Source organism: Meles meles, chromosome 4, assembly GCF_922984935.1.
Source record: "Meles meles chromosome 4, mMelMel3.1 paternal haplotype, whole genome shotgun sequence".
Classification (NCBI taxonomy): domain Eukaryota; kingdom Metazoa; phylum Chordata; class Mammalia; order Carnivora; family Mustelidae; genus Meles; species Meles meles.
Genome location: NC_060069.1, coordinates 123,742,816 through 123,886,994, shown reverse-complemented (window position 1 = coordinate 123,886,994; position 144,179 = coordinate 123,742,816).

Here is a 144,179-nt window from a genome sequence, read left to right as displayed (position 1 = left end):
TTATGGACCCAACATGGGAGTATCCAAATACATAAAACAGCTAGTAACAAATATAAAAACCAATATTAATACAATAACAGGGAACTTTAAACCTACTTACCTCAACAGACAGATCATCAAAACAGAAAATCAACAAGGAAACAATGACTTTGAATGATACACTGAACCCGATGGCTCAACAGACATATTCAGAATATTTCATCCTAAAACAGCACAATACACATTCAAGTGCACATGGAACATTCTCTAGAAGAGATCACATACTAGGCCATCAAAAAGGCCTCAACAAATTCAAAAAGATCAAGTCATACTATGCATCTTTTCTGACCACAACACTATGAAACCAGAAATCAACTACAACAAAAAATATAGAAAGACCACAAGTATATAGAGGTTAGATAACATGCTACTAAACAATGAATGAACTGACTAAGAAATCAAAGAAAAAATAAAAATTACATGAAGAGAAATGAAAATGAAAATACAACAGTTCAAAACCTTTGGGATGCAGCAAAAGTTGTTCTAAGAGAGAAGTTTATAGCAATACAGATCTACCTCGAGAAGAAAAATCACAAGTAAAAAACCTAATCTTATACCTAACAGAACTAGACAAAAACAAAACCAAAAAAAAAAAAAAAAAAAAAAAACAAAAAACAAAAAGGAAAAGCCAGAACCAGCAGAAAGAAATAATAAATTAGAGCAGAAATAAATGATACAGAAACAGATAAGCAAAAAGAACAGATCAATGAAATCAGGAACTGGTTTTTTGAAAATATCAACAAAACCGATAAAACTTTAGCCAGATTCATAAAAAGAGAGACATACAGAGAGAACTCAAATAACGTAATCAGAAATTAAAAGAAAAAATAACAACTAAAAACACAGAAATACAAAGGATTATAAAAGAATATTATGAAAAATTATATGCCAACAAATCAGACAACCTAGAAGAAAAAGACAAATTCCTAGAAACACATAACTACCAAAACCGAAGCAGGAAGAAATAGAAAATTGAACAAACTACCATCAATAGAATTGAATTAGTAATCAAAAAACTTCCAACAAACAAAAGCTTAGGACCAAATGGCTTCAGAGCTGAATTCTACCAAATAATTAAAGAGTTAATACCTATTCTCTTCACTTTTTCAAAAAGTAGAAAAGAAAGGAAGACTTCCAAATTCATTCTATGAGGCCAGTCTTACCCTGAAACCAAAACCCTATAAAGACACTACCAAAAAAAAAGAGAACTATAAGCCAAAGTATCTGGTGAACATAGATGCAAAAATCCTCGACAAAATATTAGCAAACCAAATCCAACAATACATTTTTAAAAAATCACTCACTACAGTCAAGTGAGATTTATTCCTGGGATGCAAAGGTGATTCAATATTTGCAAATCAATCAACAGGATATCACATCAATTAAAAAAAAATAATAAACACCATATGATCATTACAATAGGTGCAGAAAAAGGATTTGGCAAAGTACACATCCATTCATGTTAAAAACCCTTAGCCAAGCAGGGTTAGACGGAACATACCTCAACATATTAAAGGTCTTATATGAAAAACCCACAGCCAATGTCATACTCAATGGGGAAAAAATGAGAGCTTTTCCCCCAAGGTCAGGAAGAAGACAAGAATATCTTCTCTCACTGGAGCACCTGTGTGGTTCAGTTGGTTAAGTGACTGCTTTCAGCTTAGGTCATGATCCCAGAGTCTGAGGACCAAGTCCCTACTCAGCGGGGAGTCTGCTTCTACCTCTGACCCTCTTCCCTATCACGCTTGCTCTCTCTTTCTCTCAAATAAATAAAATCTTTTTTAAAAGTTAAAAAAAAAAGAGTTATCTGTTCTTACCAATTTTATTAAACATAGAATTAGAAATCCTAGCCACAGGACAAAAGAAATAAAAGGCACCCAAACCAGTAAGGAAGAAGTAAAACTTACATATTTCCAGATGACATGGTACCATATATAGAAAACCGTAAGGACTCTAACAAAATACTACTAGAATTGATAAATGAATTCAATAATATCATAGGATACAAAATTAATGTACAAATCCATTGCATTTCTATACACCAATAATGAAGCAGCAGAAAGAGAAATCAAGAAAACAATCCCACTTAAATTGCACAAAATAATAAAATACCTAGGTATAAACGTAACTAAAAAGGTGAAAGATCTGTATTCTAAAAACCATAAAACCCTGATGAAAAAATTGAAGAGGACACAAACAAATGAAAAGACATTCCATGCTCAAGAATTGGAAGAATATTGCTAAAATGTCTATACTACCCCAAGCTATCTACACATTTAATGCAATCCCTATCAAAATGCTGACAGCATTTTTCAAAGAACTAGAATAAGCTATCCTAAAATTTGTATGGTACCACAAAAGACCCCAAATAGCCAGAGCAATCTTGAAAAAGAAAAACAAAACAGAGGAATTGCAATTCCAGACTGAGACTATGGACTCTGAAAAACAACCTGAGGGTTTTGAAGGGTCAGGGGTGGGAGTTTGGGGGAACAGGTGGTGGGTAATAGGGAGGGCACGTTTTGCATGGAGCACTGGGTGTTGTGCAAAAACAATGAATACTGTTACGCTGAAAAAATAAATAAAATGGGGGGAAAATAATAAATAAATAAATTAAAAATAAAAAAACAAATGATAGGATTTTTTAAAAATAAAATTGGAATCATGCTCCACAAAAAAAAAAAAAAAAAAAAAAAACATTATGATATTGGCACAAAAATAGACATACAGGTTAATGGAATAGATTAGAAAGTTCAAAAATAAACCCACAATTATATGGTTGATTAATCTTTGACAAAACATGAAAGAATATGCAATGGGAAAAAAGATAGCCTTTTCAACAAATGGTGTTGGGAAAACTGGACGGCAAGTAAAAGAATGAAACTAAACCACTTTCTTTTCATCATATAAAAAAATAAACCAAAAACGGGTTAAAGACCTAAAAGTGAGACCTGAAACCATAAAAATCCTAGAACAAAGGCAGTGATTTCTTTGATATTGGCTATAGCTACTTCATTCTACAAATGTTGAGGCAAGGGAAACAAAAGCAAAACTAAACTATTGGGACTTCATCAAAATGAAAAGCTCTGTACAGCAAAGGAAATAATCAACAAGACAAAAAGGCAACCTATGGAATGGAACAAGATATTTGCAAATGACCTATCTGATCAAGGGTTAGGTTCCAAAATATATAAAGGACTTCTACAACTCAACACCAAACCCACAAATAATCCAATAAGAAAACAGGCAGAAGACATGAACAGACATTTCTCCAGAGAAGACATCCAGATGGCCAACAGACACACGAAAACATGCTCAACATCACTTGTCATCAAATAAATGCAAATCAAAACCATCATGCGTATCACCTCATGCCTGTCAGAATGACTAAAATCAAAAACACAAGAAAGTGTTGGCAAGAATGTGGAAAAAGGAACCCTCTGGCACTGTTGGCGAGAATACAAACTGGCGCAGCCCTATGGAAAACAGTATTGGAAGTTCCTCAACAGTTAAAAACAGAGCTACCCTATAATCTAGAATCATACTACTGGGTATTTACCCAAAGAATATGAAAACATTAATTCAAAGGAATAAATGCAACCCTATGTTTATTACACATTTACAATAGCCAAACTATGGAAGAAGCCCAAGTGTCCATCAATAGATAAATGTATAAAGAGGCAGTATATATGTGTGTGTATATGTGCATATACATACACCGTATGAAGGAATATTATTCAGTCATAAAAAAGGATAAAATCTAGCCATTTGCACAGATAGAGCTAGAGAGAATAATGCTAAGTAAAATAAACTAGTCAGAGAAAGACAAATACCGTATGATTTCACTCATAATGTGGAATTTAAGAAACAAATGAACAAAGGAAAAGAGAAAGAGAAAAAACAAAAAATAGACTCTTAACTTTAGAGAACAAACTGATGGTTACCAGAGTGGAATTGGGTGGGGGTTATGTGAAATAGGTGAAGGGGATAAAGAGTATACTATCTTGATGAGCACTAAATAATATATGCAACTACTGAAATACTATATTGTACACCTGGGTCTAATATAAGACTGTATGTTAACTACACTGGAATTAAAATTTAAAAATTAATTTGTTAATTTAAAGTAAATTAATTTAATTAAATCTAAAATAAAACAAAAATAATATTGTATGAATTTCATAAGCATGTAAACATAGAAATATAAACCTTAAGTTAATTACTACATTTTTTCCACTTTGTGGAAATACAGTACAATAAACACATTCACTGAAATCTTGCCATGTTCAGGAATTCATATATACAAAATTATTGGTAACTATTACCAAGGGAACAGTATAGCATTTAAAGCATTATATGTACTATATATAAAAACACATATATCAGTATTTTTTTTTTTTTAGAGAGAGAGAACTAGCATGGGAGAGAAGCAGAAGGAGTGGGAGAGACAGAATCTTAAACGTGCTTCTCACACATTACGGAGCCCAATGCAGAGCTCGATCTCACAAACCTGAGATCACCACCTGAGCCAAAATCAAGAGTCAGACACTTAAATGACTCAGCTACACAGGACTGCTGTCAATATCTTTATAAAAAGTAAAAATGAGGGCGCCTGCATGGCTCAGTTGGTTGAGCGACTGCCTTCCGCTCAGGTCATGATCCCGGACTTCCAAGATTGAGTCCCGCATCGGGCTCCCAGCTCCTTGGGGAGTCTGCTTCTCCCTCTGACCTTCTCCTCTCTCACGCTCTCTCTCACTCATTCTCTCTCAAATAAATAAATAAAATCTTTTTTAAAAAAGTAAAAATGAATATTTCCCTTAAAAATATTGAAAGGACTTGCTTTCAATATTGCTTTTAATTGGATTGCTAAATAAATGTATGATATATCATCAATAAATGTGTGCTTTCATTTCAATACAGTATTTTTTGCCGTAAGATAAAGCCAATTCATGATTTTGTAGATGCATTCACAAAATCCTTAATGAAGTGTTCAAAAGTTAAATATAAAATAAAATGATAAAAATAAGAGTTAAAACCATAAATCTGCTTTATTACTACAGAAATGGCCACAAGTAACAATTGAAACTATAAAGTACTTTAATAATAGAAGTTTCCTACTGTCTCATGAGTAACATTCTAAAATAAGCATTTTAGGGTTAAGTCAGCTCTACTCCCTCAGCCTCCTTCCAGTTCAAGTTTCCTCACACCTAAGGTGTGGCCCTGGTTTCTGTGACCCAAGATGGTAGTTTCTGAATTCCTCAAAGCAAGATAGAACAAGGGAAAAAAAACTAATAACAGAAATGTTATCGTAAACTGGGTGTCCATGAGCTCAGATGTAAGTTAGTGCTTCTACTATGAGGGAAATAAAAGGATACTGGACATAACTTTTAAATTCATAGTAATAGATTTTACCGTCAGACAATATTTAATATTTCATGTTTCAGAACCTATTAAACGAACAAAATTTTTTCAAAATAAAAATTAAACAATTTTTTCACTATGAATTTTTTGAAGTACACAATTTTATCCTATGGGGCAAATAATGTGTTGTTCATTATTTGGTAAATTTATTGCCGTATATATATATTAAGAAACTAATAAATAATCAAACTAAATGTTAATTAATGTTGCTGTCATTATTATAACATCTTGGGAGAGATGCCTTTAGGGAAACATGAGAATTATATCAGGTTGTGCCCTACTTTTATGAAGTTAAATAAAAGTGTTGCAGGAGAATAAATTCTTTATGTTCCACAGGGCTTTGTGCAGTGGGATCAGCAAGAGACTGCCTCATAATCATTGGGGGAATATCTCAGCTTTATTTACTGTGAGTTCTGTGCAATGTGAGTTTCACTGTTCATTTTTACGTTTTTGGCGACAGTTATGGTTAAAAGAAAAATGAGGATTTTCATCAATTTCACAATAATAGTATCTCTCATTTTTCATGATTAAATTTGTTGTACATTTACAGCCACTGTTCAGGAACTATTTATATTCATTTTACAGAGAGGAACCAGAGGCTCAGATCTGTTAAATCATCTATGTAATAAATCGTGAAACCTAATTTGATATCATGAACTGATGGGCTCCAGTGAGAATTTTGCCAGGTTGCTGCTTCCAGAAGACATTAGGTTCTTTCACACTTTCGGTAGATCTCATCCACACTAGAGCCGGTGTAAATTTTAACTCCAAGGAATATTTTAACAACCTGTCTTATCTAACTCAGTGCTTGCATAATAAGGATTTTGAAATATATTAATGTATTTTCCCATTCACATTTTTAACAGTTTTACTGAGATATAATTGATAGGCAAAGAACTATATTACTTAATGTGTACAATTTGATGAGTTTGGATATATGCAAACACCTGTGATACATCACCATAATTAAGATAATAGATGTATCCAAAACCTCCCAAAGTTTCCTTGTGCACCTCTGAATTTTGTTTTGGTTTTTTGTGGCAAAGACATTTAACCTAAGACCTATTCTCTTAAATTGTGAAGTGCATGATACATATTGTTAACTGTAGACACTACATTGTATAGTAGATCTCTAGAACTTAACTCACCTAGCATAACTGAAACTTTACATTCACTTAACAATAAATCTCCATTCTTATTGCCACAACTGGTCCCTGGCAACCACTACTGAATTCTCCGGTTCTATAAGTTTGACTATTTTAGATATCTCATATAAATTGATCATGCAGTGTTTGTTCTTCTGTGACTGGCTTATTCCACTTAGCATAATGTCCTCCAGGTTCATCCATATTTTCACATATGGCAGGATTTCCCTCTTTTTAAAAGCTGAGTAATATTCCATCATTCATATATGCCACATTTTCTTTATTCATCTATCAATGGACACTTGGTTTGTTTCTATATCTTTATGTGCCAACAAACTGAATAAACTGCAAGAAATGGATAAATTCCTAGATAAATACAGCCTACTAAGACTAAGTCATGAAGAAATAGAAAATCTGAATAGACCATACATTACTAGTAAGGAGATTGCATCAGTAATCAAAAAACGTCCCCCCAAAATAAAAGTCCAGGACCAGATTACTTCACTATAGAATTCTACCAAACCTTTAAACAATTAATGTCAATCTTTCTCAAATTATTCCAAAAAATTGAAGAGGATGGAACATTTCCAACTCATTTCATGAGACCAGCATTACATTGAAATCGAAGCCAGACAAAGAAAAGAGAATCATAGACCAATATTCTTACTAAGCATAGATATAAAAATCCACCCCCCCCCCGAATACTAGCAAACTAAATTCAACAGCACATTTAAATATTATACACCATGACCAAGTGAGACTTATCCCTGGATGCAAGGATGGTTCAACATATACAAATCAATAAATGTGATGCATCACATTAATAAGGATAAACATTACATGATCATCTCAACACATGCAAGAAAAACATTTAACAAAACTCAAAACCCTTTTATGATAAAAACACTCAACAAACTAGGTATAGAAGTTATGTACCCCAACATAATATAAGTCACATACAAGTCCACAGCTAGCATCAAAAATTGAAAGCTTTTCTCCTAAGATCAAAAATAAGAAAAGATACCCATTCTCACCACTTCTATTCAGCATAGTACATGCACACTGAAAACTACAAGACACTGATGAAAGAAATTAAAGCAGATGCAAATAAATGGAAAGACATCCTATGTTCATGGATTAGATATTATATTGTTAAAATGTCCGTACTACCCAAAGTGACCTAAAGACTCATGCTATCCTCATCAAAATTCCAATACGGCTTTTTTTTTAACAGAATTATTAAATTATTAAAAACAATTCTAAAATTCATATGGAATAACCAAAAAAAAAAACCCCACAGAATATCCAAATTAATACTGACAAAGAAGAACAAAGCTGGAAGAGTCAGACTTTCTAATTCCAAAGTTTGGTACTGGCATAAAAAAAACCAAAGGAACAAAACAAAAAGTCCAGAAATAAACCCATGCATATATGGTCATATTTGATCTTTGATAGCAGTGCCAAGAATACACAATAGAGAAAAAAAAAAACTCAAAATGTGGTTGAAAAATAAGACCTGAAACTGTAAAACTCCTAGAAGAAAATAGAATAAAAGATCCTTGACATTGGTCTTGGCAACAATTTCTTGGATATTCCACCAAAAGCACAGGCATTAAAATGAAGATAGATAAGTGAGAGGATCTCAGAGCAAAAATCTCCTGTATAGAAAACAATCAACAGAGTGAAATTGCAACCTACAGAATGGGGGGGAAATATTTGCAAGCCATATATCTGATAACAGGTTAATCTCCAAAATATGTAAGAAACTCCTTACAGCTCAATAAAAAAAAAACAAACTGATTTTTAAAATGGTCAAAGGACTTGAACAGACATTTCTTCAAAGAAGATATACAAATGGCCAATAGTTACATAAAAAGGTGTTCTATGTCATTACTTAACAGGGAAGTGCAAATCAAAGATATAATCAGATATCACTTCCCACCATTAGGATAGCTTACTATCAAAAAAAAAAAAAACAAAAGATAACAAGTATTGGTCAGGATGGGGAGAAACTGGAACTCTTATACACTGTTAATGGGACTGTAAAATGTGGAAGCCTTATGGAATATACTATGGAGCATCCTGAAATTAAAAATAGACCTGCCATATGACCCAGCAATTTCACTTCTGGGTATATATTCAGAATAATTGGAGTCAGGATTTCTAAGAGATATTTGCACTCCCATGCTCATTGCAGCATTGACATTTCTTTATACATCATTTCCCTCTAGTAATTCAGCAATAGTACTATATTGAATCTGACTTCTACAGGCTTATAGGAGATGATTAAATTTTCAGGAATCTTGCAAACTGTTGGTTGTTAAGTTAAATTCCATAAATTTACATCTAAATAAATAATAACAGATTTAATAAATACTCAAACTAATTCCTCTTATTTTAAATTTTATTAATATCTATGTTTTTAAGGTTACTACTACTACTGATCTGGCAAAAATAGTGTATGATGGTGTACCATTTCTCACTTTTTTCCATCTCTAGGTTTAATCTGATGTCAGCCCAGTGAGGGAGAATGGTTTTTACACATCAGGAATAGACAATCACTACAAATCAACACACTCCCCCACTAAAGAGAGAGAGAGATAGAGAGAAAGAAGGCTGTTAACTAGTAGTATACCCCTCCAATATGCTGATAACTATGAGCTTACCACACAGAAGATTAAGATTGTTAAAACCAGGAATGCAAGAGAAAAGAGGATTATCATAATAGGTCTCCCTCCTTAGAGAGACCATAGTCTTATTACCAGATATTGAGAGAGAAATGTATTTTCTAAATTCCTTACAGTCATATTAACATGTAAAAATCCAAGATTTGTGATTTTGGAGGTCCACCAGAAATCTGTGGCAGAGAGAACTCAAATTTCTGTATATAACAACCTCCACGCAGGTAGGGAGGAAGTAAGGAGGTTTCTGTGCTGGTGGAAAGATACTCGGGTAAAGGAAGAGATAATGTGAGAAAGTCGGGTCCAGTCTCCTTGTTTCCTAACTCTACATGTCAGGGTTAGATCCCAAATATGTTAATGGGGGACATAGGTGGTACCTCCTATCAAAGCATTAAATCAGTATGAAGGAATTTAAAGACGCTGGTGACAGTAGCTCATTGTCCCAGTGAACAAGGCACCATTTGTCCCATCAATCCATAATAATGCAAGCTGTCTAATGGGAGAAGTGTCTAAATCTGCACTATCCAATAAAATAGTCACTAACCACATTAGATATTGGGCACTTAAACTGAGGTAGATTAATCTGAGCTTTTAATCTGAGCTATAATTATAAAATACACACTGTGCTTTAAATAGTAAGAAAAGATAAGGTAAATCTCATTGTTCATCTTTTCTATTAATTAATGTTGGCATGATCATTCTTTGGACATAATGAAAAAATATATTATTTAAATTAACTTTACTCATTTTAGTTCTTAACGTGGCTACTAGAAAATTTAAAATAGCACATGTAGCTCATATTCGTGGCTTTTGATGATGAGTAGTCATCTAGAAAGATGACCCTGACTGACTCTCCCTCCCACATGAGCTTCTTTAGGCGTCCAGAAATTCCTTATTGTCCTTTGTACATTAATTTCTTTTAGATCACCTGATAAAGTGATTTGGGGCAATTAACAGGCATTACTTAAGATAAAATATAGATACAAAGAAATATATAAATATATGTATACATATATAAAATATAGATAAAAAGATTTAAATTTTTTAAAGAAGAGTGTAATCTCTAAGAGTTATTTCTGAATAATGATGCCATTGTTTTACAAATACATTGAGAAAGTATAAAAAATGAAAGTGAAATATATTTTAATTACTACCAATTGTGCCATTATGTAAATTTTAAATGAAACTAAGATATAAACTAAAATAATTCAGAAAGCTCTGGGTAAATGTTCATACAATTGATAAAGAAAACAAGTGCTAATGATATGACAATAATTCAGGAGATGGGGATTTTTTTTTTTCATATTGAAGTTTCAGGGGAAAAAATGAGAATACGAGTGCAAATCAAACTCATTTCCTGGTAGAGTATTTTGACATTTATTCATGCATTGTTTTATTTTATTTATTCATGCATTGTTTTATTCTGCATTGTTTTGGCATGGAATAAAATATTTTAATGCCCTAGGCAAGGGACTACATTACTTGTTATTCCCTATATCTCTTCCACTGAACACCTAGTAGAACATTTAAAATTAATTTTGGATGAGCATGGGAGTAGCACTTGTTTAAACCTTGAAAACTGCATAAAGACTCTGAAATTAATAATTAAGCTTCACAGAACTGTAGTTCTATAAAAATAAAAATTTTATGATGGCAAAAATACTTCTCTTATAGTAGATTAAAATATTGTTTTTAATTGGAATTGTGAAAAAGTAGGATTGTCAAAGTACTGTCACAGGAATCAGTTCTCAATGCTAACAGTGAGAGTTGTCATATATTTTCACAGTTCTTGAATCCTAAATTTTGGGAGCAAAAGCAAGGATTTACTTTTCAGCTTTAGAAGCTATGAATATATGAATACCATTTAAATTAATTTTAAGGTACTCTATTCTCTCTATCCACCAACAAAGGAACATTTGAAATAGTTCCAGCAATGTCTTCTATCCCAGCATATGTTGGTAGAAAGTACATATACTTAAACTTTGGGAAAACTTAAATTATTCCAAACTGCAAAAAATGTATCAATGATTACATAGATACTGTTCACTAGTGTCCAGCATATGGCTTCAGAAAACAAAGTTTTGAATTTTTTAAATAGAGAGATATTTGAAAGAAAACACTGCATAAGTATAGGGTATGCAATATTATGATTTGGTACCTTTATATATTGTAATATAATTTTCACTGTAGCTTAATTATTGTGTCACATAATTATTACCTCTTTTTTGTGGTATAGACAATTAAGATCTAGCCTTTTGCAGTTTATAATACAATATTGTTGTCTATAATCACTATCCTGTGCATTAGATCTCAGAACTTACTTACCTACCTGCTGCAAGTTTGTACCTTGAGATTTTTTTGCATGTGGTATGATCTTGAAAAATTCCCTGAACTTCTCTGAAACTAGTTTCTTTGTAGGTGAAGTGCAAGCAACAATTCCTCCCAACCTACTTCAATTTGTTTGTGAAATACAAACAAGGAAATATGTGAACAATATTGTAAATTACATATTGAAACAATATTTGGCGACTGTTGAATCATGAATTTACACTGCTCTTACAAGTTGTAACTATTACTGGGATTTTCAAAGAATCTTCGAAGGACTGAAAACAGACCTTGCATTGGCCTAGATTGTGGAATTTATAAGAATGTTTTTCCTTCTTCTCATTCCTTTACTCTTATCTCTCTTTTTAGAAAGGAAGCAGAAGATTATAAGCAAAATCAACAGCAGAAGGGGTTTTCCTACATTAAAGCCACAACCTGAATAAATAAAAGTTATAAAAGAAATTAAAGGAAAGGTTGAGTATTATAGAAAAAGGACTGATATTCTAGAAAAGGCTAAATAAGTGTGCTTATACCTATCAGATTCCATAGAATGGCTCTGTTTTAACAGGAAAACGAGGATATTTCTTGTATAACAGGTCAATAAGTAAAATTAGCTACAAATATGAGACCACTTCAACTTCTAGTTTTATGTGCCTCTCCTAATTCCCCACAAATATATCCTGAAGACCATATATGTGCATGCATCTCTCACAAATTTAAATTTTAAAAGTTAATTCTTAGTTTCATACACTTCTCAGTTCACTGGCTTATAATTATCTTGCATTGCTAGAACTACAAAGGAAATCATTGTACCTATGAAGAAAGAAAACTGAAAGAGTTGCATTACTTCTTCCAAAGTGGATTTAACTGACAGACTGGACCACACATTTGTCTCCACCTGTTCTCACTGGTGCTCCTATATTCATTCTGTTGTCCTGGCCATTCCACAGCCTCTTGCCCTTGGACATTTCTACAGTGTGATCTGGTATCAATCTGCAAATATCCCACTTTCAGGGCAGATGCCAACTATCTAAATGATTCCTGAAGCCCCTTCTTCTGACTAACTTTGAGGAGGCACTACTCCTATAGCACAAAAATCTCTAAGATATTTCCCTATCAATCATTTTCTCATTAACCTCCTAAAAGTGGGTGATGACTTGCAGATGACAAAAATCTTTGTCACAGTACCATAGAATCTCCCACATCCAAGTCTGACATCTGTTCTCTCTGCCCTTGAACTCCTCTGACACAACAGAAAAAATCTAAAAAGTCACATTTAGCAATCTGCTCTGCTAGTTTTCTCCATTGTTTAGACTTACCCTGTGGAATCTAAAGCTACATAGTCTGTAACTCTCAACAAAAATGAGTTCTTGGTTAAATGGTAACTTCTACCTTTAAAAGTTTTCAGAAGTTTATTGTGTTGTCAATATTTCTATTTACTTTATATTTGATTTTGGATAGTCTTCCATTTTCTCAAGATTAGTGTTTCTAAGATAAACTAATCCTCTCTGCATTCACTCTTCCCACCCCCGAAAAAACCTTAAATTCCCTTTCCTGATTTCATGTTGTTTTTTTTTTTTTAAACATACTTTGGTTCCTCCAGGAATTTGTGAATTTAAACTCAGTAGCAGTGCTCACAGTCTGCTCCATTCTTCCTTAACACACCCATCACAATACCATGATTTGATTTCTCTTATCATATTTTAATAGAGCTTTTACTGCCTTATGCTTGGATTACACTGTATCCTATGCTAACTACACTACACATCTCCATTTTTTTGTTTCTCCAACTTCCTGACCACCATTACCAAATTATCATTCACAAACCAATTTTTTTTAACCTCACTCTCTCACTTGAGGAATCTCATATTCTTATTTCCCATAAGATAAAACTCCAGCTCCACAACCCAATCCTTTACAATTTTGATAATGATAGAACTTTCTCCTTTCCACCAAGATTCCAGTACACATCTTCCCACTTTAGTCCTTGTTTTCCTTTACATAAGTACTACAAATTCATTTGGCACTTTTCTATTTCTACCTTTTTCATTTTGCCAAGTCCTCTGACTTTTTTTCCTTATCCTCTTCCTTTTCTTCATCTATTTAAACAATACCTGTTAGCCAATGTGTATAATCAAGAGCACTGACCTCAGAGTCAGTGCTTTTCATTTAATACTGGCATTGAAGTGTTTTAAGAGGCATCCACAGACTAGGTAAAGCAAGGGATATGGCCTCAAAGACAAACTCAAAGACCTCATCTGTGTGATCTTAACAAATTACCTCACTTATCTGGTCCTGTTAGACTCATCTTTAAAATGAGGAAGCGAGAGGAGACTGTATCTGTCTTTGGTCCTACTCTTAATATTTATCAACAAGTTAGATTTCACAAGTTAATTGTGTTGGATGACTTGCTCAGTTTACCAGAGTTCATTTTCTAGAAAATAAAGTATTAGAGAGGATGTAAGACAAATATGAGAAACAATTCTTAACATTAATAAATGCTGATATGGTTTCATTTTTACAAGCCTCTGGTGTCTACAGAGAGTTAATAACAACAGCTACTCTGCAGGGTAACTAGATGGCTCATTTGGCTGTGTCCAACTTTTGATCTCAGCTCAGGCCTTGATCTCAGGGTTGTGAGTTCAAGAGCCCCACAGTATGCTCCTTGCTGGCTGGGTATGGAGCTTAAGTAATGGGAAAAAAAAAAAAAAAAGGAACAGCCACTCTGCATCATATGTTTTTCATTTTAGGAATATCCCTACCTATTTAGGTCAATTTCAAACTATGGCAAAAGAAAATCCAAGTGCATGATTGCTAGATGGAATTTACTTCAATGATTACATTTTGTAAACTGGTTTCAGTTCTTTAAAACAAATGTTCAGTTTAGTATTTCAGTGATTCTCTTCCTTTTGTGATTTGAATAAAGATCATATGATTCATAAACAAAAGTGAATTAATAATATTTTCATTTTTCTTTTCAGTACTGTAAGCACAAAATGCAAAGTATATATTGTATTTTTATAAGGAACTTTTATAGTTATGAAACTCTATCCAAATATCTAACCTATCAAAAGTGATAGGATAATAGGATTTTTTCAATATATTTTTGAAATAACATATTTCTTCTCTTTCCAGCCTAGCCTGGTTTTAAAAGTAAAATATCCATTGAACAAAGTAGGAGAAACAAGCAAAAGATAAGTACACGAGATCATCAGGGCCTGCACATCAAAGAATGGCTATAGAATATGAAGCCAATACTAGTGGTTCCAGTAATGACTGTCAAATTGGAGTCTGAGGGGAAGATTGAGTCTTTTAATGAGATAGTTCAAAGTAAAAAAGAGAGTGGTTCAAAACTATCTACCTCAAGTTCAAGACTTAGTGTGGAAATGGCAAGGATATAAAGGAGTGATTGTTCCCTGTTACTATAGCCTTATTTCATACAATATTTTCCCCTTACAACACCCAATACAGTACTAAAGATAAAGCATATTCTCAACCAATACTTACTGAATTGGATTTAACAAAAATCAAGCATCAAAAAATGTCAGTAGGAACGAAATCCTCAAGGGAACAAATAAGTTGGTAGCTTTCAAAAGATGTAAAATTATGGGTCATTATTGCTTAGTTTTCTCTCAACACAAACCCCACTTCTGTTGCCCTGAAAGGGTCTGAGACTGAAGGAACACTCAACAATGGAACTTGGATAAGATGACTGTTCAAATACCTAGAAATGCTCTATGAACATATCTGAGAAAAATCATTGATTTAGCTAAGTTTTTGCATTTTAGTAGAGCTAGTAACATCAACTACTGCAGATCAATATTATTCACCTTAAAATTTAAATCAAGTCACTGTTACCTATTACTCAAAATGGAAGTTGATGATCACTTATTAATGTTTATATAGCCTATGTCCCTAATATCCTTTCCAAAACACTATCTTTAAGACCATTCAGTCTGAAGACAGGTTCTTCTTTCCTCTTTATGTAATATTCAAAGCTCTATAAACAGCAGTGTCTTGAATGCTTTCTTTAAGCAGCTACTGCTTATAAGAAGCAGTGTGTGATGATTTCAAGGGGTGTCATATACTTCTTTTTATACTAGTAGAATGGATAATAGAGCTTTGTGATATGGATTCAATTTTTGCTTATAGACATGTTAAAGATTATTTTAATACTAATCTTAAAATAGTAGGTCTTAAGGTTTATAATTTTATTGTGAGACATTCTGTCTAGGCTGCTATATAATTTTATGATTGTACTTATTTCAAATGATGTTTGGTAAAGTAGCCCAGAAATATGCCCCCTAAACATGTTAAAGACTTAAATAGCTTTCTTCAGTTTTAGATTTACCTTGTAAAATTAAAAAAAAAACAAAACCACACACCTATTTTGTAGATTAGCAAAATGTATGTTGTAGGAGTTAACCAACGGGTCCGTATAACAAAGCATAACATCCTAGACTTGTCTTTAATAGCAGATTCATATGGCATTAGGAATTCTAAATATTTAGTTTGTGATTCAGTTTAAAGGAGACTGATAGAAGGTATGGAGTCCTAACTAAATTTTAGTGATAATTTTGTATCTTTAAATGATCACGCTTTCTCATGAAGAAAATACCAATTAGTCAGTGTATTACTAAAAATTTAAAATATTCATACCCCTAGCTTATTTAAATACACATTAAACCAAGTTTAAATTGTTTTAAGACATGAATTCTATTTTATTAAAATATATAAGTTATACAAAAACACTTAGTGTTAAGACTAAAACCCCATTCCATAGACTTAAAATGATAAGGGCTCATAGAAAATAAATTCAGATAATTCAGCATAAATTATTAACCCATTTTTAAATTAAAATTAACCACCACAATCAAGATATTTGACATTCTTACTCTACGCTTACTTTGCCTCACATTGGCAGAGTATTATGAATTTCAGGCTGCTTTCATATCTGTTGCTCATTTGAGGACAAGTACTGAATCCAGTTCTTGTTATTCCCATCATCCAGCCCACAATCTGGCACATTATATTCGTTTGGAAAATGTTTACTGAATTCCCATAAAATAATAAATGGGAAAACGGATTTTCTGGCCCAATATCCTGCAAAAAGGCAACTATTTTTAATTCCCATTTTACATAAAGGAAATGGAGGCACTGAGAAGCTGACTAACCTAACAGGTGCTTCAGTTTGAGGAAGTAAGTTCATTTCATACCAAAGTTCAGTTATCTAGTGGGTGGAATATCCAGTCAACTATTTGCATAAAAAAAAAATCAGTGAAGATTCTGGGAAGGAAGCTATCCTAGGGAAATGGAGAATATAGTTCCACAACTTGTATACAAGAAAAACCACCAATCACCACATAATAGTTAATAAACATTATTATATAACAGGCATAAGATTAATAAGTTTTTTTAAAATTTTGTTTGTCAGAGAGACACAGAGAGAGAGAGAGAGAGTGCGCAAGAGAGCACAAGCAGGGGGAGCAGGAGGCAGAGGGAGAAACAGGCTCCCCGCTGAGCAAGGAGCTGCATGCAATACTCAATCCCAGGACCCTGGGATCATGACCTGAGCAGAAGGCAGACGCTTAACCAACTGAGCCACTCAGGCATCCCAAGACTAATAAGGTTTTGTCTTCAGTTACTAGCTGCTTAGCACTAAATGATTTCTAAAGTATATCTCCACATAATCTTCATTTCAATTCTGTCAAGCAGATGACAAGAGGAGCACCAATTTTATGAATAGTAGGTCCGTAGTTAAGATGGTTACTGTGAGTTTTCGTAGAAGACTTGCCAGTATCTGTTTGCTGTCATTTGTGTGCAGGGCATCCATACTGACAGTGTTCCTGCTAGATGGAGGAGACCTGCTGTGGTCCCTAGAAGCAGATTCTAATAGTGTCTGTGCTGGAAATATCCACCATAACTCTGCTCAGAGCTATGGGGCCCCTGTTGGATGGAAGTATGATGCTCTACCAAAATTCCAAAAGAAAACAGGTAAGTCCCAGTTTGAGTGATACCAGGTTATGTCCTATGGCACCTCAGAGGTTTTTCGCAAGCCATTCCAAAACCACTCAGATGTTAAATATGGACTCTGACCTCTTATTTATGGCTAAGACACTAAGTTCAAGGGAGCATAAGCTCCTCTACCCCAGCTCATGTTTGCTGAGGCTGAGGTTTCAACCCTTTCCACTAAGGCAAGAAGTTCCAATTTTGGCCTTAAGAGTTCTGAAAAAAGGAATACCACTCAGCCTTCTTTAAAAAGAAAAAATGGATTTAATGAGATTAGACATAAGGTCTCAATGATATCAAAGTGAGTTACCCATGGTTAATTCTAGCGATTTTTTAGTCAGGAATGTTGCTTTGTCTACCTGCTATGCCTTTACAGAAAGTTAGGCCTCTGTCTTTCCATTCAGTCTCCTGAGGCTTTGTCTATTTACGATGGTATGGTACAACCTGAATGACATCAGATTGAGTTAACCAAACTTGCCCCGGGGAAGTGGTTTGTTCAGAGTTACTGGTATGTAGTGCCTATAGCAAGGGATTTAGGGAGCCCATACTCATACTTACATGAACTGTACTGGGATAGAAGTATTTCTTGACATTGGAAAACTATTTCAAAGAGAATCTGTTCTTATTACTCTAAAGACTGATTTACAACATCTGTATTCAGCTGAATGAAGGGATCATACACACATCAAATTCTGTTTTTGTTGTTTCTTTTGTTTTTTGGAACCCTGGGAGTAAACATCCCTTGGAATCAATTCAGAGAAATGTGCACCCCTGCAAAAGACCCTCCTTTTCCAGGAAGGAATCCTTTGTATGTTAGAGACTTTCACTGATTTTACTAAGGGGAAGTAGCAGCAGAAATGAAATTGAGAGTCCACATCTTATAAAAATGACGATTTTAATATGTTGGGAAAACTTAATGAGACTCACAAGATGTTATTTGCAGGAGGACAGGAAGGAATGTATTAGAAATTTAGAAACTAGTCTCTGGGGGTGTGGTTGACTATACAGAAAGCAGGAGAGAGCAGGGTAGGAAGAAAGGATTTCCCAGGTTTCTCGACTGGTAGTGGTACTCAAACAAACAGAAGGATTAAAGATTGTATAAAGGATGAGAAAATGTAAGGGTGATAGAAATGATCGTTTTGATCTTGAGTATGTTAAACTGATGTTCCTTTGGAATCTTCTTATAAGCCAAAAAAAAAAAAAAAAAAGAAAAGAAAAAGGTATGTTTTTAATGAAGTATCAAGAAATGATCTCATTTTTACTTAAAACAAGAATTTATAAATTCTTACTTTATTATAATACTCTATTTTATGGCAAGAACTGAAGCTTAAAACGATACATAACTTTAAAAAATATTATTATAGGAGTTGTAATACTATAATATTTAGGGGGAAAAAGTATTATAGCTGTAACTTTTTGATATTAGTCACCTCTGAAGTGACTGCAAAAATGAAAAGCATTATTAAAGAAAGCTTTGGGTGGAAATCTCCAGAACCAATAGTATCTTTGGGGGAGAAGGGGAGACACTTGTTAGATCTCCACAGGGCAAGAGTTTGTCACAGTTATCTGGCATTCTTTTCCCTTAAAATGGTAAAAGGCAACATCTCTCAGCTGGATTTCAGTGACCTTTTATCTTCTCCAACATAAAAGCTATGGTACAGCCAAATGACAATGATGTTTTCTTCATATTTCAATCCCAGAAGAATGGTATTTACAAATTAAGTAAATCAGCTAATTTAATCACACAAAGAAATTTTGTAATTTCAGAAAAAACAAGATATAATAGGCAATGCAATACTGTAAAGCGATGGTCACAACAATTAAATCAACTGGTGCGGTTTTCACCTTAAATCAAAGAATGCATAATCCTCTGTCCCACTCATATAACATGGCACGGAACACTTAAGCCTGCTACAGATTGGTGGGAACACTGATCCCTTGTGAGGAATAATTAAACTTTAGTAAATCACTCTAAAAGCTTATAAAAGCAAACACCAGAAGCTTACAAAGGATTGTGAAGAAGAAAAAAAAAGGCACTTGGTGGAGTTAATTTAAAAGCTGTTGTAGCTAAATTAGAAGACTTAAAATGGAAATTTTAGCTACTTTGCTATTCTGTATTTTCATCATATAATTCCTTTAATCACTTTCAATTAATGTGAGTATGTGGTGTCCCTCGAAGCATATTTACTCACAAAGGGTATGTCTTATTTAATGTACACTGAAGACCTAAAAGCCTGCCTGAGATATATCCTACAACACCCTAAAAGGATATTAGTGGCAGTCTCAGACTTTCTCAAAATATTCATGCTTACTGAAATACCTCCTGGGACATGTGTCTTTCTACCTAAAATTCTAAATGAATTCTGGGAAAAGAATTGAGTGGGGGTTGTGTGGGGTATTGTGCTCAACAGGATCTGACAAATAATTTGGGAACTGTTTGCTTGTTTCTAGCTTTGTAAGAATCACTTGGTAAGTGAATTGATAAGATTTTAAAATATTGTAGTTTTATAATAATCACTACTAAATAAACTGATGCTAAAGACTGATATATGCTTAGAAGAATTTCATCAAGCAAAGTAGAGATGGAGGCTTGGAAAGTAAATAGTGAGATCAAACAAAAGTATACAGACATATGTACCTCCAATCCAAATTCATACCTGTACATGGGAATGACTCTAGTCATATTCACAATCTAGCAATTCTCTAATTCCCAGCCTCATACCAAGGCTCTGTACTTTAATTCAAATTTCATACTTTTAGAGAAAATCTTACTAACACAATAGAAGATTTAAAATTTGTGCCTGAAACAATAAAGAGCAAATATGTTAGAAGAAAATGACATTAGTGTTGTGGAGGAATAATTTAGAGAATTCTTCCGCATCTAAAACAAAGAGAATATATGGTATTACAAATGCAAATGATAAGAATACCATAAATGTTCCTGAGGAAAAAACCAGAATAAACAGAAGTATATTCAAAGATAGAAAAAAACACATTGAAGGTAGAATGATATCTGAGACAAAAAGACTCAGGGAGATCATATGATAGTTTTCTTTCTCCGATTGACTTATTTCACTAAGCATGATACGCTCTAGTTCCATCCACGTCGTCGCAAATGGCAAGATTTCATTTCTTTTGATGGCTGCATAGTATTCCATTGTGTATATATACCACATCTTCTTTATCCATTCATCTGTTGATGGACATCTAGGTTCTTTCCATAGTCTGGCTATTGTAGACATTGCTGCTATAAACATTCGGGTACACGTGCCCCTTCGGATCACTATGTTTGTATCTTTAGGGTAAATACCCAGTAGTGCAATTGCGGGGTCATAGGGTAGTTCTATTTTCAACATTTTGAGGAACCTCCATGCTGTTTTCCAGAGTGGTTGGACCAGCTTGCATTCCCACCAACAGTGGAGGAGGGTTCCCCTTTCTCCACATCCTCTCCAGCATCTGTCATTTCCTGACTTGTTAATTTTAGCCATTCTGACTGGTGTGAGGTGATATCTCATTGTGGTTTTGATTTGTATTTCCCTGATGCCGAGTGACGTGGAGCACTTTTTCATGTGTCTGTTGGCCATCTGGATGTCTTCTTTGCAGAAATGTCTGTTCATGTCCTCTGCCCATTTCTTGATTGGATTGTTTGTTCTTTAGGTGTTGAGTTTGCTAAGTTCCTTATAGATTTTGGATACTAGCCCTTTATCTGATATGTCGTTTGCAAATATCTTCTCCCATTCTGTCAGCTGTCTTTTGATTTTGTTAACTGTTTCCTTTGCTGTGCAAAAGCTTTTGATCTTGATGAAATCCCAATAGTTCATTTTTGCCCTTGCTTCCCTTGCCTTTGCCGTTGTTCCTAGGAAGATGTTGCTGCGGCTGAGGTCGAAGAGGTTGCTGCCTGCATTCTCCTCAAGGATTTTGATGGATTCCTTTCTCACATTGAGGTCCTTCATCCATTTGGAGTCTATTTTCGTGTGTGGTGTAAGGAAGTGGTCCAATTTCATTTTTCTGCATGTGGCTGTCCAATTTTCCCAGCACCATTTATTGAAGAGGCTGTCTTTTTGATCTCCCTGATATGAGGACATGGAGAAGCAACATGGGGGGGTAGGGGGATAGGAGAAGAATAAATGAAACAAGATGGGATTGGGAGGGAGACAAACCATAAATGACTCTTAAGCTCACAAAACAAACTGGGGGTTGCTGGGGGGAGGTGGGATTGGGAGAGGGGGAGTGGGCTATGGACATTGGGGAGGGGAGGCGAACCATAAGAGACTATGGACTCTGAAAAACAACCTGAGGGTTTTGAAGGGTCAGGGGTGGGAGGTTGGGGGAACAGGTGGTGGGTAATGGGGAGGGCACGTTTTGCATGGAGCACTGGGTGTTGTGCAAAAAGAATGAATACTGTTACGCTGAAAAAATAAATAAAATGGAAAAAAAAAAAAAAAAAAAAGACTCAGGAAGGAACATCTGCCTCCAGATGGTAAATGGAGTAGCCATTGCCACAGACACCAGTTCAGGTGGAAACAACTATTGCTATGCATTACAAAATGAAGAAACCACAAAGAAAAAAAAATAAGTTAATTCCACAAAGATTAAAATGTTTTACATAAACATTCCACAATTTTTTTAAAAGACAATTGGAGAAGCATTACCAATATATGTAATAATATGATAAACAAGAGGAGCTCACAAGAAAAACTACAGTTTAGTGACCAATACATATTTTCAAATAAGCTTAACCTCAAATTTTAAAATGCCAAGTTCAAGAATTCAAGTAAAAGATAATTTATCACTCTCAAGTTGGCAAAGATTAACAAAAATAATTGACAAAATTCATTGTGCTAAGGATATGGAATACTTGACAGACCTGTGCATTATTCTGGAATTTTAGTGCCACATTTTTGGAGGGAAATAGCAACCAAATTATTTCCTTTATTGCTCAAACCCATTGGACCCCAAATTTTCCTTTTTAAAAAGTGTGTGTATGTATATAAATTTTTAAAACTTACATATATATTTCTTCTACTGAATAATTGTGTTAAGATATAGAATATACAAGGGATACAGTGTTTGAAGCAACATTACTTGGAAACTATATCAACACTAGAACTACTATAAAGGGGGAATTTTCTTTGTAGTACAGTTCATCCAAAGATTATCATAGGCACAGAAGAACGAAGTAGAGCTGTAATGAAGTGAAACAAAAAGCAAAGCACAGAACAATACACCCAATATAAATTGCAGATTTTTTGTCCGATTTCTGGAAAGATCTACAGGAAGCTGCTGAGGGTATGTACCTGTGGCTGTCAAACTTGGCTGGGGGAACTGGAATGTTAATCTTTTTTCTTCATGTTAAATGCTTTTGTGTCATTTAAAATACATAACTCGGGCTCTCTGCTCCGCAGGGAGCCTGCTTCCTCCTCTCTCTCTGCCTACCTCTCTGCCTACTTGTGATCTCTCTCTCTGTCAAAAAAAAAAAAAAAAAAAAAAAAAAAAAAAAAAAAAAAACTTTAAAATACATATTACTTCAACAGTACCAGCTTCAACAAAAAGAGAAATGAAGGTAAGATGGTAAAGGACAGATTAAATTTTGTGTAACACTGGCGTTATTAACTGAACCATGCGATGAACAAATGTTGAAGGAGCTCCTTAGTGATGGTGTGGCTGCTGCTGGCCTGCTACTTCACCCGGGAGTGTGGCTTTCAGGTTAGTGTCAGAGTTTCACTGTGAAGTGGCACATGGAGTTGTAGCCCTCACGGATATGCACTACTTGTTTTATGGAAGTTAAAACATTAACTCAGAAGAGCAAGTGATCAATGGTAAATGTTTTGTGTAGGCAAATATAGCCTTGGCTGGGGGGGTCTTGTCCTTGTATCTTCTTGTGTTATAATGCCTAATAACCTTATATAACATTAAAACCTCTCAGAGAAACAGACCGTTTTATAACACTGAGAAACTTAGTAGACCATGAAATTTTGCCATTACCTTAAAGGCAGAACTTGTTGTGGTCAATTAGGTGTTAAATAGTGTTTTCTTTCATTTGATTATTGGTTTAAGCATATACAAGAAAGAAGGACTTTGGGTAAAAATCTATGATACATCTATTAAAATGTGTCCCCACTCTCACATTCCAAAGACTCTAAGGAGGGGGGAGAATTCTGAATTCTTTTGGACTTTTACTTATACTTATACTTTTACTTATACTTAAGCATCACATTTTTTTTTTACGTGACTGAAAATGAAAACAAAACCAAAATCTCAGTGCATTCTAGGTCATGAAGAAAACTACTACCATCACCATCACAACAAACTGTGATACCACTAAAACTCGAAGTGTTGTGGTTTTTGACCACTTTTAGCCTTGTCCTTTTCTCACTCAACCCAACCTCTACCAGTACTCCATATAAGAAGCCATCTCTATAAAACAAATTTTGATAAGCAACATAGACTAGGATATCAGAGACCCAAAAGACACTCTTAAGTGATAGTTGATGCTCCTTAGCTAAGTGATAACTAATGACTGATTCTTGAGTGAGGCAAGGATACTAATGGCCTATCACTTGCTGAATGAATAGTATAAGGTGAGAACAGAGCAGAAGGTCTCAGGTCCAAGGAAATTATTTTTAGACTCTACGTGAAGAAAGGAGATAGGATGTGGCCAGTGAACTTAGGACAAAGACCCATGATCCTGAGGGAGCATATTAAGTTTTGCTCTTGGATATATAGTAAAATCTCACTATTCTTTCTCTGTGTGAAATCTCATTAAAATATCACCACTTGCAGCAGAGTAGCGCAGCGGAAGCGTGCTGGGCCCATAAAATATCACCACTTGCTAATGCATCGTGGTATCGCGTCTATTAGTAGGGTGTTGATTAGAGTATTCAGGTGGTTTGGAGTGAAGTAGAGACTATCAATGAGAGTGCTGCCACATTGTACACAGGGACAGAAGTTCTTTTAAGCAAAACACTTGCGTGATTCTTCCCTGCTCTTCCTGTTACTGGACACAAAGCAGTCTTTCTCTCTCCCATCTCTTTCTGTCAAAGTTGTTCTAAAGAATGGATCTATTGGTCAACTACAACATATTAAACAGTGTGCTCTCTTTGACATAGTGTCACTTAAAATGTTACTTAAATCATGATATAAAAGGTATTCCTACCTAGTTGACATGATTCCAAGTATAAGTGATAGGGAACTCTTGCCAACAGAATCACCTAATTTGGATCAGAGATCAATAAACCTTATCAGTTTTATTAAAAAATTATTACTGACAGCTTACTATCAAGCTGATACTGGATCAACATATTCTATCAGTATTTTGAATGATAAGAAGATAAACAGTTGATACTGTTTGGGAAAGGGGGTTTAGACCTGCAATGCATTCCTGGAACTGAGAACCCCTCTCGAAATTTACCAGAATCCATTACCATGAGGCCATCCCCACTGACTGAGGGTAGATTTTCAGCCTGGACACCGGCCTTCCTGCAAGCTCTACTATCCTTCATACTGTGACCTTCCCAGCAAGGCTAGTTATGTTAGAATTTTGGAATTCAAGCCCCCATTTCACTTTCACCTTCATTTCTCAATGTCTGAGGTTGTGTGATCCTGACCGTTTTGAAAAGGAAGGTTAGCTTCTTGTCTTTTCACCCCTTGGGAAATTCTTTCCTTCCAGAAGAGAAAAATATAAATTAACAATTCTCTTAGACACAGAGGACTATTTCATAAATGAATCACCTAGAAGTTCATGGTAAAAGACTAAGGTTGCAATGATTTTCTGACTTTGAAATAGAAAAAGAAAATTATATATTATTTAATTTTTATAATCCAAATGCTCATGCTGCCAATGTGCTCAAGAAAATGGATAGTTAGCCATTAGGTCACCATAAAAAATGCTTCCATTTTCTATCTGTAGATTAAGACCAAAAGGAACTTTGGATCCATATTTTGGTAAGTAAAATCCTATTACTAAAATTGCATTATCCTCAAGGTGAAACACAGCAAAAATGAAATTAAGAACAGGAAGACTTAGTTAAACAGATGGTGAAAGTATTTACAAACACTACATAAATTTCTTATTTATTCTCTAAATGTTAAGAAAATCATTTAGGTAATCCATCTTCTGTTCCTACAAACCTTATTAATCTTGGTTTTCAGAAGATTTTTAATCATCTCTATCATAAGAACTCCTAGGCACTCTTTTATATGTAGTTCTGTAGTGCAGTAATTGATATTAAATTTTTGCTAAAGATCGGACATCAGAAACAGTCAACTAAATTAAGTGGAAAATCACTAAATTTCTAGGACTCCGGGAAACTTCTTTAGAGAAAGTGCCAAAGTGGAACTGGGTAGAAGATTAATGAACAAAATGAAAGCTACTGTTGGAGTTTAGAGATGACTGGGAACTAGAGATAAATATGTTTGAACTGTGAACTTGCAATAATCTACCATAAGTATTATAAATTACAATGAGCTTCCATAAATAATTTTCAAGGAGTTTGGCTACAGAATAATAATGTATGGTGAAATGTTAAAATATTACTAATTATATTGATAATATATTATAAATGTTCTAATATTTTAGACTAGTAATTTTAACAGAAATTATTCTTTATGTTTAAGAAAGTACCTATTAGTCAATAGAAATTACATATGGTGTCATATCTTTAAAATGCCCTTGACAAAACAATGTGTGCTATTATCTCACCAACTTCTTTAGTTAATTTCTGTTGAGACACTTGAAATATTCTTTTTTTCTTAAGATTTTATTTATTTATTTGACAGACAGAGATCACAAGTAGGCAGAGAGGCAGGCAGAGAGGGAGAGAGGAGGAAGCAGGCTCCCTGCAGAGCAGGGAGCCTGATGTGGGGCTTGATCCCAGGACCCTGAGATCATGACCTGAGCCGAAGGCAGAGGCTTTGAAGGCAGAGGCTTTAACCCACTGAGCCACCCAGGCGTCCCTGAAAATTCTTTATGTATGTTTGTGATTATTGAATACATAAACACATGTAATCACTCATTTTAATATTATCTGGGATTTCTTTTATTTCTAAGACATATCTAAAATTTAGATTATAGCTTATTGCATTAAAGCATCCTGTGATTCAGTTTTATTAAGTATGGTGATGCCTTCAGTTGACACTGTCTTGAATATGTCTTATAATTCCTATTTTAAACATTTACCTGAAGTTTTCTGATAAATGAAGAATTGAAGATAATTCAAGGCAATTCTAGTAAGGATGAGTTTATCTCTTACCTCATAGTACTTGATACCCTTGGACTTGTTTTTTTTTTTTTTAGAGTTTGTAGGGTTACCTTTTCTACGTGGGAAAAAATATAATCTTCATATGAAGCACTATTTTAAAATTGCACTCAACTTATTTTGGCTTTTTTATTTAGAGAGATACTCTGTAGTATACATTTGAACTAGAAAATAGCCCTCATTCAATCAACTGGCAGTCAAATTTGAAAAATCATATAAGTAGATGATCTGAGTTTGAATTTTCTCTTAATGGCTTAAGTATTTGTAGTGAAATGAACTAATACATAATATATGTAATATATATTTTATATATATTGAATTTATTTCTCATAGACTTTTTAAATTATGTCCAAGATATTTCCATTGCAGAAAATGTTGACACTTATATACAAAATTAACCTCTGATTTCATATTATTTCAAAAGCTTAAGATATCACACATTTAATTTCATGGTTCTTTTTTTAAAAATGCTTATGTTAAAACATGACAGTTTCCATTTCATTAGAAACTTTCACTATTTCCTAGGACAGAATATTTAAACATAGTTTGTAATTATGTCAAGTATATATTCCCATCATCAAATGAAAGATTTCTGTAAAGATTTTTTTTTTAACAAAAATCAGAGATGTCAAACGTTTGTGATTTGCATTCTGTAACAATTTTGGTTACTTTAAATGAGTTAGTTTCATCAAAATGTGTTTCATGGGATTAAAATTTAGAGGTTTGGAATGAGACAGATTGATGAGGCCCACCCACTGTCATTATGAAATCAAGAAACATTAAGTAGTTTTCTCAAGGTCACACAGAGAGAAGATAGAAATGCCAAGCAGAAAACCAGCATTTTCTGGCTTACAATCAGCTGACCTTTTTAACACATAAATTATCTTATTAATCCACACATTTTACTGATGAGATAACTAATAAGCTATGTGGTAAATATAATACAAATCATGACACTAGAACTAAAATTGACCAGAGCATTATGGTCAGGGGGTTTCACGAAGTAGACAGAATTGGAGTGTTCCTTGGAATCCTGAAGGAAAGAGAGATTAAACTTTGAGATAGAAGATTCATGTTCAGTTTCCACATTTTGAAGAAGAAAAATATAGGACTGGTTCTAGGTAATATTTTAAAATAAGTGTAATTCACCTCTTAAAATCATTCCTAACCTCACATCATTTGTTCTCATATCCTGTCTTTCTCAATGACACATTTGCTACCATCTCTCAATAATATCTCCCTGTCTCTCCTTATTAAGTCTTGCACTTTTCAGAGTTGTCCCAACTTCCACATAAAATCAGCACAGCTTATCTTAGCCAAAGATACATCAGCTTCTCCTAAAACGTTCAGGACTTTTTGTCCCAGTGAATTTCTATATGATGGGTTCTAAAGCAGTACTGGGGACAAAGAATAGGACAGAAAACTTTTACTCAACTCATAATAGAGAGTGTATAAAATGTATGCAAATGTGTATAAAATGAGTCCTGGAGAAATAGACCAGTAAAAGTTGATATGTCCTCTTCCTAGGGATAAATGTATCTGTCTTAGATATTTATAAGATTTATTATATGTAATTGCCATGAAACAAAAGCATATTTCTTACTATCTCATTAATTTAGAATAGCCAAAGGAATATTAAATACAAAATTAAATTTTATTCATATATATATATTTGGTGAACATATGGATTTTCTTCTGCTCTTCCACAGTAATATTTATACAAATAAAAATTAAAATACTATAATGTACTTATTGTCTGTTCCCCAACTTAAGGACTTCACATTTTTCAAATCTTCCCCCAAAATAATTTTTTTTTATTTTTTCTATAAACATATAATATATTTTTATCCCAAGGGGTACAGGTCTGTGAATCGCCAGGTTTACACACTTCACAGCACTCACCATAGCACATACCTTCCCCAAGGTCCATAACCCCACCCCCCTCCCTCCGGCCTTCCCCCCAGCAATCCTCAGTTTGTTTAAAATTTCTAACTATGTATATATTCATTAAGAAAGTATTTGATACATAGAGATGCATCTTTTATCACCTAAGGCCTTTTTCTTTAAAGTGTGGGGGTTTTTTTGTTTGTTTTTTAATTCAGCTGCAATACTGGAAGCTTGTTAGAAATTCAGAATTCCATCCCAGACTTAGTGAATCAGAATCTTACCAGAATTCTGCAGGTGATGAGTATCACATTAAAGCTCAAGAAGTAGTCACTGACCTAAGATAAGAACTGGAGAGGCCATGTCTGGTTTCATTGTATGAGCCAAAAGTTTTATCCATGGAGGAAAGCACAGGAAATCAGCATTCTACTTTATTTTACTATAATGTAAATAAAAATTGTGCCCTTAGATTTTACTAACTCAGTGTACCGTTTCCATAAACATTAAGAGGGATTTCATGGGACACACAGGTTCTGGAAATTTAGAACCTACAATGACTGGCCATCTAAGTCCCTACCCATCATGAGGTTATGAAATTATCAGGACTGACCCATCAATTGAATTCACTACTGGTAAGTTTCAATTTCAGAAGTAAATACTGGCTAGCCTAAATCTCTAAGGGCTACATATGAGACTTTCCTTATAATATCCCTATTTTTTTTTAATTCAGTGCAGGTCAATTTATCATTTCTATACTTACTTCTATGTTTTAATCACTACAACCTCAAAGAGAAGAGAATTTTGGCAATGTTCTCCCCAACTGCCTGCTTGTAAGTCCTGTCTGAGTTCGAATACAAAGATTCCTAGATGGATTCCTAAATGTTGTTCCCCAGACCACTCTTTGTCCCACCTCCTCTCCAAAGAAAGACCTCTCTTTCTATCCCCTGCCTTTTTTCCTCTTTCCATTTTTATCTTTTACTTTGTTGCTGACCAGGGGGAAAAAATGGAATACTAGTGTTCTTCTTTTCTGGCCATACTCAGGCCAGCAGTCTCTTACCCTCGGAATAGAATGATGCAGTCACAGCATTAACACAATAAATTATCTTAATGAAGAACATTCAAGCCAAATGTAATTCTGTCATTTCTGCTTTTCTTAGACAGCATCCTTCTCCATCTGTTCTGAATTTCGAGCCAAAGTGTGCTCCAGATAAATTTAGTATCTGTGGGAATGGATGTGTAGGAGTTCAAAGACTGGCCTCCTGGAGGGATTGTCAAAAACTAGGAAATATAGAAAAGCTCCTTCTCTTACACACCATAAGGGGGAAAACACACACACACACAAACACACACACACAGAACCAAAAGACCCATCTGTGGGAACCCCACATGTGGCACTGTAGCATATAATACCACTCTAGGTACCCCTCTTATTTTATTTGTATCTTAGAGTGAGCCCCCACCCCAAAACTATCATTTTTTTCACTTCTCAAGAGGTGAGATTATTCTTTTCCTCCAAAACCTGCCTGGGAAAATCATTGTATTTCCAAAAACTCTCACCATCATATTCCAGCTCCTTTATTGCTGTTCCCTAACCCAGAGAGACACTTTTATAATGATTTTGCTACAAATCTTCATAGGGAAATAAGAGATTCCAAAATTATATTATATAGAGATATATATAGAGAGAGATTGTGAATGCTACACATTTTACATGGCTTTTGGTCTAATGACTTCTTACTCTCTCCAAAACAGAAAATAGAAACCCTGGACACTTTCATGCATCACTTTTAATCTTCCTGAACTAGGTTAATAAATATTTCTTTACCCTGTACATTTACTCTATGGTACTCTCTTCCCATTCTAATAATGTCATCAAAACAGTTTTATGTCCAGCAATTATTTGTGTTCTATATAAACTAATTAGATCAGTCATGTTAGTTGGCTCTTCAAATGTTCTCTATCCATGCTCTGTTGGTCTATCAAATACTAAGAGAATTATGCTCCAAAATGCACAAAACATGCTAAACAAGGCAATCATTAAAAGGGCAGTGTGAGTTATCGGGAATTTTTATGACAAAGTCTGAATGGATAAAACTGACACAGAAGAAATGCTAACAGACTGAAGAAAACAGAACCAGCCTTTTCACATCATTAAGTCTTAACCAGTCAGTAACATATTTAGTATTCACTGTTCACAAGGCATCGTACCTGTAGTGCAGAGTTTTACAAATAAATAAGACAAGACTTTTATAGAATAGTATAAAAGAGTAAATAATGCACACATCAATACTGACAGAAGATTCATCTGATAAAAAAAAAGCTCAACAAACAAAAGATTAACAGAACCCAGCGGCAGAGATCTCTTCTAACCAGATTCATTAAAAATGTCCCCAGAAGAAGTGGTAGAGTCTTGAAGGGTGAACAAAATCATGATACAGAAAAATAGAAAAAGAATGTATTTTACAAAAGTGAGACAGCAGTAAAATCCTGGCTTGTTCAGGAAAAGAGAAACTTTCTATTTTAGTTGGAATATAGAGTTTATAAGGTGTCTGGGTGATGATTGTATTTCAAATAAGAGGGTTATTATGGACTGAATTGTGTCCCCTTAAAATTCTTATGTGAAGTCTAATCCCCAGTGGCTCAAAATGGGACTATTTTTGGAGATAGGACCTTAACATGGTAAGTAAAAATCAGGCCACTAGGCCTGAGCCTAAGATTTAACCCAGCCTTACTGGTGTCTTTATAAGATGAGGAGATTAAGACACACAGAAGTGATGCCAGAGGTTCCTGAGCACAGCGGAAAGGCCGTGTGAGGAAGCAGGGAGGAGGTTGCCATTTGTGAGCCAATAAGAGGACGCTCAGGAGAAACCAAGCTCCTGACACCTTATCTTAGACTTCCAGCTTCCAAAACTGTGAGAAAATAAATTTCTGTTGTTTAAGCCACTCAATCTGTGGCATTTTTAATATGGAAGCTGTAGCACATTAATTAAGGGATGTAATAGAAAAATACAGAATGATGTCTGTTTGTCTTTGATTAGACTTTGAAAGCTGCCACACATGTACATAGTCTTTTAAAGCTTTTACTATTAAATCTCAGTTTCAGCTGGTTATTAACATGAAAACTCTCAACAATTCTTCTTTGTTATTATTTTTTATTCTGCCACTCTATTTTTACCCATAACAGGACTCCAAATATTCAAGCTTCTAAACCTAGCATTGCTTCAACCATATCAGGTTTCCAACAAAAATCTTCTACTCAGGGCGCCTGGGTGGCTCAGTGGGTTAAGCCTCTGTCTTCACCTCAGGTCATGATCTCAGGGTCCTGGGATCGAGCCCCGCATAGTCTCTCTGCTCAGCAGGGAGCCTGCTTCCCCCTCCCCCTCTGCCTGCCTCTGCTTACTTGTGATCTCTTCCTCTCTGTCAAATAAATAAAATCTTTAAAAAAAAAAAAAAATCTTCTACTTAAGAAAAGCTCACAAATATCTATCTATCTATATACTGAATATGAATTAATGGGACATGTATGAAAATGTGAATACAGACAATATATTTATAGACTTACTCCTAATGTTAATTCTAGAAGGTTAAGTATGAGGTGTTTTTTGCTTTTTTTTTTTAAAAAGTGAAAGAACAAGTCGGGGGAGTGGCAGAGGGATAGAGAGAATCTTAAGCAGGCTCCATACCCAGCATGGAGCCTGACAAAGAGCCCCATATAGGACTCCACGGGGTGGGGGTGGGGGGTAATTGGCCTCATGACCGTGAGGTCATGACCTGAGCCAAGAGTCAGACGCCTAACCAACTGAGCCACCCAGGTTTTAGAATTCTATATATATATATATATAATATACATATATATAATATATATATAATTCTATATATTATATATATATCTATAAACCACCCTAAGGTTTTAGAATTCTCTCTCTATATATGTGTATATATATATATTTTTTTAAAGATTTTATTTATTTATTTGACAGACGGTGATCATAAGTAAGCAGACAAGCAGGCAGAGAGAGAGGAGGAAGCAGGCTCCCTGCTGAGCAGAGAGCCTGATGCGGGGCTCGATTCCAGGACCCTGGGATCAAGACCTGAGCGGAAGGCAGAGGCTTTAACCCACTGAGCCACCCAGGTGCCCCCAAATTCTTTATATTTTTTTGAAGGAGATTGAGTTCTGTTCTTGATCAGGATTCCCAACCAGTTATACCAGGGAAGGTTTCTAAAGATTGATCTGTAACTGAACCATGCTCAGGGATAAGTGAGCAGCATGATGTTCATCCCCTATTCTTCTGCCACTTATAAAAGCACATGGTGCTTAAATACAAATAGTAAAGCAACATGACTTATATAATTTAACCTTTGTTTCAAATAATTTATCTATTTTGATATTTCTCTAAGCTGCTTGATGTTTTAATTTGTGAAAGGAATAACTTCATCAGAAATGCTATACACTAACTTACATATAAGAAGAGAGTGAGATGTGGGGCTCAATTCCAGGACCCTAGGATCATGATCTAAGCCGAAGGCAACCACTTAACCAACTGAGCTGCCCAGATGCCCCTAACCTGTATTTTTATTACAAATTATTTTTTAATGGTATGTTCTTTCCCTATAAAAGACTCAGTCATTCACTGAAGGACTGAAGCTAGTCCTCCTGTTTGTTTCATCTCTCAAGTAGTTTGGTATTCCAGAAAGAATGCATATTGTATAAATATGGAAAACACAAACCACAGCCAGAAAATGTCATTGGTGTCCATTATATTATAGAAACAAATGAATAAGGAATAATTAAAAGATGGCTGAAGATGAATCAACATTGAGAATGTAGCCATAGACAAGGCTTATGATCAATTCAATTATGTGCCTTGCAGGTATAAAGAAGCGAAAGGTGTCAGAGAGAGTTTCAAATTTACTCCTAAACCAATAAACCTTAAACTCCTTATGATTCTAATGAAACAGCAAAGGATACAATTTAAGCAGTTTAGTTTGTTGGGACAGTAAGATGAATGTTACAGTAAATATCGATTCTGTCATATTCTCTCTGACTCTTAGGTGCTTTAGAAAAAAAGAGAAGTTTAAACAGCAAATCTTCTTTTTTAGTGTAGATATACAAAATTGAAGACAATACTTGGTGTACTTGGATTAAAGTACTTGGATAAAAGGCCATTTTTATGCTTCATATTATACTGTTTTCTTTCATTTTATAATGCAATGATTTGATGAAATTCATAAATTTTGCTTTAAAAGTTAAGAAACTGACAGATGCATTTGGCTGCAGAAATATTTCTGAACTTGTTCCAAAAGGATATAGAAAAGAAAATGTTTGACATATCTATATATATATATATCTTCATGGGGGTTTCAGAAAACACATTTCTTGGCATAGCAAGTTAGGTTTTCAAGTCAAAATTTAAGTAATCTCTACATCTAATACGGGGCTGAAACTCATGAGACCGAGATCGAGTCACATGCTCTACAGACTGAGCCAGCCACGTGCCCCTCAAGTCAAACTTAAAAGACCAACCCCGATAATGCATGGTTCTTCTTTCTTAACAAGATAGAGATCTAGTTAAGTAGAGAGCATTTGCCTTCTTATTGACAAAAACAAAAAGCAAGCCCCAGTTTTGTGTAAAATAAAGCTCTTTAAATTATGTTTCAGCAAATGCTCATTATTATCATTAACAAATGGTTTTAAAGGATTCAGCATGAGTGAAGCTAAGTGTGGGGTTTCTGGGTAGATGAAGGCATCGGATATAATATTTTAAACTAAGACATAAGTTTCTTCATTACAGGAAACAGAATAACCTATTCTACTTGGTTTGAGCTCCAGTGGATTTATTAAAGGATGTTTGAGACCTCATAGTTTTTGTAGGAAGACTACTGGATGAGCTTCCAGAAGTAACTCCGCAGACTTCATTGCACAACCACCTGCTAAGGGAGTTGCTGCTGCTACAGAACCCAGAGGTAACCAGCCTCTGCCTCTACTCAAGCCAGCAGCAAGAATAGAGATCCCACTGGCTCCCTCTGAAGCTCACCTCCAATTCAAACTCTTGCATGGATGAGTCTATTTTGTGAGGCCTAAGCAACACTGTCATTAAGGGGGGAAAATATTTATCTTGAGAAAGGTAACAATTTGAGAAAATGTAAAGAATTGTCAAAATATGGGAAGGAAAAGTATTTTTAAAAGATTATATAGCGCCAAGCAAGTGTCTGTTTCCATATACTACCAATTTTTAGGTCATTTAGCATTGCCAGATTTTTTTTTTTAAGATTTTATTTATTTATTTGACAGACAGAGATCACAAGTAGGCAGAGAGGCAGGCAGAGAGAGAGGAGGAAGCAGGCTCCCCGCAGAGCAGAGAGCCCAATGCGGGGCTCGATCCCAGGACTCCGGGATTATGACCTGAGCTGAAGGCAGAGGCCTTAACCCACTGAGCCACCCAGGCGCCCCAGCATTGCCAGATTTTTTAACATGCAATAGTATATAAACACCAGTGAAGTTCTATACTAATTATCCACTCTGATTTTAAGAAAGAATGATAATACGGAGGGTATTAGGGAGAAGGTCTAGAAAAGGTCGTCTCTAAAGAAGGTCATAAAATACTGCATCTATTGTTAACTCTTGAGTAATATTATCTTAAATTTTAGCTACAATGCATTTCACACTATCTTTCTCAAACCAACTAAAGTGTTAAGGGTGCTTCTACATAGCTTAAACCAAGTGAAAGATTAAGTCACTATTTTTTAAAGTAACCAGTTTTATAATTTCCAGTCCAGTAAGAAAATACCTACATAAATATTGCCAGTGTTTGCTTTTCTTGCGAAGGAAATAAAGCAGCCATAATTGTTTTCTTGATAAACTCTATAAATGCTTTTACCACCTTCCTTCTGTCTACTTATAATGATAATGTGTGTTTTAAGTGAGTCAGCTGAAATATAAATATTCCAGCTGAGGAATAAAATTTGAACAATATTAGAAAACAAGATGTGATGGGTATGAAATAACACAATTTATTGCATGCTTCTACCTACCAGGTATTTGTTGGACACTATGGTGAGTAACTATAGGTCACTGTGCTCAAGCCACTTAGAGTAAAGTAATCGTTCATTTCCAAAACAAGTAGTAGGAACCATGAGGAGACATGGTTCATGTACAGAAGAATAAAGTAATCAATGTTTTAGCCTTCATGGAAGAGATGGTGTTTCGGCAACATCTTAAAAGATAAGTGGGGTGTCAACAACCCAGAAACATATGCCATATCAGTAAAATGAGTTCTGCCAACATATTATCCCTTTTAGGTAAACATGAAGGCAACTTGGTAAAATAGACAGCTTGCCAACCAATGATGTAAATGCTAATCATTTTATATAGACTTAGGCACTTCTCAGCTCCTTTCCATTCATATTACATAGACCAAATATTCTTTGAGAAGGAGAAGCATAATACTCTTAAACTGGGTCAGTAAGGGGGAAAATCTTGCTTTTATTGTCTAATATGATAAAGAATAAAATTTACATCGAAAAGATAACCAGTTAGGAGAGAGTGACTTTCCTACCACTCCTAGTGGCAAGTGGACAATAAGTACTTACTCAAAGCACAGAATTCTTTTTTTTTTAATATTTTATTTATTTATTTGACACAGAGAGAGAGAGATCACAAGTAGAGCAGCAGACAGAGAGAGAGGGGGAAGCAGGCTCCCTGTGGAGCAGAGAGCCCGATGCGGGACTCGATCCCCGGACCCTGAGACCATGACCTGAGCCGAAGGCAGCGGCTTAACCCACTGAGCCACCCAGGCGCCCCAAAGCACAGAATTCTTTATCCACTTTTTGTGATAATACATCTTCTATGTTTAAAGTGATTAAACTATGGAATTGAGTGCAAGGCTTGAGGGAGGCTCAGCCTTAAGGGGCCAAGAAGGAAAATATAAGACTTATATTAAAGAAATAATAAAAAGACTATGACACAGAAACCCAAAGACAGCGGGAAAAATATACATGAATCGAATAGATTCCCCCCCCTCCCCCACATCCCCACCTAGGGAATAGAAAGTGAGATCAGTGCTGATTGTAAAATCACAAACTAAGCAGATGAATGAAAAAGCTTAGTTGATAGGACAATGAGCGCCTGAAGCTTTGGGTATTTTGTAACAAAACTTCTTTTAAATTAAAAGGGTGTTTCAACATTCTGAAATCTCCAGTATTTTATAGTCATTCTTTCTGTTATTATCCAAACCAAACACTTTAGGTCCTTATCACACAGGATGTAATCTAGTCCAATAATCTTCATTTAACTTGAAGAAAATTCCAACAAGTAGAACAAGACAAGGGCATGTGAATAGCAGCAGCTCTGTTTGTCTGAATGGGCTTAACAATAGGCTTAGAATTCTGCATGAATATTGTTAGGGAACTTTTTCTAGCTCTCCTCCTTGCAATTGGACAGGACAAAGAGAAACCAAGGCATAACCAAAAACAAGCTGAAGTGGCAAAGTTGTGAGATCTCAATATTATGTTTGTACCTCCAATTTATCTGTGACTAAGTCCAGATTTGGGCAGTGCTTGCCACGGCATCTGTGGTTCTAGACTCCAGACTCAGGAGGGAGTCTGGAGCATAAATCATTAATTGAGGCTGTGTTATAGACTGGACAACAGTAATATATTTATCAATATATAAAAATATATAAAGTACTTTCAGTACCCTTCTTTTTCTGCTCCTAAAATATTTACTGCCTCCATCAGATTTAACTCAAAAAATGCAGGTTGAAAAAATAAATGCCTACAAAAGAGGGAAAATTAAGAAGATGGTTAGCACCATCATGTTTTGGGTAATGACCACTGAGGATACCAACAAACCAACTCCCTGGTAATTGTTAGTTGCAAATGGGATGCTTTTGAAATCAGCCACCCCACTATGAAGGGGTCTGCTTCCCCCTGCTGGAAGCATCCGCTAGCTGCACCTACTCCAGGAGTTCTCGCAATCACGTCCTCGCCAAGAGAGTAAAAGCTAACGTTTATTGTGTGCTTGCTCAATAATTGGACTTAGTACATGAAAATGATAATAAACTGCCTCTTCCCTCCTAAGCATGACTAAATCTTGCTTGTGACTCCTGAAGATGTGCCTATGACACTGTCCCGGCCTCTCTTTAACCACAGCATATGTAATAACAAACACGCTCAATTCCATGAAATAACATGGCTGGATACTTTAAAAAGTAAAAAGTACTCTGTTGGCCCCAACCTATCTTCAGTATGGGCCCACATGTTCTACTTACTCCCCAAACCCACAATCACATGCAGAATCTCTAATTTCTCAAAGAGAAAAATCCTTATATTCCTTCTCTGAATAGCATGTCATTTGTCTTCCTGTATGGTTTATTTAATATTTCTTTTTTTCTAGATAGAAAAACCTCGGGGTCCTGGGGAGGCCTCTTTTCTTAACCAGTTATGTGCATATTTCCTTACAATAGCTCCTATAAAAACTGAAATGCCATAGCCAAACTCTTTCCATATCTAGATAGATATATACATATTATTCACACAGATTGGAAATCAACTGAAATATAATTTTCCTAAACAATTGTATATAAAGCCACCAAAAAAATTCATCAGTTTTTCATATATATATATGTATATATATATATATATATATACTCTAATATTTTATGTCCAAGGTTAGGATTGAAGCTGCTCTTAATAAACACTCAAGGACTGAATATCTCCTGAAGCTTCTGTATAAGAAACATATCTTAATTGTGGCTGGTAGTCATTTGGATGTTTTCCAGTTGTCATCAGGAAATGAGCTACATCCTCAGGAAGATAATTAAAAGAAAATTGTAATATAATTTTCTAGTACAGTAATAAACACTCACAGATAATGAATATCAAAGACAAATTGGTGCTTGGCAATTAATTTTGTTTTCCAAATCGAATGTGTGTGTGTCACAGAAGAGAGTTAGTTTCAGAGAATGAAACGTCTAAGATGAAATTGATTTGGGGTAATTCATGGCAGATAGGAAAAACAAGACCTTAGCTTTCAGATTTTAATAAATTAATATCACATGGGAATAAGAGATTAAAAACACAAGGGTTTCAAATTTGGGGGACCAAGGTGAATATAGATATTCTTTACAAAACTATGTCCCCAACTTACTAAAACTTTATGAGAATAATATTTTGCTTCATTTCATCATTCATTGGTCAGCACAAGCTGATACTATTTTCTGTAAGTAACAATACCTGTAGGTGACCTTGAACTTGACTTTATGATTTCCATATTACAACATGAAATTTCATAGTACAGATACCAAAATTCAAAATAGGCAAGAATCTAACACTAGGAGATCAGAATCCAAGATCAAAAAATATCTAAAATTACTCTAACAGTCTCATGCAGACTTGTGTTCTGAGATTTTTCAGCTCTGCTGTCATTGTAACTATTATAACTGCAAAGTCTAATATAGATATGCAAAAATCATTTACGAGCTTTTTTGGCATAACCATGCAATTAAAATTGGTCAATAGATGCTGATAAAATTAGTCTTAGAGAGCCTAGGATTAACTAAATTCTCTGATGGCAGTATTTTTGTTTTGTTTTGTTTTGTTTGTTTTTTATCCTGGTAACATATCATGTTTTATCTTTTTACTCAGTATTATGAAGGACTATGATTTCCATATCTAGGAAATATTTAGATTTTTTTTTATTTTTGACAAGTCTTTACTTTTAATAAACTGGTTTAAACAACAATTAGGAATGGTTTAAAAACCGCTGATAAATGAAGGACTAAGATATGCATTATATGTAATTAAAGAAAAATGTATTTAATATGCCTATTATCTGGAAAATTGCATAACTCCTTTCTTTGACTATTTAGAGTAAAGTTAGATATGCCAAGGAATTTTACATTTCTCTACCAAGTCAAAATTTATTTTTTGTTTTTGTTTTTGAACTCAAGCTATTTTTGAATATGCCATCAATTTAAATGATCAAACCTCCTTATAAGAAATGACAGAACAATATATATACAATGTTAATGTTAGGAGACTATCAGTGTCCATAATGAAGTATATATGTTAAAGAAAAATACTAAGTAGATTTAAATTAATACATAGTATTTCATTTTCCCATTGAATATATTTTTAATAAGCCATGATTAATTACGATTACATATGTCAACTTGTTTGGTAAAGAGTAACACATCATGGAAGAATGAAAATTGCATATTTTAATTCTTAAGTTTAAGTACTAACTTCATACTTGGTTAATATATTTCTTAAAACAATGGCAAATATTCACTGTCTTTTGCTGTACCTTTCACACTTAATGTGGTTACTTAAATATCTAGAAAATTTGATTCCTAGTAAAATTTGATCATATTTCCAATCTGTACTTCTTGGGAAAATCTAACACAAATCTAATTATTTTACAAAATTATGAAATATTGCAAACACACAAAGAGTTCAGAGAATAAGACTTCCTTACCACCAAAACTTATTCTATGTCATTCTTTGCTTTACATCACTTTTCCTTTCTTTTTTTTTTTTTTTTTTGGTTAAAAGGTGTAAAACTTTACCAATGTAATTAAAATCCACACCTAATCCACTCATTATTGTCAACATCTTTATAGAAAAAACTAATTTTCTTGAAATTGATGTGTAATCTTCCAATCTTTTTTCAAACTTCATATATATATGTACATATCTGTGTATAACAGCATGTGATATATATTTTTGTATTTTAAAATTCATATGAATAGTGACTTACTATATAATGATACAAAAATAAACTCAAAATAGATAAAAAACCTGGGGTGCCTGGGTGGCTCAGTTGGTTAAACATCCAATTCTTGGTTTTAGCTCAGGTTACGATCTCAGGGTTGTGAGACTGAGCCCCTCTTCCATTCCCCATGCCAGGTTCTGCATCAGGTTCTACCCTAGGTGTTGAGCCTGCTTAAAATTTTCTCTATCTGACAGATGTCAGAAAATGACAGAGGAATAGCAGACTGAAATGACATCAGGTCCCAGGAGTTCAACTAGATAGTTATCAAACCATTTCAAACACCTACAAACTCAACAGGAGATAGAAGAGAAAAAGCAGAAATTCTAGGAACAGAAAATCAAGTACTTTCTGAAAGGGAAGACATGCAGAGAAGTGACTCCAAAAGGACAGGAAGATAGACCATGGAGGAGGGGCCGGCTCCCAGCAGGCAGTGGAGCAGCAGAGCATAAAATCAGAAATTTTAGAAGCCTTCTTCACTGCGGGACATCACTCCAGAGGTTAAGTGGGAGTGGAGCCCTTGCCAGGACAGTGTGGTCTCAGATCCCGTGGGGTCACAGAAAGATCGGGGGTGCCTGAGTGTGGCGGAGCTCCCAGGTATTGGAGTGGGGAAGCTAACTACAGAGAGCCGAGGAATGAGCTTTTAGATCGGGTTTACCTTAAGCCGTGATCCAAGGCACAGTCAAGCAACTGCTCTTCGAGCAGGGACTCCACAAGTGGCAGACTTGAAGAGATCACCTTCTTCCTCCTTCTGGAAGAGCGGCACAGGAATGCGTGACAGGAATCTTCTGGGTTTGGAGACTCCACATGGAGCTCTGTGTCAGAGATGGAAATTCTCACTCACAGGTTGAGTGAGCATAGAGCATGGCCAGAGACCAGAGAGACGGGAGTGATTGCTCTTTTCTGAAGGTGCACTGAGGAGTGAGACCTTGACCTCGTCTCTCCTTCAGGCCAGTGATTGGGAGGCCGCCATTTTCATTCCCATCCTCCAGAGCTCTACGGAATGTGCTAAGGGAAAAAAAGCTCCCGAGAATGAACTTGAGCAGATTACCTGGCCGATCCCTGGCAAGCGTGGTGCAATTCCACCTTAGGAAAAGACATTTGAGACTCATTGCAACAGGCCCCTCCTCTAGAAGATCAGCAAGAACATCCAGGCAAGACCAAGTTCATCTATCAAGGAGAACAGCAGAGCTCCAGAGCTAGGGGAAAGAAACATATAGAATGCATGGCTTTCCCCCCATGATCTTTAGTCTTGAAAAGTCAAATTATTTTTTGATTTTATATTTTTTCTTATTCTATTTTTTTAACTTTTCATTTTTCCTCTTTTAGCATATTTTTAACTATTTCATCTTAACAATACTTTTCTTTAAAAAAATCTTTTTAGACCTTCATTGTTACAGTAATATTTTATTCTTTCATTATATTTAACCTTATTTTTTATACATATTTTATACATTTTTTTTCCTTTAAAATTTTGGGATATAATTTCTTCTAATAGATCAAAATATACCCTAAATCTAGCACATGGCTTTGTTCTAATCTCCAGCCTAAGTATATTCTCTCTCTCTTTTTTCTTTTTCCAACCAACTTATCTTATCAATTCCTTTTTTGAAATTGTCTTTTAAAATTTTCATCTTTACAGTCATATTCCATCCCTTCATTGTGTTTACCCTTATTTTGTATATATATATAAGTTTTTCTTTCTTTAAAATTTGGGAGGTAGTTTCTTCAAAGAGACCAGAATACACCCAAAATCAAGTGAGTGGTTCTGTTCTATTCACCAGTCCAATATATGTATATGTATATATATTTTTTCTTTTTTCCCTCTCTATTCTCCCACTGTTTTTTTGTCTCTTCTGATTTGGTTAGCATACCTTTTTCTGGGGTCTTTGCCAACCTTTTAGTATTTTATTTTCTCATTCATATATTCTTATCTGGATAAAATGACAAGACAGAAAAACACACCAAAAAAAAAAAAAAACCCAAAACAAACAAACAACAACAAAAAAAACCAAACCACAAGAGGCAGACCAAAGGCTAGGAACCAAATCAATATGGACATTGGTAATATGTCAGAACTAGAGTTCAGAATGATGATTCTCAAGGTGCTAGCTGGGCTCAAAAAAGGCATGGAAGATATTTGAAAAGCTTTCTGGACAAATAAAATCCCTTTCTGGAGAAGTGGAACTAAAATCTAACCAAGTTGAAAACAAAAAGCTATTAATGAGGTGCACGAAAAAAATGGAGGCTCTTACTGCTAGGATAAATGAGATAGAAGAGAGAATTAGTGATATAGAAGACCAAATGACAGAGAATAAAGAAGCTGAGCAAAAGAGAGACAAACAATTACTGGACCACGAGGGGAGAATTCAAGAGGTAAGTGATACCATATGACAAAACAATATTAGAATAATTGGGGTTCCAGAAGAAGAAGAGAGAGAGGGGCAGAAGGTATATTGGAATGAATTACAATTGAGAATTTCCCTAACATGGCAAAGGGAACAAGCATCAAAATCCAGGAGGCATAGAAAGCCCCCCCTCAAAATCAATAAAAGTAGGTCCACACCCCATCATCTAATAGTAAAACTTACAAGTCTTAGTGACAAAGAGGAAATCCTGAAAGCAGCTTGGGACAAGAAGTCTGTAACATACAATGGTAGAAATATTAGATTGGCAGCAGACTTATGCACAGAGACCTGACATATATTCAGAGCACCAAATGTGGAAAATATGCAGCCAAGAATACTATATCCAGCTAGGCTATCACTGAAAATAGAAGGAGAGATTAAAAAGCTTCCAGGACATGGGGCACCTGGGTGGCTCAGTGGTTTGGGCCACTGCCTTCGGCTCGGGTCATGATCTCAGGGTCCTGGGATCGAGTCCCGCATCGGGCTCTCTGCTCGGCAGGGAGCCTGCTTCCCTCTCACTCTCTCTGCTTGCCTCTCTGCCTACTTGTGATCTCTCTCTGTCAAATAAATAAATAAAAAATCTAAAAAAAAAAAAAAAAAAAAGCTTCCAGGACAAACAATAACTAAAAGAATTTGAAAACTGCAAACACTAAACCAGCTCTATAGGAAATATTGAAAGGGGTCTTCTAAGCAAAGAGAGAGCCTAAAAGTAGTAGACCAGAAAGGAACAGAGACAATATACAGTAACAGTCACCTTACAGGCAATACAATGGCATTAAATTCATATCTCTCAATAGTTACCCTGAATATAAACAGGCTAAATGCTCCCAATCAAAAGACATAGGGTATCAGGATGGATTAAAAAAAAAAAAAAAAAAACTTGTCAATATGCTGTCTACAAGAAACTCATTTTAGACCCAAGACACCACCAGATTTAAAGTGAGGGGGTGGAAAACAATTTGCCATGCAAGAAAGCTGGGTGGCAATCCTTATATCAGATAAATTAGATTTTTTTTTAATATTTTATTTATTTACTTGACAGGCAGAGACCACAAGTAGTCAGAGAGGCAAGCAGAGAGAGAGGGGGAAGTAGGCTCCCTACGGAGCAGAGAGCCCCATGCGGGGCTTGATCCCAGGACTCTGGGATCATGATCTGAGCTGAAGGCAGAGGCCTTAACCCTCTGAGCCACCCAGGCGCCCCCAGATAAATTAGATTTTAAGCCAAAGACTATAATAAGAGATGAGGAAGGTCATTATATCATACTTAAAAGGGTCTGTCCAACAAGAAGATCTAACAATTTTAAATATCTATGCCCCTAACATGGGAACAGCCAACTACATAAACCAATTAATAACAAAGTCAAAGAAATATATCAATAATAATACAATAACAGTAGGGGACATTAACACTCCATCACTGAAATGGACAGATCATCCAAGCAAAAGATCAACAAGGAAATGAAGGCCTTAAATGGCACACTGGATGAGAAGGACATCACAAATATATTCAGAACAGTCCATCCCAAAGCAACAGAATACACATTCTTCTCTAGTGCACATAGAACATTCTCCAGAATAGATCACATCCTGGGTCACAAATCAGGTCTCAACCAGTACCAAAAGACTGGGATCACTCCCTGCATATTTTCAGGCCACAATGCTCTGAAGGTAGAATTCAATCACAAGAGGAAAATTGGAAACAACTCAAACATATGAAGGCTCAAGAGCATCCTACTAAAGAATGAATGGGTCAACCAGGAAATTAAAGAATTGAAAAAATTTAAAAAAGGAAAGAATTGAAAAAATTCATGGAAACAAATGGAAATGAAAACATAACTGTTCAAAATCTGTGGAATACAGCAAAACCACCCTGAGAGGAAAATATATAGTGATACAAGCCTTTCTCAAGAAACAAGAAAGGTCTCAAGTACACAACCTAACCCTACACCTAAAGGAGCTATTGAAAGAACAGCAAAGAAAGCCTAAACCCAGGAGGAGAAGAGACGAAATCAATGACCAGAGCAGAAATCAATGAACAGTAGAACAAATTAACAAAACTAGGAGCTGGTTCTTTGAAAAAATTAATAAGATTGATAAATGCCAGGCCAGACTTATCAGAAAGAAAAGATAAAGGACCCAAATAAATAAAATCATGAATGAAAGAGGAGAGATCACTACCAATACCAAAAATATAAAAACAATTATAAGAACATATTATGAAAAACTATATGCCAGCAAATTTGACTTCAAGCTCTACTACAAAACTATAATTATCAAGACAGTATGGTACTGGCACAAAAACACACAGATCAATGGAACAAAATAGGAAGCCCAGAAATAGACCCTCAACTCTATGGTCAACTAACCTTCAACAAAGCAGGAAAAAATGCCCAATGGAAAAAAATACAGTCTTTTCAACAAATGGTGTTGGGAAAATTGCACAGCCATCATGCAGAAGAATGAAACTGGACCATTTCATTACACCACACATGAAAATAGACTCAAAATAGATGAAGGACCTCAGTGTGAGAAAGGAATCCATCAAAATCTTTGAGGAGAACACAGGCAGCGACCTCTTTGACCTCAGCCGCAGCAACTTCTTCCTAGGAACATCACCAAAGGCAAGGGAAGCAAGGGCAAGAATGAACTATTGGGACTTCATCAAGATCAAAAGCTTTTGCACAGCAAAGGAAACAGTTAAAACCAAAAGACAACTGACAGAATGGGAGAAGATGTTTGCAAATGGGATATCAGATAAAGGTCTAGTATTCAAAATCTATAAAGAGCTTAGCAAACTGAACACCCAAAGAACAAATAATCCAATCAAGAAGTGGGCAGAGGACATGAACAGACATTTCTGCAAAGAAGACATCCAGATGGCCAACAGACACATGAAAAAGTCCTCCACATCCCTCAGCATCAGCGAAATACAAATCAAAACCACAGTGAGATACCAACTCATGCCAGTCAGAATGGCTAAAATTAACAAGTCAGGAAATGACAGATGCTGACGAGGGTGCGGAGAAAGGGAAACTCCCCTACACTGTTGGTGGGAATGCAAGCTGGTGCAACCACTCTGGAAAACAGCATGGAGGTTCCCCAAAAAGTTGAAAATAGAACTAACCTCTGACGAAGCAATTGCACTACTGGGTATTTACCCTAAAGATACAAATGCAGTGATCCAAAGGGGCACACGTACCCAAATGTTTATAGCAGCAAGGTCCACAATAGCCAAACTATGGAAAGGACCTAGATGTCCATCGACAGATGAATGGATAAAGAAGAGGTGGTATACATATATACAATGGAATACTATGCAGCCGTCAAAAGAAATGAAATCTTGCCATTTGCGACGACAGGATGGAACTAGAGGGTATTATGCTTAGTTAAATAAGTCAATAGGAGAAAGACAACTATCATATGATCTCCCTGATATGAGGAAGTGGAGATGCAATGTGGGGTTTGAGATGTAAGAAAAGAATAAATGAAACAAGATGGGATTGGGAGGGAGACAAACCATAAGAGACTCTTAGTCTCGCAAAACAAACTGAGGGATGCTGAGGGGGAGGGAGGTAGGGAGAGGATGACAGGGTTATGGACTTTGGGGAGGGTATGTGCTACGGTGAGTGCTGTGAAGTGTGTAAACCTGGCAATACACAGACCTGTACCCCTGGGGCTAATAATACATTATATGTTTATTAAAAAAAATTATTTAAAAAAAAGAACCAAATTGTGAATTTTTATTCCTATCTCATTTACTCAACAAACTTACCAAGAAAAAAAAAAAAAAAGAATGGGAGAAGATATTCGCAAATGACATATCAAATAAAGGGCTAGTATCCAAATAAAGTATCAAATAAAGATCTAGTAACTACAAATGTAGTGATCCGAAGGGACGCATGTACCCAAATGTTTATAGCAGCAATGTCCAAACTGTAGAAAGAACCTAGTTGTCCATCAACAGAAGAATGGATAAAGAAGAGAGATGTGTGTGTGTATGTATATATATATATATATATATATATATATACACACACATACATACAATGGAATACTCTGCAGCCATGAAAAGAAATGAAATCTTGCCATTTGCAATGATGTGTATGGAACAAGATGGTATTATGCTGAGTGAAATAAGTCAATCAGAGAAAGTCAATTATCATATGCTCTCCCTGATATGAGGAATTCAAGAAGCAGGACAGGGGGTTTCGGGGGTAAGGAAGGAAAAATGAAACAAGATGGGATCAGGAGGGAGACAAACCATAAGAAACTCTTAATCTCACAAAATAAACTGAGGGTTTCTGGGAGAGGGGGTATGGAGAAGTTGGTCAGGTTATGGACATTGGGAAGGGTATGTGATATGGTAAGTGCTGTGAAATGTATAAGCCTGACGATTCACAGACCTGTACCCTGGTGCAAATAATACATTACATGTTAATAAAAATAATTTTAAAATAAAAAATTAAAAAATGAAAAGATTTCCTCTCCTTCCTCCTCTGCCCCTCCTCCTCCTCACATGCACACACATGCACACACACACTCTCCCCCTCTCTTAAATAAATAAAAAATACTTAGAGAATAGATCAAAAACTTAATATGAGACCCCAAACCATAAAAACTCTAGAGGAGAACACAGGCAGTCATTTCTTTGGCATCAGCTATAGCAACATTTTTCTAGCTATGTCTCCTAAGGCAAGGGAAACAAAAGCAAAAAGAAACTACTGGGATTACATCAAAATAAAAAACTTTTACACAGTAAATGAAACCATCAACAAAACAAAAAGACAACATACTTAATGGGAGAAGATTTTGCAAATGATTTATCTGATTAAGGATATTATAAAAAATATATAAGGAACTTATAAAATTCAATGCTCAAAAACCAATCTAATGATACAGTAATTCCACTATTCTTTACCCAAAGAAAACAGAAAGACTAATTTAAAAAGATACATGCACCCCTATGTTTATTGCTGATTTACTTACAATAGTCAAGATATGAAAGCAACCTAAGCAATCATACACAGATGACTTGCAAGGAAAATATGGAATATTACACAGCCATGAAAAAGGATGAGGCATGCCATTTGAGACAACATAGATGGACTTAGAGGGCATTATGTTAAGTGAAATAGTTAAACTAAGAAAGACAAATACCATATAATTGCACTCATAAGTGTAATGTAAAGCAATAACAAAGGAATAAGCAAAAAGCAGAATTAGACCTATGAATACAGAGAGCAAACTGATGGCTACCAGAGGGAGGAGGCATGGGGGATAAGCAGAATGTGTGAAGGGAAGGAAAGATAACAGGCTTGCAGTTATGGTATGAGTACGTCCCAGGGATGACAGACAGAGCCTAAGAAATATAGTCAATGATACTATAATAGTGATAGAACAGGTGATAGTTACACTTATAGTGAACATAGCATAATATATAAACTTGTCAAATCACTAAATTATACACCTGAAATTACATAGCATTATCACATGAATACTGTCTCACTTCATATGTCACTGTTTTCTTTCAGTATTTCCTACTTAATACAAGCAGGCGATATATTTCAAAAGCTTTATTATATCCTACTTCATGTATATACCATAATTTATTTACTCATTTCTTTCCTAAAAGTGCTGTCACAACATGACCTTGTTGTTATCCCTCTCTCATATACCTCGGTCATGATGCTCAGCATCGTGAGATAGCGTTAACCACGTCCTCTTTCTTGAAACACTCTATTCTTTTCACTTTCTTGACCCACTGTCTCCTGGGTTTCCCCACATCCCTTTTTTGTCGTCTCATTTTTTTCCTCCCCTTGGATGATTGAATATATTCTTCTGATTCTGATTACAAGTTGGCCAAGGTTTTTCTCCTGAACTTCAGACCTGTAGCTGGACAAATCCACTCAGATATCCCACTGGCAGCCATTGTTTATTTTGTTCAAAACTGAAAGTTTCTTGTCCACATTTGACCTTGGTCTCTTGTGTAATAATGTCAGCATAAGCATGGTCCTTGACTCCATCACCGCCACACTAATCTACCATGAACTATTGTGTAATTTCCTCCTAGGTAAACCTTGAATCAAACCACTTTTTCCTGTCTCTAGTCATCACACTTTATCACCCATTTTCTAAATTGAATCCTGTTAATTTTCCCAAAACCAAATAGGATTATACAACTTCTTTACCTGTCAAGCTTAAGTGGCTCCATATGATTCTTTAGATCAAATAATCCAATCTCAATATAACTCATGAAGCCTAGCATTTCAATTTCTTCATATACCTATCATATTCATATTGACACAAATGCTTTCATCAAAACATTTAAAGCTAGAAAAAGTTGAAACTGGAAACTAATTATATTTCTTCTTTACCTGACAAGCTTAAGTGGTTCCATATGATTCTTCAACTCAAGTAACTCATGAAGCCTATCATTTCAATTTCTACACACTCTTATCATATTCATATTGACACAAACATGTTCATCAAAATGTTTAAAGATAGAGAAAGTTGAAAATAGAAATTAAATATACTTCTCTTCATATCTTAAATGCCTTTATCTAGGTCTGGATACATTACCATACATAAAATAGAAAATCTTGAAATTAGAAAAACAAATTGGATCTCACAGTCTTAGAATGAGGATAGAAGAAGACACTGACATTGAAGAGTAAATAAAGTTCTTATTTTAAGAATAAATCTTATAAATTACAGGGCAAAAAGTTCCCTCTGAAACCCAAAAATGGATGAGAAGCACAGTACTTTCTTAAAGCTTGCAAAAATAGATTGCATTTGGGGCACCTGGGTGGCTCAGTGGGTTAAGCCTCTGCCTTCAGCTCAGGTCATGATCTCAGGGTCCTGGGATCAAGCCCCACATCAGGCTCAGCAGGGAGCCTGCTTCCCCGACCCCACCTCTCTCTGCCTGCCTCTCTGCCTACTTGTGATCTCTCTCTCTCTCTGTGTCATATAAATAAATAAAATCTTAAAAAAAAGATTGCATTTAATAGAAGTTAATGTGTATCCAACTGAACCAAATAAATCACACAGATTCTGTTTTCTTCTTTGATCAGTTTAGTTGTTGGTCAAAGAGATGCAGAAGATAGAGGTTATCTGAATTTAAAGGTATTGACATTTTTCCATCAATTATATCATTTCCTATGGTTTATTTTGGTTGACAGAGAAATATGGGCTGGATAAATGACACACCTTATGTAAACAAAAAACAGATTGTGAAACTTTCACAGAAAAAAGGGAAAAAGTGAAACTTAAACAGTAATAAGCTACAGGGAAATTTCAAGAAGTATGAAATAAAAATGACTTCTTCAGGACCCCCCCCATGATTAATGTCTTTAATGATAACTTGGATCAATATTTAAAAGGCTTATTAAGCAGGTTCCTGTAATATCTTCTGAGGAACAGTGATTTTACATCATTAGTAGAGTGTGAATTAAAGAAACATTAAGATAATGCTGAGAAAAATATCCAGAATGCAACAAAAAGAGAAAAAGAGAAAAAAGATATGAAACAGCTAGTCAGAGATATCTGGTAAAGATGAGAATTCCACAGTACATTTAATTGAGTTCTAGGAAGAGAATAAAGAAGAGAGTGTAGAAAAAGTAATTATTTAGAGTGTTTTCTGAAGCTGAAAAAAGAAATATTCAGCTTGAAAAAGAACAAGTCCTAAGCAGAAAAATAAAAATAAATCCATACTAAATGGACTATAGTTGAACTGCAGAATACCAAAGACAAAGAGAAAACTTCAAAATTAGTTGGGAAGAAAAGAGAGATTACCAAAATAGAAACAGTAGACTGCCAATACCTAGTAGAAAATAATGGAATAATATCTTCAAAGTGTAGAGGAATAATTACTCAGAAAATAGTCTATATTTATCTTAAATATGATTAAACAGAATAGAATTCAACTTTGATAGTTAAATATTTTGATCTTTGTTAGAAGAGCCATTAAGGCATGTAGTTCAGCATGGAATAAATTCTCAGAAGGGAAGAGTGATACTTCAGAAACAATGATGAACAAAGAAATGAACACATATGTACATCTAAGTAAACACTGCCTATAAAAGTAATAACTAAAATGAGAATGATAATAGTAACAATACTAATGACAAATTTAAGGCATTGATGAAAAATAAAGGTGAAAAAAATGCTAAAAATATGGAAGATGACATAATCATAAAATATGAAAGCATTGTAAGAGATAATAAAGCATTTGAGGGAAATAGACTGATAAATCTGACCATAGTTAAGTTTAAAATTACCCCCAGTTCAGCAAGTCACTAAACAATTACATATAAGATATTTAACAAAATAAAGGTATTAACTTCAGTCTATGTTTTTAAAATGACATCACTATGGGGCACCTGGGTGGCTCAGTCAGTTAAGCATCTGCCTGGGCTCAGGTCATGATCCTGCGGTCCTGGGACTGAGTCCCTAGTTGGGCTCCCTGATCAGCAGGAAGTCTGCTTCTCCCTCTGCCTCTGCCCCTTCCCCAACTCGAGTGTGCTCTCCCTCTCTCAAATAAATTAAAAAAATAAATAAATAAAAGACATCACTCAAAGTTGAGTAGCATTAAATTTTACTTAAATTTAGAAATAAATTATAATGTAAATAAAAACTTTGAATTTTTCTTTTAGTTTTATATGCTATGTTTTATTATTTTTTTAAACATTTAACATTATATTAGTTTCAGGTATATATCATGATTTGACATTTGTATATATTATCAAATGATCACCACAAGTCTAGTTAACATCCATCACCATAGTTATTAAAAAAATTGTTTTCTTGTAATGAAGACTTTTAAGATCTACTCTTAGCAACTTTCAAATTTGCAACACAGTATTAAATCTAGTTTTAATTTTCTTAAATGTTAGAAGAATAGACACAATGTTAGAACAATAGACACACAGTAGTAGGTTTTAAATGAAGATTTGAGTGGCTGAAATAATTCGAGTTTAACAGCAAATAATAAAGAAAAGGGAGTTACAGTTCAAAGTGCAGCTAATAGTATCACATTGGTTTTTGTTTTGTTCTTAATATTTCTATTAAAATTTTAAGTTGTATGACTTTTTGGAGTTTGTATTTTATACCAAATTTGTAAATGTTATATTTTTTTATTGAAAACTGAGATCTCTGAGTTTTATATAATGTATTCTAATTATTTCAAGTTCCAATGATAGTTACTCTACCTTACCAGCATTCCTAACTTTACAGTTAAAAATCTGTTTCTGGTACAGAGAAATGGATTTATAGATATTTTTCTTCTCAAATTAGAAAAGCTATATTTGGTCTTTGTTAGATTAATTGCTACATCTTAATTTCTTATTTTTAAAGAGAAAATAAGATGAATATACTGCTAAAAAATTTGTGGGTCACCAGATTCTACAAAATAAAGATTACCATTGACCTGATTAGAAAGTATTCTCTTCCTATATATTGTGAGCTAGAGATGTTAGATATGCCTCCAGAAACCATGTAAGTCTCACAAAATACTTGATTTTTTTAAATGCAATGCTGTAGTTTAAAATGAAGGATTTTGAGAACTTTGTTTGAATTTGGTACCAATTTCTTTGCTGGAAAACAGTCTGTCCTAAAATAATGCTGAACTTAAATATGTAGCCACTCCTAACTTGTACCAGAACTGGATTTCTGACAAAACGAAGTAATGCCTCCATAGATTCATTTTCACTTTTCAAAGAAATTAGAAACTTTACTGACTCACAAAGCAGAACGTGTTATAATGTTCAAACTGCCAAAATAATATGAATGCATATTTATCTTAGCTGACGTTTAAAATCATATTAGCAGCAATGTTTGATTCCTTTTACTGCTCTGGTTACTGCTTAATTGGACTAATATGATTAATCTAATAAAACATAACACATTAAGCTATTCATTAATTTGTCAGAAATTACAGTCTTAAAACATGAAATTACTTTGAAACTTTTTAAATAAATCTTGAGAAACTAAGAGTCAAACATCAGTTTTAATTGATGTTTATTTTTCCTTAATTGTTCATTCAATACTCAGAAAGTTAATGAAAGCAAAATTATTTTATTTTATTTTATTTTATTTATTTTTTTAAGTAGGCCCCAGCCCAGCAGGAAGCCAAGGGCAGGGCTTTAACTCACCAGCCCAAGGTCAAGATCTGAGCTGAGATCAAGAATCAGATACTTAACTAAATGAGCCATCCAGTGCCCCTACAAAATGCCCTTCTAAATGCAATTTCTCGTTGATCTCTTTTAGCAAATATTTACAAAGAAAAAAAAAAATCACACATTCGAACTTCCAATGTATAAACCGATACAGTCAGTGTCTTGGCTTCCCTAATGAGGCTTAAGTTTCTTAATTAAAAATCATGTTTTATCTCATCCAAAAATGAGTCTACCTTTTGAAGTTGATAAACATCAGAAGCCTCCAAGAGTAGAGCCAAAACACTAAAAAATAAATTTAAAGATATCAGTTCAGAGCTACTTATCTACAATCATAGAAGAAAACTTCTACAGTCATAACTCAGTTTAAACAAGGACAGAGTTTTACAGATCATCTTCTGATTTAAAGTGTCTTTATGCAATACAACCAACTTTTTTTTTTTTTTTAGATTTTGTTTATTTGACAGAGAATGAGATCACAAGTAGACAGAGGCAGGCAGAGAGAGAAGGGGAAACAGGCTCCCTGCTGAGCAGAGAGCCCAATGCGGGGTTCAATCCCAGGACCCTGAGATCATGACCTGAGCTGAGGGCAGAGGCTTAACCCACTGAGCCACCCAGGTGCCCCAACTCTTATTTGAAATCCCCATTTACATTGCTCGGTCAGTTAAGCATCTGATTCTTGATCTGGGCTCAGGTCATGACCTCAGGGTGGTGAGATCAAGCCCCACCTCAGGCTTAGAGCCTGCTTAAGATTTTCTCTCTCCCTGGGGTGCCTGGGTGGCTCAGTGGTTTAAGCCTCTGCCTTCGGCTCAGGTCATGATCCCAGAGTCCTGGGATCGAGTCCCACATCGGGCTCTCTGCTTGGTGGGGAGCCTGCTTCCTCCTCTCTCTCTGCCTGTCTCTCTGCCTACTTGTGATCTCTGTCTGTCAAATAAATAAGTAAAATCTTTAAAAAAAAAAAAAAAAGAAGATTTTCTCTCTCCCTTCCCTTGTATTCCTCCCGCCCCTTCCACTGAAAATAGCTACAGTCCTGGATCCTTACTGTATCAACCGGTGTCATTCCCCAACCCTCTCCCAAAGAACTGTCTAAATTCTAAGGCTCTCATAAACATAGTTTGAAAACCATGGAATCACTTTATGAAAACTTTAAAGACAGAGAGTTAAATAATGGCAGGCTTGGGACTAGAATTCTCATCTCCAACTTTATTCTTATTCTTTTTATTAGTGAGACGCAAGGAAGCAGTGCAATGTAAGTCATTGAAAGTATGGCTTCAGAACCGAACAAACCTGAATTTGATCCTGGCTCCATGACTGGGAGGAGACGGCTTAAAAAGGACTCTCCACAGTACTTCTACATACTGAGTGCTCAAAAAATATTCAATCTTATTACCGTTATTTCAAAGCTTAACACACTGTACTTGGGCACTGAAATTCCAAAGTAACAAACATGTTTCAACAAATGAAAGGGGAGGAATTGGGCAGTTTGAGAATAACATAGATGAAATAAAAATGAAACACCATTCCTTATACAAAGGGATTTAAGAAATGGAACAGGAATATACACAGAGCAAAAGAAGAGAACTAGAATTTAAAGATACCCACACTCTCATATTAGCTGAAGTCCTGACCAACCTCTCTAGAATTCCTTTCTGATGTTGTTGTTTTGTTTTGTTTTTTAATATGTGCTGAAACCTTCCCCCCACCTCTGCCTCTGTAGTTACTAATGATCATGAAAGGGAGAAAGCTCTGCCTGATTTGGTTCTATTTCAGGGAGCTGGCTGTCCCTTGTGCAGAAGCTGTTCTTGACCCATCACTCAAAGGGGGAACCACTGATTTACAATGCCATTGACAATTGTGCAAGAGGGTTTGACTCACTCTGATGAAAACTGATCCTGAACAGGAAACCAGAGCCAGGAGTTAAGGTTTTCTCAGTTCCTTGACACAGATTCATGCAGTGGTAAACACATCCTGCTGGATATCAAAGCAATCTTCCTACCCGAAGAGGCTTCATGGACCATAGCTTTTAGAGATGACTAAATCAGTTGACAGTTCACAAACGCTGCTATTCCCAGGACATATAATAAACCTGGCTGAGCTGAAGGAGAATGGTGTGTGGCTTCTCTCTATTCCTTCGCAAACGCTAAACTACCACTCAGCTCTTTTTCTCTCTAGGCTAATGCGATGGTTAGCACACTGATTTTATTTTCCTTGACTTTTGTGGTTATATAATTTTTAATGCTCCCTGGCCTTTTCTCCCCAGTTGGCTTTGATTGGGACTATAGAGTTGGGAGTCCCAGCCAAACCCCACTTAGCTAGATGATGGGTCTCTAAGGCAGAGGCCTGTCTCCTGCATGTCTCTGATGTCTAAGAAGTGTCTTCCATATTTGCTACAATGGGATCTTGTCACTCTTACTGAAAAAAAGTAGATGGTCCATCTTACTAAAGCACTTTCGGCAATAGGCCATGCATATATACACATACCCATTTATAAAAATGGGCAGGTCCAGATGTACAGGAATATAAGGGATGAATAATTATGACTGAATGTTAGTATTTCCGAGAGAAGGTGATAATTAATCTGAGTTTTGATAATTTAGCATAGTCTCATAAATGACACAACTATCCTGAAGATGAACCCAGAAAATGAATCCTATTGTATTTGTCAGAAATCAATAGAAGTTAACTCCTTCAGAAAATCAAAAATATAAACATTCACACTACTCAAGGTATTTGAATCATTAATACAAAACAACAATGTGAATATGCATGTTTCACTCATGGTGCAAATATGTGACTATTTCACTATGTGTTCTAATGACCAATTAGCACTTGAAATACTTATTATTTCCTTAGAAATTAACACTTTATATTGATTAGAGAACAATCAAGGCTTAATATTGGCATTTGAATATTATGTAGGTGGGCTGTATTATCTATGAATTTCATTTCAGGTTAGTTGAAAGGGAATTACAAAATATGTTATTAAAAAGGAATCTGATAGGGCTGAGAACTACTGTCCTAAAGCGAACCGACAAAATTACTGCTAAACAAATTTTCTGGTTATGAAAGTGATACAGGCTTTGTACTAGTTTCCTACAGGCTGCTGTAAAACACACACACATACACACACACATTGGGTGACTATAAAGAACAGAAATTTCCTTCACTGCTCTAGAGGTTAGAAGGTTGAAATCAGGGCAGTGGCATGGCTATGATCACTGGGGAAACATTTTTTTTTTAAGATTTTTATTTATTTTATTAGAGAGAGTGCAAGAGAGGGAATACAAACAGGGAGAGTGGGAAAGGGAGAAGCAGGCCTCCTGCTGAGCAGGGAGTCTGACACAGGACTATGGGATCATGACCTGAGCAGAAGGCAGAAGCTTAACCACTAAGACACCCAGGTGCCCTTCTCGAGAAACTTCTAATGGAGAATTTTTCTTTGCCTCTTCCACCTTCTGGAAACCCCAGGCATTCTCAAATCTCTGCCTTGTCTTCACATAACAATATCCCCTCCTACTGTGTCTTCTCTTCTTACAATCATATCAATTATACTGGATTAGGGTCTACCCTAAGGACCTCATCATAACTTGATTACATCCACAAGACTCTATTTCCAAGTAAAATCATATTCACAGGCACTGGGGGTTAGGACTTCAATGTATCTTTTGAGGGGAAACAATCCAACCCGTAGCAGGCTCATTTTAAAAATACAGAATGTAGAGAATATTTCCAAGTACTTCTTACTGCATATAAACTTGAATATAATTTTTTACCACAATATTTTTCTATTTATTTAGCAGTGAAATACGGAGAAATATTTTTAAGTACAAATTAGATTAATATGTTTAAGTTCTGACTGCATACAGCCAAATTGCTTTACAGACAAGTTATGCTGTTTATGCCCCCTATTCAGTAAAGTTCCTGTCAGTTCATATGCCCTCCAGCATTGCTCATAGCCTTGACCTATCAACCTAATGAAGTCTGGGGTTTCTACATATTTGTTTACTTACACAATTAATGAAAGTAAGCTAGTACTGACAAATGGCATATTATGAGAGAATAAATCAGCCTACTCTTAATTAGTACACGGTGGTTCTGAGGGGCACATTTCCCATGATAATACTGGTATACCATTTGCCATTACAAATTAAAATTTTATAAACAGTATGCAAAATTACACTGTAAACAAAACTGAAAAATAAATGAACATTTATTTTATATTAAAGTTTTTACTAAATTGAAAGGTAATTTTAATACCTATATATGTCACTTTTCTTCCCCAAACTATAAATATATAGGATATACATGTATCCTATTCTCTCCTAGAGAACAGAGTCATACAGAAGGCTAAGCAGCAGAGAATTTAGCCAAGGTCATACCACAAGATCAATACAGTTAAAGTTAAGGTACCACTACAGGTATACTGACCTTGGACACATGCCTTTCCTGCCACACCACCATGAACACGGATATTCATTGTGATCATTACAGTATTTGTGACTCTTTTGCTGTGAATACTCTTCAGCTGTCTTAACATCTTCGTTTTAGTCCCTCCAAATGCCACATCCCATGTGGAAGCATCTAGTTAACCAGTATCAGAGGGTCGGGAGAGGAAATGCTCAGCCCCCTTCATTTTCTCTGGAAAGGACAAGCCTAGAATCCCACCAAAGACTACAAAACGAAAATCCCCTCCAACTCTTAAAGGGAATACAGATAGTGGCCAGCAAAATGAATGCTAACATCAACTACTATGGCATTCAGAGCCCCTGGTAAGACTTTATCTATCTCCTCTGCTTCATTTCCCCAAATTTCTCATGCTACTTCTCCCCAGTGAAGGGTGTCTATATATATATGTTCCTTCCTCCTTTGCCTACCTCTTAGTAATCATTCCTATCTCAGGTCAGTATCATTTCCCCAGGAAAGGACCCACATGCTAAGATAAATGATCCTCTTATATACTGATAGAACCATATAACTTCGTTTTTACCACTGATTGAATTCATAATTTTATGTTTGCTATTATGATTACTTGATTAACATCCATCTCCTGCACTAGATTTTAAGATACATGAATTATGTAGTCATGTCTATTCTTGCTCATTTTTGTAACCACATGGTTCACACGGAATGACAAATTATTGGAGGGAACTCAAGAATGAGCTATTAAAAGCCATAAGAAGTACTTTTCAGGGGCGCCTGGGTGGCTCAGTGGATTAAGCCACTGCCTTTGGCTCGGGTCGTGATCTCAGGGTCCTGGGATCGAGCCCCGCATGGGGCTCTCTGCTCCGTGGGGGGCCTGCTTCCTCCTCTCTCTCTGCCTCCCTCTCTGCCTACTTGTGATCTCTCTCTCTGTCAAATAAATAAATAAAATCTTTAAAAAAAAAAAAGAAGTACTTTTCAGTGAGATTTAACAGTAAAGAAAAGGTAAACTTTGAATAAGTAAAGCTTGTATTGGATTTCTAGGAAGTAGAGAAAGATCTGGTTAATTTGGAAGAATGCAATTGGTGAATGCCTTATTCTGATTTTCTAAGATGGTTCTATCTTTTGGGGATGCCAATTGTGATCAGACTGGAAATAAAACTTCTGAAATTTTCTCTTTTTTTTTTAATATAATCTGGAAAGTGTCTGTGGTTTTAACAGACACATAGGAATGTGAATTTTCCCTGGTCAGGCTATAGACACTTTCAGGAGCCAGCACAATATTTCTAGAGTTATCTGAACAATTCAGTATAAAGGTGATGTACTGTTGATAGCTCTGTCCTGGAGAATTCTAGAAATTATAAACACTGGAATTCTGAATTACTCCTAAAGTTGAGTAAGACTTCCACTAACCAGAGAACTTGGTAAGATGATTTCCACTGAAGGCACAGAGAACAGAGGTAGTAATATTGAAAAGTTCTCTATTCTTCAAATTCAAGTTATGTGTGTGTGCGTCTAAAATGTGTATTTATATACACACACATAATACATATATATGTACATATATATATACATACACACAAATATATACATATAAAACATACATACAAATATTTATAATAGGTTTCAAATATATGTTTAAATAGGTCACCAAGAAGCATCTGCAAGAATTCTCATACTGGTGTGCTAAAAAGAACATTTCCAGCATTAAAATTTGTCTTCCTCTGCTTCTCTCACCTATTTTAATTATATTCTACCTGAAAGATGATATATATTCTGAGGATGTCATCATGAGTTAATTTTCAGTTAATTGAACTCCACTGTGACTCAAGCATAAGCTCTTTCCCTACTCTTTTGGGAAACACTTCCACAGATATTAAGACTAATGATGAAAAGTCCTTCCAACACTGAAGAGAAATCAATTCTGAACAAGTTAAAAAGAAAAAATCAAATAACCAAAGTTCTAACAACAAAAAAAAAAATCAATGTCACCAGTAACACTGAAAGATGTTGCTTATAGGAAGTTGAATATTATAACAAAATGGAAAATGACACTGAAAAAGTTTCAAGATTTTGAGTTTCTTTAGTAAATGTCATAATAAACAAGTCAGAAAAAGTCAGATGCTATCCACTCACACTCCTTTTGGATTCCTGGAGGAAAGTGACCTTCTTTATTGCTAAATTCAGGATGCTATTTGAAGTATTGTTGACACTCTGAAAATGTGAAGAACTAAACAGATTTTATAGAAAAACCAAACATTTATATGCTTCAAAATAATGTTCTATATAACTAGTTAAAAATATTCTAAATTATTCAATTACCTTTAAATACATCCAAAATTAAAAATAGAAAAGAATTCTCTTTCTTCCCTATGAAGAAATAATTGCAGTGCACTCTCTACATTCCAGGAACAGTGGGAGATAACTAGAGCTATCTCCTATAGTCTGCATAAATCTGAAAAGTTTACATATTGCAACTGATAATTGTCTTTTAATCCAGAAGCATACTCTCCATCTTCTTTCTCCCCCATGAATTTTATTTGTTTGAAGAAATAAAGTAGTTTGAAACTGCTCATAGTCAAATTTACATTAGGTTTTCTTTTTTTTTTAAGATTTTATTTATTTGAAAGAGAATGAGAGAGAGAGAGGATGAGAAGGGGGAGGGTCAGAGGGAGAAGCAGACTCCCCGCTGAGCAGGGAGCCCAATGTGGGACTCGACTGTGGGACTCCCGGATCATGACATGAGCCAATGGCAGTTGCTTAACCTACTGAGCCACCCAGGCACCCCCATGTTAAGTTTTTATTCTGTTCATTTTTACAACTACTTCAAAGACAGTGTTACCTTCTCCACCCCAAGACACATAATAGCCTGGTATCTCTTTTTCTGTGATATAGGTAGCTATTCATATATGCTTGTTTCTCTCTTTGCACCAGTTTTCATGTGAGTAAGTCCACTGACATGATCTAATAATAATGAGCTATTAGTTCCTATTTTAGTCAAATTATAAACTCAGAGATCTAAACATATTTGATGTGATCCAATCATTTGTGGTCTTTGATAATCTAATTATCTAATATTTTGCCAGTGAGAACCTCCTTTATACAAGCACTTTGGGCATAACCTCTTGATCTCTGGTATAACAGGATACAGCTCATCTTGCACATTTCCTGCCCCAGCCCTGAATTCAGCTCATTCTCCAAAGGAAACCTGTTCCTCTTACTGGGAAATTCCATTTACACACAATGTAGGCATTTGATGGCATGGCTTTTCAGAAGTTAAAAAATAGCCAGTTTCAGGGATTTGAGAAGACAGAAAATTTCTCCTTTTCATCAAAGCTCTTAGATCATGAACTAAAGCTATTTCCAAATGATTTCCTTGTTGGGTGCATAAAACAATACAAGAGTAAGTAAGGAATATCATACGGATCTTAAAAGCATAGTCAAACAAGACACTAACCAACTTTCTTTCCTGTACTATATTCAGCTTCCAAATTTTTGTAAAGTTACTCTATGCTTTTTCCAGGTATTATCATCAGCCTGCTTTCCTGTCTTTCTGCCTCATGGTCCAGTGCTTTTTGCCCCACTATTGTGTTGCCCACTGATGACAAATGACTTTTTCAAATATCCCTCACATTGGGCCTGAGAAGTCTGAGGCAAAAGGCAGAAAACGTGGATATCTTTTTCTCTAGAAATACAGTTTTTATGTTCGAATTTTATTTTCAGTTCTAATAAGTGACACTACTTTACAGTCCTTGATGTGTCAGGTAATTTGGGAGAAACATTGTCACATATACTATTTTTTTTTAAGATTTTATTTATTTGTCAGAGAGAGAGAAAGCACACAAGCAGAGGCAGGCAGAGGGAGAAGCAGGCTTCCCGGTGAGCAAGGAGCCTGATGTGGGACTCGATCCTAGGACCCTGGGATCATGACGTGAGCCAAAGGCAGATGCTTAACCAACTGGGCCATCCAGGTGTCCCCACATATAGTATTTTATTGCTAGCTTTTAATACACTTCTAAAATGCTCATGCAATTAAAATACTTCAGATCTTGTTAAAAAAGAAAAAAAAGACTGGGATTCTGACAATGAAGTAAGCTATAGAAAATTACGTTTCTAAAAACGTTAACAAAAATAAAACAATGAATATAGTACACTAAAATAGTCAACATGTCTTACATTAACCTCTCCCATTACTTTGTGGAATATATGGGTTACATTTAATAACAGCTTTACCTTATAATAACGGAATTCTTATTTCTGGGAACTTGAATGTTTTCCTTTTCCTTTTTTTAATAAAGTATTTATAAAATTTTTTTTGTCACTGATAATTGAAACATTAAGATGTTTATACTTGATTACGTGTGTACATGAGAGAGTGAAGCAGAGGGAGAGAGAAACCCACATGCATTCTCACTGCTTTCAGATAGAAAAACCTGGAATTGTACCTGCCTCCAGCATCCCACAGTAATCTCTATAAAAGGCATATATGAATTTGGGTGCTTCAGAGGGCAAAAGCTCTGAGAGATCGCCACTGAAGCCAATCAGATAGACATAGTCACCTACATACTTTCAAAACTATTTCCATTTAATGCCCACAGTGATTCATGTCAATATACACCAAACACTGGAGAATTCTGGTCTGGCTCTACCAGTCTCTGTTAAATGTCTCACCTGCTTCCCTCCTAACAGGAGTGCAGTTCTAATGCCTGCATTCACATTTTTTTTCAGCATCCTTTAGTTCTTTCAGAACTTTTCCATCACATAACCCTCTAATTATTCTTCAGTTCTGCCAGATCTCTTTAAATTCCTAAATCTATCTTTCCTTTTTGATTATAAGTAATGAGTCACACCTGTGAACTCGCTTGCTGTCCCATAAACATTTTTATAGTTGAGGAAAAGGTTACAGAAGTAAATCTGAACCCAGAAGACAGACCTGAATGAATACCTAAGGCAAGCTCTCCGAGAAGTTTTGTTACAATTCAAGAAACCAGACTGTTCTCATGGTTCAGAGTTTATGGAACATTGAAATCTTTGATGAGAAGCGAGGAATTCTGACTCTTAATTAAATGCTTTGTAATTTGCACCATTCTGTATCTATTTTAAGGTTATAGTGAATTTAAGTAGATGACTCCCGACCTTGTCATTATTAACACATGAAGATGTCTCCAATCCTTAAAACACAAGGAGTAATAGTTGAGAATGGTTAATGTAGCCAGCTGGCTACATTTGTTGGGTTTCGTTACTTTAATAGCATAATATAATAAAATTTTAGTATTATCACAAATTTTTTTCTTTTCCATAAATTGATCCTTTCTTTTCTTTCCCTGAGGTTTTCATTCCATGAACCACAAATTACTGTTAATTATACATAGAGGGTTTTTTTTTTTAAAGACTTTATTTATTTATTTGACAGAGAGAGAGAGATCACAAGTAGGCAGAGAGGCAGGTAGAGAGAGAGGGGGAAGCAGGCTCCCTGCCAAGCAGAGAGTCTGATGCGGGACTCGATCCCAAGACCCTGGGATCATGACCTGAGCTGAAGGCAGAGGCTTTAACCCAGCATCCCACAGTAATCTCTATAAAAGGCATATATGAATTTGGGTGCTTCAGAGGGCAAAAGCTCTGAGAGATCGCCAGGCACCTTATACATAGAGGGTTCTATCTTCTGCAAATATCAAGTGAAGAAAGTGATATCCAGGTATCTTTAGGGCATGTGGGTTGCCCTGTCGGTTAAGTGTCTACTTTTGGTTCACGTCATGATCTTAGGGTCCTGGGATCATGCCCCTGAGCAGGGAGACTCCTTCTACCTCTGCTGCTCCCTGGCTTGTGTATGCACTCTCTCTCTCAAATAAATAAAATCTTAAAAAAAAAAACAAATCTTTGTCTTCACAAGCTTCATAATATTCATTACATTTCTTTCATTAATATTTTTCTCCAATAAATTCGCTTTTTCCTACTTTGAGAACAGATTTTCCCTCTCTATTTAATATCATGTAACCAGGCAACACTGAAACAGTGTTGGAGTTTTGGTTTCCTTATGTCCACTAAGAATTTTGTTCCCTTTGAGACTCTATACTTGTTCCAAAGGCAGTTAAGCATGACCTTAGCATATTTTAAACTTTTAAAAATATATATTTTTAACTAGATGAACTCTTATTTGTTCTCTACAGATTCTTTTAAAAATGAGAATTTATTTAAAGACCCAAACAAGAATGATCTATTTTAATCTGCAATATTTTAGTAAAAAATGTGTAAATTGATATTTGATTTGATGAGCTCTTATAATGTAAAATTTATTCCAGCACATCAACATTTATGACATTGTGATTCCCAACTTTATTTCTACTTCACAAAGCTTAGTTTTACAGAAACCTGTGAGTTTCACTTAGAGCAATGAAGACTGAGGAGGGGTATGGACTTGAAATGGTTGATGTTTTTAAGATTTTTTTTTTAATTTTTTAAGATTTTATTTATTTATTTATTTGACAGAGAGAGAGAGACCACACATAAGCAGGCAGAGTGACAGGCAGAGGCAGAGAGAGAAGCAGTCTCCCCACTGAACAAGGAGCCTGATGTAGGACTAGATCCCAGGACCCTGGGATCATGACCTGAGCCAAGCCAGCGGCTCAACCAACTGAGCCACCCAGGCAACCCAAGATTTTATTTTTTTAAGTAATCTCTACACCCAGTGTAGGGCTTGAACCTACAACCCCAAGATCAAGGCTTGAACCTATAACCCCATGATCAAGAGTCACAAGCTTGAACCTATAACTCCATGAACAAGAGTCACAGGTCCTTGGAGCAGTTCCTCCTTTTTTTTTTAAGTAGGCTCCAGGCCCAGTGTGGAACCCAATGAGGGATTGAACTCACTACCCTAAGATCAAGACCTGAGCCAAGATCCAGAGTGGGATGCCAAACTGACTGAGCCACCCAGGCACCCCAAACTCATGGTAACTCTTAGGAACTTCCTAATGTCCATCCATTATTTGATGAGCTAATACCTCTTTTTAAATGCAAAGCATTTAGAGGAATGAATTCACCTTGCCTGTTTTAAAGAATCAAACCCTGAGATTTGGCTCTAGTCTAACCACAAGGGCTAAATATGCTAATTAAGGCTTGAAGAGACTAAGGAAAATACAAAGCAAGAGGGCAGATCTGGGTGGGGTTGGAGGAATTTGATCAAAAGCTAAATAAATGTTAGTGTGTTCAAATGCTGATTGAGACTGGACGTGGATTAATGAAAATGGAGGGAAAACTAGCAATGTGAGAAAAATTCAGAAAGGGGTGGGAGGAAGAGAACAAAAATATGGATTAGTTCAGAGTCTTAATGGCAACCAATGTGGCAATGAGACTCTAACACTGGCTACAAAGAACGCATGTTCTGGAATGGACCCGCATTTTTGGTTGACAAGAGAATAAACAAGTAAAAGGGTATTTCATCTTTACTACTTTCATAATGTTTCACTGACCTTTGTTATTTTTTTTAAAGATTTTATTTATTTATTTGACAGACAGAGATCACAAGTAGGCAGAGCGGTGGGGAGGGGGGAGGAGGGTCCCTGCTGAGCAGAGAGCCCCTATGCAGGGCTGGATCCCAGGACCCTGGGATCATGACCTGAGCCAAAGGCAGAGGCTTTAACCCACTGAGTCACCCAGGAGCCACAGGCCTTTGTTATTTTAATTGAATCTTCCACACTGCTTCCTTAAAAGACTTTTTAACAATGGGTTTAACTATCACCAATATGACTTGTAAACACTTTTAAAACAGACCATTTGTGAAGGACATATTCAAGGGGAGTTATTCTATCCATTCTTTGCTATGTTCCACAACTTCATCCCACACCGTCCAGCTCAGTTTCTTCTGTCAACTTTTAAGATATCAAATTTGAATTCATTTCTCAAGCCCAGACTTGACTAAGGTCCAAACAGACTAAGGTCCAAATCTCCCCATCAAATCTCTTCCTTTTCTTTCTGGGAAGAGAGGAGCAAAGGAGAACTATCACATCTGCTCATCCCCTGCACCTCCTTTAAATTCCAGCATCCTCACTAGTCTCAGGATGGAACCAGCTGCTTTTCATGCTTCTTATTCACTAATAGGCAGCACTGTGGAAAGTACTTGCAACACTCTGAAAATGTAAAAAAAAAAATAATAATTTTCCCATCTATTAAAAGATAAACCACAAACCTATAAGCCCTTTCCAATTTTGATTTTTCAAACGGAGTAGTAATTCTAAATTTAGTTCCACCTCTAACAAAATAGAGTATAACTTAAGATAGACAGCATTAATTTTTGGGTTTTGGGATGATGGCTTCTTGCTTTCACAAGCTTTCAACCTTTCATTTTAAAAATACACAATGCCACCACCCTAGTTCTGATGTGAGAGGATAAAACTAACATTGTTGCTATAATCAGTGATAGACCTGTCAAGTACCACTTTTAGGTATTTTCATATTGAGATTTTTTTCCACACCTCAGTCACATGGGTAGATCTTCATTCCAAACTAAGTGTCATAAACATTTGTTTCTTGTTAAATACATTTTTAAAAGATTTCTATGACCATAAATAACCACCGTGGTTTTTCACTCCCTGAAAATAACATATAAGAAATGCAACTGTTTATGCTTACTTGAAACAGCAAATTCAATTTTTCTCGCTTATAAAAGGTCAAAACTTGACCTACATCTAAATTTTAATGCAACCATTTCTAGTGTACGTTAACTCTTAGTTTGAGAACTAGATAAAGTTTTTCTTGAGCAATTTTTTTTTCTATAAAAGCATTCATAATTTCCTCAAAAACACAGTTACCAAACTTTCCTGGTCATCACCTGCCATCTCTGTGGAAAAATTAGAAAATTCCCAGGAAGCTAAATTAGAGCACTGAAGTTTTAAAAGTCATTTCTATGGGATTTCTGATAAGAATTTTTTTTAAGTTGAACTTTGAGGACCTTCTTTGTTCCAAATATAGAAGTTATAGATAAAATATAAAAAGAGTGTGTGCTTGCGCACACGGGCATGCAACATGTGTTTTAGAGTCAAGATAACAAAGCACATCATCGTGAAAACAGTGAAAAGACAAAGGTGACTGAAACAGATAAGTGTTAATGAGGGCTTGAAGAAACAAAGGAAAATACAAAGGGAAAGGGCAGATCTGGGTGGGGTTGGAGGAATTAGGCCAAAAAGTATATATATATTAGTGTTTTCAAAAGTGTTCTGGAAGCAGACAGGCAGAACTAGGAGTTCTCTTCTTATTGGCCAGATATCACTTCAGTTAGTCCCAGTAACAACCATATAGGGCAGTTCCATTTTATTTAGCCATTTTTTCTAGATGAGAGAACTGAAACACAGAGATGATATTATGAACTCTATGTTCTGAAAGCTACTAAATGCAGAGACTGAATTTGAACACAGAAATGTGGTACCAGCACCACTATACCTTGGTGCTTCCCATTCTATATATTCAGCAGGTACAAACAAAAACAAAACAACAACAACAACAACAAAACTCAAAAAGGAAATTACAAAATGTCTGGAATTAAATGGGATGTTTCTAAATTTGTACTTAAAAATTTTACCCTGAGGACAAGTCGATAATATCTTTGCTTCTATCTTCACACGAAGTTCTCCTTGTATATTTGGGTCTCTGTATATCTAAAACCTCTCTCTCTCTCTCTCTCTCATAAAGACATCCAGTATTGGATTTAGGTCCTACCCTAATCCAGAATGATCCTATCTGAAATTGATTGTATCTGCAGAGACCTTATTCCCAAATAAGATCACATTCGAAGACAGCAGGAGTTAGGACTTGAACATATCTTGGAGGACACAATTCAGCCAACAACAGTCTGCCCTCCAGTCTCCTCAAATTCATGCAAATGCATTTGCATGAATGCACCCAGTCCTAACTTTCCCCAAAGTCTTGCCTCATTACATCAACTCTATATCCAAAATCTCAACAATTAAATGTGACCAACTCAAAAAGTCCCCAGTCTCATCTTCTGAGTCATCTAAATCAGGTATGGATGAGACTCTGTGTATGGTCCATCCTGGGGCAAATTTCTGTCCAGGGCAGGCTTGTTCATCTTTAACAATGTGGATATGCAGAGGATTTCCCAAATCATCAATTACCAGTTCCTCTTGGGTTAACATTTCCCTCCTCACTTTATCTCATTTTGCTTTCATTCTATTAAAAGCCGCAAAGAGAAACTAGGCCATGCCTTCAACACTTTGTCTAAATATTCTCTTATCTAAATAACCAAATTCATTATTTCTAAGTTCTATTTTCCACCCAAAACAATTCAGGGAAGTTTTCTGTCACCTTATAATAAGGATCGTCTTTTTACCTTTTCACCAGTGTCCAAATAACATGTTCCTTATTTCCATCTTAGACTTCACCAGAATCGCTTTTAATACATACATGTTTTAAATAATCTAGTTTGTGGTAATTTGTTACAGCAGGCCAAGGAAATACAGAGGCCTTTGAAATCCATTCTTCTCCTTACCTCCAAACCTTGTCAACCATAAATCTGTTTTCTTTCACTATAGTTTTTTCTGTTGCCCAAAGTCTCAAATAGAATAGTCAATGCAGCTTTTGGCTTCTTTCACTGCACAAAAGCCTGTACCCAAAGGTCCTTCCACTGATGAATAAACCACTCTGGTACAACTACTCAAATGAATGCTACTCAGTAGAAGGAAGAATGAAGTACTGATACACATAACAGTGTAAATGAAGCTCAAATGCAATATCCAATCTGTTTTCAATGAATAATTTTTCAGAAGATGAACAGGTAGACATCTTCATTTATATTTTTATAGTGCACACTGTTCCATAATTTTGTTTCTCTATAGTTTTTATGAGGAGTTTCAGATTACTTTTTTCAAATTTTCAAAATTTCTACTCATTTCTATTTCTGTAGTAGAGAACTCTTTTATACTCATTTCTACTATTGTGAATAAAAATTGAATAGAAATAATATTCTTTGTTGAAATTAAATATTATGCCAGGTTAAAAATCCACCTGCAAATATTTTGTTTTTTTGAAGTTAATGGCTAAAATGACTACTCATTCAAATAATACGTCTGTGTTTATAATTCTTGCCATATTGCCTTCCAAAAGATTGTGTCAGGTATAAATAGCATTAGCTCTATAAAACTATATCCAGGGGTGCCTGGCTGGCTAGTTGGTAGAGCAGGAAACTCTTGATCTCAGGGTTGTGAATTCAAGCTCCATGTGGGGTATATTTTAAATATAAAATATTTAGGAAAAAAAAAAAAACTATGTCCATTAACTGCAAACTTGATATGCATTTGGTGACAGATTTTAAGAAAAAGCTTTATGGAGTTTAGTATGATTGAAATGATAAGTTTAACTTATTTGATCACTAAAGAGAAAAAAATTCCTATCTAACTTTTCCTCTACAAATCTTTTTCATAATCAGATAATGTAAAAATAAAATTCTATAAATAAACATAACTTTTGTTTTTGTCTTCTCTATATGTTTTCTTTCTCAATTTATTTTCATATGCTTGGTTCACTCATCTGTAAATCTTGACTTTCTTATACTCTGGCTTAGTTTTTTATTTATTAAAGCTATGGTGTCATTATCTGGGAATGAAAGTACACTTTATTTAAACTGTTAAAGTAACTAAAATTTTTAGCATAATTTTTGTATAGATATTTTAAGTTATATGTTCATATCAATATTTCCTTGCCATTTTTTTCTACTTCCTTCAAATGTATCTATCAACTGGTCAAATAAAATACTTAAAATTTTTCTGAATTTTCAAAACACCTGCTTAATACTTCTGGAGTTTCAGTATATAGCGTAAGGGATGTAGTGAATTTATGATAAACACTTCTCTGTCATTTATTCATGATCTTTTCTCATTAACTTGTTTCAAAAAGTTTGTTTTATTATGTTCTATGTCAGTTGTACAAGACAGTACTCCTTGTTTTATTTTTTTATTCTATTTGCTCTTTGTTTTTAATATTACCAAGTATGGTAAGAATCAACACAAATAAAAGATAATAGTGTCTTTGGAAATAAGATAAATATTTGGGTAGACAATATTTTCTTTAACTTCGAAATTATTTTTAGGTAAAGACAGAATTATGTTGAGAACATATTTTCACTGTGTGTGTGTGTGTTGATAGATAAATAGATGATAGATTCATGATCACTTTAACAGAACCAACCAAGCTTAAGAGTCTTTAACTGAATGTTAATATGACTACAGAAACTAACATTAAAATCAAGTAAACTGGGGCGCCTGGGTGGCTCAGTGGGTTAAAGCCTCTGCCTTCGGCTCAGGTCATGATCCCAGGGTCCTGGGATCGAGCCCCGCATCGGGCTCTCTGCTTGGCAGGGAGCCTGCTTCCTCCTCTCTCTCTGCCTGCCTCTCTGCCTACTTGTGATCTCTATCTGTCAAATAAATAAAATCTTTAAAAAAATAAATAAATAAATAAATAAAATCAAGTAAACTAAACAAAGAAGGAAAAATAGCCTCTCCTCTCTCCCATGCACATCTAGGGTTTTGAGTTTAAGACCTGAGTGTGCACAGGACCACATCTACCCCTTCATTTTGTTCCTTCCACTAGTCTTATTCAGGGGAGCTGAAATTTTAATGTGCTTTAGCGTCATCAAAAGAGCTTGTTAGATACAAACATCTGGCCCATCACAGATGAGGTGAAATAGAATCTCAGCAGATACAGTCTTGTCATTTGTATTTTAATAAGTTTTCCTGATTTGAATGCACCCAGATTCTATTCTGATTAACAGTTTGGGGCATTCTTGTAAGTTTCCTGCCCTTTCCCCCTTTTGTACTGCTTATATATATGGATTTGAGAGGAAGCTAGATTTTGGTATATATAACATTGAATAATTTGACATCTTCCCAAAAACAACATGCTGTCTTGGTTCTTAATGTATGATATGGTTAGAAAATATTCAGAGGTGGTTCTTGGCTCTGGGTGTCACAAAGATATAAGATGCCAAAATCCTGCCATCTTCTTGGGCACTAACAACAAAGGGGTTTTGTGGCTATACATATAAACACAGGTCAAAACATACATTTGTGAGACTTTAAAAATCATCTCTATGAATGTACATGTCCTCATAAGAATATTTCTCTGGACAAGATTTATATTTATGTTCCTGGTTTCCCAATACTCTCAGAGTCCATTAGTGCTAGGATTAAGCATCTCAGACCATTTAAATATCTCTCTCTCTCTCTCTCTCTATATATATATATAGGACTTATGACAGCCTGGGAGTTAAATTCTTATTCCACTTTATTTCTCAACTCCTAGGACAATGTACCTTCATAATGTGGTGGTTATCTCCATCTCATCTCACCTGGTTTGGATGCAATGGGACTTATCCTGGATTCAGGTTATTTTTGTACTCTAAGATAGCATTTATTAAGTTTGATCATCAATATCATTTCTAACAGCCTTCTGAGATGGGCAATTTTATTGGCATCATATGTACAAAGTTGCAATTTGCAGATATATGGGCAACGTGGATTTTAAGGGAATAGTTTCAAAATGGGTTTCCATGAAATAATTACAGTATTAAGCATATTTTAAATTTAAAGATATTTTTACACCTCTGCTAATAAATAAAACTAACAATATTAGCTATAGTATATGAAATAAATTGATATGTAGTTCTGGGCTTATTTCATACATTAACTCACTTAATTTTTTAATAATCACCTTATTAAGTAATGGTCATTATCATATCCATTTTACAGGTAAAGAACGGGAATCATTAAAACTTATGTAACTTGCCCAAAGGACATCTCTGGTAAGAAGCAGTTTTTGTAAAACAACATCAACAACAAAAGATGTAGTTTCTATATTCAACATAACTAAACAGAAATTATGTTAGGAATGATGATGTGAATTTGGAGATTTTTGTGAAAGTGCAAAATGTAATTATCTATACAGTATGGTCCAAGAAAAACTACCAATATTCATCTCTTTAGAAAGTAATTGTCCTTACAGGAATGGGAATAAATTGATGGGCTACTTGGCTGGTGGGGAGGTTACTCAGTGGGAAAGCCAAACAAATACCAAAGAAATAATTGGGATGTTTTTCATAAGAGAAATAATGTTGGGTAAATATTTTTCTAATCTCTCATCTTTTTTTTCCTTAGAATTGTTGAGGCAAAAGCAGGAGAGAAATGATTGAGGAACAGTCAGAAGTTGGATTCTTCTTACGACAATGGGCCAAGAAGAAATCCCAGTGGCAAGCAGTTTATGAGACTTTTAAAAGTTGGAAATTATACTTGCTATTTTAGGTTTTTATATTTGTTGTTTGGTTTTACCTCTCTCTATGACCCCTAACTCTCTAGGAAAGACTATTGGTTTACAAAAGTTTGTGTTGTTCTATATGTTTTTAATTAGAAAGTGATAGTGTAAAAAACAGGCTAATGTAATATGAAGCCGAGATTATATGTGTGGAAGTATGTGATAAAATAAAAATGATATCTAATTATCTGAAACAGAACAGTCCAGGGCAAAACACAGACTCAAACTGACCTGGCAAGTTATTTAATCTTTCTGTGCCCCCACATTTGTATCTGCTCCTAAGTTACATATCCCATTTCACCAGTTTATTTCACAGAATTTTAAAATTTTTTTCAATAAACTTTATTTTCTAAAGCAGTTTTAGATTCATAGAAAAATTTATGAGGAAGTAGAGAATTCCAAGGTGGTTAAGTCTTCTTGCATTCCCCCCAACAGTAAATGAGAGTTCCTGTTGCTCTAGATCCCCAACAGCATCTGGTGATGCTGGTGTTTGGGATTTTAATCGTTTTAACAGGAATGTAGTTGTATCTTATGTAATTAGCAATCACCTAATGACACATGGGGGTCAGCATCCTATCATTTGTTTAGCTGTCATCTGTACACCATCCTTGGTGAGATCTTTTGTCCATTTTTAATTGGGTTATTTTGTTATCATTAAGTTTTAAGAGTTCTTTGAATATTTTGGTCCTTTATCAGATGTCTTTTGCAAATATTTTCTCCCAGACTGTGGCTTTTCTTTCATAGGTTTTGCTTTTATTGTATCTAAAACTCATTGCCAAATCCAAGATCAGCTAGATTTTCTCCTATTTTCTGAAGTTTTGTAACTTTGTGTTTTACTTCTTGGTCTAGAATCCATTTTGAGTTAATTTTTGTGAAAGGAGAAAGGTCTTTAAGTTTATTTTTTGTACATGGACATCCACTTGTTCTAATACCATCTGTTGAGAAGACTGTCCTTTCTCCATTGCATTGCCTTTGTTCCTTTGTCAAAGATCAGTTGACTATATTTATGCGGGTCTATTTCTGGGCACTTTATTCTGTTCAACTGATGTATTTCTCTATTCTTTCACTGCTATTAAACTGTCTTAATTACTTGATTAGTTTATAGTAAGCTTTAATGTTAAGTAGTGGTGTCAAAGTCAATCCTCTCACTTTGTTCTTCAATACTGTTATCTAAAATCTATTTTTAATATTTAAATTTAATACCATCAGCCCCATTTCCCTGTTTGAAATATTTTCTTATTTCTATGGTAAAATATTCTACTACTGGGAAAAATCCAAGAACTGTTCAAGGTGTCAATTGTTCAAAAAAAAAAAAAATCACAGTCGGTTCCAATTACTTCATGGAAAGAAATTGAACAGTCTGGGCCATTTCAGTGGGCCAATTGTCTGCTCTGTTGTGGCTTTCTGTTGCTATGTGTTATTACAGTTCCACAGCCTCCATTGGCCACTGATGTGACACATCTCTAGACTAGTCTAGCACTGATTTGACTGAGGGTAGGAGAAGAGGAATTGTACCTCCCTGGGTTACACTCAATCACTGCCAGGTCCTGATTATCATAGACCTGAGCCTGAGATTTCATAGATCATTTTCTTACATAACACAGAGATCTATGCAGCAGTTCTCGCTATGCTCTCACTCCAAAACATATCTGATCAGGAGAAGCTCTCTGTGTCAGGCACAAGCAAGCCATGAGGAAGTTCTCATTCAAGATCACCCAGAATTCGGTACTGAGTCCATGCGCCTGGTGTATTTCCCTTCCTGTGGGACTGGGTGGGTGGAGGTTGGAGTAAATCAGTCAGGGCAATACCAGAACATCAAAACTGTTTCTGTTTCAGTAGATTCCAAAGGAAAATGAATGAAGGTTTCAATTTTATGCCTCCTCCCTTCTAGAAGATATCCCCACACATGTATAAGTTTCCTTTTTTGTCCCCAGCAAAAATTAAAACACAAAATAAGGAATAAAACGGGGAGAATTTTTTATGAAGCCAAAGCTCATCCTATTTACCTTTTCCTTAATGCAATGAGTACCTATTTGCCAAAAGCTGACAATTTTAACCTTTCCTAAAACTTAGCTAACATACCTCTGTCCCATGAATGCCCTCAGCTCCTTGCTAAAAGAAATACATACTTTGAACTTTTTACACCAACTAATTTGACTGCTAGAGATATAAACACAAACTAAAGCTCACTGCCACTAAAACATCCAGAGGGAAAATGTATTATTATTTAAAAGAAGCCTAACCAGAGAATCACATTCTATTGACAGCATTAGGAAATGTACTAACCGGTTATATAAAAATTAAGTAACATGGCTTTATAATATTTTGAAATAATTTACCTATTTCTTGTTAGTTTTTTGTTTTGGTTTATTTTGTTTTTATATTTTGTTTTGGTTTTGGTTTGGTTTTTGGTCTTTTGCTTTCTGTTTCGTCTTTTTGGAGGCGGTGGACATCACTAAAGCAAACAGCCTGTCTTCTATTTTCATTAAGGGGAACTGTAGGAGCACAAATTATAGAAGTTTTTTGTTGTTGTTGTTATTACATATTTTAAATTCTTAGAAGAATTTAGAGGTAAAATAATGAAAAAGAAGGAATGAAAGAAGGATGGATCAATCTCTGAGGAAAGACTACGTTCTGGTGAAGGAAAAAAGGAAGTGGGATTCCTGCCCCAAAGATGAAAAAGAAATACTGTGGGAGGGTTCTGTGAAGGTGGAGTAGTCGGATCCTAAGCTCACCTTATCCCAAGAACACACCTAGCTAATATCTGTATCAGTGCAACCAATGGGAAAAACTACCCAAAGACAGGCAGAACCGACTTTCCACAATTAACTGTAGAGAGAAGGACACATGAGAAAGGTAGAAGGGACAGAGACGTGATCAGAAACCAGACTTCTCAGGAGACTAACCACAATGGAAGTGATACCATAATCCTGGAGAAATGAGAGGAGCAGACCCCACACCAGGCACCCCAGACTCGTGTGACCTGCATTGGGAAGATAAAGGCCCATAATATTCGACTTTGAAAACCAGTGTGGCTTAATTTTCCTAGTTTTTATAAGCCACAGGGCTTAACTCTGGGTGCCTTAAAAATCAGCAAGCTCTCTGGGAGAGCCTGAGAGCAATAGAAAACTGAGTCCCTGCCCTTAAAGAGACAGCACTGAGATACAACATATAAACAACAGTTTTTAAAACGCCTTAGGATTATGCATGATGCTTTATATACATCTCATATATTATATATATTATAATATATATATAATATATATATTATATATAATCTCAGAACATGTGCTGCAGGGACAGGGATCTTTAGGAGACTTCTTCAAAAACAGAAAAGCTGGCAGGCACCACTTTTCTAATCCCTCCCCCAGCCTTGATAGCCAGACACTGGCAGGAAATAGCACCAACACTCCCCACCCATCTTGCTCACAGGGCATAACCTGTCCCCACACTCTGAGAATCCGCCCCATTTAACCACCCACTCAGCAGGGATCCTTCCAAAGCAAGGGACCAGCACCATCCCAAAGTGACTCCTCCCCTGGAGAGAGAGAACGTCACATACCAGTTCCTCTGCAGCTCCAGCAGCTGAATCTTATTACTGGCAGTGAGGAGAAATGCCGGGTTGTAAGTACCTCTGCAGCCCTGAAATGTATTTGTCCCAACTGCCAGCCCTGCCCACCCGTGAGAGCCTCTCATGAACAATGAGGAGAAAATACCCTATAGATCAGTAGAACCACAGCCCTGGCAAAAAAAGGTCGTCTGACGGCTGATACCATCCAACTATAAGCCCACTGTGATCCCAGACTGGCCCCTTAACTGGCAAAGTGGCCCAGTGCAGCCAACTGGACCGAAGACAAATGAGGCTCAACTACAACTAGGGCACACACAACACACATAGGAGATACCCCTGAAATGTCTGGTTCTGGTGAGCAAAGGAACTATGCTACAGAACACCTCAAGACCTCTTCTTCATAAAGTCACTATTTTCAAGATCAGGAGATATAACGGATTTTCCTAATACATAGAAACAAATACAGAGTTGGACAAAATGAGGAGACAGAGGAATATGTCCCAAATGAAAGAGCAGGACAAAACCACAGCAAAAGTCATAAATGAAATGGAGGTAAGAAATACACCTAATAAAGAATTCAAAGTAACAGTCATAATGATACTTACTGGACTTGAGAAGAATGGAGGATCCCAGTGAGACCTTCAACAAAGTTAGAAAGTATTAAAAGGAACAAATCAGAGATGAAGAATTCAATAACTGAATACACTAGAGGAAAAATACTCTGGGGGGAATCAATAGATTAGAGGAGGCAGGGGCCTGAATTGACTTTTCCCCAAAGAAAACATAGAAATTACCAAAGATGACCAACATGAAGAGATGCTCAACATCACCAATCATCAGGGAATGCAAATTATAACCACAATGAGATATCACTTTATACTTGTCAGAATGGCTAGAATTAAATAGAGAAGACAGAACAAATGTTGAAGAAACAGAGAAAAAGAAATTTTCATGCTTTCCTTGGTGGGGATGCAAACTGATGCAAACACTGTGGAAAACAGTGTGGAGATTCCTCAAAAATTTAAAATAAAAATATCATATGATCCAGTTAATTCCAATGCTGTCTAGTTAAAAAAAGAAATCCAAAAATACTAATTTGAGAAATGCTAATTGTAGCATTTACAATAGCCAAGATGTGGAGCAACCAAAGTGTTTATTGATAGATGAAGGGAAAAATGGAGTATTTCTCATCCATAAAAAAGAATTAAACTGTGTCAGTTACAACAATATGAGGGTGGGGAGCCCAGAAGGTATAAAGCTAAGTGAAATAAGTCAGTAAGAGAAGGACAAATACCATATGATTTCACTCATATGTGGAATTTAAGAAACAGGACAAACCAACAGCAACAAAAAAGGAGAGATTAAAAAAAAAAAAAAAAAGACTTTTAAATACAGGAAACAAACTGGTGGTTGCCAGAGAGGTGGTTTGTGAGGGGAAGGGAATGAGTGAAATTGATAAAGGTGATAGAAAGTACACTTACCTCAATGATCACTGAGAAATATACAGAATTCTCGAACCATATATACATGAAACTAATGTAATAATGTATGTTAATTATACTTAAATAAATCACAGCTTTCCAATTACCTTGAAAGAAAAAAGTATTGACAGTGGATAACTATAGCTAAACTATTAGTCAATACAACTATTTAGTCAATAACTAAAGTATTGACAGGAGATAACTATAGGTCTTAGGGGCAAAGAGAACCTGAGCTCTGCTTGTGAGCAGCACCTCACAGCACATGAGTAGATAGGCACCTGAGAGAAATGTTTGCACTGCATGTGAACAGATGGAAACAAATGTAGGCAGTCTCACTGATGATTTATTACTAAAAGGTATCAAAAGAAATGGGCTGGTACTGAAGGGGCATACAGACAGGACCCAGGCATCTGTAGCAACTTGATTGAATCTACTACTGATAAAGCACTGTGCCCTGGTATGCATGGTGTTATACAGAAAAGACAAATTTTTACAGAGGAGAACGAGTCTCAGAAAGAACCGAGGGAAAGTTTTCCATGGACCTAGTAATAGATATTTGAGTTAAAAACTGATTTATAGAAAATAGTGTTTACTGACTACATTAAGTCTTAGTGGAAATTTTTATAAACTATTTCATAGAAATAATCAACAAGGGCACCTGGGTTGCTCAGTGGGATAAGCCTCTGCCTTCAGGTCAAGTCATGGTCTCAGGGTCCTGGATCAAGCCCCACAATGGACTCTCTGCTCAGCCGGGAGCCTGTTTTCCCCTCTCTCTGCCTCTCTGCTTACTTGTAATCTCTGTCAAATAAATAAAATCTTAAAAAAAAAGAAAGAATAAAATATGAAGTTAACATTTAAAATTGCAGATAGCTAAAATGAGAGAAAAATCTAACAGTTTTATATGTATTACATTTGCCAGATAAACCCAAGAATGTTGGACATGGTGGAAATAAAGACAAGAAAGATCCCAATAACAGAAACATGAGCAATATAATTTGATACAGTTGACAGGTGCCCAGTATTCTTTGAAACAATGACAAAAATAATATAATGAAAATAATTGCAATAAAATTAGGATGAAAAAAATGGGAAGCAGTTTAAATTTGCTATAAAGAAAATGAGGTAAACTTGCTTAATATAGCCTGTGTCAGAAGACATGTTCCTGATGAAAATGTATCAATATTAGTATAATTCTGATACTAAAATGTACATTAACTCAAAAATATTAGAATCAAGGTTAAATTCAAGATAATATCATCTAAGCATCCTTTGTTCTAACTTATCTACATAACTAAAATAGACCCTTTAAATATTAGTGTTTCGGAGGTGCCTGGGTGGCTCAGTCCAGTTAAGCATTTAACTTTTGATTTTGTCTCAGATCATGATCTCAGGGTCGTGACTCTCCACATGCTCAGCAGGGAGTCTGCTTGGGATTCTCCCTCTTCCTCTCCCTCTGCCCCTCCCCCCATTCACAGTTGTGCTCTAATAAATCTTTTAAAAAACAAATTTAAAAAATTACTGTTTCAAGGAAAAAAATCTATTCCATGAAGATTTCTTTCTTCTACCTTTGATGACAAAGTTATTAATGGTTGTTTTCACTCAGAAAAAAGAAAAGAATGCAAGAGAAGGAGGAAAGCACGGAAAAGTGGAAAAAAAGGAAAAAAAGAGATGAGCATATATAGGCATATTCTAACAGGCAGTTAGACACACAGACTGGGTTGTTTAAGAGTAATTTCAGTGACACTGAGTAGGAATCAGACTGCAATTATCTGGGAGTAAATGCAAGTTTAAGATGTAAAAATAAGAGTGCAGACTATTATTTCAAAAGGGCAGTCAGTATTATTCTGAAGGGCAGCCATCAAGCTTACAGCTCAACTTCACATCCTAGTTTCATTGGAGTCTGGTTTGAATTATCTATTCTGGGTTCCCTTTACCATTTAGATTTTGGCCTAATAATTTCAATGTTGTCCATTTATTGGTCTTATTAGGATTTTGGAGAAGTACCTAAATATGCGAATGTGAATTCTTAGATTTTGAACAGATAATATCATAAGCAGTTGATAATGATCATTTGTGTCATTGTTTGAAATTCTTTTATTTAGCTTGGTCTTACTGTGCTGACTAGACATTCAATAGAAGTATTGAACATTAGAACGGATCTCCTCATTCCTGATTTTATGTGAAATTGGTCTTTGACTTTCAAGTGTTACTGCAGATATTAGTTTAAAAAGCTGTAAAGAGAAAGGACTTTTTATTATATTTGTGAATTTTATTCAAATAAATATAAAAATCTAGTTGACTTTATTCAATGAGTCATGAATTAGGCAACATCCTATCTAGCAAATAGAAAGTTCTAAGGAGCTGTACAAAATCAAAGGCTTTTATAGACCGAAGGAGGTAGGGAAAGGAGTTATTCTAGCAGAGTGGATTTTTTCCAATAAGGTCACTTTTCTTTGATGAGTGTCAGGAGTGTACCTCAGATTACCTCATTAGTGCTGACAAGAATATTCCAGACAGACTGGTTAAGAGTACCTTCCTAAAAGAAGCTGAAACTGCAAATTGGTTAGGTATTGTCTCGGTCTGGTAACATGGGCTGAGCACAAGGGACTCCTTTTGAGACTATTATATTTTTTAATTTTTTTATAAATCTAATTTTTTTTCTGCATTTATTGAGATCATGTGAATTTGTTCCTTTAACATGATACTGTGTCAAATTTAGTTTCTGGTGATAAACCTTCCCTGCTTTCCTGAGATAATTCTAACTGAGTTATGATGCATTTTTTAAAAAAATCATTAGATTTAGTCTTATTGTTTGATTTTTGTCTCTATGTTCATAGAGAGATTGGCTCATGAAATTGTTGTTTGTATTATTACTTTAGGTATCCAAATTATGCTAGCTTTATATAATGAGATAAAGTTTATTCCTTACATTGTTTCTATTTTCTGGAAGAGTCTTCCAATAATGTTTGGTAGAACATATCTGTGAGGCTATCTGGGCTAGTTTTCTTTTGGGGAAGATTTTTGTTTCTTGTTGAATTTTGCTAATGGTTTTAGACCATATAAATATTCTATTTCCTCTTAGTTTGGTAAGTAATATTTTTCTACAATTTTACCCAGTAGATCAAAATTTTTAAATTTTTAGGGGTTAAACTTTTTATCTTTAAAGGGCCAGAAAACAAATATTTGAAGTTTTGTGGAATACAAATAGAATCTATTACATATTCTTTGTTTTCTGTTTCTTTCTTTTCCAACTCTTTAGTAATGTAAAAGTTGCTCCTAATGTGAGGAGTATACAAAAATGGTCACAGGTCAAACCTTGGCCTAAAGTTATATTTTATTGTCATTTAAAAGTCTGCAGTACCTATCCTTGTAGCTGCTTTCCATTACCAATATTGGTAATTATTGACTTGGCTATCTGGACGCGTCTCACTAAAAGATTATTGTTTTATTAGTCTTTCCAAAACATACAGTACAAATAGCAAGATGTAGCTTAAATCCAACTCCAATGATAGTTAAATTGAATGTATATCTACACTCTATAATTAAAAAACTACCACTGAATAAAAAAAGCTCTAACAGTCATTGTCTACGAGGAATCCACTTTAAAGATTTAAAATCCCTCGTCCCAATATTTGTTAAAATAAAAAGACAGTAAGTCAGTAAGGATACAGAATTTTTGAGCAACACTGTCAACAAATTGGGCTTGACTTGTACAAAACACTGCACCCAATCTTTTCAAATGCACAACGAACAATCACCAAGAGAGGCTCTTTGCTTGGCAAAAACTAATAAGCCAACCAACACAAAAACAGGCCTCAGTAAATTTATTTGTTTTGCTTTCATGCTCTGCTTAATAACAAAGCAACTTTATTCACAGCCTCCTTGGCCAAGCAGGTGGTTCAATGTATTTTTGGTTCACCATTACTATAACTGTGCAACCCTTTGTGGCCCATTTTGGCAGGGAAAACATGACTTTGGCACTCTAAATGTTCATACATCCTCTGGTTTCCACTTACAGTTAGCCTGGTGATTTTTCACTATATTGCCACTGTTTGATGCTTTTAAAGTATCTAGTTTTCAAATTTTTATCCAGAATTTTCAGTTGCTTTCAATAGGTACAAAAATATGAATATTCTAGCCTGTTATAGTAACAGGATCATAATCCTAGCAAACTACTTTTTAGCACTCAATATAATGGTAAGATTCTTTCTCAGTAACTATGATGCTTAATTTCTTACTAATGGTCCAATTTGTTACACTTCCTGACTAGCTATAATAAAATGTACCCATGTAGTCACCTATCTTTTTACATTACTTCCTTTAATAACTCAGTTATGAGTTTGTTTTTATATTATATGCGTACTTTTCAATTTCATCCAAATCCATGGCATTTAGCTAAGATATATTCAAATTTCATCTAGGCTAATTCTTAGAACAAAGGATAAATCAAGTGTTGACTTTTTATTATAATTCTGGAAAATTGTGTGATATTGTGATTCAACAGCTTTCACGTTACATTTGACTTTTATAGCATGAACTTAAGGAGAAAAATTCGTGCAAAAATTGCCAACTGCTTCATCTATCTTCTCTTCTTTGAATCACTTGATATTCAAATAAGTCTCTTTTAAAGGCCCTATAATGTCATAATTCTTGCCAATTTCCTCTTCAATTTGTGGAATCAGATTGTAGACTTTAATGTGATTGAGCTGTATTATAAAGTATAAATTTCAATTGTATTTATTAAGAAATCTGGTGAACATGAGTTTTCATTCCTGGAGAATTTAAATGCTATGTAAAATCACCTGTCTTAACACGTGGAAGAAAAAAGTCTTGTAAAATATTTATTCTTGTATCAATAAAGGTACTAAAATTTCATGATGCTATTAGAGTTTAGCTAATTGAACTAACGGTCTCAGTAAAACTCTCAACAAGTGGCTTTACCTTCACACCGCAATGGTCATATATGAAAAACCACAGCTAACATCAAATTCAATGGTGAAAAACAGAATTTTCCTTCTAAGATTAGGAATAGGACAAGAATGTCCACTCTCACCACTTTCATTCAATATAGTACTGAAGTCCTAGTCACAGCAATCAGACAAGTAATTAAAGGCATCCAAATTGGTAAGGAAGAAGTTAAAGAGCCAGTATTTGCATATGAAATGATACTATACACAGAATACCCAAAAAACTCCACCAAAAAAAAAAAAAAAAAACCAGATTAGAATAATTAAGTTCATGGAAGTTGCAGGATACAAAACACACAAAAATCAATTGTGTTTCTATACACTAATAGTGAAGTAGCAGAAAGAGAAACTAAGAAAACAATCCCATTTACATTTGCACCAAAAAAGAATGAAATACCTAGAAATAAACTTAACCAAGGAGGTGAAAAAGCTATAAAACACTGATGAAAGAAACTGAAGACAACACAAATAAAAGAGACATTCCATTCTACCCAAGCAATTTACGGATTTAGTGTGATACCTATCAAAATACCAAGCTTGTCACAGAATTAGAGCAAATAACACTAAAGTTTGTGTGGAATTACAAAAGACCTCAAATAGCTAAAGCAATCTTGAGAAAGAAGAACAAAGCTGAAGGTATCAATGTTAGATTTCAAAATACACTACAAAGCTTTAGTAATCAAAACAGTATAGTACTGGTACAAAAATAACTCAACAAAATGGAATAGAAAGCCATAAAAAATATACAATGGGGAAAATATAGCCTCTTCATTAAATAGTGCTGGGAAAACTGGATAGTTACAAGTGAAAGAATGACACTGGATGACTTTCTCACACTATATACATAAAGAAATTCAAAATGGATTACAGATCCAAATATGAGACCTAAAACCATAAAACTCCAAGAAGAAAACACAGGCGGTAATTTCTAGGGCATCAGCCATAGAAAAGTGTTTCTAGACATGTCTCCTGAGGCAAGAGAAACAAAAGCAAAAGTAATCTATCAGGACTGCACCAAATAAAGCTTTTGAGCAGCAAAGGAAACATCAACAAACAAAAAGGCAACCTACTGAATGGGAAAAATACTTGTCAATGACGTATCTGTTAAGGAATTAATATCCAAAATATATAAATAATTTATACAATTTGACCCTCCCCCCAAAATACCAATCAGTTTAGAAAAGGGGCAGGGAATCTGAATAGAGATTTTCCCAAAGAAGACATATATACAGTCAATAGACTGTATATGTGAAAAACATAAAAAGATGTTTAACATCTACAGTCAATAGACTGTAGATGTGAAAAACATAAAAAATTGTTCAACATCACTCATCATCAGGGAAATGCAAATCAAAACCACCAGAAGAAATCACCTTATGCCTGTCAGAATGGCTAAGATCAAAAACAACAAGAAGTGTTGGTGAGGATATGGAGCAAAAGGAACCTTCATACACTGTTGGTGGGAATGCAAACAGGTATAGCTATTGTGGAAAACAGTATGGAGGTTTCTCAAAAAATTAAAAATAAAAATACCATACAATCCAGGGGTGCCTGGGTAGCTCAGTGGGTTAAAGCCTCTGCCTTTGGCTCAGGTCATAATCCCAGCATCCTGGGATCGAGCCCCACATCAGGCTCTCTGCTTGGCAGGGAGCCTGCTCCCTCCTCTCTCTCTGCCTGTCTCTCTGCCCACTAGTGATCTTTGTCTGTCAAATAAATAAATAAAATCTTTAAAAAAAAAAATACCATACAATCCAGTAATTCCACTACTGGGTATTTTACCCAAAGAAAATGAAAACACTAATTCAAAAAAACATATGCACCTCTATGCTTATTGCATCTCATTATTTACAATAACCAAGATCTGGAATCAATCTGGTGATGAATGGATATAGAGGGTGTTGTCCACACACACACACACACACACACACACACACATACAATGGAATTTTACTTAGCTGTAAAAAGGATGAGATCTTACCATTTGCAAAAACTTGATAGACCTAGAGTGAAAGAAAGAAATACTATAGGATTTCACTTACACGTGGAATTAAAAAAAAAAAAAAAAAAAAAAAGAATGCATAAACAAAAAGCAGAAGCAGACTCAAATATAGGAAACTAAGGTTGCCAGAGGGAGGGAGTGGGGAGGATGGGCCAAATGGGTGAAGGGAAGTGAGAGATATAGGTTTTCAGTTAGGGATTGAGTGAGTCATAGGAATAAAAGGGAATACAGTCAGTAGTACTGTGATAGCATTGTATGGGGAGAGATGGTAGCTACACTTGTGTGAGCACTTCATCAAGTATAAACTTGTTAAATCACTATGCTGTGAACCTGAAACCTATGTAACATTGCATGTCAACTACATATTAATAAACACACACACACACACACACACACACACAGATACTAGTACGTACTCATGAAAATGCCTAAGCTTAAATAATGTCAAATGTTAGCAGGATGTAGAACAGTTGCAACTCTCATACATTGCCTGTACTACCATTTTGGAAAACTGTTTAGACATTTCTTTATGAAGTTAATCACAGATCTATCTATAGATGCAATAATTCTGCTCCTGGAGGTTTATCCAACAGAAATGAAAATGTCTTTATAAAACAATGTATATAAGAATGTTTTCAGCAACTTCATTCCCAATAGCACAAAACTGGGAACAACCAAAATGTCCTTTGACAAAAGAATAGATAATAAATTGTAGTAAATTCATACAACAGAATTCCCCTAAGCAACACAACAGAGGGGACTATTGATAGGCTCAACAACAGAATCTCACAGAAAGGCTGAGCAAAAACAGCCAGAAACAAACAAACAAACAAACAAAAGTACATACAGGACTTTCCATCATATAGGTCCTAAAACAGGCAAAAGTTTAAGTTTCAAAAAAAATTAGGGCAATGTTTCGGTTTTTTCAGCTGAAGGTGGGGGGGGCGGGAATAGGCAAGACTAGAAAAGGATAAAGGGAATTTTGGAGAAGATGCAAAATGTTTTATATCATGACAGGTTGTAGATTGCACACTGTATCTTTTTAAAACCTAGATCTAAGATTTGTACATTTAAATGTATGTAAACATCTACAAATAATAGTAATAATAATTGAATGAGGTGTGGAATGCAAGTAAAGGAATAAATAAACCAATGTTGATTTAAAAAAAAAAGTCTCAGTACAGATTAGAGATATACGTGTTCTTTCACTGCTGGTAATCAAGTTTAGATATCTTCTCCCTATGCTTACTCATAGTTAATGAGAAAAAGAATATAAATACTTTCATAACAAGTCTTATAACCATATTTTTTTACCACAAACTTCTGATGGAAGTTTAACCACATGGGTTATAAAACATTATAGAAAATTGTATTTTAAGTTACAAAGAACAGAAATCTGCCAGCTTGTCCACTGTTCTTAACTAACCAAAATTTTTAGTATTTTTCAAGAGAATTTTAGCAGACCCTTTCATCTCATTATATAGATTGTTACCCCTTACAAATCTAATTCAAACACAATGTGAAGCTTAATTTCTTTGAAAATGCACTGAAAAGAGAATTTCTTCCACTCATTTATCCATGACACTGAATGTGATTCAAAGAGCTCTAAAGACATCATTGAACTTGACTTCATGAAATTCTTTATCCTTTAAAAGATTTTGAATTTCGGTTGGCAATCATTTTGCATTTCATTTGCACTTTATGGTTATATCTGCATGCACCCATATTTTTGAAACAGTCAACCTGAAAATTGATGTCAGGAGCAGGAGTAGACATTACTGATAAGTGAAGGCAAACATTTACCAGTGAGCAATGATGATGAGTTTCAGTTCCTTAAGCAGATGTATAAATTTGAGGCTTCATATTATGAATACTCAAATAACAATGTTTCCCCTATTTTTTGTTTTTTTTCTCTTCTCTATAATCATCATTGGTTTCAAGAATTTATATATCAGCTCTTATAACATATCTTTTCTTTGGTCTAGGATATATTTTTTCAAAGATTTATTTTTTGTGTGTTTGTGAGAGAGAGAAGAGAGAGGCAGGCAGAGGGAAATACAGGCTCCCTGCAGGGATCCTAATGCAGGACTCGATCCCAGGACCCTGGGATAATGCCCTGAGCAGAAAGCAGGCACTTAACCAACTGAGCCACCCAGGCACTCCAGTCTATAGTACATTTTTAATCTGGAATTGTAAGTCTATTATATTTTTTTGTCTTACTTTTTTTTTTTTGGTATATAGAGAGAGAGGTTTGGAGAGAGCATGTGTGAGCAGCATGGGGAGGGGCAGAGGGAGAGAAAGAATATTAAGCAGAATCCACACCCAGAACAGAGCCCAATGTGGTGCTTGACCTCACAACCCTGAGATCATGACCTAAACTGAAATCTAGTGTTGGACACTAAACTCACTGAGCAAACCAGGTGCCCCTATTTTCTCTAAATAATCTTTAAGTGGAATTCAAGTCCTGAATAAAATTTCCTTTGAGATTTCTTCAAATTTCTGGTACAATGTGAGAACTGGTTTATTTAAAAAATTGAGTCTACACATTAAGAACATTTCAGTTGTCAACAAGAGATATGAAGGCAACCAGAAATGAGGGTAATTGATCTGGAGATTAAATTTTCTTTCCCTGAAAACAGTCAACATAAAGTAATAGGAGCCAAAATAATGTAATCGTTAAGAGCACAGACTCCAGATTGTGGAGTTAGACCTGGTTCAAAATCTGGGCCCAATAGCTAGAAGTGTGATCTTGGACAAACTACTTTTTTAGCCCTCAGTTTCCATTTACAAAATGGGGATAATAACAGTACCAACTGGAGATGATATTTGAGAATTAAATAAGTTTGTAATTGCAAAATGTTAGCTTGGAACCTGGTATAGGCTTTTATTAATAACTCCCTTCTTAGAGTGAACTAACTATTATACTTTGGGGAGATCAGAAAACAGAACAGTGTTTCGCTAGAGTTTTTTTTTTTTATTTCATTTTATTTTAAGATATACATGTAGCAGGATATTGGCTGTGACTCTTACTGCTTTCTGCAAGTTTGTGCTGATCCCCCAAAGAATGAAAGCAATATACAATGTGACAAAGACCCAAATATCCTATGATCAAAGACATTACAGAGACTGAAGCCAGTTCTGCCAGCCCATAACTCACCTTACATTAAGTGAAAGAAACATTCACTGGAAGTCTGGAGCTAAAGAAGCTGATAAAGACAACTTTCTTTGGATAAAGTTGTTGGAATGGAATTTTGGCTTCTCTTCATCCCAGGTCAAGAGAGAAGAACCAGCCAAGGTTTGGAGTAAAACTGTTATCAGGTGAGTATAAAGGAAAGAAAGGGACTGAGGTCTGAACACAAAGAGGGGATTTGGGGATTACCTACATGTTCATCAACATCAAAGATGTCTGTTGTCATAAAACGAGGCATGAACTCATCGAAAAAGCCAGCTTTGGGTCACCTTATAAAGTAGTTCATCCAAGAAAACCATTTGTGTCATTGAAGACATAAAAACCTTCAAGGTAGGTAAAATTGTTTCCATGAACTTTTTCGCAGGAATCCAACTTGGAAGAGCCACGTGAAATGCTGAACCACCACCAAAACCAAAACCTCTAGAAGAGTCGAACACCTCCAGGGTGCAGATGCAAAAAGGCAAAACCAATTTGACCCAGATCTGAGTAGACTTGTGCAGAAGTCTCCAAACCTGCCCTCAGTTGCTTTTAGCACATTTTAACACTAAACTCTCCTCCCAGGGGTGGGGTGGTGTTCTGTCACTTTTTTGAACATAAGAGATATGCACTAGCATGTTAACATGCTAAGCATGTACATTTAACTTAGATACCTAAGTAATAAAATATGTATGAATTCCCTAATTAATATGCACGCTTCCTGCCCCTGCCCCCTGGCATACTAAATAAAACCTGCATTAACCCCAAGGGGAGACTGTTTTGAGAACTATCTCTGTCTCCTTACCTCCTCTCCTTGTTTGTAAATAAAACGACGTTTGTTTAAGCCAAAAGACACCCCAAGTGGTAGGCTCTCTGTGTTAGAGGATATTGGAGAGGCAGAAGGCCCCCAAGAGGGCCAATTAGAAGAATCCCAGATACTGGGGTGAAGTTAAAAGCAACCCTAAGCAAAGCATGGATTTTGACTCTCGTCAGAAGAATTGCACCTAGATGTTCCCAGAAGGAAGCTCTCCAGGAAAACCCAAAAAAGTATGTTGCAAGTGAAAAAAGTCAGAAACTGGCATTGTCAAGCCTGGAGACTCCATAGTGCAACTGAAGTAAAACTTTCCCGGTCTTTGGCTCACCTGCCTCTCTCTCTAGCCCAATCCCAGAATAACCAGAGGCAATTTAGAGAGAAAAAGGAGTAAACAATAAAATAAGCTGTCCCTTCTGAAACAGATGTCATCTGTAGGAGGAACAAGGTTTTCAACTGAATCATATTTGGGGTGATGTGGTTATTAGTCCTTACATTTGCATGCAGCTTAAAATGTAAACAACCCTTAAATACAGGAAAAAACTCAACTTTATTACATGCAAATTAAAATCAGAGATTGTTGGTTTTGTTTTTTTTTTTACTTATTAAATTAGTGAGGAAAAAACATCTGTGACACTAAGTTGGAGAGGGTGTGTGGAAAAAAGACATAGTTACGTATGAATGTGGGTGAGTATTTGGAGCTTGTGAATGTGTAAGTAAATTAATGTAGAATTATTTTCATTGCAACATGTTTTGTTATGCAAAATTTTATAAGCCATCTTAATGTCCAACTGGTGGAAGAACTGGGTAAAATATTTAATGTGTCTTCATACAAGGTAACACTGTACTGTCATCAAAAATATTAAAGAAACTCTATAGAGATAAATATGGAAAATAATCCAAGATATACTACAAGTCAAAGTAGAACAGCATGTATACTATGCAATTACAGGTAAAAGTTATATACATACACACATTTATATGAATCAATTTATTGATGTTCAATGCTTACAATATCTTTAGAAGTTAGAGAAAATCATGGCTGTCTGCTGGAATTTGAGTGGCTAGGGACAGGGGAAAGAGAATATGCTCTTCAATATACATGCCTTAAAATTCCGTACCTTGCAGGTTTACCCCCTATGTATATAATACAACAATCAAAAAGATTCTCTGAATAGAAAAAAAAATGGAAAATCCTTAAACTATTAATTAAATTATCAACTGCAATACAAGTCAGATTTGTGTGGTATTCTTAATGACTCACCAGATGTAAATAATGATAAAAAAATGTTTTATATTTGAAAGAAGAATACACCCACAATAACTGTCAGTGACTCAAAACAATATGCCACTTTTGGAGGAAAGAAATATGAATGTTTGAATGTGACAAAAAATGATTCTAACTAGTCGATCCAAAGCATATTTGGGAACAACAGCTGGAATTGCCAACTGGATACCTTTAGAACCTCTCGCATAAAACAAATGTTATCACTCTGATATATTTTGTCAAAAAAAAAAGGTGACATTATAACAAAAATAAAAGTGTGACATTCTTTTATTTTGTGCTTTTTATAGAAATTTTTAATCTACTGACAGCCTAATAGATCAGCTCATATGATAATTCCTGAGTGGATAAATAAATTCACCTTTTTCTTTACAAAAGAAACATCTAATTTCGGGAGAGAACCCATTGTTTTTCATCTTTGAGGCAGCCTCATGAGAATTTTATCTGGAGTTGGTCATGGACCAGTTCAGGAATCACCAAGCTGAGAGCTTTAAATGAAGCAGAAATATGGACCAGGTACAAGGGGAATAATAAAGGTAATAAAGCTGAAAAAAATGCATTAAATCAATTCCAATGCAGTGTTAGGAACTTGAAATAGTTGGTGCAAAAATCTCCATCATCTTCTATTTGAAATAATCTGTATTTTGAATTTGGCAGAATTTACAAATCCTTGGGAACCAACAGTTTCTTTGGTTAATAGACAGCAGTTGGATGTGGAATTTCTTCAGGCTATTTCTTATTCAGGAATCATTTAAATATTCTTTGTAGAAACTGGATTTCTTTTCAAACATTTCAGTAAGTCCTACCTTAATCAAGAGTGATTTAAAATAAGGGGAGGGGGGGTGTCTAAATACACCATCTACAATGAATCCTGTTATTGAAAGTTTTGGTACAGATTCCTTTGCAAAGTTTTTCTTATGCATTAAAAAGATTTTTTAAAATACTGATTGCAGAAAACTGAAAGCAATTATCTAAAGGTTACATTGTGGGAGATAAGATGAAAATCCTCTATCACTAAGAGGGACCATAAACATACACTGTATAAAATTGCCAGCAAGGCTAAAGCTTGTTAACTTGATAACAAGAATTTATGGTGAGACATCTTCCCAACTCACAGATGGACAGTCGCAGCACTCTGCTCTAGAAAACATTTACCCCTTATTCCCCACCCACCTCTCTCAAGCACCATAGGCACTTCAACTACCTCATTCAGGCACACAGAGATATTTTATTTCCATTGAAACTTTCATTCTTGCTCTACAGATTTTTTTTGTTTTTTTTTTTAATAATTTTTTTATTTTTTATTAACATACAATGTATTATTAGCCCCAGAGGTATAGGTCTATGAATTGCCAGGTTTACACACTTCACAACACTCACCATAGCACATACCTTCTCCAGTGTCCATAATCCAACCACCCTTTCCCTGCCCCCCCACAACAACCCTCTCTTTGTTTTGTGAGATTAAGAGTCTCTTATGGTTTGTCTCCCTCCTGATCCCATCTTGTTTCCCACAGATTATTTTTGATGTTTTACTTTTCCTACTTTTATGTCAGAGAAGTTTGGTCAATTTAATACCATTTTCTAATGACTCGAGAACATAAAAGTCACTGATAGTTTTAAAGGACTGTTTAGATGTAAATAATGGGAATATTTCACATTGATATTTAAAAATAAAGTGTGGGGCGCCTGGGTGGCTCAGTGGTTAAAGCCTCTGCCTTCAGCTCAGGTCATGATCCCAGGGTGCTGGGATAGAGTCCAGCATCTGGCTCTCTGCTCGGCGGGGCCCTATAGGACTATACCCTAGTAAAATCAACTTGGAAAACATTTGCCAGTATCCATGGAATCAGAACATAAATATATATAAGCCATTGAATCTTCTCCTAGAATATAAAAATACATCAGATAGAGTTATACATTTGTGCATCAGACATGTACAAGAATTTTATAGTAGCACTATTTTAATAGTCCAAGACTTGAAACAAAGTGGATTAATAGTACTCTAAATATATTTATAGTATATATATATATATATACACTATATTCATACAAGGACTATTACACAATATAAATTGCTGCACATTCAACAATACGGATAAGTTTCAGAGCTGTAATATTGAGTAAAAAGCCAGACTCAAAAAATGTATATACATAGGATTTCATTTCTTTAAAGTTCAAAACAGAAAAACAGACAGTATGGTGATAGAAGTCAGAACAGTGGTTAACTTTGGAAGTGGGAATGGTAACTAGAAGTTTTCTGGGATGTTAATAATGTTAATGTTATTAATTTTTATCTGATTCATGACTATATGAGTGTGTTCAATTTATAAAATGTATCAGGGGCGTCTGGGTGGCTCAGTGGGTTGAGGCCTCTGCCTTCTGCTCGGGTCATGACCCCAGGGTCCCAGGATCAAGCTCCTGCTCTCTGCTTGGAGGGGAGCCTGCTTACCCCTCTCTCTCTGCCTGCCTCTCCGCCTACTTGTGATCTCTGTCTCTCAAATAAATAAATCAAATCTTTAAAATGTATCAATCCACATGCTTCTGTCTTTGTACTGATATATTTCAATTGAAAAGATTTTAAATATTCATTAGCAAAATCTAGTGTACAAGTATAAATTATATTTTTGTTTCTTCCTCCATTTTTTAATGGGGAATAATTTTAATTTTTACATTGAATATACAAAACTATAAATAAAAGTATGTAACACTGAGTTAAATTTCATCTGGAAATTTACCACAGCACCATCTGCTATTTTACTCTAATAAAGGATAGCTTAATGACTCTTCAAGAACTCTAGTTTTGGGGGTTTCTTCCCCCCTCAAGTGCTGCTATGCCTTACACTGAAATATATTTTAAAGGGATGTGTAACTTCTCCTTAAGTAACTTGAACTAGTTTCAAATAATTTTATGCTCTTGGTGGTCATGTTTCTTCATGGATGAACACTTACTATAAAAGTCACTTTATAATGTAAATTGCTGTCATAGACTATTATATTTTATAGGGATACCTCAGAGACATGGTCAGTTCAGCTCTGAATCAGCTAAATAAAGCAAGTATTACAATACAGGGAGCCAAATGAACTTTTTGTTATCCCATTGTGTATATAAGTAATGTTTACACTATGGTCTATTAAGTATACAATAGTATTACGTCTTTTAAAAAGTACATACCTTAATTTAAAAATAATTTATTACTAAACCTAAATGTGAGATCTGAAACCACAAAATTCCTAGAAGAAAACACAGTCAGGAATTTCTTTTACATCAGTCACAGAAATATTTTTCTAAGTAGGTCTTCTCACACAAGGAAAACAAAATTAAACTATTAGGATTACACCAAAATAAAAAGCTTTTGCAAAGCAAAGGAAACCATCAGTATAACATAAAAAGGCAACCTACTAAATGGGAAAAGGTAGTTGTCAGTGATATCTGATAAAGAGTTAATATTAAAAACATATAAAGAACTTACACAACTTAACACCAAAAGAATGCTCTGATTTAAAAAAAAAAAAAAAATGGACAGAGGATGTGAATAGACCTTTTTCCAAAGAAGACACACAGATGGCTGACACATGAAAAGATGTTCAACATCCCTAATAATCAGGAAAATCCAAATAAAGATTGAGGTATCACTCTACACCTGTCATGATGGCTGGAATCAAAGAGGTAAGAAATAACTGGTGTTGGCAAGAACGTAGAGAAAAAGTATCTATACTCATGCAGTGCTGGTGAGAATACAAATTGGTGTAGCCACTGTGGAAAACAATATGGAGGGTCCACAAAAAATTAAAAATTGGATTACCATAGGATCCAGTAATTCCACTACTATTTACACAAAGAAAAAAAAAAAACACTAAATGGAGAAGACATATGCACCCCTGTATTTATTGCAGCATTATTTACAATAGCCAAGATATGGAAGTAACCCAAATGTCTATCAACAGATAAATGGGTAGAGTGGGAGATATAACACACACACACACACACACACACACACACACACACACACACACACACACATACAGGATTACTTAGCCATAAAAAGGGATAAGATCTTTCTATCTGCAACAACATGGATGGATCTAGAGAGTATTATGCTAAAAATAAGTCCAAGAAAGAAAAATGCCATATAATTTCACTTATATGTGGAATTTAAGAAACAAAGGAACAAAGAAAAAACAAAATAGCCTCTTAAATAAAAGAGAATAAACTGGTGGTTGCTAGAAGGGAGGTGGGTCAGAGAGATGGGTGAGATAGATAAAGGGGACTAAGAGTACACCTATCTTGGGGCACCTGGTTGGCTGAGTACACTTATCTTGGTGAGAACTGGGTAGAATTGTCGTGTCATATCGTATACCTTGAAACTAATCTAACACTATGTTAACTATACTTCATTTAAAAAAAAAAAAGAAAGAAAAAACCTTGTTACTTAAAAATACTAACCATCATCTCAACATACAGTGAGTTGTAATCTTCTTGCTGATGGTATATCTTGCCTTGATGTTGATGGCTACTCATTGATCAGGGTAGAGGTTACTGAAGTTGGGGAGGCTGTGGCAATTTCAAAATAAGACAACTAAGTTTGCCATATTGATAGACCATTCCTTTCACTTGAACACTTAGAAGGCTTTGTAGTTATTAGTTGCATAACTTTAATATGGTTGTGTCTCAAGGAAAAGGGAACCCCAAGGAGAAGGGGAGAAATAATGGAGCAGACAGTTGATGGAGCAGTAAAACAGTTACGAATTAATCTCATCATCTTATATGGGCAAGGTTGTGGTACTCCAAAAACAGTTATAATAGTAACATAAAAGAGCAATGATCATAGGTTATCATAATATAATAATGAAAAAAAAAAAACTGAAATATTGCAAGAGTTACCTAAACATGACACAGAGACACCAAGTGAGCAAATACTATGGGAATAGCACGGGCAGACTTGTTTGCAACAGAGTTGCTACAAACCTTCAATTTGTATAAAACACAGTATTTGTGAAACACAATAAAGCAAAGTGTAATGAGGCCTGCCTGGATATGACCCAATCTTCCTGATCATCTAGTAATCCAGTCATTTAAATTTCACCTCAAGTTGGTTTAGTGGGAAAAAACTAAAACAAAACAAAAAAAACTTTCAAAAATTGAACTACTTTTGATTTAGTTTTTTGTAATTTTTTTCTTTACAAAATTGCCAAACACAACTATCTGCCACAATGTGGTAAAACACACACACACACACACACACACACACACAACTTAGAAGACCTGAGTTCTATTGTGATTTTTACAATTAAGCAAATTTAGATGAGCAATTTAATTCCTGAATATCACTTAAGTCTTTTGAAAAAAAATGGTGAATTTTGTGATCCATAAGGTATTCTTTAGCTTCAGGAAATGTTGATATACATAGGTCAAGTTAGTTAAAATAGTAAAACTGATCTAAATGTGACTATATTGCCTGAGACCATTCTTACACATGAAACACACATTTTATGATAAACTGTCCCAAAAAGGCATCAAAGCAAAAAAAAAAAAAAAGACCAGTAGTTGTTTATAAAACTATTTATAAACAACTTATTACTTAAAAATCAGCATGACTATTTCGTTCCTAAAACTGTAGCCACACACCTAAACACCCATCCTCAAATACTTGAATTCAAAGCCCAAGTCAGTGTAAATATCTTCAAATAAAAATTAGGCAATTCTTCCCATTTTACCCCAGTGCAATACAAAGTTTATTATATGAACTATATCTACAAAAGAAACATTGAGAAGGATGAGTACCAAAGCAAAAATAGAAGGCAGCAATTGGTCAGGACACAATGGTTATGGAATTAAAGTTATGGAAGAGCTAAATTGTGTCCAACTTTCTCAGGTGAGGCAAAAGGGGAAGAATAGCAATTTCCCAAGGCATTACTGTAGTAAACGGAGATGTAGACTGCTGTAGTCCCCACTACACGACATTGCCTAAATAACTCCAACAAGAAAATCTTTCAGAAGTGGCAGCTCCAGCCACGGCAGTGACATAACTGATTAGTTCATTAAAGGTCCACAGGAGGGGTGTCTGGGTGGCTCAGTCATTAAGTGTCTACCTTCAGCTCAGGTCATGATCCCAGGGTTCTGGGATCGAGCCCCACGTCAGGCTCCCTGCTTAGTGGGAAGCCTGCTTCTCCCTCTCCCACTCCCACTGCTTGTGTTCCTGCTCTCGCTGTCTCTCTCTGTCAAATAAAGTCTTTCAAAGGATAAATAAAGGGTCACATGAAGGCTACCATTCATAGATATTATTGAAGTATTATGAAGTGGGATCATTGGATATCCACACCAAGTGGAATATATAGGTACAACAATCTGCCTGAATTCATCTTTTACCAAATGATAAATGAAAAACAAAACCAAAAAAAAAAGCCTATCTCTATAAAACAAAATTCAAACTAAGTTTAATTCAAATGGCACCTCTTTCTCAAAACATCAGCTAATCTTTGCAGTCAGATAGTCTCACTCTTGTTTCAAACTCCAGGTATCATTTGGCTGTTTTTTTGTGCCACTTGTCATTATCATTGTATTATAGTGATTTGTGGGTTTTTTTCTGACTTCACCCTATCCCTAAACTTGCCTATTTAATCCAATAGGACAGGAATTACTCATCATATCTTTCAGTGTTACACAGTAGCTATTACATAAATGTTTCTTGCTTAAATGGATGGATGAATAAGTATTCCAGCTTAAACAAAGTAAAGGTAAAAGATAGAAATCAACCCCAATAGTAATACATCTTTTTTAAATGGTTATACTAGAAATGGAAGCCATACTTCCATTATATCTGTGAAATGTTATCTCTTTAAAAAAAAAAAAACAAAACTATGAAGACATGAAAAATTGAGATTGATAAAGCTGGGTGGGTGGTGGATAAAATGGTTCATTGTTATCTTTTCCATTGCTCTATATATTTGACATATTTCACAACTTAAAAATCTATGGGACAAAAGGCAGTGTTAATACTTCATCCTATGCACAATAATATATAACCTAGACCCAAGTTGCTTGTTTAATATAACTATTCTTTAAAACAACATAGCAATATGACACTAATCTGAAGATAATAAGGGATAACATAAAGGGATAACATAAAACCCTATCAGAAACCAACATAAAAAAGGCCTCTGAAGTAAACAAAATTGGTTTTAGAGATTTTGTGAAACAGAAAACACAGATTTACATGACGAAAAAGCCTCTTTCTTAACACATTATCCTAAGTACAGCTACTTAGCTCTCCTAGCTATCTAAGATTCAAAGGCTCAAATGTTTTTAAAATGGACACAATAGGAAAGCTAGGGAAATATAAACTTTATAGTTATCCAGGGATGATTTGATAGAATATATCATTTGGGAAGCTTTACTATGCACAGGATAAAATTTGGTGATCAAAATGGGGATAGTCAGTTCTTCCAGGTGGGGAGTGAGGCAGTCAGTTCTATTCCATACAATCTTAAAGAATTCAGAAACATGGGATGCCTGGGTGGCTCAGCTAAGTCCGCCTTCAGCACTGATCAGGATCCCAGGGTCCTGAGACTGAGTCCCGCATCAGGCTCCTTGCTCAGAGGGAGAGCCTGCTTCTCCCTCTGTCTGCCACTTCCCTTGCTCATGCTTTGACAAATAAAATCTTTTTTAAAAAAATCAGAAACATAGGTTTATATATAAGAAGAATTCTACTATTTAAAAGTTTTATTAAATTTTGAAAACAAAAAGTGACTATGTTCTTGAAACATACTTGGAACATCATATTTCTCAGTAATTCCACTGAGGTCAAGTCAACTAAAACAATTTTTTGAATGCCATAAATTACTTATGAGGTACAATTATGATGGGAAATTTTAATGAATTCTAAGAACTATTAAACGAAAGAATTTTTATTTTATTTTTCAATAAAGCCTGTTTTGTGTAATCATGTTAACAAGGTGCATTATTCAAATACACAAGTCAATTGAAATAAGAAATGAAAATTTCACTGAATGTATTTAGAGAAAATGAAAAAACTGGAGAACTATAAAGGGCCTGTTCTTCAAAGGGAAGTGGGTTATAGCATGTTTTCTGCAAGAATGTCATTCTATTCAAAAGCAATAAAGGGGCACCTGGGTGGCTCAGTGGGTTAAACCTCTGCCTTCAGCTCAGGGCATGATCTCAGGGTCCTGGAATCGAGCCCCACGTCGGGCTCTCTGCTCAGCGGGAGCCTGCTTTCCCTTCCTCTCTCTCTACCTGCCTCTCTGCCTATTTGTGCTCTCTCTGTTAAATAAATAATATATATATATAAAAAAAAAAAAGCAATATAATGCCTCGGCCCAAAAGGATGTAAAACAAAAACTCTGATATTGATATATAGTCCCACTGTCAGTTTTTAATCAAGTGAGCATGACATAACCCAGCAAAAGTATTTCCCCTTTGTTTAAAAAAAGGGGTGGGGGGAGAAATCCCAATTTCAAAACAAGAACTACAATAGCAGGCAAAACCACAAAGATTTAAGAAGCCAAAGAAAACTACTCATAAAATGAATACATGTATTTTTAGAGTTTTAAGGATCTTTGAGCTTCCCTTAGTCCAAACCTCTTATTTTGCAGTTGAAAAAAACAATGAGACTTATTACTGATTATTCAGTTTCAGATATAAGACTGAAACCCAGAGCTTCTGACTGCCAATCTACTTTGACAGGATACCTTGCAAAACTTACAATAACTTAATTAAAAACTGAGTTGAACTGTTTTGTCCCTCTCTGCACACCATATGAAAACCCAGACAGAGAAGATCACAGATATGGTGGCTGTTAGGAGGGGAAGCTGACAACCACACCTGCAGGTCTGATATGTGCATCTGTAACTGTGCATGCAGCTAAAACACACAAAAAGCAGCTGGTAAAACCAGAGCAGCTCCCCATATATGCTGTACCACCTCTGCAGCCTTAATATGCTGAAGGGCAGCCCGGTCATCTAACAATGGGCTGTGCATCCATCCGCACTAGAACTGGTCATTATACTCGCTGATGCAAGGCTGTGTATGTGTTTGCAAGAAATGGGATAATGGATACAATGCAATTTGCAAAAGGTTCTAGGCCAAGAAAATTGCTTATCCCCTGGGACTGGCTACTTTAGGGGCAAATGTTTGCTACCCAATTCAGTCAGTAATAATTGCAAAGGTAACTGGGGAAAAGGGCATATTCTATAAGCCAGCAAATTTATGAAGCAGTTAAATCATTGTGGACAAAAATCAACAAGAGAGAGTCATATCCTAAACCCAAAGAGAAAGCTAAGCTAGGAAATTCTGCTGAAACAGAACTATCTGAAAAAACAACTGACAGCCTGAAATACGCAGTGCCCTTGCCAATAGAACTCAACTCTGAAACAAAGACAAGATCAGAATCCACCTCAGGTGCTACACAGTTTATGCCTGACCCCAAGCTCATGGATCCCGGGCATTCCCATCCAGAAAATATAGGTTATGTAAAGCAGTAGAAGCTGAAATAGTCTGCATAGAGAACTAGAAGATGTGTGAAGTAGAAAATAATGATGAAAAAGTCATGTAAAGGTTAACTGTGACACAGAGAGTATAACTTCTTTTTTTTTAAACAGTTTTTCTCTCACATCTTCTAAAGTAATGTATCGTTTGACCCATCACATAAGGGATTAAAACACAAACTGTGAATTTAATCCCAGCAATATTAAAAGACTAATGAAGAGGCAGAAGTAGAACTATTGGGAAGCATTTAATAATTTTTAAGGGTGTTTATAAAAAAACAAAAATAGCATAAATATATGAACACTGATGAAATAACGTGTGTATACTTATACAGATACATATACATATTTGCTTTAGCCTTTTCAAATTAATGTCAGCTAAATTAGAATGGTGTGTAGAAGGATGTGTTCCCTCTCTTTTTTTTTCCATTCCCCAGAGCTTGAATATCCATATTTTATGAAAAAATGAATAAAAACTATTTGCCTCAATAATGTGATATTAATATATTTTCATGGGATTGTGGGGGAAAATATGCAAACATACCATCAATTTGATGTATTCAAGCTTAAAATAAAACTAACAAACAAAAGAAAACAGTAAACTTCTTAGTCTAGAATCACTTTTACAGACTAAGTAAGTATTCTAGCAAGACAAAGCAATTTAGTATAATAACAGAAGAAAGTTCCTCTAAATGCTTCATTTTTCTTTCAAAGGTACTAAGGAACATTCCTAAAAATACAGGGCATTGAGATACCCACAGATGATTGGGGAGTTATCCCACTGTCTGCAATATATTTTGTAGACAACCAAAGTGGAATAAAAATATATATGAAATATCTTATTTAGAAATATTAATTTTATTCTTATAAAAAGATGCCAGGGTCACTACAGTCAAATTATTACATTTCAAAATATACATTTATATTAAATTAATATAAGGATCTTATTGTAAAACTAAACCTATATTCTATAATATATAAAAATATTTAATGCACTGTCATAGGTAGGACTTATTTAAATCCTCAGGTTACCACAGTCTACTTGAAAATAATTGAATTCATGCTTTAAATATGTGCTTATTCTTTATAGAGAGATAGACAAGGCTTTCAATCTGTAGCCAGAAAATCTAGATTTAAGTTCCACATGTTATTAAGCTGCTATGAACTTTGGCAGCTTAAATTTCTATAAAATCTGGTTTCTTCTGCCAGAAAGAAATATCATCTTTAGGGTCACTGTTAGGTTTAAATGAAGTCTATATATAAAGTTTGTCAAAAAACAATAAGTACATTTAAATCCTTATTTTTAATATATGTTATTAGTTTATATTATCTATAAAGCTAAGAGGTTAATAAATGGGGCCATTTAGACTGTTGATAAAACAGTCTAGTCTGCTTTATTACTGTACAGGAATAAAAGTCACACTATTACCATCTTATTGGAAAATAATTGCCATGAACAAATTCCATATTATGACCATTGATGCAAAAAAAAAAAAAAAAAGAGGACAGTTTAAATATCACAAAGTACTTCAAGTATATTTACTCAATTATACCTACAAGGACTTGATTCACACTTTATTCATCAAATCTTACATTTGTTCAAGTAGCACATATTTGGCAGTTTGAAACAGTCTGGGCTTTTTGTGCAGCTATATGGGCAATTAGATGCGAACCAACTGTAACTTTTATACATTGCAAGAGGGAATAGGAATTGGTTCAGCCACTTTGGTAAACTACTTACAAGTACCTTCCCAAATCAAGTACATGCCTTCCTCTGACCCAGGATTTCACTCCTAAGTATATATCCCAAAGAAATGAGGGCACAATTTCACCAAAAGTCAAAAAAAAAAAAAAAAATCTTCATAGAAACTATGATCATAAGAGTTCCAAACTAGAAACACTCTAAACATTCATCATAAGAATAAACGAGGTTAAGCAAAGAAGTACCACACCATAATGAAAGAGCCAAGCACTGATACATGCGGAAAAGATCACGCTCAGATCTTACACTGAACAAAAGACGCCAGGCACTGTAGCATCCATATTGCTGTACTCCATTTACAGGAAGTATTTAAAAAAAGGGTGGTGGCAGGGTGGGGCATCTGGGTGGCTCAGTTGGTTAAGTGTCTGACTTTAGATTTCTGCTCAGGTCGCAATATCGGGTTGTGGGATTAAGCCCCGGGCCAGTTGCTCTCCCTGCTCAGCTGGGAGTCTGCTTGAGATTCTCTCTCTCTCTCTCTCTCTCTCTCTCTCTCGCCCCTCCCCCACACTTGCATGCACATGCATCCACACTCTAAATTCTTTAAAAAAAAAAAAGGTTAAAAAAAGGGAAAACTCTTTGGTTACTGAAGTCAAGATCATTACTGCAAGTGGGATGCTAGTGTGTAAGAAAACTAAGATGTGTCACTGGTTTTGACCGTGGGCAGCAGACAGAAGCTAGAGCATTCTTGAAGTGTTACTGAAGGCTGGAAAGAGAGAAAATTTTTATTGGATATGTGCTGGTAGGACAATTAGCAAAATGCTGGCCTGAAATAACAAAGGCTGTAGAAAGTGGTTGTCTTGGCAGAGGTAAGGAGAAATTGACAGGGAAAGGGACAGGGAAAGCTTTCTAGGAAGAAGAAATACTCTACACCTTTGTAGAGCTAGAATGAATTTGGTGTAAATGTTCGTTAAAATGGTACATTTATGAGCTGTAATTTTAGTTGCAGATAAATTGAAACTTGATTTAGAAAAAATAAATTTATCAAAGGATACATTTTAAAAGATTTTTAAAAATTAGTCTCTAACACATAATACTGGTATGTTATAGTTTAAAAGTTGTGAAAAAGTAGAGCACTTATAGATTTACCATATGTTATGGCTTTCAAATAGCATGAGGCTGGCAACAGCTCTGGTTCATAAAAATCACATTGGGATTTCTCACTTAGTGCTGTGCCATCAACCTCAAACCATCCACACTTCTCTGTGGTTTCTAATGGAATGCTAACACAGCTCATGTATGTGTCGGCAACACACATGTGAATCATGTTAACAAAGAAAAATCATAAACTTCTTAGTCAAAATCAGTGTTTTGTTTTGTTCTAAGTTTGAGCCATTGAGTTAGAACTGTTGAGCTTTTTATATAGAATAAAGAGGCTGATGTGTCAAAAACATCTGAAGAAAAACCTTCAGTGGCAGAATGCAGTGGATTGACAAGACAATTATCTAATTTTGGCCACAGAATTTAACATAATTGAAAACAACCACATTAGACTTGGAAACATTTTTATACACATTTGTGTGAGCACTGATTCTCATGCAGATAATGGCCAATCATCCTACATTAATAGGGCCCATAAACTTCGTTTCCCATCTTTTTGTGATTATTCTGTGATCAAAACACACACCCCAGGTGTAATTAATACCAGGATTTTTGCTATATATTTTTTAAACAGTAGACATTTGAACGTGCCAAAATAGTGTTCTTTCTATCCACTATGGGTAGAATTATGTCCCCCCCTTCCCCAAATACATAAGTTGAAATTCTTAATCCCTAGTACCTCAAAATGTGAATGTATACAGAGAAATTTACCTCTTTAAAGACAAATTCAACTGAGGTCATTAGGGTGGGCCTTAACCCAATCTGACTTGTGTCCTTCGAAGACATTAGGACCCAAATCTGTGCATATACAAAGAGAAGACCATGCAAAGACGCACGGAGAAGGTGGCCACCCACCAGCCAAAGAGAGAGGCCTCAGAAGAAACCTACTCTGCCAACACCTTGACCTCACACTTCTAGATAACTTTGTTAAATCCTCTCCAGTCTGTGGCCCTTTGTTATGGCAGCCCTAGAAAACTAATCCACAATCACATTACAAAAGAATATATTTGGAAGCAAAACACTTTATAAACCTGTTTTTTCATTTGTTGTGTAATGTAAGATGATCCACATCAGTGTGATTGGAATAAGAGACAGAGGACTGACCCAGCAGGGGTCACCCAGCAGGACTTCCCATTGTGTGATGTCAAGAACAAAGACCCAGTGACATCCTCTTCCTGTAGGCAAACTCAATTCCATTCATTCAATAAGCATTCGAATTGCCCTCACATGTCTTCCTCAGGTTTTTATTTTAATTTTGTCAGAAGCTTATTAAGTACTCTTAAGTCTTCTCTTAAGTACTTAAGAGACTTAAGTACTCTTAAGTTAAGATTAACTCTTATAATCTAAGAATGTTAGCACCAGATGTTGGACTATTGGTAGAACTTAGAGACAGAACAGTAGAAAGAAGAACACTGGACCCAGAAATTAGACTAGTTCTGCTTGAGGTGATCTAGCTGCCTGCGGTTGGACAATTTGCTTGTTTGGGGTAGTAATTCTTCATCAGAAATCCCCAAACACAACCTCAAATAGAATTTTCTGGAGAAATTTTTAAAAACAAATGTCTGGGACCTATTCTTGTACCTGGTTCTCAAATGTCTGGATATTAGAATCATCAGGAAGAGTATTATTTTTTGGAAGATTTTTAAAATTGTGATAGCTCTTCCCCATCCTCCACAGATTCTGATTTTTAATTGGTTTAACTGGTTTGAGATGTGGCCTTGGCCTTGGGATTTTTAAAAATTCCCCACTTCAAAGATGTTATCCACTGCCCTGGACAGAGTGATTTAATTATTCTGAGGAAGAGCCTGGGCATTAATACTTCTTCACCAAGGAATTATTCCAAAGCGTTTTAATTACCTGGGTGAAACCTCGGCACAACCATCTGATACAAAGGTAAAATAATGCTCATGTCCCCTTTAACAATTTGAGTTTTTGTGATGTATGCACTACTGTTAAGAACATAGGGGCACCTGGGTGGCTCAGTTAAATGTCCATCTCTTGATTTCAGTTCAGGTCACAGTCTCCGAGTCATAAGATCAAGCCCCAAGTCAGGCTCTGAACTGAGCATGTAGCCTGCTAAAGCTTCCTCCCCCACCCCCCAAGGTCCCTTTCCTCCACCATCTTAAAAAAAAGAAAAGAAAGAAAAGAAAAAAAAAAGAAAAACAAACTAAAAAGCATGTTCTTCAAAGTGTCTAATGTTTAAACAAGTTTATTTACGCATAGGCTCATTAACTACTTGTGTAATTAGCATGAAGTTTTATTTCTGAGTCAAACACCTTTCAAGGTTTTCCAAGTGTTCCTAAGCCAGGAGAGAGGCTCTGTATAAAAATGGGTTACCATCCCAATCCCAGCTGTCTGATGGATGTAATTATTTCAGGAAAGAACACGTGCAAAGATGAAGGCACAAAACATAATTGCTTCTATGATAGTAATTTAGTTTCCTGGGGTAAAGATTCAAACCAGCATCTCCCATTAGTCTAACAACAATTACGTAGTTTTTCCCTTTCATCCATTTCTTTCAGGCTTTTCTTATATCTGAAGCTTTCTAAAGGGTATTTGAGTGATTTAACATTACCCACCCACACACTGTATTTACCACTATTATTAGCACAGCGGATGATCTTTACAACTTAGTGAAGCTCCAAGAAGCATTATTACTGATTTTTTAAAGTGCCTCTAAATCATTTGCCATTTCTTCTGATTTATCCTAGGCAGAATTATTTTCAAGTGACCTGTTAGTGTCATATTCCTTAAGTTTAAAAATGACTACAACTAGTGATGTGATGTAAATGCATCTTGAACTTTGAAGTGTTACATCTCAGTTTACATAGATTCAGGTTAGAAGATATGCAATGCCAAAGGAAAATACAACAGTGGCATAAGGGGGGAAAAAAGTAGGTTTTTTTTAGGTCTCTAAACAACTACATCAGTATCTGAAGGAAATTAAGTAGAAGGGGAGGGTGCTGGTTTCTAACCATTAAGGAGATATTTGGTTTTAATTCAAAGAAAAGACAGAAAAGTCATATACAACCTCTATTACAGTGAATTCGCTTTTAGTCTGTATAAATAGAAGTGTCCAGAATTGAGGAAACAATCATTCTGCTCAATAGTTACCAAATCAAACTTCCAGTATTACATTAATTTCTGAAAAACACTTCATTGTGTCAGTAAATATGCATCATTGTGTTAAATAGTAACCAAACTATATCCAGTGGAGAGTAACCAACCATACCACATGTGGAAAAATTGAAAGAGAAATGGAAAGAGAATTACACTGTGATCAAAATGCCATAAAATGACCTGCATGTGATTAGCAAAAGACATACTGTGAAGTAAAAAATTTTTTAAAGGTTTCAGAGTCTGCCTTTGAGAATTCAATGAGGTCCCAATCATTGATCATAAGTTATTTATGCACAGGCTAAAAAACACCTGATAGGGAAACAGGAAGGATTTATTCTGAGACAGAGTTAGGCTAGTGACAAGGTACACTAACATGATCACACTCCTGCAACTCAACACTTGATGAAATAACAATTGTGTTTTGAAATCTATTGGGTTAAAAAGCTCCTGTTAGCGGGGTGGCTCAGTGGGTTAAAGCCTCTGCCTTCGGCTCAGGTCATGATCCCAGGGTCCTGGGATGGAGCCCCTCCACCCCACCCCCCCCCATCAGCCTCTCTGCTTAGCAGGGAGCATGCTTCCCTCCCCCGCCACCCCCCAGCCTGCCTACTTGTGATCCCTGTCTCAAATAAATAAATAAAATCTTAAAAAAAAAAAAAGCTCCATTACTCTCATAGTCTATTCTGAGTGTCCAACCACAAAATGCTCAAAGTATAAAAGCTTAACTTTTCTTTAAAGCGTTGAAACAACTTGTTCTAAGGTTTTTTCACTAAGGACTTTGAACATTGTCCCTGACCAAGTGATTTGAGAAAGGCATCATTTTAATACCAAAGCTTCCATTAGTATAAAACAGTGTTGCTTAAACAACTAGTTAATTAAAAAACAAACAAAAAACAACAACAAAAACTCATTTCAAAGGCAATGAACTTCTCCTAAATTACTGAGAGGCAATATTAAAGTGAACAAAAATTCAGTTCACTGTAACACGTTTTATAAAACAATATGGAAACACCGATTTTTCATATTCCAATCTATTAGATTTCAGCACTTTTAAGCCTGCAAATTGGAATCCCTATTTTGTCCAAATTTCCAGATGTGGAGAAAAATTAAAATACAGATTCCTAAGGAATTATTCCTATGACCAATTCCTCTTTCACTTTGGAAAAATCATGACTTTGCTAGAAGTTTCTGATATTCTCTATACAGATAGTAATGGTCTTCTATTTTTATTCTTTCCTCTATGTGGAGATGTTACACTGCAGTCATCTCTTGGGAGGAATTCTGCAATCCTCCTGTGCCAGTCTCCATGTCTAGAGGAAAACATCAGAAGAAACTAAAACAGCCTATTCTCATCTTGCTTTTCTCATTTTGTCTCTGGAATTTGACATATTTAGACACACTGAATGAAAAATAAAAGTTGGGACAGGTTTCCCTCTAAGACCACACCCTAAACAAATTAGGGGAAAGATGAAGATACACAAAAGAAAATATTTAAGTAAAATAATATGCTGCCTTATCCTCATTTCCATTTACTCACTGCTTAACATATTTAAATGACTTTTAGAAGATTATGATTAAAATTTTAATATGCACAGGTATTTTACTAAATGAAGCACATTCCAATCTTGCATATAAAATTTCAAAATACAGAGTTCAGTAGAACTATCAGGAAAATAGTTTCATTAAATTTGGTAATTTCTAATATCCCAAAGTGGAAGAGGACAAACCCAATATTATATATTACATACTTCAGAAAGGAATAAGTGATTCACCCAATATGTATGTACAGCTTATATATACAGCTGCAGAGACAAAGGCTTAAGGTCACACAACATTGATACAAACTGCGTTTAGAGTGTCTAACATTTGGAAGTTAGGCATTCTCTGGCTTAACCTTCTACAATGTGACAAGTTTTGTGTATTGATTTCAAGAACATGATCAATTTATAACCATTTTTATGTATGTGATAATTTGCTTTTCAAGGACCAGACCTGCCTAACAATTCTCTACAATACCTTTTCCACACTCCCATGTCTGTGTCACACTCTCTGCCTCCCTTTTTCCCGCTCACGAACACTGCTGCCACAGTAATTTTTTCCAAAATATTTATTATGCCATTGCCCTAAGGACAAGAGGAAAAGAGGCTGGTACAAAATGAAGTCAGAATTACCAAAGTCAGGTCTTCATCTTTATCCATATATTTCTATTCTTTTCCACTTGCCCCCTAACCTAACAACTTGCTTCTATTACTTGGAGTAAACTTTCATATTAATCTCTCTGTCCAAAAGGCCCTGTTAAATGTCTTTGTCCAGGGATTTCTCCTTTCAAGTCATAAGAGAGCTTAAAGATCTAATCTTCCTCATTCTCATTCCATTCTCAAGGGGCAAGAAAATTCCACTGCCACTTTCTGTTCTTATAACACTTTTTCCATGTCTCTAATAACTTTTATAGGACATTGCATTGTATTTTATAGGACATTGCATCTTAAGTCCAAATGATGGGGTATTTTTTAGGATACCACCACTCTAACTCCATCCACTCCCATAACCCCAACAGTATCATCCCCTATACCATTACATTTCCATGGTTTAGCTGAGTACCGATTACATACTAGCTATTAAATAAATGTTAGTATAGATACAATTTATTTTTATACTAATAAGGCCATGAGTGGCAGCATTCCATATTTTTATTAAAACAAATTGTCATGAAATGTTAAGATAATCTCTAAGGGCCTTGTCAATTATATCTAATTTTTATATTTTATGTAAATATAGGACTAGAAAAGTTAAAATAATTCAACAAATATTTATTGCATATGTACTATATGCCAAGACCTCTTCTTTGTGCCATAGAGGATTTGTTTAAAAGTATTAACTGTATTTGCACAACTTATAGTCTGGGAGGGTAACAGATGAGTAAAATCTCAGGATATTATGTGACAGTGATAACTGTTATAAGATAATCAAAATGATTCACTCAAGTTCACACTAGTTGCAGCGTTGAACTTGAACTGTGGTCTCTTGTGTCTCAGTCCAGTATTTTTTTTCTCAGTCCACATTTTTTAACAATTATATTCCTATCTCCAAATCAAGTGCTGCTTTTACAGTACTAAAGTTAAAAATCAGGGTTGCCATCAAGCAACAGTCAGTATAGGTGAAGTTAACTGTAAGTTGCTATAACATAGCCCAGAAGTATAATGGCTTAATTAAGATAGACTTTCACAAATAGTCCCAAGATTAAGAGTTCATGCTATTGGGGAGATTGTGTTTCTACTCTGTCATTCAGAAACTCAGATTCCTTCCTATCATGACTTTACCAAGCATGGTGTGATTTTCCTTAAAGCATGGAGGCTGCCACGTCTTTATTATAGCCTGTGGAAAGAGCAAGAAAAGCACATACCCAATATCATAAGGTCAAGAACCGGAAATGGTCACATCACTCTTTGTTCACTTTCAGTGGCTGAATCCAAGAAAATATACCAGGATGCAAGGGAGCCTGGAAAAGTCTCTAATAGGATGGCCACCTGCTCAGCTCAAACTCTGCTGGGCATGGGGTACCCTAGCAGTTCAGAAAGGAGGGATTTATAAGAGGAGAGAGTAGCATTTATTCATCGCTGCCTCACTGGGACATTATTATCTTCCTTTGCTTGTTCTTAGAAAAGCAACCAGAAACATGGTAAATAAAGAGATCAGAAGAGTTATTTTAAAATGTTATCAAAAGCAAATGAGACATTTAATGTTAAAAAAAAATCTGCTAACATTATTTTGGTGAATAGTGGCCCAGTTTCTATTGCCTGAGAAACTCAATACCAAGTTTAAAGAATTATCTTCACTTAATTCCTAAAGAAAGATGTAGGGGAGTGGGGGAGGGGGAAAAAAAAACAACATAGATCAAAAATGGCATCTGTTTGTGTTGCCAAACTGATTTGAGTAATAGAATTCACTATAATGGACCATAACTGTAATTTAAGTTGACTGTCCTATGCACACTCTAACTCACTTTATAAACCCAGAGTATCACTCTTGGTAACTGAGGTTAGATATTATCTTGCTCTGAAATCAACAGGGAGGATAGCTGCCTGAAGCTGGTAATTGAGCACTCCTTTAGCAATTCAAGGTTGCCAAGTCAGAGATGTGGAGGTGATCGCCTGGAGGCACAGAAGTCCTTTTTTTCCTTCTTGGTCAGAACAAAGTGCACTTAGTGCTTTGAGCAGACACTTCTTGGTGTTATAAAGAGTTTCCTGACACAGTTATTCATCTTTAAGTCACATCTGAGAAGACAACTCTGGTGGTATCTCTTCAAATAGATAATGATGTTGATAACATATCTCTTCTCTTCCCATTTTTTTTTTCCTCTAGTAAATTCATTCTTAAGGGGAAGGAATTAGTCAAATCCTGTCTCCTCTAATGAGGGAAAGATCATTATAAGGCTAATAACAGGTCTGACAACAATAGAGCTGAGGCCTTAAGTTCAAGCAGACAATGAACTAGCTTAGGAAAGAAAAGCTCCCCTATCATAGCAAACATTGCAGAGCAGGGAATGCTCAGAGTTAAGAAAAATATTTCAAGGTTATAGGAAAGCAATAGTTGGTAAATAGTTTGAATATTTAAAAATAAAGTTAACACAAGAGGTACTCAGAATTAAGAAAAGGGGAGCACCTGGGTGGCTCAGTGGGTTAAGCCTCTGCCTTTGGCTCAAGACATGATCTCAGGGTCCTGGGATCGAGCCCCACATTAGGCTCTCTGCTCAGTGGGGAACCTGCTTCCCCTCTCTCTCTACCTGCCTCTCTGCCTACTTGTCATCTCTCTCTGTCAAATAAATAAAATCTTAAAAAAATAATAATTAAGAAAAGTATAATCAACACCCAAAAAACAGTACCAAATTTAGGTACTTAGATTTTTTCCAGTTCCTTTCTGGCTATAACAATATGAGAAAGTTAAATTCTATTGATAACAATGAATTCTAATATCAATGAGGCCTAACATTATATGTTTACTAAATATCTGTTTAGTACTTACAGGCATACCCTCAGATATAGTGTCCATTCATTTCTAGACCCCACTAAAGTGAATACTGAAAAAACAAAAACCCAAAATACAAAACTAGTCAAATAAAATTTTTCCTTTCCCAGTGTACATAAGGGTTATTTTTCCATTATTCTATAGTTGATTAAGTGTACAATAACATTAAGTCTAAAAAAAAAACTACATGCCTTAATTTAAAAATACTTTATTGCTAAAAATTGCTCCCAGTTACTTGGACTTTAGAGTCCATCTTTTGGCTGGTAGAGAATCGCCCCAGTGTTGATGGCTGCTGCCTGACCAGGGTGGTAATTGTTGAGGTCTGGGGTGGCTGTGGCAATTTCTTAAAATAAGACCACAATGAAGTTTGCCACATCGACATCTCTTCCTTTCATGTACAATTTCTCTGTAGCATGCAATGCTATTTGATAGCATTTTACCTGCAGAACTTCAAAATTGGGGTCGATCCTCCCAAACCCTGCCACTGCTTTATCAGCTAAGTTTATGCAGTATTCTAAGTCCTTTGCTGTCATTTCAACAATCTTCTCATCTTCACCAGGAGAAGGCTTCATCTCAAGATCCCACTTTGCTCATCCATAAGAAGCAACTCCTCTATTCCAGTTTTATCATGAGACTGTAGACGTTCAGTCCTATCTTCAGGCTCCACTTCTAATCCTAGTTCTCTCCCTATTTCCACATGAGTTATATCCTCCACTGAAGTCTTGAACTCCTCAAAGTCATCCATGAGAATTAGAATCAACTTCTTTTGAACTCCTGTTAATGTTGATATTTTGACCTCTCCCATGAATCACAAAGTTCTTTAATGGCATCTAGAATGGTGAATCCTTTCCAGAAGGTTTTCAATTTACTCTTCTCAGACCCACATAGGAGTCCCTACCTATAGTAGCTATCATCTGACAAAATGGACTTCCTAAGTAAAAGTTCATAGTCAAGGGGCACCTGAGTGGCTCAGTGGGTTAAAGCCTCTGCCTTCGGCTCAGGTCATGATCCCAGGATCCTGGGATTGAGCCCCGCATCGGGCTTTCGGGCTTTCTTTTTTTTTTTTTTTTTTTTTAAATATTTTTTATTTATTTGACAGAGAGAAATCACAACTAGGCAGAGAGGCAGGCAGAGAGAGAGGAGGAAGCAGGCTCCCTGCAGAGCAGAGAGCCTGATGTGGGGCTCGATCCCAGGACTCTGGGATCATGACCTGAGCTGAAGGCAGAGGCTTTAACCCACTGAGCCACCCAGGCGCCCCCGCATCGGGCTTTCTGCTTGGCAGGGATCCTGCTTCCCTTCCTCTCTCTCTGCCTGCCTCTCTGTCTACTTGTGATCTCTGTCAAATAAATAAATAAATAAAATCTTTAAAAAAAAAAAAAAGTTCATAATCAAAATTATTCCTTGATCCACAGGCTACAGATTGGATATTGTGTTAGCAGGCATGGAAACATGAATGGCATTGGACATTTCCATCAGGGCTCTTGAGTAACAAGTGCATTACCTAGGAGAAAGAGTATTTTGAAAGAAATCTTTTGAACAACAGCTCCCAACACTGGACTAAAAATATCCAGCATATCATGTTGTAAACAGATGTGCAACCATCCAGGCTTTGTTGTTCCACTGGCTGAGAGCACAGACAGTAGATCTAGCACAATTTTAAGGGTCCTATGATTTTTTAGGATGGTAAAGGATTTCAAATTAAAATCACCAGCTGCATTTATGCTTAACAAGAGGCAGCTATCCTTTGATTCTTTGAAGCCAGGCATTGACTTCTCTCTAGCTATGAAAGTCCTAGATGGCATCATCTTCCAACAGAAGGATGTTTCATTCACACTGAAAATCTATTTCGCTTCACAGATCCTCTAGGTAACTTACTGCAACACTTGCGGGTTCACTTTGCAATTTTATGTGATGGAGATGGTTTCTTAAACCTTAGGGAACAACCTTGGCTAACTTCAAATTTTCCTTCTGCAGCTTCCTCACCTCTCTCAGCCTTCAAAGAAATGAGGAGTTAGGACCTTGCTCTGGATTACGCTTTGGCCTAAGGGAATGTCATGGCTGGTTTGATCTTGTATCCAGACCTCTAAAATTTTCTCCACCTCAGCAATAAGGCTGTTTTGCTTTCTTAATCTGTGTTCACTAGAGTAGCACTTTTAATTTTTAGCACTTTTTACTTTTAATTTCCTTCTAGACTTTTCAATCACAGCTTGGCTAAATGGTACGAGAAGCCTAGGTTTCAGCTGGTTTTTGCTTTTGATATGCCTTCATCATTAGCATAATCATTTTTAGCTTTTGATTCAAAGGAGAAAAGTGTGACTTCCTTTCACTTGAACACTCACAGACTATTGCAGTGTTCTTAATTGGCCTAATTTCAATATTATTTGTTGTTAGGTAATGGGGAGGCCCAAAGAGAGGGAGAGGGAAAAAGCTTGTCATGGAGCAGTCAGAACACACAACATTTATGGATTAGGTTCATTCTTTTATATTGATGTGGTTTGTGGTACCCCAAAAACAATTATATTAGGAACAAAGATCACTAATTACATATCACCATAATATAAAAGCATTAAAATATTGTGAGAATCACCAAAATGTGACAAAGACACAAAGTAAACAAATGCTGTTGGAAAAATGAGGCCAATAAATTTGTTCAACACACTGTGGTTTCACAGCCTTTCAATCTGTAGAAAACACAATAAAGCAAAGCGCAATAAAAAAAATAATGAAAAGGTAGGGGCATCTGGATGGCTCAGTCAGTTGGGCATCCAATTTTTTTTCTAATTTTTATTGTGTTGTTAGTCACCACACAATACATCATTAGGTTTTGATGTAGTGTTCCATGATTCATTGTTTGTGTGTAACACCCAGTGCTCCATGCATCCCCTTCACCCTCCTCCCCTCTAAACCCCTCAGTTCATTTCCTGGAGTCCACAGTCTCTCATGGTTCATCTCCACCTCTGATTTCCCCACCTTCACTTTTCCTTTCCTTCTCCTAATGTCCTCCATGTTATTCCTTATATTCCACAATTAAGTGAAACCATATGATAATTGACTTTCTCTACTTGACTTATTTCACTTAGCATAATCTCCTCCAGGCCCATCCATGTTGATGCAAATGTTGGGTATTCATCCTTTCTGATGGCTGAGGAATATTCCATTGTATATATGGATCACCTCTTCTTTATCCATTCGTCTCTTGAGGGGCATCTCATCTCTTTCCAGTTGGGCTATTGTGGACATTGCTGCTATGAACATTGGGGTACAGACGGCCCTTCTTTTCAGTACATCTGCATCTCTGGGATAATACCCAGTAGTGCAATTGCTGGGTCATAGGGTAGCTCTATTTTTAAATTTTTCAGGAAGCTCCAAAATTGCATCCCCACCAACAGTGTAAGAGGGTTCCCCTTTCTCCACATCCTCTCCAACATTTATTGTTTCCTGCCTTGTTAATCTTTGCCATTCTAGGTGGTGTAAGGTGGTATCTCAATGTGGTTTTGATTTAATATCTGATGGCTAATGATGATGAATATTTTTTCATGTGTCTATTAGCCATTTGTAGGTCTTCACTGGAGAAGTGTCTGTTCATGTCTTCTGGGAATCCAGCTCCTGATTGGGGCTCAGGTTATGATCTCAGGGTTGAGATCGAGCCCCTCATCAGGCTCCATACTGGGCATGGAGCCTGCTTAAGATTCTCTCTCCCACTTTCTCTGCTCCTCCATGCCCTGTCCTGTCCCACCCCACCCCCCACATACCTGCACAAGCACATACTCTTTCTCTCAAAAATGAATAGTAAAGGGACACCTGGGTGGCTCCGTTGGTTATGATTCCAGGGTACTGGAATCAGATGGAGTCCCACATCGGGCTCCCTGCTCTGAGGGGAGCCTGCTTCTCCCTCTGCCTACTGCTCTCCCTGCTTGTGCTCGTTCACTTTCTCTCTGACAAATAAATAAAATCTTTAAAAAATTAAAACAGTAATAAATTAAAAAGGTATGCCTGTATTATATGCCAGAAACTGCAATCAACATCTTTTCAGCTAAATATGACACAGTCCTTGCACTCCAGCTTGCAGGCAGGTTATTTCAATGCAGTTATTTCTCCTGTAATATAATTAGACTAGAGTTACAATAGCTTTATATATGGACTTCTGTTGGTTATCTTATAACACAGCAGCTTTATTTGTGAAAGTTGATAACTTATTCTAACAATGGGAAATAGTATATCTTATATTTTCTCTGAGCTAATGATAGAGCTGGAGAGAATAAAAAAAACATGTCATTTATCTTGAAAGCAGCTGTAAATAACCCAACAAGTGAGTTTCTCTCGTGCAGGTAGGTTTTGGGAATATGCTTCTCTTGCTCTCTGTTTACATCTACTGTTCCATCTCCCATACAGAAATACCTTTAGATAAAGAAGAAAAACTTTGTTCCTATTGGTCTGTAATTCTAATTCCTGATTTCCTACTCATTTAACCCTTACAACAACCTTCTGAGGTCATTTCATTAATATTCACATTAGCAGATAAGGAAGATTATGTCACAGCAGGGTTGAGTGATTTGCCCAGCGTGATGTAAAATACCATATTTTAGAATCCTTTCCTACTCATCTAGGTCAAAATCCTATTATCTTCAAAGTTCAACAAAACAATTCCTAATGTTTCTTTGTTTCCTTACTATTGTAAATCTTTTAGTTTTCTAGTTTCAGCTTTATTCAATAAATCTATATGTATAGATGTATATCTATACATGTATAGATGTATATGTATAAATGTATATCTAGAAAAGATAATTATACTTTCCAGGTGAAAATTACTCAGGAAATAAATGAGATCTTGAAATATAGCAATTCTTCCTTGAGAATATTCTTTTCCTTCACTTCAAAATTATCTTATTATCAAAATGAAGGCAAGTTACTTTGCACAATCAAGAGTATACATGATGGACAGTAATTTTATATAAAGAAGTATTTCTAAAAGGATTGTCTTTCTTCTTTGGTGTCATATTTTACCTCCTTTGTTCATCAGTTGCATTAATTTTTTTGTTGTCACCATAACAAAATTTCCACAAATTTAGCAGCTTAAGTTGACACTTATTTATTTAATTTTAAGATTTCTTATTCATTCATTTGAAACAGAGAGAGCATGCATGAGCAGGGGGAGAGACAGAGGGAGAGGGAGAAGCAAATTCCCCACTGAGCCAGGACTCAATTCCAGGACCCTGGGATGATGACCTAAGCCAAAGGCAGATGCTTAACCATCTGAGCCACCCAGGCGCCCCTCAACACCTGTTTATTATCTCACAGTTTTGTTCCGCAGACATCTGAGTACAATGTAATTTAACTGTCTCTTCTGTTTAGAATCTCATGAGACCAAAATCAAGGTGTCAGCAAGGTTGCATTCTTTGCTGGAGGTTCTGAAGATATCTCTCCTTCCAAATTCATTCATCTTGTTTCCTGAATTCCATTCTTTGTGTTTATGTAACTGAGGCCCTGTTTCCTTACTGGCTGTCAGCTGATGTCCCGGGAGGGGGTTGGGGAGCAGCCTTTGTCTGAATTTCTTCCTCTGCTTTCCATATGGCCATCCCTCCAACAATGATGAGTTGAGTCCCTCTCAAGCTTCAAATCAGACTCCAGCCAAAGGAAATATGGCACTTTGTAATTTCTGCCTTTTTATTAGATCTTCTCAATTTAAAAAGTTATCTTAAGATTTTGTTGCTGTTTGTGGGGGGGGTAGGATTTTTTTTTTAATTATAAGAAACCTCATAAAAGAGGTGATAAAATATGACCAACTAGTACACTGAACGATTTTATAATATTCTGAAATTCAACATTTCTATTCCTATCTCACATTCCTCATTTTCACTGTATTTTAAACAATTTTCACGTTATACAAATAATTAAGGCAAACATTTCCTGAGCAGAGTAGATAAGCCAAAAATATTCATCTCCAGAGGAGACAAGAATGTTGTCTAGAATGCCGATAAATGGAGATGCATTTGCTTGAGAAAGCCACTCACAATGGTAAGAGGAAAGCATCAAATCTTTCAGTGGTTTCTTAGAATGCAGAATTTCTACAGTAAAGAATAATCTGATTGGTTCCTTCTTGTTTTGAAGCACTTTTTTCTCTGTCTGCACGTTATTATATCCTTATGGTCTATTTAAAATCCATTTAATTTAGTCAAGAAAGAAAGACCTGAGTCCAACTCTCAGTTTGCTTAGACAAAACTTTGAGGTCATTATCCTTTTCTTTTGCTCATACCTCCCCCATCCAATTTATTCTGTTGCCTCTAACTGAAAATATATTCCAAATCTAACAGTTTTTCAGTATCCTCAGTGCAAAAGCCTAGTTCAAGTCAATCTCATCCTCCATGGCAATTATCTCAGTAACCTCCTCATTGTTTTGGCAGCTTTAACTCTCACTCTTCTAAATCCATTCACCACAAAGAAGCCAAGAAGATCTTTTAAAATTTTAACCAAGTCATGTCACTTCCTTGCTTAAAACCTCTCAATGACTTCCCGTTACAAAAATCAACCACTTCCAAATTCCTGAACTACAGTCTTTAAAACTTTCTGATCCATTCCTGCCCATCTATTAACACATACTTTTCAAGACTCCCTCACCTTCCATTTAATTTCCCAAGTAACTGGCCTTGAAATAACAAGCTTGTTAGCATTTTACTTTACACCCACTGTTTCTTCTAGCCATTCTCAACTAAAGTCTACCTTAAAAGACAATGTTTGATCACCTGGTCACTTTCTAATTCTTTACCAAATTGTATTTTTTCACAATCTAAATTTTACTTTGTCCTATATTAGTTTATGTGTTTATTGTCTATTTTTCTATACCTAGAATACTTCTATCCACTAATAAATTCCTTGAAAACAGGTATCCTGTCTCTTGTTAACCACTTTCTCTCAAGCACCTGTAACAATGGCTAGTCCACAACAAGTATATATGGACTAACTTGTAGAGAACTTTTATATCTTTAGGATAAATCTTTTTCCATTTTATATGTAATAATAATGATAATTGGATGCTTTGTATATACCAGGCACTGGACTACGTTTAAATGAGGTAACACCTGTAAATTAAATGTCTTGAGGCAAATAGATATTATTTGCATTTTGGAGATAAACCTAAGCATAAGGAATACTGTTATAACTCTGTATGGTGGCAGAGGGTAACTATACCTATGGTGACATTTTTTTAACATCTGAAATTGTCAAATCACCGAAGTATACCTGAAACTATTTTATGTCAACTATACTTCTTTTTTAAAAAAATGAAGAAACCAGTTTAGGAAAATTGAAAATGTGTCAGAAATTGGATTGTGTCTCACTTCAAAAACTGAGATTGGAGTTGGGTTCAAGATGGCAACATAGGAAGATCTTGTTTTCACTTCCACAGATATAATCTATAGCTACATAGGAAAGACATTCTCTGAAAAAAAATCTGAAAAACAGGATGAACATATCCTCTGTAACAAAGCACAAAATGGACAGTATCAGATTGGCAAGAGAGACAGACCTCACCTAGCCAAAAAGCTCTGACCAAAAAAAAAAAATAAAGGAAAAGAAAAAAAAAGAAAGCAAAAACCACCCCAACCCAAGGACGGCAATACACAATCAGGAAGGATCCAAAAACACGGAATATTTCCCTGGGGAGTGAGGGCTTTGTGCTCCTTGTCTGGCACCCCAATCATTAGATCAAGAGAAACAGGTCCCCTGAAGTCCAGGTTTTACAAACCAAAAGGAAAACGTCCAGGAAAACCATAGAAGTATGATGTTAAAACTAGATACACTAGATAGCCTGGATCCTGCCATGGTTGTGTTGTGCTGTCCTGCTATAGAAAGATATTAAAGAGGGATGCCTGAGTGGTTCAGTCAGTTAAGTATCTGACTCTTGGTTTCAGCTCAGGTTGATCTTGGGTTGTGAGATTGAGCCCCATGTGGGGCTCCATACTCAGCAGTCTACTTGCCCCTTTCTCTTTCTCTCCCCCAGCCCATTCCCCCATTTTCTCTCCCTCTCAAATAAAATTAAAACCTTGAAGAACATTAAAGATTTCTTCTCTATTTAAAATATTGCAATCTTTTAAGCATAGAGAAAAACAGCATTAAAAAAAGAGAAATAAAAGGCTTCCATATTGGCAAGGAAGAAGTCGAACTTTCACTCTTTGAAGATGGCATGATATTCTACACAGCAAACCTGAAAAACTCCACCAAAAATTGCTAGAACTAATAAGGAATTCAGCAAAATCACAGAATATAAAAATCAATGTACAAATCAAAACCACAATGAGATATCACCTCACACCAGTCAGAATGGCTAAAATTAACAAGTCAGGAAATGACAGATGCTGGCGAGGATGCGGAGAAAGGGGAACCCTCCTCCACTGTTGGTGGGAATGCAAGCTGGTGCAACCACTCTGGAAAACAGCATGGATGTTCCTCAAAATGTTGAAAATAGAACTACCCTATGACCCAGCAATTGCACTACTGGGTATTTACCCTAAAGATACAAACATAGTGATCTGAAGGGGCACGTGTACCCGAATGTTTATAGCAGCAATGTCTACAATAGCCAAACTATGGAAAGAACCTAGATGTCCATCAACAGATGAATGGATAAAGAAGATGTGGTGTATATATACACAATGGAATACTATGCAGCCATCAAAAGAAATGCAATCTTGCCATTTGCGACGACATGGATGGAACTAGAGGGTATCATGCTTAGTGAAATAAGTCAATCGGAGAAAGACAACTATCATATGATCTCCCTGATATGAGGACATGGAGAAGCAACATGGGGGTTAGGGGGATAGGAGAAGAATAAATGAAACAAGATGGGATTGGGAGGAAGACAAACCATAAATGACTCTTAATCTCACAAATCAAACTGGGGATTGCTGGGGCAGGTGGGGTTGGGAGAGGGGGAGGGGGTTATGGACATTGGGGAGGGTATGTGCTATCGTGAGTGCTGTGAAGTGTGTAAACCTGGCGATTCACAGACCTGTACCCCTGGGGATAAAAATACATTATATGTTTATAAAAAAAAAAAAATTGGAAGGGGAGGCAAACCATAAGAGACTATGGACTCTGAAAAACAACCTGAGGGTTTTGAAGGGTCAGGGGTGGGAGGTTGGGGGAACAGGTGGTGGGTAATAGGGAGGGCACGTTTTGCATGGAGCACTGGGTGTTGTGCAAACAATGAATACTATTACGCTGAAAAAATAAATAAATTAAAAAAAATCAATGTACAAAAATCTGTTGCATTTCTGTATACCAATAATGAAGCAGCAGAAAGAGAAATCAAGGAATCAAATTCCTTGATTACAACTCTACCAAAAACCATAAGATATGTAGGAATAAGGGAAACAAAAACAAAAATGAATTAGTGGGACTCCATCAAAATAAAAAGGTTTTACACAATGAAGGAAATGATCAATAAAACTAAAAGGCAACATATGGAATAGGAGTAGACATTTGCAAATGACATATATGATAAAGGACTAGCATCCCAAATCTATAAAGAACTTATCAAACGCAACACCCAGAAAATAATTCAGTTAAGAAATGGGCAGGGCCACCTGGGTGGCTCAGTCAATAAGCATCTGCCTTCAGCCTAGGTCATATCCCAGGGTCCTGTGATCAGGCTCCCTGCTAAGTGGGAAGCTTGCTTCTCCCTCTCCCACTCCCCCACGTGTGCTCCCTCCCTCGCTGCATCTCTCTGCCAAGTAAATAAATAAAATCTTTAAAAAAAAATGGACAGAAGACATTAACAGAGTTTCTCCAAAGAAGACATCCAAATGGCCAACAGACACATGAAAAAAATACTCAACAGCACTCATCATGGAAGAAGAAATCAAAACCATAATGAGATACTGCCTCATACCAGTTAGAATAGCTAAAATAAGAACTCAGAAATAACAGATGTTGGGGAAGATGGCAGAGAATGGGAACCCTCTTATACCATTTGTGGGAATGCAAACTGGTCCAGCCACTCTGGTAAACGGTATGGAGGTTCCTCAAAAAGTTAAAAATAGAACTACCCTGTGACCCAGAAATTGTACTCTAGGTATTTATCCAAAGGATACAAAAGTACTGATTTAAAGGGGTACATGAACCCCAATGTTTATAGCAGCACCATCAACAATAGCCAAAGTATAGAAAGGGCACAAACATCTATTGACTGATGAATGGATAAAGAAGATGAGGTATATATACTCAGTGGAACATTAGTCATCAAAAAGAAGGAAATTGCCATTTGCAATGACATGGCTAGAATTGGGATGTATTATCCTCAGTGAAATCAGTCAGAGAAAAACAAATACTATCTGATTTTACTCATATGTAGAATTTAAGAGACAAAACAGATGAACATAGGGGATGGAAAGGAAAAATAAGAAAACCAAGGGAGGTTAACCATAAGAGACTTAACTATAGAGAGCAAATGGAGGGTTGTTGGAGGGGAGGTGGGTGAGGGATGTGCCAGATGGGTGGGTGATGGATATTAAGGAGGGTACTTGTTGGGATGAGTACCGGGTATTATATGTAAGTGATGAATCACTAAATTCTACTCCTGAAACTAATACTATACTACGTGTTTAAATAAAATCTTGGAAGAAAAAAAAACAATAAAACAAAACACTGGATTCTAGGTTGACAAGGCAATCTATGAAATTACAAGTATTGGCACTCAATCTGCAAAAGCAACACTTTTTTTTTTTTTTTTTTTGGAGAGAGAGAGACTGTGGGGGGAGGAAAAAAGGAACTTAAAAGCTCAAGCTCACAACCCTGAGACCATGACCTGATCCAGAATCACAAGTCAGATGCTTACTGGACTGGAGCCACCCAGGAACCCCCCCCCCCAAAAAAAAATCTATATACTTGCCTTTTGACAGAGTTGGGACAAAATATATGGAGTTGGTAGCAGAAGGTAGCATGAAAGGGGAAAAAAAAACAAATTTAATAAAATAGATCAGTAGGTAACTGTTTAATATAAAGACAATCGAGGCAAATATGTAAAACTATGGAAAGGAACATTCAGAATATTTAGAAAAAAATGGGATTTTTAATATTTTAATATTAAAAACCTGGTTAGTCTGATATTCCTCCTAAGAAATCTGACCAAGTAATATTTGTAGAACACACAATTGTTAAGTTTTTTAAATTGATGTTTATCTGGTCCTGAATGTAAGCATGAAGTTTTTAGGTTAAGGCAGATTTCCATTATTTACTTGGTGCAATAGCAACATCAACGCCCTAGGTCTTAAATTCTTCCCCCTGGAGTAATTTGACTTAAGCACATGCATAAACATAGGGTTCTTTTATCTCAGAGGAGAAACCCTAAACATGTGAATCAAGGAGTTTCTATACATGTTGTTCCCTTCTCCTGAGAGGAAAAAGAGAAACCCTTGTTCCTAGTGGTTTTTAATCCTTTTAATGTAAATACCATCTCAGGGTTTCACTCCCCTTTGAAATGTTAACACATCAGAGGTAAATCTCTAGATCTCTCAAGAAATCTTCTAGCCTGGAGTGCCTGGGTGGTTCAGTGCGTTAAACCTCTGCCTTCAGCTCAGGTCATGATCCCAGTGTCCTGGGATCAGGCCCTGCCTTGGGGCTCTCTGCTCAGCAGGGAGCCTGCTTCCTCCTCTCTCTCTGCCTGCCTCTCTGCCTACTTTTGATCTCTGCCTGTCAAATAAATGAATTTTAAAAAGAAGGATTAAATATTCATACTACACTTGCTGATCCCCCAAATGATGTGATTTGTTGTTCATAAAAACAATGGCAAAAAACAGGACAAGAAAAAATAAGTATTTCCTGTTGGAAAGTAAAGAATATCCTAAACAATTTTGAATGAAGAATTGTTATGGGTACAATAGTGTTCATCAAAGTTTTTATGTGGTCATCTGAACCCCTAGTACCTCAGAATGTGACCCTCTTTGGAAATAGAGTCATTGGAGAGGTAATTAGTTAAGCTAAGAGGATGTCATACTGGCATAGAGTAGGCCCCTAACCCAATCTAACAAAATTCCTCAGAAAAAGAAATTTAGGGGTGCCTGGGAGGCCTAGTGGGTTAAGCCTCTGCCTTTGGCTCAGGTCATCATTTCGGGGTCCTGGGATTGATCACTGCATCAGGATGGTGGGGAGCCTGCTTCCCCCTCTATCTCTGCCTGCCTCTCTGCCTGCTTGTGATTCTCTCTCTGTCAAATAAATAAATAAAATCTTTAAAAAAAAGAAAAAAGGAAAAAGAAATTTAGAGATGGACATGTATAGGCTACTATGTGAAGACACAGGGAGATGGCCTTTTTACAAGCCAAGAAGATGCCTCAAACAGATCGTTTGTTCACAGAATCAATCAGAAGAAATCAAGCTTTCCAGCACCTTGATTTTGGACTTCTAGCCTCTGGAACTGTGAGACAATATATATCTGTGGATTAAGCCAACCAGTTTGTGATCCTGTTACTGCAACATAATGAAACAAATTCACCAATTACCTAGAAATTAATGAAAATGAACATTCTATAAATCTATCCCTAAAACAATGCCACCAAAGCAGCACTAAGACTGCTTAGAGTTCACATATGTAAAGATAAGCATTTTCTAAATAGTATATTAGAAAGATTGGAAGAGGGTGCCTGGGTGGCTCAGTGGGTTGAGCCTCTGCCTTAGGCTTGGGTCATGATCTCAGGGTCCTGGGATTGAGTCCTGCATGGGGCTCTCTGCTCAGCAGGGAGCCTGCTTTCCCCTCTCTCTGCCTGCCTCTCTGCCTGCTTGTGATCTCTGTCTGTCAAATAAATAAATAAATAATCTTTAAAAAAAAAGATTGGAAGAATGAAGTCTTTAATACCCAAGAAAAAATCAAAAATATATATGAAAAAGGATAAAAGATTAGAAAACAAACAAAACCAGAAGTTACTACAATAGCAACTTAAGTCTTTATATCTGGATCTTTAAGAGGAGGAATGATATGCATAATCCGATCAACAAAAAGTCTTATCAACAAAAAGGAAAAACATTAAAACAGCATTGGGAAGGAAAAAGTGTACTTAACTGCAGATAGGTAAATGCTAAAGAAAAAAAAAGTCAATCTTGATGTAAAAGAATTTTTCTATTGAAACAAAAATTGCCAGAACTGTCTAAAGTAGTGACAGAAAACCTGAAAAACTCAATATAAAGAAATGTAAACAATCATCAAAAGGTACATGTCGTTTTTGGTTTTGTTTTTTGATTTTTGTTTTTTTTTTTAAGATTTTATTTATTTATTTGACAGAGAGAGAGATCACAAGTAGACAGAGAGGCAGGCAGAGAGAGAGAGGAGGAAGAAGGCTAGCTGCTGAGTAGAGAGCCTGATGCGGGACCCGATCCCAGGACTCTGAGATCATGACCTGAGCCGAAGGCAGCGGCTTAACCCACTGAGCCACCCAGGAGCCCCTACATGTCATTTTATCAATGAATTTTAACAAATCTCCAGTTAACAGAAATGTTTTCTTATTTTTTTTCCCAGAGCATTGTGAAAGGATAGAAGTATCTCCAGTTCACCTGAAGATACTTGCATTATAACTGATTCCCAACCAGACTGGAAGAAGTTAGAAGCTTAACCTTTAGTTCAATAATCACTAACATACTGATCGCAAAACTGGAAAGAAAGACCAGAGGAAAGATGCAGTAGTGGCAGCTTCCTTTTAAACCCAGGTGTAAGACCTTGAATATGTTATACACATACATGGCTAAACACAAAAATTTTGATAGTTGATTTGGTTTAATCTAACATAAGGATTTAGTGGGGTAGGCAAAGTTTTCTTGATGGGGCCAGTAAGCCTAGGATAGTGACAGGCTGTCCTCATACTCCAGAAGTGAAGTGGCTAATGGGACTGCCAATTGGACAAATATACAAATTCTAAATGAAAATTCAGAGTAGGCCCATAAATTTACTTAACTTATACTCATTGACACCTAAGCCTATCATGTCTCTAAACATGACAACCTCATAAATTCCAAACCAAGGTCGGGGGCAGGGTGGGGAGAGATGTTCAAATATTGCTTTCATATTAGAGGTATGGTAATTTTAAGAGACTAATTTTAAAGGGCAAGAAAAATAAATGGAAAACAAGCAGCAACAACACTTCCTAGGAAATTCTAAAAAGAAAGGACAGAGGTTAACTATTGAGATTTCTAGTTTACTTATTTATGGGTCTGCAATATACGAGTAATGTCCTATAATACCCACTTATCCCCTGAATTACCAAGCCACAAGACCCTGTAAGGAGACCCACTCCTATATTTCAAAATCTCACTCAGAGCATCATCACAATTACGTGTTTTGTGTCCTCACATAGCATTTCAAGTGTCATATTCTGCATTTTAATGATAAGACTGTGCATATTTCATGGTCATTGTGCTACTGAGTATGAGTCACCAGGAACTGGCTGCCAAAAGCAACTCAAGACTATGACAGCAGTATAATTTTTCTTTTAATCTTAATATGGAGAATATGATAAAAACTAGGAAAAAAAAAACACCAAGAAGAAGAATCTGCTCTAGAATGGTCACTTGTCAAGGGCATGGTAGGGCAAGGCAATTTAAAAAAAAAGTGTCCGTGAGAATAAGAAATACTGAGAAAGTTTTAGTGAGAAGTTTCTATAGGACAAATAGAAGAATGGAATTTAAGGAATATTCCAAAGTTAATAACATAAGTCGTGTAGGAGAGAAAAACTGTTCAACACAAAATGTGTCTCCTTGGCATGAGAATTAATTTAGGCAGATTATTTTTAAGAAACAGAAAACTGAACAAGTGTTTTGTTTTTATCTCCTTAACTGTCCAGAAGAAGCTCACCTTCGTGTAGGTTCCTTAACTGTTTTACATAATATTTATTTGGCACTGGCACTACAAATATTTGTTTACCAAATATATCCTCTTCCCAGCATCTTGTGAAATATCTTCCTTCCTTTTGAAGTTCTAAACCCCTACTCCCTTCTCCTTAGTTCCAGGTAGCATATAGGTCTCATTTTCCTGACTGCCTGTGGGTCTCCTATTCCTACAAAGCCTTTAATATGTATAGAATTATATATATTAGTTTTTCTCCTGCTAATCTCATGTCAATTTGATTATTAGACCAGACAGAAGAAAAAATTTTCCTCTACCCTTCTAGATCCTTCTACCACAGTGGGAAATGGGGGAAAATTGGTAATAACTTAAGAGAACTGGGTGGAATTGGGACTTCATGTGAAATTTCAGAGCATGAATAGGAGAGCGGAGTCAGCTCTTCCTTTTTTTTTAATATTTGATTTATTTGACAGAGAGAAATCACAACTAGGCAGAGAGGCAGGCAGAGAGAGAGGAGGAAGCAGGCTCCCTGCGGAGCAGAGAGCCCGATGCGGGGCTCGATCCCAGGACCCTGGGATCATGACCTGAGCTGCGGGGCTCGATCCCAGGACCCTGGGATCATGACCTGAGCTGAAGGCAGAGGCTTTAACCCACTGAGCCACCCAGGTGCCCCAAGTCAGCTCTTCCTAATAAAGGTTAGGTGTGAACCCTGTATATGTTAAGTAGGGTTCTATGTACACTTGACGTACATTACTCAATAAAATTATCAGGCTGCTATAGCCAGTCTAAACTAGATGAATTGTGTAAGATTTGACAACTGAAAAAAAATCACTTCATGCAATTCCACTGATGACTCACATTTTTGTACTTCTGGAATGGTGGAAAAATCAGAAGCTGAGCAGGAGTAGCAGAGCATCAGTACCTACATTTTACCCAGCCCCAGGCCCTAGAACATCAGAAACTGGTGTAACCATGCAATGGGTTTTTAATCACACAATCAGAATGGAATTAATTCTGGGACTAGAGCAAAAACTCACCACTAAAAAAGAATTACTAGAGAGGCAAAATTGTGGTATTCTCACCAAACCCTCCTCAGTGAAGAGAGAAAGCATAGCTGATAACACTTAGCTCACAGCAGAATTGTCCTAGGAGAGCCTCATCCTTCTTAGTAACTGGAGTCACCCCATAAGCCTCTCACACACATTTGGCCACTCCTCTTATTGATGTATTCACTTCTCCTGGGGCCAAGGAGGACATGTTAAGAGTATTTCAGATCACAGTCTCCTGTTTTCAAGAGAGACTGAGAGAAAGGGAAACAGTTCAAAATTGAGTATTTGAGAAGATATTTAGCTAGGGAGAATGTAAGTGCTTGCTATTCATTATGTGTTCCTAGGACCAAGGGCATCAATATTACCCAGGCATTTAATAATGCAGGTACTCAGGCTTCAACCCAGAAATACAGAATCAGAATCTGCATTTTAACAAGACTTCAGGTGATTTGCAAGCACGTTAGAGAAGACTTAATCTAAATTCCAAGAGAAAAAAATTCTCACTTATTGCTTTTACCTTACACCTGACATCTGGAAGGAACTCTGTATCACTTGCTAGATGAAAAAATTAATCAGTGGATTCTCTTCAGTGTTTAATACTCTTAAGAATATATTCTTATTAGAAACTTTGAATTGTATAGTTCAGGGTTAACAAAATGGATGCTCAGCACCTGAAATGGGCAATGTGTTAACAAGTTGGGCTTTGAGAGTGATGATATCTGATAATGATTCTTTTAAGTATATTAAGATATACCAAGAAACCTCTATTCCAAGGGTTATAGGTCTAATTATACGACAAATATACTAAAATTTAGACAGTAATATTTAATAGTATAGGACAACAAAAGGAAGGCACAAACACATAAGAAATGATATGGAAAATATTTTTTTTTAATCCCAAAAGTATTTCTGTGTGAATAAAATACCATTAGGAGTAACTAATGTGTATTCTATGTTCAGCAGGTAATTTTCTATAAAGGAAGAAGCTAAGATTTGGCTACTGGTGGTGAGAGTTCACATTATTATAAGCACTTACTATACACTAAACATTATTATGAACATTTTACATAAGCATTTACATTTAATTCAATTAGCATATCCTTAGCAAGGATATTAACGTTTACAGAAGAAAAACTGAGTCATGGAGTAGTTTATTAACATGCCAAAGGCCTCACAGCTATTAAGTAGGAGGTGATTCAGTGTGACTAATCTGACTCTAGAGCTCACGTAAAATAATGAAGTTTTCCTGGTAGAGAGCTGGGACTTTTCCTTGGACTTGGGGGTTGGAGGGAAGAGAGGGAGGACTATAGATCAGAATAGACAAAGCTGAAAGGTAGAAAAAAAAATAAAAACAAAAGAAAACACAAAACAAAACCAAAAACACTAACACAGCATGGGCAAATTCAAGGTACTAATAATTATATGATTCTGAACATCATGAGTAACAAATCAAGATTCTGAATTCAGAAGATCAAAGAATGAGGGAGTCGGGAAAGCCAATTTTCCTCCTTACTACCCTGGGCTTCATCCTGACTTCTGTACTCATGGGCCCTGAGATCTCAAAACACCTAATTTCTTTGACCTTCCCTTTCTTAAAAAAACCTCCCATGAAGTGAATATAAAAATTGGATGTAGTGGGGCGCCTGGGTGGCTCAGTGGGTTAAGCCGCTACCTTCGGCTCAGGTCATGATCTCGGGGTCCTGGGATCAATTCCCGCATCGGGCTCTCTGCTCAGCAGGGAGCCTGCTTCCCTCTCTCTCTCTCTCTCTCTCTCTCTCTCTCTGCCTGCTTCTCTGCCTACTAGTGATCTCTATCTGTCAAATAAATAAATAAATAAATCTTAAAAAAAAATTGGATGTAGCTAATTTTGTCAGAATTATATTTGTAGTTCTAAAATGTCAGATCAACAAAAATCCCACATTTGTTCCAATTTAATGATTGCAGGGTTTCATCTCTGACAAAGGAGATTCAACCTAAGGGATGGAGTGCATACTGTCCTGACTAAATCACATACCTGATTAGACCAAGATTTACAGACAATTTTCTGCACAGAAAATTTTCTGCACAATTTTCTACACAGGCCCTTCTACCCTTCTACCCTCATCTAGAAGAACTTTCATTTGGACTTCTGCCTTTTAGTGATCTTAACCAATGCTGGTAAAAAGCAATGCTTTCACAGAAGCCCAAATGACACTAAATGTCTCCCCCATCTCCACATGAATCTCTGTGCAGTATTATATATGGGGAGACACAATAAGTGTGGGATAATTATAAGTTGTATATGTGATGTCAGAAGACTATTATTGTGACAATCTGAAGACCATGTTTTCAAAGCATTTTCCTGTGAAGTCAGTGCAAGTTAAATATAGAACTCGAGCTTGATTCCACATAAATTATGGAGTTGGTCAGTCATGGAGATAAAATTATATTTAGAGTTCTCACTGGCATTATAAGAAACAAAACCGAGAAGGGAACTTTTTAATTTTATATTTTTTCAGTGTTCCAAAATTCTTTGTTTATGCACCACACCCAGTGCTCCATGCAATACGTGCCCCTCCTTACATTCACCACCAGACTCACCCAACCCCCCACCCCCATCTCCTCCACAACCCTCAGTTTCTTTCTCAGAGTCCACAGTCTCTCATGGTTTGTCTCTCCCTTCGATTTCCCCCAACTCACTTCTCCTCTCCATCTCCCAATGTCCTCCATGTTATTCCTTATGTTCCACAAGTAAGTGAAACTATATGATAATTGACTCTCTCTGCTTGACTTATTTCATTCATCATAATCTCTTCCAGTCCCGTCCATGTTGCTACAAAAGTTGGGTATTCATCTGTTCTGATGTTCTGATGGAGGCATAATACTCCATTGTATATATGGACCATATCTTCATCCATTCGTCTGTTGAAGGGCATCTTTGTTCTTTCCACAGTTTAATGACTATGATCATTGCTGCTATGAACACTGGGGTACAGATGGCCTTTCTTTTCACTACATCTGTATCTTTGGGGTAAATACCTAGCAGTACAATTTCCAGGTCATAGAGTAGCTCTATTTTTTAATTTCTTTTTTAAAAAATATTTTATTTATTTATTTGACAGGGAGAGACACAGTGAGAGAGACAACACAGCAGAGGGTGTGGAAGAGGGAGAAGCAGGCTCCCCAGAGGAGGGAGCCCAATGAGGGGCTTGATCCCAGGACCCTGGAGTCATGACCTGATCTGAAGGCAGACACTCAACGAATGAGCTACCCAGGCGCCCATATTTTTAATTTCTTAAGGAATCTCCACACTGTTTTCCAAAGTGGCTGCATCAACTTGCATTCCCACCAATAGTGTAAGAGGGTTCCCCTTTCTTCACATCCTCTCCAAGACTTGTTGTTTACTGTCTTATTGATTTTGGCCATTCTAACTGATATAAGGCGGTATCTCAATGTAATTTTGATTTGAATCTCCCTGATGGCTAATGATGATGAACATTTTTTCATGTGTCTGTTAGCCATTTCTATGTCTTCTTTGGAGAAGTATTTGTTCATGTCTTTTGCCCATTTCTTGATGTGATTATCAGTTTTGTGTGTATTGAATTTGAGGAGTTCTTTATAGATATTGGGTATCAGCCTTTTGTAGTGTCATTTATGAATGTCTTCTCCCATTCCATGGGTTGCCTCTTTGTTGACTGTTTCCTTTGCTGTGCAAAAGCTTTTGATCTTGATAAAGTCTCAAAAGTTCATTTTCACTTTTGTTTCCTTTGCCTTTGGGGACATGTCTTGAAAGAAGTTGCTGTGGCCAATGTCGAAGAGGTTACTGCCTATGTTCTCCTGTAGGATTTTGATAGATTCTTGCCTCATGTTGAGGTCTTTTATCCATTTCAAGTTTATCTTTGTGTATGGTGTAACAAAATGGTCAAGTTTCATTCTTCTATACATAGCTGTCCAACTTTCCCAGCACAATTTATTGAAGAGATATTCTTTTTTCTACTGTATATTTTTCCTGCTTTGTCAAAGATTATTTAACCATAGAGTTGCAGGTCCATATCTGGACTCTCTACTCTGTTCCACTGGTCTATGTGTCTGTTTTTATGCCAGTACCATGCTGTCTCAGTGATCACAGCTTTCTAGTAGAGCTTGAAATCAAGCAACATGATGCCCCCAGTTTTGTTTTTCTTTTTCAACATTTCCTAAGCAATTTGGGATCTCTTCTGGTTCCACACAAATTTTAGGACTGTTTGTTCCAGCTCTTTGAAAAATGCCAGTGGAATTTTGATCAGGATGGCATTGAAGGTATAGATTACTCTAGACAGTATAGACATTTTAACAATGTTTATTCTTCTGATCCATGAACATGGAATGGTCTTCCATCTTTTTGTGTCTTCTTCAATTTCTTTCATGAGTGTTCTATAGTTCCTCAAGTACAGATCCTTTACCTCTTTGGTTAGGTTTATTCCCAGATATCTTATGGTTCTTGGTGCTATTGTAAATGGAATCAATTCTCTAATTTCCCTTTTTATATTTTCATTGTTAGTGTATAAGAAAGCAACTGATTTCTGTACATTGATTTTGTATCCTGCACATTACTGAATTGCTTTATGAATTCTAGTTTTGGGGTGGAGTCTTTTGGATTTTCCATGTAAAGTATCATGTCATCTGCAAATGGAGAGAGTTTGAGTTCTTCTTTGCCAATTTGAATACCTTTTACTTCTTTTTGTTGTCTGATTGCTGTTGCTAGGACTTTTAGTACTGTGTTGCACAATAGTGGTAAGAGACCAACCAGGAAATCATAGAAGAACTCAAACAATTCATGTAAACCAATGAGAATGAAGACACATCAGTACAAAACCTATGGGATACAGCAAAGGCAGCCCTAAGGGGGAAATACATAGCTATCAAAGCCTCACCCTAAAAAATTGAAAAATCCAGAACATACCAGCTCTCTTTATACCCTAAAGAACTGGAGAATCAACAACAAATTAAGCCAACCCCACACACAAGAAGAGAAATAATCAAGATTAGAGCAGAGATCAGTGAAATAGAAACTAGAGATATAGTAAAACACATCAACGAAACTAGAAGCTGGTTTTTTGAAAGAATCAATAAGATTGATAAACCACAGGCCAAACTAATCCAAAAGCAGAGAGAGGATCCAAATTAATAAAATTATGAATGAAAAGGGAGAGATCATGACTAACACCAAGGAAATAGAATCATCAGAAATTATTATCAACAGTTATATGCCAGTAAGTTAAGCAACCTAGACAAAATGGATGCATTCCTGGAAACCTATATACTTCCAAAACTGAATCAGGAAGAAATTGACAACCTGAATAAACCAATATCTAGTAACGAGATTGAAGCAGTGATCTAAAAACCTTCCAAAAAACAAGAGCCCAGGACCTGATGGACTCCCTGGAGAATCCTACCAAACATTTAAAGAAAAATCACCTTTCTTCTGAAGCAGAAGGAAAACTTCCAGACTCTTTTTACGAAGCCAGCATTACCCTGATCCCCAAACCAGGCAAAGACCCCACCAAAAAGGAGAATTTTAAACTAATATCCCTGATGAATATGGATGTCAAGATTCTCAACAAGATCCTAGCTAATAGGATCCAACAGTACATTAAAAACATTATCCACCATGACCAGGTGGGATTTATCCATGGGATACAAGTGTGTTTCAACATTCGCAAATCAGTCAATGTGATAGAACAAATCAATAAGAGAAGAGAGAAGAACCACATGGTTGTCTCAATTGATGCAGAAAAAGCATTTGACAAGATTGAGTCATTTTAATCAGGAATGGATGCTCTAAGTATAGGGATAGAGGGAACATTCTTCAACTTCATAAAATCTATCTATCTATGAAAAACCCACAGCGAATATCATCCTCAATAGGGAAAAGCTGACAGCCTTCTCTTTGAGATCAGGAACACAACATGGACACTCTTGTACTGAACAACAGGTGTCCCAGATTCTTAATTTTGTTGTTTTCTGAACTAAACCCAAGTTATGAGTTTTAAAATAAGCCCTCTCACAAGCCTGAGAGAATTATTGTAGTGTTTAATAAGCTTCTGATTTTCTATGAGAGCAGCTCTGCTTTGACAGAATCTAGCTCATTAAGGATTAATTATATTTTCTGTGATCTAATTTGAGTTCTAAACCCATGTCTGCATTTTTTTTTACCTTCTCTTAATAAATTTCCCATTCATACTGGCTGTAAAGTAAAACTAGCATCATAATTTGGCCTTTCCTTTAATTTCCTCCTAAGACATAAATACCTTCAACTAGAAATCATACACATACTGGAAATGTCTTAATAAGGTTTCTAATGTAATCTAGCTAGGTTAAGATATCACTTGTTTAAGAAAATTATGAGATTTTCAATTATTACTGGAGATGTTGATCAGCCTTTGACTTAACGGTGTTAGGTCAGTTTTTCTCATGATTGAAACAAATTACAAGATAATTATAGTACAGTCTCTACTTTTCTGACTCTTGAAGGCATTAAATAATCAATTTGAACTAGGAAGCAAGTAGAATCAAATTGTAGTCTTTTGAGACAAGCTAAAAAAAAAAAAAACCTAAGGATTATAAAAACTACTGTAAGTCTAGAACGCTTTCTTACAAGAAATGGCACATAAAATCCATTCAGTGATATCAAGAATAAAAGGAACAAACTAGGAAAGGAATAGCTATTCCCCAGTTTGTGAAAGATCTGACATTTGTTTCTGAAGTCTTTTTCTTTGCTTGTGGGTTTTGTTTTGTTCTATTTTTCTAAACAATGTTTCAAAAATATTAAAGAGTACAGAAAGTATAACAAAACTGGATATAGTGTCTTAATGATGAACACAAAAGTCCATTCATCGAGTTCAAGGGATAATTGGTGATCAGAATATTTTTCAATCAAAATCGTATTAAGCAGGTACAAATATTCATTTTCTTATGAAACAGCTTTTAGCATCACAGAATTTATTATACCCATGCATTTATCTATTTTTTAAATTTATCTTCAGAGAGGATGTTTCCATACAGAGCATTAAGCATGAACGGCCACTAAAAAACAGGGAAAATGCCATTCTTTACATGTAATGGAACCAGAATTAAAAGTTGAAAGGAACAATAAAAGTTGCAGAGATGTTTGAGCTCCCTGTCTCTAACTCTAGAAGGAAAGTACAAGTATATACACTCTTTCCTGTACATGTTTGCATAGTGTAAAAGAATTTTCTTCATTTATCCAGAAAAATAGCCCAGTGTTATAAAACTAGTCTCACATATTATGACATACATATGGTCAGTAGAGGTCATTATTTTTTGGTGCCTATCACAAATCCTTTAGTTATTAGAATATTTTATTCTTTATCCTCTCATTTTTTGGTTCCAGAAAGAGTGCAGTTGAGTCTTTTAAGAAACAACTTTCAACTCCTGGGGGGAGGGGGGCGGTGGCCCAGAGAAAGAAATTCTCTCCTCTTTCTCCCTTATGACACAATCCTTAATCTGCCAAAGTTCTGAAAGCAACAGAATTGCTTATAAAGATTTTTCTCTATTGTCAATCTGAAAAAAAAAAAAAAAGTGGTTAAAAAATAGTACCCAGTTCTTTCTCAAGCTTAAACTAGCTAACATATTTAGCACAGAGTTACCAATCTAAAATATCTCAAATTAGATCTTAGGGATCTGATTATCCCTCTTCACATTCAATGTATTAGTCTCTCTACAACATTGTCTCTGGAGGTCTACAAAAACATTGCTCAAAATGCAGGAAGGTTAGGGCGCCTGGGTGGCTCAGTGGGTTGAGGCCTCTGCCTTCGGCTCAGGTCATGATCCCAGGGTCCTGGGATCGAGCCTCACATCGGGCTCTCTGCTCAGCAGGGAGCCTGCTTCCCCCTCTCTCTCTCTGCCTGCCTCTCTGCCTACTTGTGATCTCTGTCTGTCAAATAAATAAATAAAATCTTTAAAAAAAAAAAGAATAAAGTTTTTCCTCTCTCTCTGCCTGCCTCTCTGTCTACTTGTGACCTCTCTGTCAAATAAATAAATAAAATCTTAAAAAAAAAAAATGCAGGAAGGTTAACATAATGGAGTAAGATTGTGCTCCCGTTCCCAAATATTTACATCCCCTCTTGCTTTTGCATAAACTTTCTCTAGCCACCATCAGGGTTTCAACAAATTACTTTGATGAAATGTCAACAAGTAATAGAATGACACATCCTTCTAAATTGAACCTTTGGATAGAACTTCATGGTTAAGCTGAGTCCCTGGCTTCTACCTTCTTCCTGAAGGTAAAGAGAAGCTGTTGCTTCAGCCTGGGTTTTTGAAGGAGACCAGTGAGTGGAACTGACTGGAATCTTCACAGAAGGAGAGCAAGAAATACTCACTTCTTGTAAGCCACTGAGATTCTGGAGTTGTTCGCAGAGCAAAAGCCATTAGAACTGGTACCAAACACTAGGATTTCACTATTAAGAACAAAATGGAAAAACTAGTGCTGGGCTACAGGCTGTATTTGGAGGCATTTTGGGGAAAAAGGAAAAAAAGGCAACCATTATTATGCAGTACAGTTTAACTCTTTCTGATGATAATCTGGAAGGCAGAAAATTCACTTAATGAAATTTTAACTTTGTGCATACAGATTTGAAATGGTATGTTCCTAGCATAAATTGGTCATTTCCATAATTGATAGACTCAAAATAATGACTATTTGAAAAAGGCATTAGAGAAAATAAGCCCAGATATTGAGACTAGTAAAGTTTCAAAATGGGACTGTTTTATATCTATGATCAGAGAAAGAATAAAAAAGAAACATGCTTTGGGCTATTAAAGCTGATTAAGACTCATCTTGGGTAAAACTCAAGCTCAGAAGAAAGTCTGATTTTTTGAGATGGTTCCAGTGAAAGCTTTCAGTTGGCTAAATAGTTCAGGGACAAGACAAAGTGCTTGGTCCCATAGAAGTCAAAAGTCAAAATTTGGAAGAGTTCAAAGTATATTTAATTATGTCTTCAGAGTAACGCAATTCTAAAAAAAAAAAAAATTATTATGGCTATTGGCACACAGTTCGATGGGATCAAAGAGACTTTATTGAAGAATCTTTTCTAGAGATTTCCATTGCCATCAGCCTTGGTGAAAAATTGATTGCTAGACTTATAAAATTATCTTTGGCACTTGGTTTCCTGGGGCAGGAAGCAGTATGGAAAGGTTCCTTATTCCCCTCAGAGAAAGTCCATTTCCCAAACTCTGTATCAGCTGTAGCCAAGAATGAATATATAGATACAGAGTCCTTTTCAGAGTGGATCCAGAAACCAACAAGCCTATTACAGAGAGGCCATCAGTGAACTAGGGAGTTATTCTCAGGGAAAAGAATCTAGCCTAATCAAAGGTCAACTGCCAGCATCAGGGTAAGAGGTCCTTACCTTATTTATCCAATGCAATTATCATTCTTCCCTTTTATGAATAGGAAGTTTTATTGCAGTTGTTCTGCCTTGATCCATCATTGTTTGTTGGGTGCATTTATTGGGAATGTAGACCCAGAAATGATATTAAAGTACTTGGGAAGCCACCTCCAGATCTGGGATAGACTGTAAGACTATCTTGGTGTATTGGTTTCTGTGGTGTATGTGTGTGTGCACATAAGGGAAGAGAATGTATAAATAAAAGGGTAAGTTTTATTTATGCTTTCTTTCCAATGGTCTGAATTTTAGACTTAATAACGTGACTTGCTTTGGCCATTATAAGCATAAGGATATGATATATTCCTAATCAACTAGTTTAAATGCAGTAATTTGTCTCATCTCGAATTTTCATTCTGTACCTTAAAGCCAACAAGCCTTTATAGAGTGAGCTTTCAGCCTGGGTTTAGGAATGAGAAAATCCATGGAGTAGAGCTGCACTTGGCCCATAGCCTTCATGTACCATGAATAAGAAGTATTTGTTTTAATTCACTGAAATTTTAGACTTGTCACAGCAGCAAATGCTGATTAATGTATTCTGCAATAGTTAAACTATAATTTTTGTGACTAAATGCCATTTTAACATTTGATATTTAATTTTAAGTTATTAAAAATATGATTTATGTATCTGAAAAATCCAGGAAAAAATATGAACAATTCCTGTACAGTTTTTAAGGGATCTAAAAACTTCAATGCTTGGGGTTTTCAAAGTTCCAGTGACACTGTGAGAGTTTGGGCTAAGGACAATTTTGCTGATTATGTTATTTTCATTTGGTATACTCTGATTCCAACTCAGGTCTACTTACACTCTTCAGCAAAGAAGTAAAGAAAATTATCCTATTTACAATAGCATCAAAAAGAATAAAATATTTAAGAATGGATTTACTCAAGAAGGTAAAAGAATGTTGCACTGAGAACTACAAGTCATTGTTGAAAGAAATTAGAGACACAGACACCTGGAAAGACCTCTTGTGTTCATGAATTTTAAGACCTAATATTGTTAAAATGTTCATACTACTCAAGCAATCTACAGATTCAATGCAATCCTTATTAAGATCCTAATGACATTATTCACAGAAATAGAAAAAGTTATGAAAATTTCTATGGAACAACAAAAGACCCCCAAATAGCAAACATAATCTTAAGAACAAAAAAGCTGGAGGCATCACACTTGATTTCAAACTGTATTTCAAAGCTTATAGATTAAAACAGAATGGTACTAGTATAAAAACACATAGACCATATATATGACCAAACATACACAGAAGAGAGCCCAAAAATAAACAAATATATAAATATATATATTCAACTGATATTTGAGGTGCCAAGAATATGCAATGACTAAAGTACAGTCTTCAATAATTGATCAACATACTGATCCACAACCAAAAGAATGAAATTAGGCCCTTACCTTCTACCATACACAAAAATCAATGTGAAAATGGACTAGAGTTTGAAATCTAAGACCTGAAACTGTAAAATTCTTAGAGGAAAACTTAAGGGGAAAACCTCATGACATTGGGCTTGGCAATGAATTGACAGGATACTGAAAATACAAGCAACAGAAAGCAAGATTAGCAAGTATGACATCAAACTAAAAAGCTTCTGCACATCAAAAGGAGCCCTTCAAAAAAAGTGAAAAGACAACTTGCAGAATAGGAGAAAACATTAGCAAACCATAGGTCTGATAATATCTAAATTACTGTCTAAAGCACTGCCACAACTCAATAGCAAAGACATAAATAATCCAGTAAAAAGTGGGGAAAGGACTAAAGTGACCTTTCACCAAAGAAGACATACAAATACTGACAGGCATATGAAGAGATGCTGAACTTCATTAGTCATCAGGGAAATACAACTCAAAACCACAAGGAAATAATTCTCACCTTAACATGTGTGAGGTATTATATCTGATAAGAGTTAACATCCAAAACTCTACAAAGAACTCACAAAACTCAATTAAAACAACAATTTAAGCCAGGGGCACCTGGGTGGCTCAGCTGGTTAAGCAGCTGCCTAGGCTTAGGTCATGATCCCGGAGTCCTGGTATCAAGCCCTGCATCCTGCTCCATGCTCGGTGGGAAGCCTGCTTCTCCCTCTCCCTCTGCCTGCTGCTCCCCTTGCTTGTGCTCACTCTCTGTCAAATAAATAAATAAAACCTAAAAAAAAAATTTTTCAATCCAAAAAATAGGCAGAGGACCGGACTTCAAATTTCTCCAGAGATCTACAGTTGACAGACACCTGAAAAGATGCTCAACATCACTAATCAGGAAAATGCGTATCAAAACCATGAAATATCACCTCACACATATTAGGATAGCTATCATCAAAAAGACAAGAAATAACAATCAGTGAGGATATGGAGAAAAGTCCTGGTGGGAATGTAACTTGGTATAACCACTATTGAAAACAGTATGGAGGGTCCCTCAAAAAATTAAACTACCAGATGATTCAGCAATTCCACTTCTGGGTATTTATCTGAAAACAAAACAAAAACCTAACCCAAAAAGATATCTGCACCCCTATACTTATTTTAGCTTTGCAATAGTCAAGGCACAATAAACAACCTAAGTGTTCGTCAATGGGAAAACAGATAAAGAAAATAGGACATGCACACACAGAGAAATATTATTCAGCCATTAAAAAAAGAATTAAATCTTCCAATTTGTGACATCATGGACAGAGCCAGGAGGTATTAAGCCAAGTGAAGTAAATCAGACAACAAAAGACAAATATCATAGGATTTCATTTATGTGTGGAATATTAAAAACAAACAAACAAACAAATTAACAAAACCAAACTTGAATACAGAGAATAGACTGGTGAATGCCAAAGGTAGAAGGGTTGAAAGATGGTTATAACAGGTAAAAGGGATCAAGAGGTACAATCCTGTAGCTGTAAAATGAGCAAGTCATGGGGATGTACTATACAACAGGACAACTGTAGTCAATAATACTGTATCACATATTTGAAAGTTGCTAAGACAGGGGCGCCTGGGTGGCTCAGTGGGTTAAAGCCTCTGCCTTCGGCTCAGGTCTTGATCCCAAGGTCCTGGCATCGAGCCCCACATCAGGCTCTCTGCTCGGCAGGGAGCCTTCTTCCTCCTCTCTCTCTGCCTGCTTCTCTGCCTACTTGTGATCTCCATCTCTCTAGTAAATAAATAAAATATTAAAAAAAAAAAAGAAAGAAAGTTGCTAAGACAGTAAATCTTTAAAGTTCTCATAACAAGGCAAAAAAATGTACTAGACTGACTTACTATAGTAATTTTGCAGTGTATACAAATATCAAATCATTATGTTGTACACCTGAAACTATGTTGTATCAATTATACCTATAAAGTGGTAGCTCTCATGTTAAGTGTTCTTACCACAATTATACAAGTAAATGTCTTGCAGTTATAAATAAGGTCTAATTAAAGAATCAATACTACATTTAAGAGAAATGGTTCAGATTATACCTTTAATTTTCTTTGGTTCCCAATATTTTTAGGTTCCTATATGCTATTAACACTAAAATTAAGAAGAAATTAGAGAACAAATTATTTGTGCAAAAAGAGCTTTTCTCAAATATACAACTTTCTTGAGATGTTGTATTTTGTCCTTTAATCTATTTTCCTACAGTAGATAAAGACCATCAAACAGGAGGCAAAAATCTACCTGAGAGCATGTGTTCAGTAGTAGTTCAAATTTCAGTGAAAGTCTTCATACGCTATCACTGCTATTTATTACTATACTTCCTAAATATTTCCTAAAGAAGAACTAATACTATTGGGATTATTTACTTTTATTTTGGTTTCCTTGTATGTATACAACTTTAGACATCTTATACTTTTGTAGCATCTAAAATCTTTTTTTTTCTATTTCACTATTCTAATAGGTAAACTTTACATTTCTACATAATTATAGTTTATTTCATAATTTTCTGTGTTCTAATATTAATGTAATTAAAGAAATTTACAGGTTAGCTTTTTGATTCCCTAATGTCATAATTTTAACATTAGTATTTAATTTAAATATAAAATCCAAAAATAAAATCCAAAATCCAAAAATAAAAATTCTTGCATGTAGATTTCTAGGTTCAGACATAATCAGAAGTTAGACAATTTAAATTGTATAGAAAGAGGTCTTGAACTTTGCAAGCTGAGATCCAGAGAACAATGGTTTGCAAAATAGACCTCTGGTTTCTAATTTTGGTAAAATTGTTAAGACTTAGCTTAATGAGTGAAATAAGTCAAGCAGAGAGAGTCAATTATCATATGGTTTCGCTTACTTGTGGAACATAAGGAATAGCACGGAGGTCATAGGGAGATGGAGCAGAGAAGTGAGTTGGGGGAAATCGGAGAGGGAGACAAACCATGAGAGACTGTGGACTCAGAGACAAACTGAGGATTTCAGGAAGGGGGTATGGGGAATTGGGTATGCCTGGTGGTGGGTATTAAGGAGGGCACGTATTGCACAGAACACTGGGTGTTATATGTAAACAATGAATCTTGAAACACTACATCAAATCTAATGATGTACTGTATGGTGACTAACGTAACACACACACACACACACACACACACACACACACACACACACACACAAGAACGTGATTGTTCATCCTTCTGGAAGTCTGCATCTGATGTGTTTTTGTTTACTAATGCCTCTAAGATGAGGCAATAAAGGTAAAAAGTAGAAAACATTAAAGACATCAAGATAAAGAACACAAGACCTTGGGAAGAGATAGAGGTCAATAGAAAATGACTAAAAGTAAGGGCTTAAAGAAAAAAAAATGGATTACTAGCAAAAAATATCCTTCAAATATTGGCTTAGTGCTGGTCAGCCAATGATATCTAAAATTAGTTTTACGCTCCCATTTGTTGACCCCTGAGTCATGTACAGAATATAATTCTTTATGCAGTTGGATCGCAGGTTAGCAGAGGATCTTTTTTTTTTTTTTTAACGTATTTATTTGACAGAGAGAGATCATAAGCAGGCAGGCAGAGAGAGAGAGAGAGAGGAGGAAGCAGGCTCCCCATTGAGCAGGGAGCCCCATGCGTGACTCGATCCCAGGACCTTGAGATCATGACCTGAGCTGAAGGCAGAGGCTTTAACCCACTAAGCCACCCAGGCTCCCCAGCAGAGGATCTTTAAAATGAAGTTCAAATCAGTTATCTTTTCCTCCGACTTACTGTCTGGAAGGTAGTTCCTGCTTGCAAAACTTAATTCTTTACCTTAAGTGGTATTTTATAAATTTTTTATCTTTTCTGTTTAATGTAAGATTAGAAGAGCAGTTGAGGCTCTAACATGAAAATGCAAGCCTTAGCAAAAAAAAAAAAAAAAGAAAGAAAGAAAGAAAAAGAAAAAATACTATAACTTACTAAGGCACTGATCTTCCTATTTTATAGTTAACAGGTAAATGTGAACAACTCAGTCTTACTTCATTTGTTTCATTAAGCATGGAATCTATGTTCATTGAGGTTTTATATTTTTTCACTTAGCTTATAATCTTAACATTTCATGTTTTCAATATCACAAATACAATAAAATAGATGTAGAATTGTTTTATTATTCAAAGAACATCTAGTTTACATAAAGATTCATTATCACTAATAGCTTTTTTTTTTTTTAAGATTTTATTTAACAGAGAGAGAGCATGCACACAGGTAGGGGAAGCATCAGCCAGATGGAGAGGGAGAAGCTCCCTCAGGCTCCCTCAGGACCGGAGAGCCCCAGGCAGGGCTTGATCCCAGAACTGAGCTGAAGGAACATGCTTAACTGAGCCACCTGGGTGCCCCTACCATTAATAGCTCTTTAAAAGGGTAGTTGTAATGATCTCAATCGACAGGATTCATGTTCTCTAAGAAGTCACAAAGAAAAAAAAATCATTAGTTGTATAACAAGAATTATCTGTAAAAGGGTGAACAGTAGATGGGAGTTTCAGGTGGCAGCAATGACTGGGGATGGGAAAATTTTTTGAGATAGCATTAGAATTTTGGCTGTTTTTAGAAGGTCATATAATTGAGCAATAACCATGAACAGTAAAAGCAAATGGAATCACTTATTCCACTAAAAAATATGGAACCCTCTACTCTGTTTTAGGTACTACATTAAGAAATAATATAAAGAATTCTTACCTACAAAGTCTAGAACAGAAGATAACAATTTCAGTCCAATTTGAGAAATGCAATGAGTATAATCCAAGATGCCTTGAGAGCAAAGAAAAAAAGAGTCCTAATCCAGTATTTTTGTTTTGGTGGGGAGGTAGGGTTTGACAAGGTCCACTTAAGTATGTGTGACCCGCACTACATGTAACATTGATTGTAAGCTTCATGTGTACATGGTAAATTTTTTGATCTGTCTCGTTACTTTATTCCCAGTGCCTATAACCATGCCTGCATACATCAGTTTTCTCAAAAATATATTGGGTGGAAATATATTACTTTCCCTTTTGATGCTATACTAATTGTTCTTTTGTAAGATTGTAATATTACAAACCTTGGGACCTATATAGCTGTTCATTGGAATGGGGAAAAGTAAATATTTATACTCAACGAAGGAACCAATAATTTGGAAATATCTCGCAAAGCAGAAAATATTCTTGAGCCATTACTATTTTAGTCCCATACAAGAATGTACCTATAAATACTGGGATGCCTGGGTGGCACAGTCAGTTAAGCATTCAACTCTTGGTTTCCTCTCAGGTTGTGATCTCAGCATCTTGAGATGGAGCCCCAGCCTCACACTGGGCTCTGGGCTCAGTGTGGAGTCTGCTTGAGATTCTCTCTCCTTCTGCCCCTCCCTCTCATGCTCTCTAAAATAAATCTTTTAAAATAAAGTATTAATACAAACCCAGAACTGCACAGTTTCCTTTGTGTGTGTAGACAAGAGATTAACTAGCATCTGCAAAAGCAACAGAGCTCCCCTTGCAACTACAGAACAGGTTCAGAGAGGCTTCCAAAAGGAAAGAATAAAGTCGGTAGGCAGGCATTTATTTGCTGGTCTTTTATATTTGCTTAATAGATTTGCTTCTGTTAGGTGTTAGTATAAATCAGGATGGAAGAGAAAGTTTTCAAAATTATCAGAACTTTCCTCCTAAATGCTAGGAGACTAATTACTGGACACCCTCCTTGTCCCTGTCGAAAATAAGATTCCCTAGCAGAAATACATGATGTAGAGGAGAAATGGGCAAAATGGGTGAAGGAACAGGAGGTATAGGCTTCCAGTCACTGAATAAGTCACAGGGATGAAAAGTAAAACATGGAGAATATTGGCAATGGTATCATAATTGTGTTGTATGGCGACATCATAACTACACTTGGGGGAGCATGGCATAATGTGTAGACGGGTCAGATTAGTACTAAGTTGTACAGCCAAAACTACTTTAACATTGTTAAACTATACTTCAATAGAGAAATAAAAATAAAATCCAAGACAGGTCTAAGTATATAACAATATACTATTATCCTTAGAGATATTTTCACTGGCGGGAAAAAACAACCAATAAAAAAAGATTCAAATTTCATTCTCACAATGAAATCCTAAATGCTTATATTTTTAAAGATTTTATTTATTTATTTAAGAGAGAGGCAGTGAGAGAGAGCATGAGCGAGGAGAAGGTCAGAGGGAGAAGCAGACTCCCCGTGGAGTTGGGAGCCCGATGCGGGACTCGATCCCGAGCCGAAAGCAGTCATCCAACCAACTGAGCCACCCAGGCGTCCCTTGAATGCTTATTTTTGAGCAAACTTTAATATCACATTATATTCTGTCACGTATTTAAAACATAACAAAACAAAACACCCTTTTAAAGGCTGGTGGCGGGGGGATACATGAGCCCTGCTCACATTACAGAAATATCAAGAAACATGAAATTGTTGAAAAGACAATGGTCAAATAGCCTTCCCTTGATAACTATTTTTAGTTGCAGTGGGAAATATGTTTTAAGACTTCATTTCTGCTGGAGTTAGGTCATCATGGCTTTATAAAAACAGATTTTCCTTTTGAATTTAGAAATTGTAAGAGTTCTCCCTGTCTGCATAGGAGTTCACCTATCATTTCTCCTAAGAATCCCATTTTTATAGATGACATATATTCACTTTAGAAAGTATCAAACAAAACGCTGATAGAAAACGTTATCTAAAAGGCAACGAATTAAATGTTGGAATAGGATCTAAAGTGAAAGATACTCATCTAACTTGCTAGGTATTTGGTATGGTCTTGGCACTTTTGAAACTGAAGCCAGAAATAACTGCAGTGTGTTATCAGTCATATGCTATTATGCTATTTTTTATTATGCTATTTTAAAAGAAGCAAAAATATGTCTTTTATGGGTGCATATATGGCTCTCCATGTAGAAGAAAAAAAACTTCTATATTCTCTGTTATACTAGACCACTGATATCCTAAGGGTATAAAAAACATGAAAAGGCATTATCAATGAAATTTGGCTTCATATTTTATCACATTAAAATACAGTTTTCCTGATTGCAAATATCTTAGGTTTTAACAGAAAATCCTTGAATTGAGGAATTTTAGATATTTCACCTAAAAAAAAAAATTTCCACACATGCTATGACCTTAGTTAACTTGTAATTCTGTCCTAAAAATTCTTCAATGACTCATTTAAATCCTTTCTGCTCAAATTCCACTTCACCATCTAATTAGGGAAGTCCTAACTATAGGTCATCTCACCCAAGACAATAAAAACAGCTTTCAGCCATCTGTAGCTAGAAAAATTATTTTTTCAGTCCTTTAGTAAGCCACACTTAAGCAAGCAAACAATTTATGTTGATTCTATGGTCAGTAATGAGTTTCCGTTTGTACCAAAAGTCATAAATGTCCATGATGAAAAATTGTTCCTGAAGTATGCAATTCTTTAAGACATCAAGAACATAGCTGGTTTTTACAGGCAGCTCATGTACCTCTCAGTTGGGTTTATGGGTAAGCCAGAGTAGCCTCAAAAGGAACAAAGAAATCAGAAGGTGGTTCCTGGGACAAACTCCTGGCTGTATGATTTTTTTGTTTGCTTTTTTACTCCTAGGCAAGCAAGACAAACTTTTACAACCAAGTGATTTGAAAATTAGACTTTCATTGTCACCAGCCTCCAACCTTCCATTTCTCCATTTCCCTGACTCACTGGATCTCGGGGTTTTCCTGACTAAATGTCTGTCCCTGACTTAATACACATAGGATAAAGACCGGTTTAAACAGTTATCTTCCTGCATGACTCCATAATTTGGTGGCCTGATCTCATACATTAAAGACACAGTTAAAAATATTAGTTT